This window comes from Harpia harpyja, chromosome W (assembly GCF_026419915.1).
Source record: "Harpia harpyja isolate bHarHar1 chromosome W, bHarHar1 primary haplotype, whole genome shotgun sequence".
Classification (NCBI taxonomy): domain Eukaryota; kingdom Metazoa; phylum Chordata; class Aves; order Accipitriformes; family Accipitridae; genus Harpia; species Harpia harpyja.
The window spans coordinates 19,984,283-20,128,461 of NC_068968.1; the positions used below are offsets into that span (position 1 = coordinate 19,984,283).

Sequence of the window (144,179 nt, forward strand, 5' to 3'; positions counted from 1 at the left end):
TGAGCTGGTAAAACCTTGTGGTAGCCTGTTCCAAGTAAGTTGTTTCCCTTGCCAAGTAAAGGCAAAAATTGATTGGCTTTCTTCAGCAATTGGAATACTAAAGAAAGCTCTGGTAAGGTCAAGCACTGTGAAATAATGCACCCAGACTGAAATCTGGGTTAAAATCAGACTAGGATCAGGCACTACAGGGTGTGGAGCAATTACATGCTCATTCACTGCTCGTAAATCTTGAACAAATCTATATTCAGGATCTCCATCCTTATCTGTCCTATGTTTACTCACTGGCAAAATTGGGGTATTATAGGGACTACGGCATTCTTTCAAAATCCCCTTTTCTAAAAAATGCACAATTTTTTTTCCAATGCTAGGAATGGCTTCATTTATAATTGGATATTGCTGAATTGAAGGAGGAGTCCCTCCTTTTGTTTTTATCACAACTGGTTCAGCAGATTTTAAAAATCCTACTTCATCTCCTGATGTACTCCAAAGTTCTCTGGGAACTCCAACTAATTCGGGTGGTATTTTTGAATCACTATGTTTTTGTTCTTTAAGTTGGATTACTTCAGAACCCATTACAATTAATCAGATCCCTGTAGGCGCCAAAGAGATAAATGTGCCAAATTCCTGCAAGAGGTCTCATCCCAGAAGGGAAACGGGAGAGTCTGGAGAAATTACAAATCTTCCCCAGACTAATTTTCCATTCAAGACTACTGGTAGAGGAGTAGACAAATATTTTATCTCTTCCCCCACCACTCCCCGTATTATCACAGCTTCATTTGACACCTGGGGGATTTAAAGATTTAACAGAGACAATGTCACTCCCGTATCTACTAGGAAAGTAACAAGAATACTGTTTACCTTTGCAGAAATCTGACCGCGCTCATCTACCCTGATTCCAACAGGTTCCATTGCTCCAACAGGTTCCATTGCTCTTTTAGTTTCCAGAGAAGAGGAGTACCATTCTTTACTGCGAATGAGGTCATGGTGGTCTGTCAGGTGGAAGTCCTCCTTGGGTTGCAACAGGTCTCAGTGGGCACTCTCTTTGCATATGTCCTAAATTTCCACAATAAAAACACTCTAAAGAGTTAGCATGTTGAGAAACAGGGGGAACTCTATTTTGCCCCCCTCTTCCCCTAAATCTCCCCCAAGAAAATCCCCGACCTCTCATTCGTGGGTTAAAATTCTGAGTAATTGCTGCAGCTAACGGTCCAATTTCTCTCTCCTTCTCTTTCCGCTCTCGCTTTCTTTTGATTTTTTATTTCTCTTCTTCCTGTTTTTGTCTTTCTTCAGCTCTTCCATCAAAAACAAAGGCAGCAATACTTAGAATTTTAGCTAATGTCTCACCCTGCCAGCCTGGCATATGTTTCCTAAAATATTTACTTATATCTGGAGCAGATTGATCTACAAAAACACTGATAGCTAAAGGCTCCTGGAAATTGTCACGGGTCATGCCCCCATATTTCATCAAAGATGCCTTCAATCGTCCCCAGTAATCACTCGGATGTTCATCAGGTCTCTGCCTACATTCTAAAACCTTTTTCCAATTAGTTACTCTCTCACCAGCTTGGCGAACTGCTTCTATTAAATGTTGAATGGCAGCTCGGTGAGCCCTAGTTCCTTCTGTGGTTGCGAGATTCCATTCTGGATGTTGTTCAGGCCATGGGTTTAACCCCTGACCTCTCTGAGCAATTTCTCTATCCTTTTGAAAAATCTTTTCTCTTTCCTCTGCCTGAAATAATTCTTGCATCAGAGTCCTCATATCATTCCAACTAGGGGTATAATCAGTGACAATTCCCAATAACAATTGAGCACATTTTTCAGCATCATCATGCAGCCGAGGCATCTTCGACTGCCAGGCTACTAAATCACCTTGCTTCCAAGGTTCATGCCTCATTACTGCAGTTACTGGAGAAACTTTAGCGGGTGCACCCGGTCCTGCTCTTGGGTTTGGGATATAGTCCAAACACATTGGGTACATGCCAGCACCTTTTGAGAAAAGCTCAGTTTCCTCAGCCTCAGGGGCCGAGGGAAGTAAACTTTTCCTCATTTTCAACAAGGGAGTTTTCCTCCTTTGTTGTGCCCAATTATACCAAATATACCAATAATCAATATCTTGACTTCCAGAGTCTTCCAAAATCATTCTCAAAAATTTTTGCTTATGGGGTTTAAATGTTCCCTTAGGAGGCCACTCATCCATTGGCCCTCCTCCTCTATTTCTTGTCAGGAATGGCCATTCTTCTTGGCACAATATTATCAATTTCATTTTTTGCAATGTCTGTGCCAAGAGTATCTTTTTCCAATTTTCTAAAACCTCAGCAAGGGGCGTCCCCCTTTCAACGCTGGGTACTGACCCCATCTTTCTTAATATTTTTTGCAAGTTTAAAAACAAGAGTTTTCCAGGATAATTTTGTCTGGAATTACGTGTGCCCAAGCCTCTTAGGTGAACTCACCTGATTATTTTCTGCCAGCAATTGAGTGTTGGTAACAGGTTTGTCCAGAGAAATATCCAGTTGCTCTCTTTCTCTCTTGTGTCCTAGAGTCCCATCTGGGGTACCAATTCTGTTAAAGAATTTTCAAACGTGGGTTTCTCTAAGTTTGCTTTATTAACAACTCAGAGTTGGGCCACCACCGCAGTGAATGGCAACCTTCCAAAAATTTCCCAATCTTATATACCTTTTTACCACCCATTGTCCCAGTCCAAAATCTTTGTAATTTTCCAGTTGATCTCGGTTCCCATGTCGTTATCATTCATCAATTTATCTCATCAATTCTCGTGTCCCGGTTCTTCTGAAGTTAATGTTTGTAGGCAGAAGGTCCTGGGTCACCACAATCACTTATCTTCTTACACATCAAAGATCACCTTTGAATTTCTGAAAATCACTCAGGCTATTCTATTAATTTATCTTGTTCTAAAGTTAATCACTTACTCCCATGTCTTAGGTCTAAGATGTATGATCCTTCTTATGTTGATTCAGCTTGACTGGGTTTTTAGCCAGCCATGGTGGGGGCTACACATAGGACAAATAAGCAGCTTATGCATATTGTTTTATAAGCACCTGCATTCTATTAATCACATCTAAAGCAATCTCTAATCATTAGTTATATGTCTCATACACATAGTCTTAGAAACAATGAGGCTTAAGGCCTAGTTCCCTTTACAATGAATGACAATATCTCAACTGATTGAGATTGCTTGTAAGGTGTATAATAACAGAGAAGAGTTGGGGAAAAAAAAAAAAAGAAAAACAAAAGGAGAAACTAAAAGATCAGAAGCAAAAGGCTGCTATTTTAGCAGCAGCATTTACTCAAGCACAAGCATCCTCCAGGGGAAGGGGTTTCCTGAGAGGACGGGGATGTGGAAGGGAATGGGGAGGAGGGGGAAACATACTTGGTCTCCCCCTTCTGCCCCTGTCCCTGAGGCCGATTTACTAATGAACAGTACAGAGGATTCTGATTGATGGGGACCGGGGGCTGAGCCCCAGCTGAGCCCCTGGTTCCAGGCAAGCTGGGGAATGAAATTGTTAAAATTTTTGGTAGATACAGGGGCAACTTAACCTGTGTTAAATAGCTGTAACGGACCTGTGAGTAAGTTCTCTATGTTGGTGGTTGGTGCCACGGGAAAGTGAGAGGTTAGGCCTTTTGACCAACCTATGATGTGTGAAACTGGAAATAAAACATTGATGCATGAATTTTTAAATATGCCAGAATGTCCATTACCTCTTATGGGACGGGATTTACTAAATAAATTGGGAGCAGAAAAGGCCCCCCCAGGAGAGGTATGAAGAGGTTATACACCTGGAGATTACTGGCAAATTAATTTTTTTGAACTACCTAATTGTAAAGGATATAAATATCTACTGGTGATTGTGGATACTTTTTCAGGATGGCCCAAAGCGTTCCCATGTTGCACCAACAAGGCAAGGAAAGTAGTAAAGGTTTTATTGAAAGAAATCATTCCAAGATTCGGGGTACCGGGAGGGTTCTCCTCAGACTGAGGACTGTGCTTTGTAGCAGAAATAGTCCAAGGGGTATCTAAATTTTTACAAATCAAATGGGACTTGCATATCCCATGGAGGCCGCAGTCTAGTGGGAGAGTAGAAAGAATGAACCAAACAATTAAGAGACAATTGAATAAAATTTGTCAGGAAACTCAGTTGAAATGGCCGGAAGCTCTCCCTTTAGCATTGTTGAGAGTGAGAATTACACCAAGATCTAAGGAAAAGGTTAGCCCTTTTGAGATATTATATGGGAAACTATCAAAGCATGAATCATGAACCAGGTTCTATAGAAATAACAGGGAAACAATATCTTAAAGAGTATGTGATTTCTCTAGGGAAGGTTCTGTCTTCTCTTAACAGGTATCTACAATTAAGGATGCCTTTGGGCCTAGATACCGCAGTTCATGAATTTCAGCCAGGAGATTGGGTTTATTTAAAAACCTGGCACAACGAACCTCCGAAGGAACGTTGGAAAGGACCATTTCAAATTCTCCTCACCACATATACTGCAGTCAAACTTAACAGAGTGGGACCCTGAATCCATTACACTCAGATCAAGAAGGGACTCCCTCCAGATAAGTGGATTGTGGAAAAACAGAAAGACAATTCTCTGCATCTAAAATTTAAAAGGGTTAATTCGTAAATTGTACTCAGGAGCAGGGCACAGTATGGTTTTGTTTACTATTGTGATAATCTGTTCATGATTTTGATAGGAATATGGAATCCAAAATTTTAATCATCATTAACTTAATGACACTAACGAAATGTCCTGGTTTCAGCTGGGATAGAGTTAAATTGTCTTCCCAGTAGCTGGTATAGCGCTATGTTTTTGAGTTCAGTATGAGAAGAATGTTGATAAGAGACTGATGTTTTCAGTTGTTGCTAAGTAGTGTTTAGTCTCAAGTCAAGGATTTTTCAGCTTCTCATGCCCAGCCAGCAAGAAGGCTGGAGGGGCACAAGAAGTTGGGAGGGGACACAGCCAGGGCAGCTGACCCAAACTGGCCAACAGGGTATTCCATACCATGTGACGACACATCTAGTATAGGAACTGGGGGGAGTGGGGGCGGGGGGATCGCCGCTCAGGGACTAACTGGGCGTCGGTCAGCAGGTGGTGAGCAATTGCACTGCGCATCGCTTGCATATTCCAATCCTTTTATTATTACTGTTGTCATTTTATTAGTGTTATCATTATCATTATTAGTTTCTTCTTTTCTGTTCTATTAAACCGTTCTTATCTCAACCCACGAGTTTTACTTCTTTTCCCGATTTTCTCCCCCATCCCACTGGGTGGGGGGGAGTGAGTGAGCGGCTGCGTGGTGTTTAGTTGATGGCTGGGGTTAAACCACGACAGTCCTTTTTGGCGCCCAACGTGGGGCATCAAGGGTTGAGATAACGACAAACCTGACCAGAGCTTGTTAAAACAAATTTGTTATAAGCATTCATTATATCGGTCTAATAGTCGCTGGTCATTATGTTGATTTATGTGTTCTTAGAGTTGTTGCTCTGGTTTTTAAAGTTCTGTTATGTATCACCTCGCTTGCTGTATGTAGTCCCTCTTTTGCTGCTTATCATCCGTGGGAGGTGGATTAAGGTTCTCGCTTTGACGTATTGTGTAACACTGGTTTATGGTATGATAAAGTCGTCGGCTGTGGGATTAATCTGGTACTTGCACTCAGCATTGTCACCTTTATACTGTGGAAGCCATCTGTGGGAAACTATTAATAATTATACCATTTACCTTTCCTCCTTGGAAAACCAGTCTATGGGTGGGGTACCTTTCTTCCCCTCTCCTTTCTCCTTCAGTCCAGTTACAATGGTGTTTGAGAATTTTGAAAAATTTGAATACTCTTGGGATGTTGGGACCAGCATGGTCCTAGCCCTACTGCTAGGAATTAGCATGCTCCTGAATGTGGTTCAGCTCTTGTTTAAGGTTAAACAACTATTTAAGAAAATCACCCAGAGATCTGCCCCAAGGCTGGATAATTATGAGTGGCAGGGTGTGTGGGGTAGTATGGGCAAGTACCTAGAAAAGTGGGCACCTCCAATGTTTTGGAAATTCACCCCTGAACAAGTGCAGAATCCAGAAGAACTAGTAAAATATTTGGAAAAGGTATGCTGTCACCCCGGCAGCTCCAGAGAGATACAAATTACTGCAACGTGCTGGGGCCTGGCCCATGCCTATCGAGCCCTGTTCAACACCACTCAGTACCCTCAAGGGGAAGAGAAGGTCTCTGGAACTAACAACAAAACGATGAGCACTGCGGTCACTCAAACCTCGGCAACGGGCACTGCGGCCCCTCCAGCCCCAGCAATGAGCACTGCAGCTACCCAAACCTTGGCAACAGACACTGCGGTTATCCAAGACCCGGCGAGCGGTACTGCAACTGAACCAGCGGACCAACCTGCACCAGTATCAGTTGCCCCCATACATAAAAAGAAATATACAAAAAAATCAGTTCGCTTAGCGAAGGATGAAGGCGAACCAGGGTCATCACGGGAACAGGAGGAAGAGGCAGAACCAGAGGTAATAACCCAGTCCCTATCCTTGAGTGAGCTGCGGGATATGCGAAAAGATTTTGGCCGCCGTATAGGTGAGCATATTATCACCTGGCTCCTCCGATGCTGGGACAATGGGGCTAATAGCTTGGAATTAGAAGGTAGGGAAGCCAAACAGCTGGGATCGCTTGCCAGGGAAGGTGGCATTGACAAGGCAATTGAAGGAGGGACACAAGCCATCAGCCTCTGGAGGCGACTCCTGTCAAGTGTGAAGGAAAGGTACCCCTTTAAGGAAGATGTTATATGTCAATCAAGCAAGTGGACAACCATGGAAAAAGGTATCCAATACCTGAGGGAATTAGCTGTGCTAGAGACAATTCATCATGATCCGGACAACCCACAATTACCCAAAGATCCAGACGAAGTCCAATGCACACGACCCATGTGGCGGAAGTTTGTACGGAGCGCACCATCGTCCTATGCCAACTCACTGGCAATAATGACCTGGAAAGACGAAGAGGCACCGACAGTGGATGAAGTGGCTCGCCAACTCCGTCAATACGAAGAAAATCTCTCCTCCTCCCTACAAGCCTGCATTTCAGCTGTGGAGAAGCTGTCCGAGGATTTCCAGCAATTCAAAGAGGAGATGTCCTATTGCCCACCTGTAAGGACCAATGTCTCAGCTATTAGGAGTGAGCGCTCCTCTGCCCAAGAGAGAGAATATAGAAGGTACACACCACGAGGTGCCCTGTGGTTTTACTTATGTGATCATGGAGAGGACATGAGGAAATGGGATGGAAAACGTACCTCGGTCCTAAATGCACGGGTACGTGAGCTGCGAGGAAAAACCACCACAAAAGGGGATTCTACCAGGAAAAATGCCGCTCCAGTTTCCAAACAGAGTAGAAGGGCTGATCTTATTTCTGATCCTCTTGAAGGGACTTCTGAGCCAATTTTACGAGAAGTGAATACTGGATACTCTGACCAGAATTAGAGGGGCCCTGCCTCCAGCCAGGTGGAGGAAAGGGATAACCGGGTCTATTGGACTGTGTGGATTCGATGGCCTGGCACGTTAGACCCACAGGAGTATAAGGCTCTAGTAGACACCAGCGCACAGTGTACTTTAATGCCATCAAGTTATGAAGGGGCAGAACCCATTTGTATTTCTGGTGTGACAGGGGGATCCCAAGACTTAACTGTATTGGAAGCTGAAGTAAGCCTAACTGGGAATGAATGGCAGAAACACCCCATTGTGACTGGTCCAGAGGCTCCGTGCATCCTTGGCATAGACTATCTCAGGAGAGGGTATTTCAAGGACCCAAAGGGGTATCAGTGGGCTTTTGGAATAGCTGCCTTGGAGACGGAGGGCACGGAACAGCTGTCTACCCTGCCTGGTCTCTCTCAAGACCCTTCGATTGTGGGGTTGCTGAGGGTTGAAGAACAACAAGTGCCAATTGCTACCACGACGGTGCACCGGCGGCAATATCGCACCAACCGAGACTCTCTGATTCCCATCCACAAGTTGATTCGCCAACTGGAGAGCCAAGGAGTGATCAGCAAAACTCGCTCACCCTTTAATAGTCCCATATGGCCCGTGCGAAAGTCTAATGGGGAGTGGAGACTAACAGTTGACTATCGCGGCCTGAATGAAGTTACGCCACCGCTGAGTGCTGCCGTTCCAGATATGCTAGAACTTCAATACGAACTAGAGTCAAAGGCAGCCAAGTGGTATGCTACAATTGACATTGCTAATGCGTTTTTCTCAATCCCTCTGGCAGTAGAGTGTCGTCCACAATTTGCCTTTACTTGGAGGGGTGTCCAATACACTTGGAATCGATTGCCCCAGGGGTGGAAACACAGCCCCACCATTTGCCATGGACTAATCCAGACTGCACTGGAAAAAGGTGAAGCTCCAGAACACCTGCAATACATTGATGACATCATCGTATGGGGCAACACGGCAGAAGAAGTCTTTGAGAAAGGGAAGAAAATAATCCAAATCCTTCTGAAAGCCGGTTTTGCCATAAAAGAAAGTAAGGTCAAGGGACCTGCACAGGAGATCCAGTTTTTAGGAATAAAATGGCAAGATGGACATCGTGAGATCCCAATGGACGTGATTAACAAAATAGCAGCTATGTCTCCACCAACTAATAAAAAGGAAACACAGGCCTTCTTAGGTGTCGTGGGGTTTTGGAGAATGCATATTCCAAATTACAGTCTGATTGTAAGCCCTCTCTATTAAGTGACCCGAAGGAAGAATGATTTTAAAAGGGGCCCTGAGCAACAACAAGCCTTTGAACAAATTAAACGGGAGATTGTTCACGCAGTAGCCCTTGGACCAGTCCGGACAGGACAAGATGTTAAAAATGTGCTCTATACTGCAGCTGGGGAGAATGGCCCTACCTGGAGCCTCTGGCAGAAAGCACCTGGGGAGACCCGAGGCCGACCCCTGGGGTTTTGGAGTCGGGCATACAGAGGATTCGAGGCTCGCTATAGTCCAACTGAGAAAGAGATATTGGCAGCATATGAAGGAGTTCAAGCTGCCTCAGAAGTGGTTGGTACTGAAACACAGCTCCTCTTAGCACCCCGACTGCCAGTGCTGGGCTGGATGTTCAAAGGGAAAGTCTCCTCTACACATCACGCGACTGATGCCACGTGGAGTAAGTGGATTGCACTGATCACACAACAGGCTCGCATAGGAAACCCCAGTCGCCCAGGAATTTTGGAAGTGATCACGGACTGGCCAGAAGGCAAAGATTTTGGAATGTCGCCAGAGGAGGAGGTGACATGGGCTGAAGAGGCCCCGCTGTATAATAAACTGCCAGAAAATGAGAGGCAATATGCCCTGTTCACTGACGGATCCTGTTGCATTGTGGGAAAGCATCGGAGGTGGAAAGCTGCCGTATGGAGTCCTACACGACAAGTTGCAGAATCTGCTGAAGGAGAAGGTGAATCGAGTCAGTTTGCAGAAGTGAAAGCCATCCAGCTAGCATTAGATATTGCTGAAAGAGAAAAGTGGCCAGTGCTCTATCTCTATACTGACTCATGGATGGTGGCAAATGCCCTGTGGGGGTGGCTACAGCAATGGAAGAAGAGCAACTGGCAGCGCAGAGGTAAACCCATTTCGGCTGCCGCACTGTGGCAAGATATTGCATCCCGGCTAGAGAATCTGGTTGTTAAAGTACATCATGTAGATGCTCACGTACCCAAGAGTCAGGCCACTGAAGAACATCAAAACAACCAACAGGTGGATCAGGCTGCCAAGACTGAAGTGGCTCAGGTGGACCTGGACTGGCAACATAAGGGTGAGCTATTTATGGCTTGGTGGGCCCATGATGCTTCAGGCCATCAGGGAAGAGATGCAACATATAGGTGGGCTCGTGATCGAGGGGTGGACTTGACCATGGACACTATCACGCAAGTTATCCATGAATGTGAAACATGTGCTGCAATTAAGCAAGCCAAGCGGTTAAAGCCCCTGTGGTATGGAGGGCGATGGCTGAAATATAAATATGGGGAAGCCTGGCAGATTGACTATATCACACTCCCACAAACTCCCCAAGGCAAGCGCTATGTGCTCACAATGGTGGAAGCAAACACCGGATGGCTGGAAACATATCCTGTGCCCCATGCCACTGCCCGGAACACTATCCTGGGCCTTGAAAAGCAGGTCTTGTGGCAACACGGAACCCCAGAACGAATTGAGTCAGGCAACGGGACTCATTTCCGAAACAACCTCATAGACACCTGGGCCAAAGAGCATGGCATTGAGTGGGTGTATCATATACCCTATCATGCACAAGCCTCTGGGAAAATCGATCGATACAATGGACTGTTAAAGACTACATTGAGAGCAATGGGGGGGTGGAACTTTCAAACATTGGGATCCACATTTAGCAAAAGCCATCTAGTTAGTCAACACCAGGGGATCTGCCAATCGGGGTGGCCCTGCCTGTTGACGCGGAAGTCACGGACACTGCACACAATCAATATGATCAAGCAGATGCCACTTTATTGCCAAGATAGCTCGGTTTATATGTTCATTCTAGTTACTGTTCACGCATAAGCAAATTAGAGATTGGTTAGCATGAGCTGTCCACGCGCCTAGTTACACCTAATGATTGGTTATATCAACACTGTACACGCGCATAAACATAAGGCATAATTGGTTGTATTAACTAAAACATGTGAAACTTGTCTCAGTCTAATTGGTCAAGATAAGCTGCTGAATTGAGGTTCTTTGTGCCAAGTTCCCTTTATCGTGGAATGCGCACCTGTGTTCTTCTAATTGGTATCTTTCTTTTTTTGTCTTCTTGTTTACTCTGTTCAAGGCCTTCTAAAGGCATCTGGAATGCTCTTGCGACTGTTAGCTAAATATGTGTCCACAAGCAAAGCGTCCTTGAAGCCTGCTGCCTACAAAACATCCTTGGCTCACAAATTGATCAATTCCATCGAGTCTGGATTGTTCACTATGTGCCCATTACTTTCCAAGTATCCCACACCTGCCCAGTCAGAATTTTTACATACTGTAGAAGGGGATAAAGTCCCTGTAGTGCACATAAGAAATATGTTAGGGAAGACAGTCTGGGTTACTCCTGCCTCAGGCAAAGGTAAACCCATTCGTGGGATTGCTTTTGCTCAAGGGCCTGGGTGCACTTGGTGGGTGATGCGAAAAGATGGGGAAGTCTGATGTGTGCCTCAAGGGGATTTGATTTTAGGTGAGAATAGCCAGAATTAAACTGTATGATATTAGTTGCTATATAACCCTGCTACTGTATGTTATCCTTACTATAATTGTTGTATGCTATATCCATAGTACTATAGTAAGAATCACTTAGATCAAGCAAGAATGAACTGTGATAAAACTGAGCAAAGCGCAGTAGTGATGGAACCAGAACTGACTCCAGCATGCAACAATCCAACGGTGCACACCATCCTCCTGCTGCGCCAAATGTCACCTGCTCGTCACACCGCACTGAAGCCCAATTCTGCACCATCCCTCCTGCCCAGAAAGACTGGTATGACAGATGGAGCCCAGAGTCGGAAACTAAATGAACTCAACGAACATTTTATGAACATAGCCCATAAACTAAAGGAATGATATCTCTGTGTGTGTATACATATATATATATAATTGTTCATATGTCTTAAAGGGATGGAAAGGTGATGATGATTGATCAGGATGTAACTAAAGGTATGGGAACTAAGCATGACGTCAATGGTATAGTGTGGGAGAATTGTGGGAGAACTTGTGGGAGAACGAGGGAAACTGCGTAAGGCACAACTGTTATTCTCTGTTTGCTAGAACAAGACACTCATGTTCTTTGTTATAAGTTTGCTGAAGTAAGCACAAAAAGTAGAACAAGGTCGGGCGTACATGACTGATAACAGGAGGGCAACGTGACCGAAGACAGGGTGCAAGACAGCATGCAGGTGGAGGAACTATTCGCGTGATCAGAAGACTTTATCCAATTAGACTATTGTTTAAGCGCGTGAATGGCACATGTTAACCAATCAACAAATGGCTTATGTGTGAGTAGATACTAGAAACATATATAACCGAGTGTTGCGTAGTTAATAAACGGAGAAACCGTTTGATCCACAGTATCTGTGTTAGTCCGTTTTCTCCCCAGGGCGAGTCCCTGGCGATGCGTCGTTTTCCCTAGATTGTCGCAGCGGACAAAGTGCGGCAGTATAGAATAAGGGGTGGATACTGTCCTGGTTTCAGCTGGGATAGAGTTAACTGTCTTCCTAGTAGCTGGTACAGTGCTATGTTTTGAGTTCAGTATGAGAAGAATGTTGATAACACTGATGTCTTCAGTTGTTGCTCAGTAGTGTTTAGACTAAAGTCAAGGATTTTTCAGCTTCTCATGCCCAGCCAGCGAGAAAGCTGGAGGGGCACAAGAAGTTGGCACAGGACACAGCCAGGGCACCTGACCCAAACTGGCCAACAGGGTATTCCATACCATGTGACGTCCCATCTAGTATAGGAACTGGGAAGTGGGGGCGGGGAATCACCGCTCGGGGGACTAGCTGGGTGTCAGTCGGCGGGTGGTGAGCAATCGCACTGCGCATCACTTGTACATTCCAATCCTTTCATTACTACCGTTGTCATTTTATTAGTGTTATCATTATCATTATTAGTTTCTTCTTTTCTGTTCTATTAAACCGTTCTTATCTCAACCCACGGGTTTTGCTTCTTTTCCTGATTTTCTCCTCCATCCCACTGGGTGGGGGGGAGTGAGTGAGCGGCTGCGTGGTGTTTAGTTGATGGCTGGGGTTAAACCACGACAATGTGGTTTGTTCAAACTTTTATGGTTTTAATATCTTGTACCTTCTATGAAAACTGGTTTGCTGCTAGGTGACTGTGCAAGTGAGATTTGATAAATGATCATATATTAACATTATGGTTGAAACAATAGACAAAGGGTAGCCGGGGAGATAATTACAAAAGTGTAGTCAAGTGATTAACTAGTAATTATTCATAAGTTTTGCAGTTCTTTGCTCTTATGACTAGATGTTCCTGTACACTAGATGAGAACAATGTTGAAACTGACCACGTGATTGAAACTGCGTTAAGGTTCAAGATCAAAGAACAAGGACAAGAACAAAGACTTCAAGGACAGCCAACAAGAACTTCAAATGGTTTGGTGGTCGCAAAAGCAGCCCTTCGATTCAAATGGATCCTTCATTGCGCACGATCGGATGTAGGCAGTACTATGATAATCAGTTACAATCATTTTTATGTATATGTATACTATTCTGATGAATATGTAATTAGTTACTCCATATAACCTGTTTGTGCTAAAGCTGTGGCATGCACGCTAGGTGGGACTATCCCCCGTGCATCCAGCGCTGCAGTAAAGAATGCCTGCTTTCTAAAACTCCAAAACGAGTCTTAGAGAGTTTCTTCGACCGGCTTTTCGGTATCACCTGTACTCGAATTTGGGTTCCAATTAGGCTTCTGAATTGGCATAAACCTGTCAGGGCTGTCTCTGGCATTCTGCCCTTCATTCTCCTCCCTTGCTTTTTCTGTAATAATTCTATTTGTTTTTTCTTCTGGTGTGAACAAATTATTTATCAATACTTGAATATCCTGCCAGTCCGGGTTATGGTTTTCAATAATCATCCTAAAAGATCTATACATTTTATCAGGGTTATCTTGATATGATCCGGCAGACTCTTTCCAGTTCATTAAATCTGATGTTGTAAATGATACTTTTACATATACCGGCATACCATCTGGACCCACTGCTTGGCGAAGGGGGGCCTGAATTACAGGATGCTGTTGTGCTTGAGTTCTGCCTGCTATTGGACTAAAAGCTTCACTACCTCTGTTGCTATTCCCCCCCCCCCACTAGTAACACTTTCCTTATCTGGAGTTACTAACATCTGGATATTCACCTCCTCATCTTTCAGTTTTAGGCACCTTTTCCCAATACTACAAACAGAGCAACACCTTGGTGTCTTCTTAATATCCTCCATCATCATCATTACATTTGAATCAGAAGTTAACAAATTACATTTTTTCCATATTTCATGATTTTTCCTTAACGAGAAAAACACATCAACATATGGCACCTCATCCCATTTATCCAATCTTCTACAAAACAACATTAATTACAGAATTGTATTATATTTCAACAATCCCTTTTCTGGCCAATTTTCCCCATCATCCAATTTATATTTTGGCCACCACTAAGTACAGTACTCTGTCAGCTTCTTCTTTGTTAGGGGATCCCCTCCAAACTTGCCCCAATGTTTAAAATACAACCCAATGGGGAACAAGGAGTTTCTGCTGACTCTTGGGTGCCCATATTCCTCCCCAGAAAGAATGTTCTCAACCAAGATTTCATATACTCCAGTCACCACTGTCAAACGTACATGATTAGCTTTTCCTATGCATGCAAATACTGTAATATCATATACTCCAGTCGTCACTGTCAAACGCATACAATATACCAATTACACCAGTTACACCAGTTACACCAATTATACTTCAAACTAGCAATATCTCTTTTAGCAAGCGTTGCACCATTGTGTCACTTACTGTGGAATGATTGCTGGAGGTGACTTATTGATATGACATCCCCCCCCTCAAGGGAAGGTGAACCTCCAGGGTGGAATGCAGTGGACATGTAAAGAATCAGTTCCATAATAATTCCCTAAGCAACATAACCTGCAACTTTAGATGTTAGCAACACCAGGGGAGCTTGGTGTGCTGACTCTGAAAAGTAACACAGAGGGTGGAGCGGAGTGGAGATGCCATGGCCAGGCTCTGTGATTGCAGGGATAGGGAACTGGAACGATAAGAACAAGAACGGTTGGTCCCTGCATTGAATCCACTGAAGCAAGGAGGTAAAATAATGGGGGTTCTGTTGACCTAATGCCCTACTTCTGATTTATATCACACGTGCCCTCTTCTGGGGTACTGGCATGCAACACCATGTCCTTTGGGTGAACTTTGCTCATTATAATCTCATTATAATACCAAAACACACCTCCATCCCAAAAGTTACCCACCTCCAAGGTGTGACCACCCCCCCACGGAGCATGCACTCTGAATTTTTTCAAGCATATACCTTTAAAAGCAAAGCAAGAGAACTTTATACTAATCAAAGTAAAGGTATGTATGACTAGAGTCACTCAAGCTCCACCTAAATAGGAAAAATAGGATAAAAAGACCCAAAAAGAGGAAGACTATTAGGGAAGATACCATCATAGACAAGTCGGGAGGACATCACTGACTTCTGGGATCAGTTGACAGGCTGAACCTCTCTTCCCCCCCATAGGGATGCCTATTGAGTGAGATTCGAACACTCGGCTGTACCAAGTGCTTTCCCGGGAAACTTAGAATTCTTTAGAGCTCTTTTCTTTCATAATTTAATGTGCTTGTAGTCAACTGTATTATCATTTGCATGTGCTTTGCAGACAGTGTATTTATCACCGGCAATCCAAAAGAACCTGTACTGTTGCTTTAATAAACTGCGCTGCTCATTAATCTAGTTGTGATAGTTTGTTAACACAACCAAACTCCCTAAGTCTGGTAATTCTCGTGCATTGAACGCGGCTAAGCTGAGAGTGCAGTGTGCTATAAGTGCATCTGTCATCGTGATGCAACTGGACTTAGAGCGCTGAATTGGACATTACTCAGAAACTAAACCTAGCCGCCCCCAGCCCCTCTGACATCTGAGGATAAGCTGAAATGCAAGGGGGTTTATTTTCTGCCAAATTCCTTTACCCTTTAACACAACACTTACCTGCTCCAGCTGGGGAGAATACTTGTGGAGTCCCCGATCAAAAGGTCGGTGCGTGCTGGAGTCCAAAGAGCAGCGTCTCCCTGTCAGTGGCTGGTAAGTCGATCCGGGCAGGGTGTCATGGCTGTCCCATCTGGGTCGCCAAAAACTGTTGTCCTAAAAGTGGATTCGTTACCCAGTGTGCAATAGACCGATCTCACACACTCAGGAGAGATATTGCTTTTTATTCAGGCCTGGGTGCTCGGTGGACTTTCCACAAATCAAGCACACCAGATTCATCAGGTGTGTCCCTTTTATAGAGTAACATTTGCATCTAATTTATTAAACTATTTCTACCTAATACATATTCAAACTATCTAATGCATATGCATAGGATTACATAACCATGACACATCAGATGCCTTCTCTGCATGCGCGGGGGCATCAGGTGGTCTTTGTGGTCGTTTGGGGAGGTATCCCCTCCTCACTTTGACCGGTAAGTCCCTCTGTATCAGGTCAGTGGTTCATTTTCCTGCCAAGAGGGATGCACCATCAATCAGGAAGAATAGAAAAGATCAGAATTATCTTGGCTAACTAACTTAATTTAAACCAGGATTTTCTGTATCTGACATCAATTGGCTTTCTGGGCTGCGAGCACGCATTGCTGGCTCACGTCCAAATTTTTAATCAACCAGTATCCCCAAGTCCTTCTCTGTAGGGCTGCTCTCTCTCTCTCTCCATATATATAGATATAGAAAGTCTATAGGAATTGGGAGCCATAATTTCTTGATTCTGACTTGCCAGGTATCATACTGATTTCAGTATTAAACTGAAAGTGGAGGCAAGGAGAGTGACAGGCTGGGTGGGAACGTGCAGCTCTTAGGAGTGGTGGCGCAGTGTCAGTTGTCATTATGTATTACCAGTTGAAGCATGGATTGGGGGATTATTTTTAATAAGACTGGCTTTGCTGGGCAAGAAGAGGTTGTGTGTTTAGGCATATTTATTGTGATGCTGCTCAAGGTGACTAGGAAACTGTACAGGAAGGATAATTTTAAACATGTGGTAGCTTCATCATATTAGGAACTGCCCTCAGAGGAGAAACCCAAGGGACAATGTTTAACAAAGTGGCTTGCCTGAGGTACAGGAATCATTATAGGGAAACAAAGAACATGAAGTGTGTTTTGGTTTTTTATTTAAGTTGTATAAGGGCAGTCATGAGGTGAGGATGGATGGATGCTGTTGATAGCGTGGCCTTACTTGGACTGAAGAGCTGCTGGAAGGTTGGGGAGCTAGTATGAAGCATGCTTCTAAGCTGCTCTGCTTGGCACACGGGAGCTTTATGAGCAGATATTAGGTAGATAAAGCTATTACATTAAAACTTCAAGGCAGCTCAGTCACCATCTGGTGCCAAATAGGCGCATGTGTGTGTTTGTAAGTCGGGGACAGGGCCGAGAGGCTCGCACAGGCGGCCCGCAGCTGGGACGAGCTTCTCCCGGCCCAGGCCCGAGCGAGCGGGGAGGCGGCCCCAGGGTAGCGGGGGAGCCCGTCTTGTGCCAGCCCCGCCGAGGTGCCACGAAGGGCGGAGGACGAGGACGACTGCGGCAGCGCTTCTGCCCCCGCCTCCCCCATGAGCCAGTCCTGCCGTGACGCCGCGGCGAGCCGCACAGGCGCAGCAGCTCCTAGCGCTTGTTGTATCCGGCCGGCCGGCCCCCTCCTCCCTCTCCCCTTCCTTCCTTCCTTCCTTCCTTCCTTCCTTCCTTCCTTCCTTCCTTCCTCCCTCCCTCCCTCCCTCCCTCCAGAGTCATCGCGGTCGGTGCTGCCATCGTCGCCGCTGCTGCTGTGCGCGCCCTCCCTGCCCCCTGTGCGCCCGGCCGGCAGCGCCTCCGATCTCCCTGGTTGCCCCATGAAGCGATGGCAGCGGCCAACTTCGTCAAGATCCAGATAGGGATCTACGTGGAGATCGAGCGCAGCGATGGTAAGTGAGGCAGGGGCGGCCGCAGCCCCTGGCCGGGCGCCGCCACCGCCCCGGTGCGCGGCGCGGGGGGGTGGGGAGGGGGCTGCGCGCGGGGCCCATTGTGTGCGCGGGGCCGGGGAGTGGCCGGGCCTGGCACGCGCTGCGGTTGTCAGGGGAGCGCTCGCGCTTTGCGGCGGAGGGCGGTTGCGCGGGGCGCGAGCGGCGGCGGCGGCGGCCGCCGCTGGGCACGGGCAGGCTGCAGTAGGGCGGGGAGGCGGAGGCGGCGGGGTGGGGGGCTGAAATGGGGGGGGAGAAGGGCGAGGTTATTGTGAGGGGGATGAAGCAGGGATGGGATGGGCTCATGGGGGAGGGGAAAACGAGACAAGTGTGGGGTGAGCAACAAGACGTGCGGGGTGGCTGTGGATGGGGTTGATGAGGTGATTTGTGGGGGGAGAGGGGCGTGGGTGGGGAGGAAAGCCTGGGGAGGTTTTGGCGGGGAGGTGGGAGGGCCTTAGGGTTGGGGATGAGGTGATGGAAGGAGGAAAGGCCTTCAATGCAAAGTAATAACTTCTTGTTTGCTCTGGCATATGAGCCGTGTTCTGAAAAAAATGACACAACAGTATGCTCTGACAGAAATGATAATAATAATAAAATTGTAATAATAATAATAATAAAAGAATTGGAATATACAAAACGAGTGATGCACAATGCAATTACTCACCGACCGATGCCCAGTTAGTTCCTGAGCAGCGATCCACCCCCCCGGCCAACTCCCCCCAGTTTATATACTAGTGTCCTGGTTTCGGCTGGGGTAGAGTTAATTTTCTTTCTAGTAGCTGGTATAGTGTTATGTCTTGGATTCAGTATGAGAAGAATGTTGATAACATTGATGTTTTCAGTTGTTGCCAAGTAGTGTTTAGACTAAGTCAAGGATTTTTCAGCTTCTCATGCCCAGCCAGCAAGAAGGCTGGAGGGGCACAAGAAGTTAGGAGGGGACACAGCTGGGCGTGAGAGGCTATTTAGGGAAAGCAGGTCAGCCTTGTCACTGTCTGCAGTCTCATGCCTTTGTCTTGCCCCAGTATCCAGAATTATATTTGGGATATTAGAAGTACAACTCTGCGTAGTCCTATTAAATATCCATTTATAGACCTATTGTCTGTGAATTTATTGAATACCTTTCTGACTGTGGGAAAATAACAGAAGATTGGTGAGGAGGATTGTAAACATGCTCAAGTGACTTGCAGCTGGGGTGTAGAAAAACACATATATCATACTAATCATTGTTTAGTCTTGTGTGTTTGACAAGTAGAACATCAGTGTTTAGATAACATAGGCCTGTGACAGACTTAGAGGCACCCTATCAAACATGCTTGAGATTCCTGCCCTGCTGTGGGAAAGATCAAAGCACAGTGGTAAACTACCCCTGTGTGAATCCCTGATATACAGGTGAAAACAGCAGGTTTGGTGATCCTCTAGCATGGACCGAGCTCCATGGTGCCTGCGTCCCCGCTTGTGTGCCTCTGCCCAGGTGCTGCTTCGGGAATCCCCTGGTTGGCGAGGTAATGAACATAAATTTACTCTTTGCATTTCATCCCTGGTTTTGTGGTTGTTCCTGCATCCTGCCTGTGCTGGCTCACACACTGACCCAACTTACACTGTCTGCCTCCAAAACCTGTTGTGGAAACAAGATCGGGAAGTTTCCTGCTTGCTGCATAGAGAAGTACATTACTACTTTTATCTGCCTGAAACCAATCTGCCTTAAGAGACTGCTCCTGCTGATACATCCTTGTATGAGTTGCCTCCCCTCCCCATCTGACCCTGGCTGAATGCCAGGTGCCCACCAAAGCCATTCTATCACTCCCCCCTCCTCAGCTGGACAGAGGAGAGAAAATATAACAAAGGGCTTGTGGGTCGAGATAAGGACAGGAGAGATCACTCACCAATTACCATCACAGGCAAAACAGACTCAACTTGGGGAAAATTAACTCAATTTATTACCAATCAACCAGAGTAGGGTAATGAGAAATAAAACCAACTCTCAGAACACCTTCCCTCCACCCCTCCCTTCTTCCCGGGCACAACTTCACTCCCGGATTCTTTACCTACCCCCACAGCGGCGCAGGGGGATGGGGAATGGGGTTTACAGTCAGTTCATCACATGTTGTCTCTGCCGCTTCATCCTCCTCAGGGGGAGGACTCATCACACTCTTCCCCTGCTCCAGCGTGGGGTCCCTCCCACGGGAGACAGTCCTCCACGAACTTCCCCAACGTGGGTCCTTCCCATGGGCTGCAGTTCTTCACAAACTGCTCCAGCATGGGTCCTTTCCACGGCGTGCAGTCCTTCAGGCACACACTGCTCCAGCGTGGGTCCCCCACGGGGTCACAAGTCCTGCCAGAAAACCTGCTCCAACGTGGGCTCCTCTCTCCACAGATCCGCAGGTCCTGCCAGGACCCTGCTCCAGGGCGGGCTTCCCACGGGGTCACAACCTCCTTCGGGAACCCACCTGCTCTGGCGTGGGGTCCTCCACGGGCTGCAGGTGGATATCTGCTCCACCGTGGACCTCCATGGGCTGCAGGGGGACAGCCTGCCTCACCATGGTCTTCACCACGGGCTGCAGGGGAATCTCTGCTCTGGTGCCTGGAGCATCTCCTCCCCCTCCTTCTTCACTGACCTTGGTGTCCGCAGGGTTGTTTCTCTTACATGTTCTCACTCCTCTCTCCGGCTGCCATTTCTGTGTCTCCCGCAACTTTTTTCCTTCTTAAATATGTTATCCCAGAGGCGCTACCACTATTGCTGATTGGCTCGGCCTTGGCCGGTGGCGGGTCCATCTTAGAGCCGGCTGGTATTGGCTCTGTCGGACATAGGGGAAGCTTCCAACAGCTTCTGACGGAAGCCACCCCTGTAACCCCCCCCCCCAAAACCTTGCCACACAAACCCAATACACCATCAAAAAAAAAAAAGACTGTTGTGGTACCGCAATGACAAAACCAGCATAACTGAATAAAAGAATTTTAGGTGATGGAGCAAACAGCTATCGCATTAATACCAGTTTTGGAAGTGATTTTAGCTCATCCTGCTTGATTTTGCAGTAAAATGGGGGGAGAAATTACAAATCTAATTGAATCACTCTAGGAACTTAAATACCTCAACTAAAAGTAGTAGCAAACAGTGGAGGACAGATGCTGAAGTGCTTCTAGTCTCTGTGTCCCAAACTAGTGTCCTAGAGGTGGAGTGGGTAAATGCGGTGCTGAATCCTGGAGCTGAGTGCAGGATGACATGACCTGAGCTTGGCCCCACCAGTGTGTCGGTATGGGAGAGGCTTTGCGCAGTATTAGCAGTATCAACCCATTATGAAGGTCAGTCATAACTTTCTCTGAATTTCAGTAAAATGTTTCATAGAGCATTAAAAATTATTCAGATGAAGTTTAATACAAGAATGGTAATGTATTTAAGGCAGGTGATGATAGTGTACCTAATAATTTCTACCTAATAGTGTGCCTTCTGGGATCGGTTTTGGGACTGGCTGGCTGTTTTTTCCATCCATTATAGTTATTAATTCCTGGTCATAACACAGAAAGTAACATTGTTCTCAGGAAACTTCATTACTATGCTAGAGTGGAAGTATCATCTCTGTGGAGATTTATATCATGTGGGAAGATTAGGAAATATGGAATGAAACAACTGGGGTAAATTATGGTACAAAGTAAATGTGTGTGATGGGTTAACCCTGGCTGGATGCCAGGTGCCCACCAGAGCTGTTCTATCACTCCCCCTCCTTCTCAACTGGACAGGGGAGAGAAAATAAAGAGCTTGTGGGTCGAGATAAGGATAGGAGAGATCACTCACCAATTACCGTCACGGGCAAAACAGACTCAGTTTGGGGAAAAATTAACTTGATTTATTACAAATCAACCGGAGTAGGGTAATGAGAAATAAAACCAAATCTCAGAACACCTTCCCTCCACCCCTCCCTTCTTCCCGGGCACAACTTCACTCCCGGATTCTCTACCACCCCCCCAGTGGCACAGGGGGACGGGGATGGGGTTTACGGTCAGTTCATCACACGTTATTTTCTGCCGCTTCATCCTCCTCAGGGGGAGGACTCATCACACTCTTCCCCTGCTCCAGCGTGGGGTCCCACCCACGGGAGACAGTCCTCCACAAACTTCTCCAACGTGGGTCCTTCCCACGGGCTGCAGTTCTTCACGAACTGCTCCAGCATGGGTCCTTTCCACGGTGTGCAGTCCTTCAGGCACAGACTGCTCCAGCGTGAGCCCCCCACGGGGTCACAAGTCCTGCCAGAAAACCTGCTCCGTGGGCTCCTCTCTCCACAGATCCGCAGGTCCTGCCAGGAGCCTGCTCCAGCGCGGGGTTCCCACGGGGTCACAGCCTCCTTCGGGAACCCACCTGCTCCGGCGTGGGGTCCTCCACGGGCTGCAGGTGGATATCTGCTCCACCGTGGACCTCCATGGACTGCAGGGGGACAGCCTGCCTCACCATGGTCTTCCCCACGGGCTGCAGGGGAATCTCTGCTCCGGCGCCTGGAGCATCTCCTCCCCCTCCTTCTTCACTGACCTTGGTGTCCGCAGGGTTGTTTCTCTTACATGTTCTCACTCCTCTCTCCGGCTGCCGAATACCGCCGTCCCAACTTTTTTCCCTTCTTAAAAATATTATCACAGAGGCGTTACCACTATCGCTGATTGGCTCGGCCTTGGCCGGCGGCGGGTCTGTCTTAGAGCCGGCTGGTATGGGCTCTGTCGGACACAGGGGAAGCTTCCAGCAGCTTCTTACAGAAGCCACCCCTGTAACCCCACCCGCTACCAAAACCTTGCCACGCAAAACCAATACAATGTGCTTTTGCTATAAATTGGGAGATCATAAACTGTAAATGACAGGAGAAAATTCTTGATATTCTAATCACAAAATAAGTGTGGACTACCAGGGTGAAGTGACAAGGGGAAAAGTGAGTGCAATTTTAGAATTGCTGTAACTTGGCAGTGAGTGTTCCTGTGGAAAGCATTCTGGAGCCCATGTGGGATATTGCACCTCGTCCTGGTTGCCAGTGTTGGAAAAGGAGATACTCAGACTGAAACAGATACAGATAGGCTCACCATTCTTGTACAGGTGTCTTTATACAAGCCATAAAAGAAAGCAGAGTACTAAATGACTGTGAACACATGTAATCTAGAAAAAAGTTTGTATATGTTGACAGTGAGGTGCTAGTGCAACTTTCTGGGGTGAATAGCAGAGGCAGACCACTTAATAACATAAAGGTGAAATGTGTTCGGTTTATAGGGGACTTATGGTAGTATGTATTAGATATGATTGGACAGGTGCTTCCTTCCAAATATCTTTTTTCTGTAGCTAAGTTATATGTGGAGAACTTCTCTGCTCTTAAAAATGATGGCATGACATAAACCATTGACCAAGTCTGGGACTAAGAGCAGATCCAGCTGCCCCTGGGCTCCTCTCTGAGAAGGAGTCTAGAAAGCAAGGGGGTCTGCTCTGAACCTCGTGACTCAATGGGAGGGCTCTCCTTATTTTCTTCCCTGAACTGACCCCCAGATAAGCAAGGCCTGTAGTATATGTTTGGTGATGCATGGTTAGCACGTTACACAGTTTACTGACATAGTTTCATGCTAATTTTTGTTGTGAGCGTACCAATTTTTGTGGTGAGCATGCCAATTCTTGTTGTGAGTGAATAAAAGTTGGGTTTTGTGAGTTAAAGGATCCCTGGTGTCATTTCACCTTAATCCTGACCTGGGAATCGGCAAACCTGAGTCATCATCCTGAGAAATTGGGATGTGACACACCTACAAAAGCAATATGTAGCTGTAGCTTCTGAATGCTATGGCAGTGAGATGCTCTTAACAAAATTTTGTGAAGCCAGTGGGCTGACTGCCATTGATTTCACTGGCAGTTGAAGCTTCTGAAACCAAATAAAGGGAAGATGTTTTAGGAGGAACTCACCAATGTGAAATAATGTACTTTGAAATGTGCTTAAAAGAGTATTAGCTCCCCACCCCCAAAAGAAACTGGACCTACCTTGAAGGGAAATAAAAACCAAAGTGTTCCTCTAACTGGGGAAACCACAGGAAACTTGTTTTGAATGTAAAGGAAAATTTTAGAGATAGGCTTGGAAGATGAAAGGTCAGCAGAAAAAGAACAGTGAATTGCGATGTGAAAAGACTGGAGATTTAACAATTATTAGAGAAGCAAAAACTGACAGCAGCACTGGGATGCAGCTCTAGGTAACTTCTTTAGAGAAGGTGCATCAGTACAGACAGGTAACAAGTTCAGCTAGACTGAGCATGTTGAATTATAATTTAGTGGTTTGGGGCAGGGGGTGGAGGATGGTGTTGAATGCAAGGATGACCGAAAAGTTGCTTGTGTCCTGTTTGCTGTACAAAGGACATTAAATGTGCTCTTTGTATTTTGAAGCTAAATATTATAAACAGTTCAGTGGCATGTGTGAGCTCCCCCCCCCATTTGTTAGTGGATTATCATTAAGATCTGTGAACTTTGTTTTTCTAAAGCACTATGTTTGGTTTTTGCACAGAAATTAGATACATATCTTGGATGGGGAGTTTTCTGAGTTTGGTAGCTTTCTAGATGGGGGCAAGAGTAGATTAAGTTGGATTTTAATTCAAAACTGAAATATACAGGCAGATATGGGAAACTTGATTTGGTTAATGTTAGTTTCTGTTCTCAAGATTCCTGTCTATTACGTTGTAGAGGTTTATGGAGATCATAAAATGCAGTTGTAACAAGCTTGTCATTTGAAGGACTTGGGTGTTGCTGTGATAATTTAGAGAATAAAACAAAATGAGTTGGTAGCTAAGGATCATTCACAAAAATAAATATTAAAATATATCTTTAATTAAAATTATGGAATTTTTAAAAAATATTTAAGGACTTGCTTTAGAAATATGTCAAGTACCATGTATGTTTAGTGACCCATTTGACAGTGTAATAACACTATAACTAAGGCAAGAGACAAGACAATAAGGAAGGGTGGCATGGCAAAAATGAAACAAAGAAACAAATCTGTATGGTAAAGTAAAACAAAACTAAAGCATAACTGTGGTAGATACAAAGAAAATAAAAGGCTAGTTGTTTATGGATAAATGAAACTTTGAAACAAAATAAAATCAAGCGTGTTTAGTGTTGTGGAGAAAGAAACATCAGTCACTAGTAACTTCCAGTTTTTCCTTGGGGGATTAGCAGCAAGGCTGTCCGTACAGCGCAGGGAGAACCATAACAAGTGCTGATTGCGTGAATAGGGACATCACCATGGGTAACATTGCTGGAGACACTGAGCCTGGAATTCTCTTTTTCCTTGGGATTTTTTCCTGAAAGTTTGCTATAGACATTGTTTGGTGGGTAAAGGATTATATTTTTCCTCCTTGAGCTCTGTGAGAGCAGGAAAGTCCTTCCACCAGAATTGCCAGGATTGGAGCCTGTAGCACAGGAGACAATTTTCTGGACCGTGGTAATTCTGGTAAATGCTGCTTCTTCTCATGTCTCTCCTAAACATAGTGGTTTTTGTTGGGGTTTTTTGTTTGTTTGTTTTTAAACTTGGGGTTTGTATTCTGTTTAAAAGAGAGTGAAGAAAATTCTACTTTTTGCAATTTTTAATTTTTTAATATCAAGTGGCAGAGCGTGAAGGCCAAGCATGTCCAGGTGTCTCTAAATGAGATAACATTCATGTTAGTCCCTCTTGAATGTGATTAGGAAAATCATGGCTATTTCACAAATGCCCATTATAATCCTTTAAGGGATGGGTAGCTTCTGTTGCTGTGGTCATCCTCAGTGAGGCTCTGTAGCAGATGTTAACTTGTACTATATTTTTGTATTCATCTGTGAAACATCTACTGTTGATGCACTTAGGAAAAACTAAGTGCTCAGCTGACCAGACCACTGCCTGAGCTAATATAACACATTTGTGCTCTTAAAGAAGTGGCAAGTTCAGAGGATTTAACATAAGCTGTGAGTTTCCTTTACTGAATGTTGGGTCCATTAACATTGCCATAGCCTGGTCCTGCTAAAAATAATTGCCTGGGTTTGAGCTGACAAGACTCAACTATATGATGAGTTGATCACCATCAACTGTATGGTGGTGATAGGTTAATGCTGCCGGGCAGAGTCCTGCTGCTGTTTTTGGGGGAGGAATGAGAGAGTCGTAGTGGAAATTATGAACCTTTCTTCTCTATAGCCTGATCCAGAGTCTGTGTGTAAATTTTTAATTATTACAGCTCAAAGATGTTTCTAAGACTTCACAAAATTTTTGCATGAGAAGTGCGAGTACAGTGTCTTTTGGGGCCAGTGAACTTTAATTATTTGGAAGGGCAGGGAAGGTTGTGGTCTTTTTCCAGCCTTTTCACTTAGGAGAGCGCAAAGTGGTTTGAGTCACATGTCAGCTAACACTTTAGCCCACACTGTAATTTAAAAACCACCAACCCATATTTAACACTGATAAGTTTCTGAAAAGTATTAGGAAGATCAATAGGCCATGGTTTTAGTACTGTCATTGATCACTGCTACAAAATTGTGGTAGTTTTGAGAAGTTTTGCAGGCAGAAAATGTTCAGTTTGCTTAGAGATAAGGATCTAAGTACAGCTTGGTATTTCTATCAGTTGCCATTGCTGCCCAGGTTGAGGGTTAGTCAACATGTTTTACTTAGCCCTGGTTATTTGCTTTTGATACTGCTTCCTAAACCTTTTTTCTGTACCAATAGCTAGCCTAGGAACTCTTACAATTGAGGGGATTTATCTGCTATTTCTGCAGATATTTATGCTTGCTTGCTTCTGTTTGTCAAATTTTCATAAGATGACTGGGAAGAGAGGGAATGGAGAGTTTCTATTCTTCACTTGTACTGATAGGGGTGAGAATATCATAATGTACGTGTATTTATGTGAACATATTTACATTTCAGATTTTGATACCAACTCCAGAAAATGCACCTGAAATCAGGGACATTGCCTTCAACCACTCTCTGCAGATTGATTTGGCTCTTATGCTTTAGCATTTGCAGCTTGGTCTTGCTTAATATGCTAGACAAGGTTTATGTCAGCCTAATTGGTTGCTGGCATTCCTGAATTTCACAACTGCTGTATTCAGCTGTGTACTAGAAAAATATAATGGAATACTGTTTGTGGAGAGCAAGAGGCAATTATAACGATGTATATGTGCTTTCTGGCAGTTCAATAACATGTAAACTTTTAGTAACACATAAAGAATTTTGAGGAACAAATTGTATGGGTATATTGCCAGTTTAAACATATGTCATGGTTTAAGCCCAGCCCGTAACAAAGCACCACGAAGACGCTCACTCACTCCTCCCCCCTGGCCCCGGTGGGATGAGGAAGAGAAAATATAAAGGCAGGCTCGTGGGTCGAGATAAGGACAGGGAGGGATCACTCACCACTTATGGTCACGGGCAAAAGACAGGCTCAACTTGGGGAAAAACAAAATCAATTTAATTTACTACAAATCAAACCAAAACAAGGATAATGAGAAGTAAAACCAAACTTTAGAACACCTTTCCCCCACCCCTCCCTCCTTCCCAGCTCAACTCCACTCCCAGTTTTCTCTACCTCCTCCCCCCCTAGCAGTGCAGGGGAACAGGGAATGGGGGTTATGGTCAGTTCGCCACACATTGATTGTCTCTGCCGCTGGTTCCTCCTCAGGGGGAAGACTCCTCACTCTTCCCCTGCTCCAGCATGGGGTCCCTCCCATGGGAGACAGTCCTCCATGAACTTCTCCAAGGTGAGTCCTTCCCATGGGCTGCAGTCCTTCACAAACTTCTCTAGCATGGGTCCCTTCCACAGGGTGCAGTCCTTCAGGCACAGGCTGCTCCAGCGTGGGCTTTCCCATGGAGTCATGGCCATCTTCGGGGGCACCCACCTGCTCCAGCGTGGGCTCCTCCACGGGCTGCAGGTGGGCATCTGCTCCACCACTCACCTCCATGGGCTGCAGGGGGACAGCCTGCCGTCTCACCACAAGCTGCAGGGGCATCACCTCCGGTGCACCTCCTCCCCCTCCTCCTTCACTGACCTTGGTATCTGCATAGGTGTTTCTCTCACATTCTCCTCCCCTCCTCTGCTGCAGGTTCCCCTTCTTAAATATGTTCTCCCAGAGGCACTACCACCATCGCTGATTGGGTCGGCTTTGGTCAGGGGCAGGTCCGACTTGGAGCCAGGGAAGCTTCTAGCAGCTTCTCACAGGAGTCACCCCTGCAGCCCCTCCCCCGCTACCAAAAACCCCACCATACAAACCCAAAACAACATAGTATAAATTTTCTATTTAAACTGAGAATATTTGGAAGATCGACATAGCTTTTATTTTTGTTAGTGGTTTTTTTATTCAATCCTGACTTTCTTGGCCAGGGGGCAGATAAAGTCTGGCACAGAGATGGAAGATTTATTGTGATTCTTTTGTTACGGCATGCTGGCTTACTGTGTTTGTGAGTGGATTCAGTATTTTCTATTCATTCATCATCCTGCTTTGATCTCCTTTCACTTGTTATGGCAAAGATTAAACCTTTTTTAATTATTCATTCTCTGTCAAAAGTAATAGAGCACAGGAGCAGGTAATAGGACTTATATGATGGCTCTGTGACTAATACAGTGTCACAGGCTGTGAATAATGCTTTTCTTCAAAATTTATAAAATCTGTTAACATGCAAAAGATTATTATAGTATTGTATAACGTATGTTTCTCTAAATTTACATTTTTCATATATCAGTTTTCTCTTGATTCTGGATTGACAGCTGGGCCAAGCCTCAGAAAAGTAGCAGAAGATTATACCAATGTAAGCTTGAAGAATCTTCCACTTCCCACAGTGCTGAAAAGTTTTTGTGTCCTTGCGTCCCAGCATGCTGTTTGTAGAAGTGGCAGAAGTGGCACTGCTACAGGAAGAAAGTGGCTTCTGTTGCTACTTTGCTAACAGATCAGATGATAGCTAATTGAAACAGTTCTATGACAGAGTGTTCTTGCACCAAATTAAGTCACTAGAGGTTATTAAATGCAGAAAAATTAATTGAGAGGTGTATTGAGGACCTTGCACAAAGAAAACTTACACAAAAATGCTTGTCCAAGGAAATGAGGTATGGGAATGTCATGCTCAGTGAGTCTGCTTCAGCCCAGCTACCAGCAGAATTTGGGCACAGTCCTGAGGGCAGGATGTGTGCCTGCACAATGTTGTTTGGATGAGGGGAAATGGAGGAACGCGTGTGCACAGAGGGGAGGACACAGCTGTGATCCCTGCCTGCGCATCTCCTGCTGGCAGTACCTTGGTGAGGAATCCAGACTGTCCCTGCAGTGCACGCAGCTGGGGTGCCTGGGAGAATGATGATCAGGAAGCACAAATGTAAGGGTTTATTCAGACAAAATACAGGTCGAGGAAATAAAAACTAGCAAATGCAAGAGGAAAGGAACCAAGTGAAGCAAAGGGGGATGTTTGGTTTTGTTCTTTTTTTTTTAAAGTAAAAAAACCCTACTTAATCTTCTTTAGTGGTGGACTGAATCTTATGCTTTAGGCAAGAAGTGCAGAGGTTAGAAATGTGTATGTAATGTACTGTTGCCGATGAGGTAAACACCGCAGATGCGAAAGCAGTGCTGCCCAGGGGTGCCGACAGCTCTGCGAGTCCCCTCATGTGCTATGCTTTGCCTGAGTTTCAGTTAGTCTCTTCCTCTGCATGTTATATTAGAGTATACAGATTTGCTGTTACCTTCCATGACACTTCCCTGTAGCCTCTCTTTTTGCTTAATTTTAACTAGATGTGAATGTTTAGGCAGCCTTTGCAATAAAAGATATATTAACAATATACATCTGTTACTTGTGCTGTTAGGTGAGAGAATTTGGGATACCAGTTAAGGTTTTTCTTCCTTTCTGTCCCTCATCAGGCCCTAAGAAGCTTAGACTGTATAAAAACATTAACTTTGGAAAACTGTCAAATTGTGACTGAAATGGCTGAAACTTCTGTTTGAAACGATGGAGGAGAAAACTGGGGTGGATTTGGGAGGTTGGGAGATTTAGGAAAGGAGAAGATGCAAGGTAGAGACCCAGACAAGAGCAGATGCGTAAGGACCGTGCTGTGTTTTGCCCCTAAGCGGGTGCCCAGCAGCAGCAGCAGCGTCGTATACACAGACTGCTCCAGGACAATTGGCTTGTGCTTTTGGAGCTGCATGTGGCCCTTGGGCTCCTGGGGGGTGGCTCAGGGTGGGTGCTGAAGTGTGGTCTCTGGGGGGTGGCTTGGGGGCAGCAGGCAGGTGAGACGTGCTGGCATTGGAGGAGTGTATTTGTCTGATGGTGCTGCGGGAGGAGGTGTGCACTGTGGCATGTGGATATGAGAATTACCAGGCTGTGCTCATCCTGCAGAGCTGCTGGGGAACTGTGTTGGTGCACAGGCATGTGCCCTGATGAGCTTGGGGGGACTGAGGGTGGCCTGGTAGAGACACCTGTGGAGGCCACTGTGGGTGTGTGTGGGTGACAATTACTCTCTGGTTGCCAGGGGAACAAAGACTAACCAGGGCAGAAGTATTAGTTGGTGCTGCACACACTGACATTCTAGGATTTGATATACTGCGTGGAGGACTATGGAAACTCCCAGATGGAACAGTGTGGAGTTTTGCAGGACAGGAAACTGGATCAGGCATAGTGAGAGTGAGCTTGTTAGAGACATCCATATCCTTACCCCCCTCTAAGATCACCAATGTTCGGCAATACCTGTCGCCAGCAGCAGCGCTTACAGGAATTGACTGGGTGGTAGCAGAATTGGAAGAAAGGGACATCATTAAAAGGACTCATTCGCCTTACAATTCACCAGTGTGGCCAGTACAAAAGCCGACTGGGCAGTGGCATTTTACTGTGGATTATCGACATTTAAATGCTAATACTGCACCTTTAACTGCCACAGTTCCAAACATTGCAGAGATAGTGACATTGATACAGGGAGCTGCTCACCCCTGGATGGATGCCTTAGATAAAGATTATGTTTTTCATGATTCCTCTCCTTGAGCAAGATAAAGCACAGTTTGCTTTTCTGTGGAGGGGGATCCAGTACACTTTTAACAGGCTCCCACAAGGATATAAGCACTCCCCCACTATTGCTCACAATGCCTTGGCTAAAGTTTTAGCAGAAATTCCTGTTCCATCTGACAGCACAGTATATCAGTACGTTGATGACATCCTGATAGGAGGAACGAACCCAGACAGTGTGAAAGGCACCATGGAAAACATTAGGGATACACTGAACAAATTGGGATTGGAAATTCTTATTTCACAAGTCTTATGAGGACCGGCTGAGGGATCTGGGGTTGTTCAGTCGAGAAAAGAGGAGGCTGAGGGGAGATCTTATCGCTCTCTACAACTACCTGAAAGGGGGTTGTAGTGAGGTGGGTGTTGGTCTCTTCTGTCAGGTGGCTGGTGATAGGACAAGAGGAAATGGCCTCAAGTTGAGGCAAGGGAGATTTAGGTTAGATATTAGGAAAAATTTTTTTACTGAGAGGGTTGTCAAACATTGGAATGGGCTGCCCAGGGAAGTGGTTGAGTCACCATCCCTGGAGATATTCAAAAAGCAAGTGGACAGGGTACTCCAGGACATGGCTTAGGGGGCATGGTTAATGGTTGGACTCGATGATCTTGAAGGTCTTTTCCAACCGAAATGATTCTATGATTCTATTCCAGACTCAAAGTGTCAGGGACCAGCACAAGGGGTCAAATTCCTGGGAGTCTGGTGGATTAAAGGAGTGTGACGGTCTGACAAATTATAGTCAACGTCTCAAATATTCGTTAAAGAACTTTGGTGGAGAAAACGGCCTCTGTAAAAATGCTGGAGTTTTGTGAACAGGACAACGTGGCTGGAGGAGAGGGCCCCACGGAGGGTGGGACTGCACTTCTCCAAAGCCACAATTCCTTATCTTAAGTGACCAGGAGAAGGAACACAGCATATGCGCCTAGAGGAGGAGGCCCCACGGAGGATGGGACTGTGCTTCTATCTTAAGCGGTCATGCCAGCAGGAAAAGAGGCAACTCTGCAATGAACCCCCCCCAAAGCTCACTGACCGATTCCAGAGAACCCCGGGAATGGGAACTGTGCATGTCGAGACCATCAACTAACACACTCTAAAAGAAGGGAGAACGAGTTCTCAGTGCGCGCCCTCCGTAACTGGATCTCTACGCTGGCTGGACCAACGCTGGACCCAGGACTGGTGAAACCCTTTCCTTTCTCTTTCTTTCCTTCTCTCTCTCTTTCTCTCTCTCCCTCTTTTCCTTCTCTCTTTTCCACAGTCCCTACACCTCATCCTTTTAAACATAAACCGTTGACCAAGTCTGAGACTAGGAGTGGATCTAGCCGCCCCTGGGCTCCTCTTTGAGAAGGAGTCCAGAAAGCAAGGGGGTCTGCTCTGAACCTCGTGACGCAACGGGAGGGCTCTCCTTCTGTTACAGTTTCATGTTCCTTTTTCCATTTCTTTTTCTACACCTGCCTTCTCTTTTCAAACAGCGGCTTAACGACATGTTGCAAGGTTCATATTGATAAGTTCACGTGTACTTGGGCAAGGTTAGCTAGGTTGAATAAATGTTGATTGTTGTTTGAACTCCCCTGGTGTCGTTTCACCTTAATTCTGACAAAGGAAATCCACGAACCTGAGTCGCTCCAACTTTGGGATGCGACATCTTAATTGGCGTCACGGACAGGATTTCCCTTGTTGGAAGGGAGATTCTAACGGGATACCGGACCTCCACCCAGAGAACAGGTGGGGAGGATCTGGGAAGGATCTCTCAACAATAAGTCGGGAGAGATCCGAGCAGTGGCAGGCATGGTGACCCAAGAAATATCTGTGTCTGACTGTTCCCCTGTTTTAGAGAAGCTAACTGCCTATAAAGCCCACCCTTCCCCACAAGGAGTAGCCTGGGCACAAGACCACTGGCATGACCCAAAAGCCATTGTAGGAAGAATTGAGAAGCTAGCAAAAGAAGGCAGGTTTCGCCTGGGAAAAGGGAAGGCTGTAGTGTGTGCAGCGTTAGGGGCCGCACTCGTAGCAGCCCAGGAAGACAGACAGGAAACAATGAGAGCTGAGCAGGCAGATAAGGAGAAGATTCAGTCCCTGCAGGATTTAGTTAAAGTCCTGCAAGAGCAGTTAACTGCTGAGCGTAATACAACGCAGCGGCTTCATGCTGCCTTGTCTGATGCATTAGATCAGGAAAGAATTTTACGAGCCGAGGCGGATGAACGATCTGACCCGGACTTAGACCTGGAAGGTCTAGAGGTAGTTCAGGTGAAACAGCAAAAATCTTTATACCCAAATCAAGAGTTAGAATGTACCAGAAAAGTTTTTTACCCTGAGGATGAAGGGATAGCAATGAGGCCATTAATTAAAACAGAAACCATAGACAATGGCCAAAATGGCGGAGCACCACACGTGACCATTAAGACGATACCATATTCCGCCACTGAATTATCTAAAATTCAGGAAAAGTATATCCGACTAGCAAAGGAGACCGAAACAGAATATGTGTGGAGGGTGTCATTAACCGGTGGCGACCGGATTTTATTGTCAGAAGATGAAGCCCAAGGATATTGGGGGCCTGGAGTGTTCCTAACTACCGATGATCCTAGGGAACCGTGGTCTCTGACGCAGCGGGCAGCTTACTGGGCAGGGGGGATAGACCAAATGGAAGGAGGAGAACCAACATGGATAGACACCCCTTCTATAAATCAGTTAACCGAGAGCTTACAGAAAACTGCTTGTCTCCAATTAATGCATGATAGGCGATTAGTGCCACAACAGCCCTCTCCGATGTTGTTAAATGCCAATCCTGACAGAATGACTCCTCTAATCCGAGGTTTACCAGATTCTTTGAAGTTATATGCTGTCCAGCTGCAGGATAGATTACGCAATGCGATAGCACCTAGAGGAGGCAGGCGGAATGCAGGAGGGGCCCTGACCTGGGGAGAAGTGGCACGGGAATTGATTAACTATGGCCGGAGAATGGGTCTCACAAGGGAAGAAAGCAGGGCTAAGCCTGCTATCTGCTGAATAGAAGGACCTAGCCAACCTCCCCCATCTAAGACTGTAAACGCCAAAAAGCCGTATGGGGGTCAGCAGAACTTGTTGTGGGCAGAAGGGATAGAAAAGGGAATTCCCCAGGATGTGATGGACGGCTTGCCCACCTTTGTCCTAGAAAAGTTGGTCCTAGGGTGGAAAGACAAGAACAAGGAGCCTCCCCATACCGAGTTAGACGCTCGGGGCGATAAGGGGGCGAATCCACAGTTGCTGGCAACTCCCACTCCCCAAACGCCTACTGCCCCAGAGGAAGGTATTACTGTCCGCAGGATGGGAAACTAGACAGGCCGTCCCCAGTAAGTGAGCCAGGGGAGATGGCCAGTGGGTTTATTTAAGGAGGCTCACTGAAAATAAGACAGGAGACCTGTTGATCACTTTTCCCCTTGGTCCCTTTAAGACCCCAGTAACTTTTTTAGTTGATACGGGTGCTCAGATGTCAGCACTCCGGGCGGATGTTGCTAACCGCAATGGAATAATTGCAGATAAGCAGCAGATATGGGTCACAGACATTTTCGGAAGCTCCCAACCGCAGCCGACAGCTAAAGTTAAATGCTGGCTGCCAGGGGATTCGTCCCCTGTTGAGGTTACTGTGATACTAGGTCCTCTACCCACCAATATTCTAGGACTTGACCTCTTAAAGGGACAGTCGTGGGTAGACTCTAAGGGAAGAGAATGGAAATTTGGGTGTCCTGCAATCTCTGTGAGGCTTTTGCACTCTGCACCAACTCTTCCCCCTTCAAAAATAGTTAATGTCAAACCTTATGCTTTGCCTTTGGGAGCAAGGGAAGGGATCACTTCAGTGATAACTGAGTTACGGGAACAGGGGATAGTTATTCCTACGCACTCACCCTATAATTCCCCGGTATGGCCGGTCCGCAAGGCAAATGGGAAGTGGCGATTGACAATTGACTATCGACGCTTGAATGCTAATACTGGCCCATTAACAGCTGCAGTCCCCAATATAGCAGAATTAATTGCAACCATACAAGAACAGGGTCACCAGATTTTAGCAACCATTGATGTGAAAGACATGTTCTTTATGGTTCCCTTGCAAGAAGCAGATAGGGACCGCTTTGCCTTTACCTGGGAAGGTGTACAATATACATTTACACGGCTTCCCCAAGGCTATTGCCACTCACCAACCATTGCCCACTATGCATTGGCCCAGGAACTAAATCAGATCACTCCTAAAGATGGAGTAAAAGTATATCAATATATTGATGATGTGCTAATTGGAGGCCCAGATGCCACTGTGGTGGGGCAAACCCAGAGAGAAATCATTAGTCACTTAGAGAATTTAGGGCTCCAAATTCCTGCTGAAAAGGTGCAACTCCCATCACCTGAAGTAAAATTTTTAGGTATCTGGTAGAAAGGAGGGACTGTGTGTATACCTCCCGAAACCTTGTCCACCCTCGAACAAGTAAAAATGCCTGAAAATAAGAAAGAATTGCAGCATGCCCTAGGCTTGCTAGTGTTTTGGAGAAAACACATCCCCGACTTTTCTATCATAGCTCGCCCTTTATATGATTTAACCCGTAAAAGAACTGCTTGGGACTGGACACCTGTCCATGAAGAGGCTCTGAAATTATTAATTTTTGAAGCAGGGATTTACCAGGCCCTAGGGCCGATACATCCAACAGACCCACTCCACATAGAATGGGGTTTTGCAATTCATGGGTTATCTATACATATGTGGCAGCGTGGACCTGAAGGTCCTACTCGTCCTATAGGGTTTTTCTCGTGTAGCTTTAAGGATGCTGAAAAACGGTATTCAGTTTGGGAGAAAGGACTCTTTGTGGTTAACGTAGCCTTACAGGAAGCCGAGAGAATTATACGACAGCAACCCATCATCTTACGAGGGCCCTTTAAGATCCTGAAACCAATATTGGCTGGAACTCCTCCCCCTGTAGGAGTAGCTCAAGAGAAACAGTAAGGAAGTGGTATGCCCAGTTAGACCACTACTGTCACACTAGACAGATAGAGGAGGGAACACCCAAAATGCTCCAAATACAGGATCTCCCTTCTGATCACCCAGATACAGAACCCCCTCCATCATACATCAAAGTGGCTCCTCATTTTAAACCCCATTTAACAAATGTGTGGTTCACTGATGCTTCCGCAAAAAGGGAAGGAAAGATGTGGAAGTATCGAGCAGTAGCATTACATATTGATTCAGGGGAGCATGTGATAACTGAGGGAGAGGGTAGTGCCCAAGTAGGGGAGTTAGTTGCTGTGTGGAACTGTCCTGGTTTCAGCTGGGATAGAGTTAACTGTCTTCCTAGTAGCTGGTACAGTGCTATGTTTTGAGTTCAGTATGCGAAGAATGTTGATAACACTGATGTTTTCAGTTGTTGCTCAGTAGTGTTTAGACTCAAGTCAAGGATTTTTCAGCTTCTCATGCCCAGCCAGCGAGAAAGCTGGAGGGGCACAAGAAGTTGGCACAGGACACAGCCAGGGCACCTGACCCAAACTGGCCAACGGGGTATTCCATACCATGTGACGTCCCATCTAGTATAGGAACGGGGAAGTGGGGGCGGGGAATCGCCACTCGGGGGACTAGCTGGGTGTCGGTCGGCGGGTGGTGAGCAATTGCACTGCGCATCACTTGTACATTCCAATCCTTTCATTATTACTGTTGTCATTTTATTAGTGTTATCATTATCATTATTAGTTTCTTCTTTTCTGTTCTATTAAACCGTTCTTATCTCAACCCACGGGTTTTGCTTCTTTTCCCGATTTTCTCCCCCATCCCACTGGGTGGGGGGGAGTGAGTGAGCGGCTGCGTGGTGTTTAGTTGCTGGCTGGGGTTAAACCACAACAGGAGTGTAGTCGTTAAGGAAGCTGAGACAACAGAACCAGTATACATTTATACTGCCTCCTATGCAGTGTTTAAAGGATGTTGTATTGGCTTTGTGTGGCAAGGTTTTGGTAGTGGGGGGGGGTTACAGGGGTGGCTTCTGTAAGAAGCTGCTGGAAGCTTCCCCTGTGTTCAAGAGAGCCAATACCAGCCGGCTCTGAGACGGACCCGCCGCCGGCCAAGGCCGAGCCAATCAACGATAGTGGTAACGCCTCTGTGATAACATTTTTAAGAAGGGAAAAAAGTTGGGACAGACGGAAACGGCAGCCGGAGAGAGGAGTGAGAACATGCGAGAGAAACAACCCTGCAGACACCAAGGTCAGTGAAGAAGGAGGGGGAGGAGATGCTCCAGGCGCCGGAGCAGAGATTCCCCTGCAGCCCGTGGGGAAGACCAGGGTGAGGCAGGCTGTCCCCCTGCAGTCCATGGAGGTCCACGGTGGAGCAGATATCCACTTGCAGCCCGTGGAGGACCCCACGCCGGAGCAGGTGGGTTCCCGAAGGAGGTTGTGACCCCGTGGGAAGCCCGCCCTGGAGCAGGCTCCTGGCAGGACCTGCGGATCTGTGGAGAGAGGAGCCCACGTTGGAGCAGGTTTTCTGGCAGGACTTGTGACCCCGTGGGGGACCCACGCTGGAGCAGTGTGTGCCTGAAGGACTGCACGCGGTGGAAAGGACCCATGCTGGAGCAGTTTGTGAAGAACTGCAGCCCATGGGAAGGACCCACATTGGGGAAGTTCGTGGAGGACTGTCTCCTGTGGGAGGGACCCCATGCTGGAGCAGGGGAAGAGTGTGATGAGTCCTCCCCCTGAGGAGGATGAAGCGGCAGAAAATAACGTGTGATGAACTGACCGTAAACCCCATTCCCTGTGCCGCTGGGGGGGGTTGGTAGAGAATCCGGGAGTGAAGTTGTGCCCGGGAAGAAGGGAGGGGTGGAGGGAAGGTGTTCTGAGATTTGGTTTTATTTCTCATTGCCCTACTCTGGTTGATTGGTAATAAATTGAGTTAATTTTCCCCAGGCAGAGTCTGTTTTGCCTGTGACGGTAATTGGTGAGTGATCTCTCCTGTCCTTATCTCAACCCTCAAGCTCTTTGTTATATTTTCTCTCCCCTGTCCAGCTGAGGAGGGGGGAGTGATAGAATGGCTTTGGTGGGCACCTGGCGTCCAGCCAGGGTCAACCCACCACAGATGCACTGAATGGTTACCGTTTTGGGAACAAAACCAGTGGGAAGTAAACCAAGTGCCAGTGTGGCAACGAGACAAATGGGAAGAAATACTGAATATCGCCAAGCAGAGATCTTTCTTGGTAGGCTGGGTTGCTGCACACCAGACAGGAGATAACCCGGCCCACCTCCTAAATAACCAAGTAGATTCCTTAACACGTCTAGCCAGTCTTGCCATCGATGGTGAAGCAGAGAAATGGGAACACCTTCTGGAGTGGCTGCACATGAAGCGTGGCCATTCAGGGAGTAAAGACCTGTACAAAGAGGCTATTAGTAGAGGATGGGCCGTTACACGAGAATTATGTAACACTGTTATTTCTGCATGCGGTCAATGTCGAGTTCGTTTGGAAAAATATAACCCTTTAAAAGAGCAACCCCTGCATTTAAGGACAAACAAAGGTTTATGGCAAACGTGGCAAATTGACTATATTGGCCCCTTTCGGGTATCAGAGGGAAAACGATATGTGTTAGTAGGAGTAGAGGTAGTATCAGGACTAACACAAGCTGAAGCTGTATCCAGAGCAACAGGAGAAAATACAGTGAAAAGTCTTAAAGTATGGTTTAGCTGCTTGCCCAAGCCTCAATCAATTCAATCTGATAACGGGAGCCATTTCACTGCTGGAGTAGTGCAAGAATGGGCTAAGGGTGAGGAAATCCAGTGGGTTTTTCACACCCCTTACTACCCTCAAGCTAATGGTATTGTGGAGAGAACGAACAGACTTCTAAAACGAGCTCTGAGGCCCCATGACCCAGGGTGGGCCTCGCGAGTACCAGAAGCAGCATACCGAATCAATAGCCGGTGGGGGGCAAATGGCTGCCCCCGACTCCTGGTGTTCTGTCCCACACCTCCTTCTATTGTTCCAGGGACGAAAGGTGGCAAAGACCCTGTACGCTTGCTCCACTATGCTGGACAACCAGTATTAGTGGAACTGCCCACTGTGGGGCAAGTGCCCCTAACCCTAAAGACGCCCCTTAACCTTTATTCCTGGGTGGCCACAGATGCCCATGGGAAGGAGCATCGTATCAATACCCGATGGATTGTCCCATCCTTCTAAGTGGGCCTTCATGTCCTGAATTAAAGTTGTTCCGATGTTAAATGGCTGATGGGAATATGTTTTTTCTCTATCCCACTAGCTGGATTCTAACAAGCATATCAGTTAAGATGCAGAATATAAGCCCAACCCTCTGCTATAGTGCTAAGACCATAGCTGCTTGATTGCTTGCTTATGTTTTTGTTACTTTTGTATTTCTGACTAGTGATGCTGTGTTGACTTCTCAGGATTCCTGAGTTGGGGGGAGGACATGGGGAGCTTGGCAGCAGACCGCGTTGGAGTTCTTGCAGCGGCACCTACGCCACGTAAGAGCAAGAGGTCGCTTTTTTACCTGGTTAGGATGTGGTTCCTTCACCACAAAGTTCAGGCAATGTTCCTTTGATGCCACGCAAGAGCAAGAGGTCGCTATAAACTTATTAGCCTTTTTACGCACAATGAGCACATTCTGCTGATCTACGGATGCTTTAATCAGAGCAATTCCAGTCAAGAGAGCTTCAAGTTTAAGGCTAGTTTGTATGCATCTATAATAAGTAACACATCCTGCACATGGCCTGTATGAGGTTGTTTTACAGAAGCTGCATGAGCGCCTTGGAGGGTGCACCTCAGCCTCTCGGATGGATCCCAACCACTAGCAGCACTGCTTGACATCTCCTCCAAATCCCATCCCTCTAATCATTGTTTATTTTTGTATATATTTTGCAGGTTATCAGAAGCCCACAGCAGGACTTATGTTTTCACTTGATGAGTGGGCCATTACCTGTATTGTTTGTTTGATTTCGTTTGTGATATTTTTATGGTACAACAGGGAAAGATGGTTTGGAACTCCTTCCTCCTTGCCTTTCTTACCTTTGGTGCATCTGGACAAGGAGAAAGGACCTCCAATTTAGCTTGGGAAGTGATACAAGGATTCATACATGTCTGGAATAGAACGGATCAGGGGATCTGTATTCAGATTCCTACTTCTGCCGAGCAGGGGATTAGATTCGGTTTGATACCCATGAGGCTCAATATTGGAAAATATAATATGAGCAATGGCATTATAGGGTTAGTAGATGCTCCTTTTGAGTATCAATATCGAAGTGATTATACCTCTTCTGGCAGATGGTGGCGAGATGAAGCAGCCTTCTATGAGATCCCTCGGGACACGGGGTGGCCTGACTTAATAAACAAAACTTGTAAGCGATGGAGATTGGAGGTCAGCCGTGAAATCGGTATTAGTCATAGCCCACCGTGTCCTCCAGGATTCAAGGAAGCCTATTCCAGACGATTCCCACCTTCTCCATCCTGGTGGAGAATAACAGGCTGCCCTTCCTATCACAATATATCTTGTAATCTAGTGCCCTTTTGGCCTGCTTCCCCGGAAATTACCCCTTTTGAATTACAATATAATGTAAGATGGGTTTCGGCTTGGTGTGTTCACATACCTGACAGGAAGGGACAATATCTTTTAATGAATAATGTCCACACTGCTTGGGGATGGTCAGTGAAACACATGTTAAAAAAACCAACCTCTTCACTTATTAAAGAAAGAATTCGTGGGCATGCCCAACCCCAATGATGCCCATTTGTTAAACTGTACCCACATTATAGATTGTACCACAGGCGCTGGCGATCCCATCGAAATGTGGATCAGTTTGGAAGTTAGAACCTTAATTCAAGATACGTGCACCTGTTGGGGATATCCTAATTTTGGATACCGAAACCGAGATAGCCAATGTAATCAGATCACCAATAATGTTAATATCTGGCTAAAATGTGGAATTCCCATTAACCACTTCCCAAGACATAAGGTGGGGGAAGATAATCAAATACCCCGGGGAGACGCAGCTACTTGTCAAAACGCTTTGTATGCCGCCCCTGAGGGGACCGTCTGGGGGTGCTCAGATGGGAAAATGTACTCGCACCTGAATGTTATCAAACAGGCTGGATTGCGGTGTGGTTTGGGAATTCCTACTATGTGTCCCAGGCGAATCTTTGAATATACCACACCACCTATTCACAGGAAAAAACGAGAACTTGATGACCCAAGTAGCACCCAGAAGTGGATTCAAAGCATTCTAAAACCCGATTATTATACCTGGGGACAGAAGGTATCGTTAGAGCTAGAAGCATTCTTTGCACCATCTGGGTATATTGTTCGGCACCAATGGGTGCTAGAAAACCTAACTTGGCAAGTACATGTATTAAGTAATTGGACTCGATATGCCTTTGGGGAACTAAATCTGCAAGTGCAACAAGTATCAAAAATGGCATTACAGAATCGTTTAGCCTTAGATATGTTATTGTTAAAAGAACAAGGTGTGTGTGGTATGTTAAACTTGACTGAATCCGAATGTTGTATTACCATTCATAATGCCACGACCTCAATTGAAGAAGCCCGGGCAAAGATGAAGGAGATTGCTGACCAGACGGGGGAACTCTTCCACGCAATGCAACCAGCTGACTGGTTTGATGGCTGGAGTCCCAACTCATGGCTACATTCCATTTTTGGGATCCTTGGGACTGACGGGGTGGGGAAAATGGCTTGTAAATATTGGACTTATGATATTAATTGGATTTATATGTTTAATAGCAGGCCTTGCCATAGTAAGATGTATGATTAGCCGCTTGCTATCCTCAGCTGTCTCTCTCTCTTCTCCTACTGTCCGCTATATTAAAATCACCACAGACGAAGATGATATGAACGAGAATCAAAGTCCAGCGACTGTTTGAGCCACGGGGTGGTGTGACGGTCTGACAAACTATAGTCAATGTCTCAAACATCCGTTAAAGAGCTTTGGTGGAGAAAACGGCCTCTGTAAAAATGCTGGAGTTTTGTGAACAGGACAACGTGGCCGGAGGAGAGGGCCCCACGGAGGGTGGGACCGCACTTCTCCAAAGCTGCAATTCCTTATCTTAAGTGACCAGGAGAAGGAGCACAGCATATGTGCCTGGAGGAGGAGGCCCCACGGAGGATGGGACTGTGCTTCTATCTTAAGCGGTCATGCCAGCAGGAAAAGAGAGGCAACTCTGCAATGAACCCCCCCAAAGCTCACCGACCGATTCCAGAGAACCCCGGGAATGGGAACTGTGCATGTCGAGACCATCAACTAACACACTATAAAAGAAGGGAGAACGAGTTCTCAGTGCGCACCCTCCGGAACTGGATCTCTACGCTGGCTGGACCAATGCTGGACCCAGGACTGGTGAAACCCTTTTCTTCTCTCTTCCTTCCTTCCTTCCTTCCTTCCTTCCTTCCTTCCTTTCTCTCTTTCTCTCTTTCTCTCTCTCCCTCTTTTCCTTCTCTCTTTTCCACAGTCCCTACACCTCATCCTTTTAAACATAAACTGTTGACCAAGTCTGAGACTAGGAGTGGATCTAGCTGCCCCTGGGCTCCTCTTTGAGAAGGAGTCCAGAAAGCAAGGGGGTCTGCTCTGAACCTCGTGACTCAACAGGAGGGCTCTCCTTCTGTTACAGTTCCATGTTCCTTTTTCCATTTCTTTTTCTACACCTGCCTTTTCAAACAGCGGCTTAACGACATGTTGCAAGGTTCATATTGATAAGTTCACGTGTACTTGGGCAAGGTTAGCTAGGTTGAATAAATGTTGATTGTTGTTTGAACTCCCCTGGTGTCGTTTCACCTTAATTCTGGCAAAGGAAATCCACGAACCTGAGTCGCTCCAACTTTGGGATGCGACAAGGAGCCACCTCTATTCCCCAGGACACCCTAGAAAAAATAGAACAGGGACAAAACCCATCTAGTGTAAAAGAGGTACAGCAAGTTTTGGGAGCCTTAGATTATTGGCACAAACATATTCCTGGCTTTTCCATTATTGCCCGTCCCTTATACAATTTGCTCAGAAAGGGAAAATCATGGGAATGGACTGAACAACATAGAATTGCATTAGAATTGTTAGTAAAGGAACTGAGGCTATTCCAGCAGCTTGGTCCCATACACCCGACCGACCCTATCCATGTAGAATGGGGATTTAGTGAACACGGTTCTCATTGCAACCTATGGCAAAGGGGGCCAGAAGGACCAGAAAGGCTCCTGAAATTTAGCTCCCACTCTTTCAATGATACGGAGATGAGATATTCGGATCTTGAGAAGGGTTTGCTGTCCCTAGTGAGGGCGGTGAAACAGGCGGAACAACTAAGGAGAGAACAGAGCATGATCATTCGGGGACCTCTCCGCCTCCTAGATGTAGTCTGTAAAGGTACAGTGCCACCGGCTGGCATTGCCCAAAACCCCATGGTTCGTAAGTGGTACGCCTATCTAGAAGGCATTAATGAAATCATGCCAATCACCAAGGGTAATATTAAAATATCTAAATTGCAAAAGGACATAGATGATACCTTGTTATCCCAAGCTACACCAAACAAACCATCTCCAATTCAGGAAGCGCCTCCTCTAAAGGAGGACAGCAATCTCACAGGGGTATGGTTTACTGATGTATCATCTCATAGGGAGAACAGTGAGTGGAAATACAAAGCTGTAGCAGTGGAAGTGGCGACGGGAGAAAGATTGACCGAGACCGGTGAAGAGAGTGCACAGGTGGGGAAACTTAGAGCAGTCCTGTTTGTTAGCCACACAATATGGTGCTAGCTACATCTATACTGACTCATATGCTGTTTTCAAGGGAGCCACTGAATGGATAGGCCACTGGGCAGTCAATGACTGGCAGGTGAACAGGGTCCCAGTTTGGCAAGCCGATAGTTGGAAGCAACTACTGGAAATAGGGGAGCAGAGGATGCTACAGATTGGTTGGGTAAAAGGACATGATCGTTCCAACTCAATCACTGCCAAGTTTAACCAACAGGTAGACAGCCTCACACGGCTGCGACAGATTGATTTCGTAAATGATGACCAAGAATGGGAGCGCTTACTTGAATGGTTACATGTTAAGCATGGCCACACCGGACAAGCCGATTTATATTGGGAAGGCATAGCCCGAGGATGGCCTGTATCAGTTAAGCTGTGTGAACAAGTAGTGACTGCCTATTCGCAATGTTGTTTACGACTTAACAAGGATCATCCGAGTAAGGCGCCTCCCCTGCATATTTGAGACAAGAAAACCTTGTGGCACTCCTGGCAGATCGATTATATCAGTCCATTGTGACCATCGGGGGGAAAAGATATGTCCTGGTGGGAGTAGAAATTATATCTGGTCTTACCATGGCCACTGATTTTACATCGGCTACTGGGGAAAACACAGTAAGAGGTCTTAAAAGATGGTTTAGCACACTTCCCCTCCCTGAGGAAATTCAAAGTGACAATGGCTCACATTTTACAGCTGCAGTAGTACAGGACTGGGCCAAGGAGGAAGGGATTCCATCGGTATTCCATACTCCCTACTATCCTCAGGCTAATGGTGTCGTTGAACGTACTAATGGGTTGGTTAAGTGTCAAAGACCCATGAATCTGGGTGGCATTTACGATTGTACAACGCCATCTACCAACTAAATAATAGATGGAGCGGAGATGGCTGCCCCAAAATGAAAGCCTTTTGTGTATCTGCTAACACCATTGTTCCAAAAGTCCACATCAAGCCAGGAGACTATCCTACGGGATTTTACACTGGACAACCTGTACTAGTAAAGATGCCTCAGATTGGAACAGTACCAATGGTACTAACTACACCCAAAAATCCCTATGCGTGGGAAGCCAAAGATTGCTCAGGAAAGGTACACCGGATTAGCACTCGGTGGATCTCACCTTCTTTCTAACCTTGCCAGCTGAATACAACTGAGTATATTTTCTTCCCTTTTTTGTGTTCACAGGAATCCTGACTGAACTGCATGTGTATGTGGAGACCCAGGGTTTAGGCCATACCAGGGGAGAAAATACAAATTAGCTACCGGGTAATTAATGGGTCTACCTACCATAGACCAATTGAAATTAAGATAATTTATGCTGATTCCTCCAAACCAGATAACAACAGTAATGACTGTTATAAAATAAGGGAACCAAATTTAGATTGCTGGCATAATTTTACCTTCACCAAACCTATAATCACATACTGTATTTGGGGTTATAGGGGCACTGGATTGCTGTTTGAATTTATTATTGACACACAAAATGTATAGAATACATGTACGATGGGGTGGCCATGGATCAATGCTCACACCAATTATAATGAATCCACACCAAGTTTCTCTGTGGTGGTGTTACAAAACAATTTTACCTTTTCCAAGCAAAAATGGGTCATAAAAGATGAAGACAGAGATTAACAAATTCTGTCACTGATGGAGAAAAGCGGAGATACCATCTCAATAGGATGCCAACTTGAAAACAGTACTGAATGTGCAACAACCTCATGAATTACCATAGAATATGCTGGAAGTAACTCCAACACAACTTTGATCACATACATGCCTGTCCTTATAGACATGAATGTTGGTATACTTTTACCCTATTTCGCTCAGTGCTCATAACGTGTTTCTGGGCCAATTTTGAGACCAATTCCAGCATGACATTCCAATTTGAAATTGAAGTTGAACAGCCATTTGTACCAACTAGGCCTCCTACTGAACTAACTCCTTACATCCTCAACACAGGCCCTTATGTAATTAGAAACATGGGTCAACAACAAATTCTCCTCAGCCCTAGTTGGTCTCTATAAAAGGGTAGAGCTAGCACTACACATTAATATCTCAGCAATTAAACCAAACTGTTCCACCTTTTTGGGAAATGCTCACACCAGCTGTTTGGCATGGTTACCTGGACGATCTCCGAAGCAATCTCGACGCATGCCATGAGACGCCACTGGGTTATTTGGAACAGGATTAGGAATAGTCAACAGCATAGATGCTGAGATCCTAATGAACAAAATAACTGCTTCTACAGATGACCTAAACCTGTGTTTCCCACTCAGATGCAATGGAGTAAGGGGTTGCTTGTTCGTGCTATGGCTCATTGATGGAGGGTGTTAGAGGAACAGTTGCATTGGACTCATGTTCTTTAGAAACCCCAATTCTTGGTACTCTTAGGGCAAAGCACAGATGTGAAATCAATGTGACGCACTTTTGTGTCAGTGCATGGCTGCTCTGCTCTTCCAATTGCTCCTCATTACCACGTGTAGGAAATAGGATAAAGTATGACAGATGACATTAAAAAAATGCAGTACACTACATATTTGAGAAGGAAAATCCTTATTCCTACTGAAAGTTTACTGGTTTTATTGTACTTTACGGGGGCTTGCTGTCTTTGGATCTTTCACTGGAGAAGTCATAGCAATGGCACCTTAATTCCAGCTTAACAGTCTGTGTTAGCAATTGTTTTTAAAATGAGGATTTGTATTAAATTGCAGGCAATTTAATTTTAGTTGAATTACCAACTGATTGAATGTCCATAAGAAATGGATATCAGAATACAATTTCAGGGGGCTTCCCTCCTATGTCGGGACAATTAATGCTGAATCAGCCTAGAAGGGAGACAAACAAGCTGTCCTGGTTTCAGCTGGGATAGAGTTAATTGTCTTCCTAGTAGCTGGTACAGTGCTATGTTTTGAGTTCAGTATGAGAAGAATGTTGATAACACTGATGTTTTCAGTTGTTGCTAAGTAGTGTTTAGTCTCAAGTCAAGGATTTTTCAGCTTCTCAAGCCCAGCCAGCGAGAAAGCTGGAGGGGCACAAGAAGTTGGCTCAGGACACAGCCAGGGCAGCTGACCCAAAGTGGCCAACGGGGTATTCCATACCATGTGACGTCACGTCTAGTATATAAACTGGGGGGAGCGGGGGTGGGGGGAATCGCCGCTCGGGGACTAACTGGGTGTCGATCGGCGGGTGGTGAGCAATTGCATTATGCATCATTTGTATATTCCAATCCTTTTATTATTGCTGTTGTCATTTTATTAGTGTTATCATTATCATTATTAGTTTCTTCTTTTCTGTTCTATTAATCCGTTCTTATCTCAACCCACGAGTTTTACTTCTTTTCCCGATTTTCTCCCCCATCCCACTGGGTGGGGGGGGAGTGAGTGAGCGGCTGCGTGGTGCTTAGTTGCTGGCTGGGGTTAAACCACGACACAAGCCTTTGTGGAGTGCACCTCAGGAAACATTCCCACCCATGGGAGACTCTCAGAAAAGAGAGTCTAAGTGGTGTGGCTTTCACATGGTATTTTATTTACTTACCACTCAGTTTTCTATTCATTGAGTTTTTCACTTGTACACCGACTGTCCCGTTAGAGCCTCCACTAATGGATCAAATTTGAGCCAGTTTACAGTATGTGGCCAGGAATCATCTTCTATTTATCACTTTTTTTTTAAACCCTCTTCTTCCTGCCTCTATCTACATTTCTCATTGCAGGGATTAAAATAACTTCTGGAAAATTTTTCCATCTGTTAATTGATCATTTGTGTTTCCTTTCTAGGCCGGATTCACCAAGCTATGCTAACATCCCTAAATGAAGATAGTGAAAGCGTAACTGTTGAATGGATTGAAAATGGAGTTGTTAAAGGCAAAGAGGTAAACCTAATTATTTTAGAACTTTTCTCTTTTAAAAAATGTGTAATCTACATGAATATTACTTTGGAATTTGCACTGGAAACAAAGAGAAAATATAAATCTTAATTTACTTGATGATTCTTTGGTTTCAGGCTGTTTTGAATGGCAGTTATTGGGCAAATGCTGGTTTCTGTTGTATTAAATTTGACTTCCTGAGCTCTGTGTCATAGCTTTTAAATAGTGCTTTTCATCTTTTGATTTTGAACCAGATTACAAAGGCTGACCTTGTTACCCCTTTTTACAAGTAGAAAAATCAAATTTTTGAGAGGGAGAATGACTTGCAGTTCAGACAGGAAACCAGTGGGAGCTGGATTAGAAATCTTTTTGTGTTCGTATTATTGAGGGATTGAACTGCTAGCTTGTTTGTTTATTTATTTATTTTAGGCAATAATTTTTCAGCCTTGCTTTCCTTAAGAAACTGTGTCTGTGTGTGTCCCAGTTATGCTTTGCTATCCACTCTTCCTGTAAATTTTGGACTATGTTAGCCAGTTTTAGCTGAGATTTGGAGAAGCACCTCAGAAATCATTACACTTCACCAGTCTTGTGAAAACACAGGAAAAAGGAAAAAAAAGTTGTGAGGATGTCCTGGTGATCTCATCAGCTGAGCTCATCCCTCTGGACACACAGAATCTGTACAGTAGTGAGGTCTTTGAAAGGTCCAGCCAGAGGAAATGGCAGTCTATAGAGACCAAAGCTATTTAAGATTTTTAGGAAACCAAGTTTCAATAGATCTGAAGCCAGCTACTTTTAAGATCCTGTCCCATCCCCCTAACATTTTACAGCATTTTGAATGAGGAACACTTACAAGGAAAAAAAAATAGCATGATAAATTTAACATGGTTTCAACTGCGCTTTTATTTTTTGGGTGGTTGTAATTTGTATGTTTCTTTTGCACTGTCTGGGAAATTTCAAATAATTGAGATCTCTTTCTTTTTATGTTACAGAATGTCTTTCATATTCTGCAGTAATTGTCAAATTACCACAGTAATACTAGCTATTTCTGTTTTAATTTAATCACTTTACAACATTATGAATATCTATTGGTCATTTTTAATTAATCCCTTTTCTGAAGGGTGTGTTTTCAACTAATATGAAGACCAAAGCTTACACTGTTTTTAGTGAACATAAAATAAGATCATTCAGGTTATAGAATTAACAAATTGTGGGGTAAAAACTCTAAATATATTTATTATTTATTCTTATACATAACAGAAGAAATGGAAAGGGTGAATATTGTTCTAAGGCTCATAAATGTGTTTTATATTGTTTTACACAGGTTGACTTGGAGGGCATATTTTCACTTAACCCAGATCTTGCACCTGATGAAGATATTGAACCTAGTCCAGAGACACCACCACCACCTATTCCAGCAGCCAAAGTAAACAAAATCGTGAAGGTTGGTAATACCTATGCAACATGTTCATATTAAACTTACAGTACTCCTATACATGTTGTTATGCTTAAATTTTTAAATCTAACTTTTGTGTCTGTGGAGCTATTTGATAACTGTGTTCCTTTTTTTTTCCTATGGTGAATAGGGGTTTCTAAAAATTTTCTAAGAACAGGTTTGGCAGGGAGGGAGTTGGGGACTAATATTTATATAACTAAATATATCTCAAGGAAAAATGTAGAAAAGGTTTTGGAGGTTGTTTTGAAACAGTACGTATAGTTCAAGCAGTCTTCACCCTAGGCTCTTCAGGGAAGGATTTGGCAGCAATCGCCTCTCTGTATTGCTGATGTCGTGTTATTTTTATTCACTGGAAAGAAGCAGAGGTGGGGCTGCAGTTTATGTTTTCAATAATAAGGTGATCAAATAACAGAGATTTCTTTCTTTATAGAGTCGACAAACCGTGGCACCTATTAAGAATGACACTTCTGCCAGAGATAACAGAGGTAAATATTATCTCTTTCCATTTCAAGGAAGTAAAAAAATATGGGAATATTTTAATCTCCTGCTCATCTAACATTCCTTAATAGTTCTGCATTTCTAATTTGGTATGTATGCATATGACATGCAAAAGATATGGTATATCATTCCTAGAATTACTCCTGTGTATATTTAGGAATGCATACTGTATGAATAGTATTTATATGCAAGTTTAAGCAATATAGCATTAGGAAAGTTAAGCTGAATGAACTGAAGGTACAAAAATTTGAAGTTAATTAATTATGCTACATTAAATCATGTGTGAACTTTTCCAGGTTAAAGCATCCTCAATTTGCTTCAGCTTAATTGAGTGTTTCAATATACATTAAGTAGTGCATTTAAAATTCTTATGCTTTCAGTTTTTTAGCTTAGTTTTCTAACAGTCTGTGTGTAAACATTCATTCAAAGAGTACTTAAACACTACGGGTTATTTCTTACTCTATGGTTATGTCGTGGTTTCAGCCCAGCCGGTAACAAAGGACCACGCAGCCGCTCGCTCACTCCTCCCGCCCCCCTCCGGTGGGATAGGGAGGAGACGGAGGAGAGAAAAGAAAAAAAACCTGGAACCTCGAGCGTTGAGATAAGGGCAGTTTACTGGGACAACACACAAAAAAAAGGTTACAACAACAACAACGGTACTAATGAAAGAATATACAAAAAGAGTGATGCACAGTGCAACTGCTCACCACCCGGAACCCGACGCTCCGCCACTTCCCCCACCGAAAGTCGAGAGCCCTCCCCCCAGCCCGCTCCCCATTTATATACTGAGCATGATGTCACATGGTATGGAATAGCTCCTTGGCTAGTTCAGGTCAGCTGCCCCGGCTATGCCCCCCCACCTCCCAGGTTCCTGTAAAAATTAACTCTATCCCAGCTGAACCCAGGGCATTATCCACCCCTTATTCTATACCATCTACATCATGCCCAGATCTTACATTTTCCAATCAACTACTACCACTTTCCTTGTCTTTTATATATATATATATATGTATATGGACACCCCCCCCCCCCCCACACACACACAAATAGTATTCCCTTAGTCGATGGGCTATCCCTCCAATGTGTCCATCAATTTTATTTAGTCCATGACTTTGGGGCTCCATCTGTTGTAACAGTTCTTCAGGATAAGAGAGATGGTGTGAGGTGTTAGGTTGTTGTATGCTGCCTCTGGAGCTTGTGGCCGGTACATTTGGTGCAACCCACACCCTTGGCCTGCAGGTCGAAGAGGTTGATCTTGAGGAAATTGCTGGGCACCAGTTCAAGTTCTATCACTGTTGTACTTGGCTCAGTTTCAAAGTCCATCCTTCAGTCATTTGGGTAATTCTTACAGTAATACCCTTGATATGGCATATAGACACTATAGATACAATGACATACATTGGCAGGTTATTTGGCAGTTAAATATCATACAGCCTAATTCACTGGCTATTCTCTCCCAAAATCAAATCTCCCTGAGGTACACATCGAACTTCCCCATCCTTCTGCATCACCCACCAGGTGTACCCAGGTCCCTGAGCAAAAACAACCCCTTGGATGGGTTTGTCTCCGCTTGAGGGGGGACTAACCCAGACTGTCTTTCCTAACAAACTCCTCATGCGCACTACAGGGACTTTATCCCCTTCTACAGTATGTGGAAGTCTTGGTTGGGCGGGGCCAGCCCGATTGGCAGATCCTCTAGTATTAACTAACCAGGTGGCTTTTGTTAAATGTGTATCCCAATGTTTGAAAATTCCACCCCCCATTGCTCTCAATGTAGTTTTCAGCAGTCCATTGTATCGTTCGATTTTTCCGGAGGCCGGTGCATGATAAGGGATGTGATATACCCACTCAATGCCATGCTCTTTAGCCCAGGTGTCTATGAGGTTGTTTCGGAAGTGAGTCCCGTTGTCCAACTCGATTCTTTCTGGGGTGCCGTGTCGCCATAAAACTTTCTCTTCAAGGCCCAGGATAGTGTTCTGGGCAGTGGCGTGGGACACAGGATATGTTTCCAGCCATCCAGTGGTTGCTTCCACCACTGTAAGCACATGGCACTTGCCTTGGCGGGTTCGTGGGAGTGTGATATAGTCAATCTGCCAGGCCTCCCACTGTTTATATTTCAGCCATCACCATCCATGCGACAGGGGTTTTAGCCGCTTGGCTTGCTGAATTGCAGCACATGTTTCACATTCATGGATAACCTGTGCGATAGTGTCCATGGTCAAGTCCACCCCTCGATCACGAGCCCATCTATATGTTGCATCTCTTCCCTGATGGCCTGAGGTATCATGGGCCCACTGAGCCATAAATAGCTCACCCCTACGTTGCCAGTCCAGGTCCACCTGAGACACTTCAATCTTGGCAGCCTGATCTGCCTGCTGGTTGTTTTGATGTTCTTCAGTGGCCCGACTCTTGGGTACATGAGCATCTACGTGACGTACTTTTACCACTAGCTTCTCTATCCGAACAGTAATATCTTGCCACAGTGCGGCCGCCCAGATGGGTTTACCTCTGCGCTGCCAGTTGCTCTGCTTCCATTGCTGTAGCCACCCCCACAGGGCATTTGCCACCATCCATGAGTCAGTATAGAGATAGAGCACTGGCCACTTCTCTCTTTCAGCAATGTCTAACGCTAGCTGGATGGCTTTCACCTCTGCAAACTGACTCGATTCACCTTCTCCTTCAGCAGTTTCTGCGACTTGTCGTGTAGGACTCCATACAGCAGCCTTCCACCTCCAATGTTTTCCCACAATGCGACAGGACCCATCAGTGAACAGGGCATATTGCCTCTCATTTTCTGGCAGTTTATTGTACAGTGGGGCCTCTTCAGCCCGTGTCACCTCCTCCTCTGGCAACATTCCAAAATCTTTGCCTTCTGGCCAGTCCGTGATCACTTCCACAATTCCTGGGCGACTGGGGTTTCCTATGCGAGCTCGTTGTGTGATCAGTGTGGCCCACATACTCCATGTGGCATCAGCTGCATGATGTGTAGAGGAGACTTTCCCTTTGAACATCCAGCCCAGCACTGGCAGTCGGGGTGCTAAGAGGAGCTGTGTTTCAGTACCAACCACTTCTGAGGCGGCTCGAACTCCTTCATATGCTGCCAATATCTCTTTTTCAGTTGGAGTATAGCGAGCCTTGGATCCCCGATATCCTCGACTCCAAAACCCCAGGGGTCGGCCTCGGGTCTCCCCAGGTGCTTTCTGCCAGAGGCTCCAGGTAGGGCCATTCTCCCCAGCTGCAGTATAGAGCACATTTTTAACATCTTGTCCTGCCCGGACTGGTCCAAGAGCTACTGCATGAACAATCTCCCACTTAATTTGTTCAAAGGCTTGTCGTTGCTCAGGCCCCCATTTAAAATCGTTCTTCTTCCGGGTCACTTGATAGAGAGGGCTTACAATTTGACTGTAATTTGGAATATGCATTCTCCAAAAGCCCACACCACCTAAGAAAGCCTGTGTTTCCTTTTTATTAGTCGGTGGGGACATAGCTGCTATTTTGTTGATCACATCCATTGGGATCTGACGACGCCCATCTTGCCATTTTACTCCTAAGAACTGGATCTCCTGTGCAGGTCCCTTGACCTTACTTTCTTTTATGGCAAAACCAGTCTTCAAAAAGATTTGGATTATTTTCTTCCCTTTCTCAAAAACTTCTTCTGCTGTGTTGCCCCATACGATGATGTCATCAATGTATTGCAGGTGTTCTGGAGCTTCGCCTTTTTCCAGTGCAGCCTGGATCAGTCCATGGCAAATGGTGGGGCTGTGTTTCCACCCCTGGGGCAGTCGATTCCAGGTGTACTGGACACCCCTCCAAGTGAAAGCAAACTGTGGCCTGCACTCCGCTGCCAAAGGAATGGAGAAAAATGCATTAGGAATGTCAATTGTGGCATACCACTTAGCTGCCTTTGATTCCAGTTCATATTGAAGCTCTAACATATCTGGCACAGCAGCACTCAGCGGTGGCGTGACTTCATGCAGCCCACGATAATCTACTGTTAGTCTCCACTCCCCATTAGATTTCCGCACGGGCCATATGGGACTATTAAAGGGTGAGTGAGTCTTGCTGATCACTCCTTGGGTCTCCAATTGGCAAATCAGCTTATGGATGGGAATCAGGGAGTCTCGGTTGGTGCGATATTGCCGCCGGTGCACCGTCGTGGTAGCAATTGGCACGTGTTGTTCTTCAACCTTCAGCAACCCCACAACTGAAGGGTCTTGAGAGAGACCAGGCAGGGTAGACAGCTGTTCAATCTCCTCCGTCTCCAATGCAGCTATACCAAAGGCCCAACGGTACCCTTTTGGGTCCTTGAAATACCCCCTCCTGAGATAATCTATACCAAGGATGCACGGGGCCTCTGGGCCAGTTGCAATGGGGTGTTTATGCCACTCATTCACGGTTAGACTCACTTCAGCTTCCAATACGGTTAGCTCTTGGGATCCCCCTGTCACACCAGAGATACAGATGGGTTCTGCCCCTTTATAACTTGATGGCATTAGGGTGCATTGTGCACCAGTGTCTACTAGAGCCTTATATTCCTGTGGGTCTGATGTGCCAGGCCATCGAATCCACACTGTCCAGTAGACTCGGTTGTCCCTCTCCTCCACCTGGCTGGAGGCAGGGCCCCTCTAATCCTGGTTAGAGTGTCCGTTACTCACTTTTCGCACACGTGAATCAGAAGTCCCTTCAAGAGGATCAGAAATGAGATCAGCCCATCTACTGCGTCTGGGGGACTGCTCACGGGAAACTGGAGCAGCAGTTTTCCAAGAAGAATCCTCTTTTCTGGTTGCTTTTTCTTGCAACTCCCGTACCCGTGCATCCAGGACTGAGGTAGGTTTTCCATCCCACTTCCTCATGTCCTCTCCATGGTCACGCAGGTAAAACCACAGGTTAGCCTGTCGTGTGTACTTTCTCTCTCCTCTCTCTTGGGCAGAGGAGTGCTTACTCCCAATAGCTGTGATGCGGGCCTGTACAGGTGGGCAGGAGGACATATCCACTTTGAATTGCTGGAACTCCCGGGACAATTCCTCTACAGCCAAGACACAGGCCCGTAGGGAGGAAGAGAGACTTCCTTCGTATTGCCGGAGTTGGACAGCCAGTTCATCCACCGTTTGTCCATAGCCTTCTTTCCAGGACATTACTGCCAATGAGTTGGCATAGGTTGGTGGTGCACTTTGTAGAAACTTCCACCACATTGGTTGTGTGCATTGGACTTCATCTGGATCTGTGGGTGACTGCGCATTTTCTGGATCATTATAAATCACCTCCAGCCCGGCTAATTCCCTCAGGTACTGGATACCTCTCTCCATGGTGGTCCACTTGCCTTGGTGACATGTAACTTCATCCTTGAAGGGGTATCTTTCCTTTACACCTAACAGAAGTCGCCTCCAGAGGCTGAGGACTTGTGTCTTTCTCCCAATCGCCTTGTCGATGCCCCCTTCCCTAGACAGGGATCCCAACTGCTTGGCTTCCCTACCCTCTAATTCCACACTACTAGCCCCATTATCCCAGCATCGGAGCAGCCAGGTCACAATGTGCTCACCTGGGTGGCGGCTAAAATCTTTTCGCATGTCGCGCAACTCACTCAGGGATAGAGATCGGGTAATTATTTCAGGTTCTGCCTCTTCCTCCTGTTCTCGCGATGACCCTGGTTCATCTTCATCTCTCACTAAGCGAACTGATTTCTTTCTGTGTTTCTTTTTCCATACAGGGGCGACTGATACTGGCGCAGGTTGGTTCTCTGGTTTAGCTGCAGTATCTGTCACCGGGGTTGGGGTAGCCACGCTGCCTGTTGCCGCGGTAGGGGTAGCCATGGTGCCTGTTGTCCTGTTTTCCCCCTTTTCCCCCTGAGGGTGCTGCCTAATATCAAGCAGTGTTTGGTAGATACTGGCCAGGGCCCAGCACAGTGCAGTGACTTGTACATCTTTGGAATAGCCACAGCATTTTTCTTTCAAGTATTCTACCACTTCATGAGGGTTCTGTAGTTGTTCGGGAGTGAACTTCCAAGCCACTGGAGGTGAGAAGTTCTCTAGATACCTGCCCATATCCTCCCACATGCCGTGCCACCCATGAATATCCAGCTTTGGGGCAGATCTCTGGGTGGTACTCTTAAAGAGCCTTTTTGTAGCCCTAAACAAGACCTGAAACATATTCAGGAGGCATAGCACTAACAGCACACTGGCTTGCGCATCCCAAGGATATTCAAAATTCTCAAAAGCTGTTGTAATTAGTCGGAAGGAGAGAAGGGAGGCGAACGGACGGGGGGAAGTATCCCCCCCTAACTTCCCCATGGAGTGAGTGTAATTACCAATAAAATCCAATAGAAGGTGCCCGAAGTATGGAAATGATATCACTGCCTCATACAGATACCAGCTTAACCTCATGACCAGTGATGTAATCATTTCACAAGTCGACATTGCCCAGTACAGCAAAATGATAATCCCAATCACTCTCCCAGAGGTGCAAAACGTAACTACAGGCAATACATAGAGCACATAAGAACTTACAAAACGCCACCATGTAAACAAATGAATCAACATTGTGACTAACATCTATTTATCTAATATAAGAAATGCGTATGACAAATTTGTTTCAACACGCTCTGGCCAGATCTGTTGTTATCTCAACCCTTCGTGCCCCACGTTGGGCGCCAAAAAGGACTGTCGTGGTTTCAGCCCAGCCGGTAACAAAGGACCACGCAGCCGCTCGCTCACTCCTCCCGCCCCCCTCCGGTGGGATAGGGAGGAGACGGAGGAGAGAAAATTAAAAAAAAAAACCTGGAACCTCGAGGGTTGAGATAAGGGCAGTTTACTGGGACAACACAAAAAAAGGTTACAACAACAACAACGGTACTAATGAAAGAATATACAAAAAGAGTGATGCACAGTGCAACTGCTCACCAACCGGAACCCAACGCTCTGCCACTTCCCCCACCGAAAGTCGAGAGCCCTCCCCCCCCCTCCCCATTTATATACTGAGCATGATGTCACATGGTATGGAATAGCTCCTTGGCTAGTTCAGGTTGGCTGCCCCGGCTATGGCCCCCCACCTCCCAGGTTCCTGTAAAAATTAACTCTATCCCAGCTGAACCCAGGACAGGTTAATAGCAAAAAATCTACAAAAATGCTGAAATATCACAGGAGGATAGGTGAAAAGTGTGTATTGGATGAATACAGAAGTAATGCATCTAATAACATGAGAAAGAATAGTTATTGCTTATTGTTTTCATTTTCTCTCCTGCATTAAAGTTAACTTGTACTAATGATGGTGATGATTCTTCTTCCAAACATTAATCTACTGTCATTAATTCAGACTAGATTCCATTCCATCTGTTTAAACTTGAAAAACAAGTGGCCTTGCATATCTTTGCAAGCATTCAGACTCTTCCGGTGGACAATTGGGATCACTTTCTCCCTTTTGCCATTTGCCTCTGGGGGTGTTAAATTGGAAGTCTCATGAGGAGGGGATAATTTTTTACAAACTAATATGATTTAAATTTGAGACATCTTATTGATGGGCTCTCCTCACTTCCATACACATTGTCATTTGTAGTAAATGATCTGTTTGGTATGGAATAACCCTGTAGCTTGTATAGGTCCTGTGCATCTGTCATGGTTTAACCCCAGCCAGCAACTAAACACCACGCAGCCGCTCACTCACTCCCCCCCCCACCCAGTGGGATGGGGGAGAAAATCGGGAAAAGAAGTAAAACTCATGGGTTGAGATAAGAACGGTTTAATAGAACAGAAAAGAAGAAACTAATAATGATAATGATAACATTAATAAAATGACAACAGTAATAATGAAAGGATTGGAATGTACAAATGATGCACAGTGCAATTGCTCACCACCCGCCGATCGACACCCAGTTAGTCCCCGAGCGGCGATTCCCCCCACCCCCGCTCCCCCCAGTTTATATACTAGACGTGACGTCACATGGTATGGAATACCCCGTTGGCCACTTTGGGTCAGCTGCCCTGGCTGTGTCCCCTCCTAACTTCTTGTGCCCCTCCAGCTTTCTCGCTGGCTGGGCTTGAGAAGCTGAAAAATCCTTGACTTGAGACTAAACACTACTTAGCAACAACTGAAAACATCAGTGTTATCAACATTCTTCTCATACTGAACTCAAAACATAGCACTGTACCAGCTACTAGGAAGACAATTAACTCTATCCCAGCTGAAACCAGGACAGCATCTTACTATTCATAGTCGGCCTAAGTATTTGTTCTTTGTTGGCCTTGTAATTAAACTTTTCTCAGCACACTGTCTTGTGTAGTTAATTCATGCTATAAACTAGATCTCCTATCATATTTGGAATGATCTGGGGATTTGTCTTGTCTATCCCATTTGATACCTGTTTCCATAGTTGTCTCCATGTTGCATAGTGTGCTGGCCTTCATTTGGAATGTCATCTCTAGGCTACTAATCAAAGTTGTTACCTTCACTTTTGTACTCTTCTGGCAGACCTCATTAGGAACATGTACAGGAAACTGGCCAGCTGAAGCAGAGCTGCTTGAAGCAACTCTTTGAAAAACAACTTAAAACATTCAGCTCTACCGAAGAGGCTTGCATGCACACCACTCCCACTGCATTCACTGGGAACAGACATCACTCTGCGTCTTCAGAAATTGGCATCCTTATCACATATCGAATCAATAAGTTTAGGTAGACATATTGATTGTATCCGTATCCCTTTCAGTATAGTGTCAAAAATGTTTGTTTCTTCCACTCATAGATTGAGCTGCACTTTGCTGCCTTTCGTTTGTATCTCTACTCATCCACGGATTGTAGGTTCAATGGGGTGGGACCATTTTGTAACATCTAGAGAATGTGAAACAGTGGGTCCTTTTTTCTTACTGGGTTTTTGGGTATAATTACAATATAAATAAAATTTCAACACTTTAAACTTCAAAACTGCATATCTCCAAGTACATACTTCATTCTATGCACATAATAAGTTCTACTAATTCTGTAGTGGAGCATTTAAAAATATGCACATGCAGCATTGGTACTTAATAATTATGTTGTGTTGGTATGTAACACTAGGATAAAAAAAGCTGCATACTGAATGTCTTTATTAATAGACTTTCTACATGTATGGCTCCTCCCTGCCCCCAATAAATTGTTGTGTCTTGAAAGGGGCTTCGTTTTATTTTGTCATAATAAAGTATTTCAGAATCAGATAGAAATGTTACTCTTCCGTATCTAGATGAGCTTTGTGCTTTCCTTTTGCAGTGGTTGGTTCTGCACGCGCACGGCCTACTCAGCTTCCTGAACAGTCTTCCTCCTCACAACAGAATGGTAGTGTTTCAGATATATCTCCAGTTCAAGCTTCAAAAAAGGAATTTGGACCCCTTTTTATGTAAATGGTGTATCAAGGATTCATTCATTCTGGGCATTACATGTACATTCTCTTGGATTATGTTGTTGTCCATAAATGACAAATGGTCTATATGCGCAGTTGCCTGTAGGCTTCCTCAAGAAGCTTTTTCAGAGTGCTGTGGCTAAACAAATGTTCACTTTGTCATAGTTGTTCTAGTATTTGGAATTTGTTTTTCCTTTATCTTTTTTTAACCATGACGGTGGTTTTTTTTAATTTGCCTGGGCTTTCTTTTAATTCAAACCAAAAGATCACATGTATCCAAATATCATCACATGTCCAAATATTTTTTGAGGGTCATTGTCCTTATATTTTCGATTGTGTAATTATTGTCCCATTCCCATGATTTTTTCTAATAATTCATTTATTCTATAAATTTTAGAAATTAAATTGCCATAATTATTCTGTACTAATACTGATTTGCTTGAAAAGATAGTTGATATAAATAAATGCATTCTAATTATTCATAAATTAGTAGAATTGAAATGTTATAGTGTAAATACTAAATTCATGCAACACAAAATATTTTAAAATTATATCATTTTCTTTAAGCATGTAGAAAATCTAATTGTGTAAAAGAGGTTGAAAAATTGCAAGAGAAACGTGAAAAAAGAAGGTTACAGCAGCAGGAACTTAGAGAAAAAAGAGCTCAGGTTAGTATTTTTAGCTCAGATGGAAAACATGTCAGGAAGAGAAGATGTTTGCAAAATTATTGTGCTTTTCAGTCTTCAATAATTTTTATGAACTGTAATAATCTTGAAATTAAATGTTTTCATCATGTATACAATTTTGATAAATATTTTGGTGCATGGTTGCATTGCTCTGATAACTATTTCTTTAAACAGTTTTCCCCCTCTTTTTCTCCCTACAGAAATAATTGCTTACAATTGCTTATCTTTCTGTGTGTTATTTAAAAATCAAGTACTGATGATAGCTATTTCTTAGGGAAAATATATCCATTAAAATAATCAAAACTTTGGCTTTTAAATAGGGCTGTTATTCTACAGGAGGTATTACAACATTATGATAAATTGTTCTTTATGATCTTTGATGTTTCATAGGAGACCTATTTGAGGCTCAAGTTTGAACAGTGATATTTTCTTTTCCTTTATACCTGTCTATGCATTTATAATTTAGCTTTGCATCATGTAAACAGCTTGGCAGCAAGTTGTTAGAAACTTGTGTGAAAGAAATGAAGTTGTTAATCCTTTGAGAAAAATCTCTTAATATTAAATGACTTTCTGTCACAATAGTGTAAAAGCTTTAGCAAAACTAGTAGCGTAATCTTGTTGGCAGGCCTGTGTGTATGTGTTAGTCTCTCTAAAGAGATACTACCAATCTGCTACTGACATGAGAAGTGCCACCACCGAGTAAATAATTCAGGCAATTTACTTCACAGTTTAATGATGTTTCTAAGTTGACCTAAAATCACTTATGTTGAATTCATGTTTTCTAATTTCTGTCCACTTAAACAAATGCAAAACATTACTATGGCTTTATGTGTGAGGAGCAAATAATTTTTGATTTATATATTAAAATTCTCTGATGTGATACTACACCTAAAATTTTCTTTTTATCACTTCTGTGACAACTCCCTTTGCATCTGAGTCTTAAACTTCTGTATGAGAAAGTTCTGTTTTTCTTGGTGACATGTATGTATCTATGCTTCATGTTGCTTTGTGTATTCTGTTGTTGTGAAATGCAGCAATAATTAGCCAAGCACTGGCTTCTGGTGGGCAAGACCTTTAAACAGGGTTTGAAGAATATTAGGCAAATACCTTTTCCATAATAAGCAATACCCCTTTCTGAATGTTAGAAGGAAATGTTTCATCAGGAATACATTTTGTATGGACTTACTGTAAGTAGTTTTTAGTTCACTGTAGTCAGGATGAACAACTTAAAGGTACAGTCAACTTCTGATTACCAGGGCACAGTTTTGTCTGAGGTGTGGATCAGCTGTGTCACAGGTATAGAGACATGAGCTTGCTCCATTTCAGCTTATTAACCCCAATGCAGTGCTTTCTGAAAGTGCCTATGCTATTTCCACAGCCAGATGTGATCCAGAAGGAGTTTTAGCTCATTTGTGGGAAGCCATGCAAAGCTTAATAAGGTCTGAGCACCAGAGCTGGCTATGCATGGCATCAGCAGCATGTCCTGAAATGGGGTAAAAACTGACAGTTGCAGGGAGAAGTGACAGGAAAGACATTTGAGTGCTTCTGCAGAAAACCAGCTCAGCTCACAGTAGGCTCAGTAGCTCAGGCTTTGCGAGGTTTAGAGGGGCTCTGTGCATGGCCTCTTACATGTCCATTCACTCTGATACTGATGGTTCCAGGTTTAGGGACAGGAGGTCTTGTGAGCCTGGATGTAGTCTATTGTGTATCATTGGGATTGCTTCTGCTTTTTGGGGGGTCTAGGAGTGTTAAAGAGTTTCCAATGCATCCAAGTAACTATAGGAGTTAACTCAGGACCAGCAAGTCCTTTAACCAACTCGGATCCAGCAGGGTTGTGTTTAGAGCAGCTGGGGCACCTGCACTGTCCTCTGCAGTGTGTTTTGTACCTGTATAATAGTGTATCCATTTGTCTGTTGGACTGCCTTATCTCAGATTAAGAAGCGTTGACTGTATATGCTATCTGTTGTGCAATTGTTCAGCTGTGTTTCTTTAATGTGAAGATTCTGGCAAAAGGCAGGAGTCATTTCTTTCTTGAGTAAACTTTTAATGAGTCTTCAATTAAAAAGTATTTTCTATTACATGCCAACCAAAAATATGAAATAGAAGGCATATAATTGTTTTGCTTTATGATCAGTAAATTAGCTACATCAGCTAACTTGTAGTCGAGACATTTATGGTGTTTTGGAGAAAAATTAACATTTCAGTTAATGTGTATTTTTTTTACAAGTAAATTTAGAAGATACTGAAATTAGTTCATTTCAAGGAAAAAAATATATTAGAAATTCTGTTGCTTACTTCCCTAGGATGTTGATGCTACAAACCCAAATTATGAAATTATGTGTATGGTAAGAGATTTCAGGGGAAGTTTGGATTATACACCACTGACAGCTGCAGATCCTGTAAGTACCCCACTGATGTGGAAATTTTTTATCCTTCTGAATTTTGCTCTGTGTTTCCAATTTTTTCAATGTATGAATATACTTCTGTCTGTAAACATCAAAAATAAGTAATTTCATATATATATTTGTATTCTTTATAAAATGGGTTTGTTTTTTTCAGTAATTTTTTATGTCATTTACATATCTTTTGACTATAAAATAATACAAACATGTATTAAGTAGTCAGTCAGCCTCTATAATGTAGATTTTCCTGGGATGCTAAGGGATGTGCACACAAAACCATTAAGCTTCTCTGAAAAACCTTGTTGAGTATAAAGATTAATATTTGATCTTTGAAGGTCATGAGGACCTTTGATTTGCAGAGAAGTCAGAGGAGCAGAATCCTTAAATGATGAAGATTATCAGATCTCTGTGGAAATCATAGAATCATAGAATGGTTTGGGTTGGAAGGGACCTTAAAGATCTGTCTAGTTCCAACCCCCTTGCCATGGGCAGGGATACCTTCCACTAGACCAGGTTGCTCAAAGCCCCATCCAACCTGGCCTTGAACACTTCCAGGGATGGGGGGCATCCACAACTTCTCTGGGCAACCTGTTCCAGTGCTTCACCACCCTCACAGTAAAGAATTTCTTCCTTACATCTAATCTAAATCTACCCTCTTTCAGTTTAAAATTGTTACCCCTCATCCTATCACTCCATGCCCTTGTAAAAAGTCCCTCTCCAGCTTTCTTGTAGGCCCCCTTTAAGTACTGGAAGGCTGCTATAAGGTCTCCCTGGAGCCTTGTCTTCTCCAGGCTGAACAGCCCCAACTCTCTCAGCCTGTCCTCATAGGGGAGGTGCTCCAGCCCCCTGATCATCTTCGTGGCCCTCCTCTGGACCCACTCGAGCAGGTCCATGTCTTTCTTATGCTGGGGGCCCCAGAGCTGAACGCAGTACTCCAGGTGGGGTCTCATGAGAGCAGAGTAGAGGGGGAGAATCACCTCCCTTGACCTGCTAGCCACACTTCTTTTGATGCAGCCCAGGATGCAATTGGCTTTCTGGGCTGCGAGCACACATTGCTGTCTCATATTCAGTTTTTCATCCACCAGTACCCTCAAGTCCTTCTCCGCAGGGCTGCTCTCAATCCACTCATTGCCCAGCCTGTATCCATGTTTGGGATTGCCCTGACCCATGCGCAGGACCTTGCACTTGGCCTTGTTGAACTTCAGGAGGTTCACACAGGCCCACCTCTCTAGCCTGTCAAGGTCCCTCTGGATGGCATTCCTTCCCTCTAGAGTATCAACCACACCACTCAGCTTGGTGTCATCTGCAAACTTGCTGAGGGTGCACTCAATCCCACTGTCCATGTCACCAACAAAGATGTTAAATAATACTGGTCCCAATACGGACCCCTGAGGAACACCACTCGTCACTGGTCTCCACTTGGACATCGAGCCATTGACTGCAACTCTTTGAGTGCGACCATCCAGCCAATTCCTTATCCACCGAGTGGTCCATCCATCAAATCCATGCGTCTCCATTTTAGAGACAAGGATGTCGTGCGGGACAGCGTCAAACGCTTTGCACAAGTCCAGGTAGATGACATTCGTTGCTCTTCCCTTATCTACCAATGCTGTAACCTCATCGTAGAAGGCCACCACATTTGTCTGGCATGATTTGCCCTTAGTGAAGCCATGTTGGCTGTCGCCAATCAGCTCTGTTTCCCATGTGCCCTAGCATAGTTTCCAGGAGGATCCGCTCCATGATCTTGCCAGGCACAGGGGTGAGACTGACTGGCCTGTATTTCCCCGGGTTTTCCTTTTTTCCCTTTTTAAAAATGAGGGTTATGTTTCCCCTTTTCCAGTCTGTGGGAACTTCCCCGGACTGCCACAATTTTTCAAATATGGTGGATAGTGGCTTAGCCACTTCATCTGCCAGTTCCCTCAGGACCCTCAGATGCATCTCATCAGGTCCCATGGACTTGTGCACATTCAAGTTCCTTAAATGGTCTCAAACCTTATCTTCTCCTACAGTGGGTGGTACTTCATTCTCCCAGTCCCTGCCTTTGGATTCTGTGAGTTGGGCAGTGTGGCTAGATTACTTGCTGGTGAAGACCGAGGCAAAAAAAGTTGTTGAGTATCTCAGCCTTCTCTATGTCAGTTGTAGCCAGGTCTCCTGTTTTGCTCATTGGGGGAGTACAGTTTCTTTCATCTTCCTTTGTTGTCCTATGTGCCTGAAGAAACCCTTCTTGTTATTTTTCATGTCCCTAGCCAAGTTCAGCTCCAGCTGTGTCTTGGCTTTCCTGATCCCCTCCCTGCACTCCCAGGCCATATACCTATAATCTCCCCAGGATGTGTATCCCTGCCTCCACTGCCTATGCCTTTTGTTTTTGTGTTTTAGTTTGGTTAAGAGGTCTTGACTTAGCCAAGCTGGCCTCCTGCCTTTCCTGCACGACTTCTTGCACGTCGGGATTGTGAGCTCTTGCACCCTAAGAAAAATGTCTTAAATATCTCCCAGCTCTCGTTTGCTCCTTTACTTCTGAGGGCAGTTTCCCAAGGGATCCCACGCACTAGTGCCCTAAACAGCCAAAAGTTTGCCTTTCTGAGGTTTAGAGTCCTGACTACTTTTTACCTGTCCTGTACCCCTCAAGACTGAGAATTCTACCAGGACATGATCAAAGAGATTGTGACAATTTCTGTCAATAGCATATCTACCCTGTTACAGCTGGATTTGCTTGCAAAATGTACCTGGTACTCTGCAGGATCAGATCACTGTCTACAGGGAGTTTTATTAATGTATGGTTCTCCCTTTTGGATTCTTGGTTATTGTGCAGACACAAGGAGCTTTTACACGTTTGGATGACTCTGTCTTGGAAATTTCTCTTTGTTTAAATGATTGGTTAATTAATTCAAGAATACAAGTAAAATATTGTATAAGTGGAATTAGGGTATAGTTCACTGAAAGATTGTTTCCTTTGTAGATTGATGAGCACAGGATATGTGTTTGTGTACGAAAACGACCACTCAATAAAAAAGGTATGGCCATTTAAGATTTTGCAGAATTTTTTCTCTGAAAAGCTGCTTCTGATAGTAATAGTATTTGTATTAAAGAGATCTAGAAATACTGATCAAAGGTGAAACTCTGTTATACTACACAATATGTGTGAGGGACACAGAAAATTCATACTTATCATAACCTGGATAAAGATGGGGAGAAAAGTAGTTTAACTGTCACCATTTTATGGATTGGGAGCTGAGGCACAGAGAGACTGTAATTTTTTCCCAAGGTCATCTAGGATGTCTTTAGTTGATCTGGGAAATAATTCTACTGTAATTTCTTCAGTATTCTTACATTGTGTTAGGATCACCATTCTTTTAAACTATCCTTTAAGGGATCTCCTGATCAGTGAGCTACCCAATGAAAACTTTTCTACACTTTTTTTTTTTTTTATACATATATATTTATACTTTCAAGTGGTCTTGAATCAGACATCAAGGGAATAATTCAGGTGCCTGAATGTTGGTGTCTTCTGAACATGTAAGGTGCCCAAGGGTGTCTAAGACATCCTTGCAGGGCTAGCGGGTTACAGACAAACTGGAGACTTGTATCTCCTGGAGTTGCTGCTCAGGGCTAGGCAGGATACCCTAGGGCATATGAAATGGCGCTTAACAATTATTTTTAGGTATTGGAATCACTCCCTAGTGACTTCTTTTTATGTATGATTAGTATTACAACTTTTTTTCTTACTGCCTGCTGATCAGACTGGAGTCCGTATTCCAAAAAAAAAAAAAAGTTTAGGTTTTCAACTCCAGTTAAATCCCAATCTTTCTATGAAGTTCTTTACTTTCAGCGGAAAATTAAGAACCGCAAATGCTTCTGGATTGCAGCCTGTCTGAATCCAGCAGTAAAGTAAGCTGACTTTCATTTTGAAAGATGTTTCTTTCCTTCTCTTTTTGTTATATTTTGTTTAGCTAAAGGACTCAAAGAACATCACTGACTCTGAAACAACATGGGATACATTTATTATTTTTGTACTGTCAGAACTACGCATTGAGGATTATCTGGAGCATATCCAGAGGAAAATGGGAGAATTGTATGGGAAAGGGAAAACATATGCTGATGTCAGTATATAGTTATTTTTCTTTTGTCTTATTTTTTCCCTCCATGTTGCTGCTTCCCCTACCTATTTTTTTTCTTTATTTTTACTTTTACTGTTTTCTTATTCCCTTTATTTTTTCTTTTATTGATCTGAAAGGAATGCATAATCTCAAAAATTGGTTGATTGAAACTATTTTGCACAACCTATGTAATAAGGGCATTCAATATACAAGTCTGGTAGCAGTTCAATTTCTGTTTTAGCATTGGAGGTTATCTTTAATAAAATATGACTTAGAAATGTGATACATTTGGAGGGAAAGTTACCTTCTACCTGCACTGAAGGTAGACAAAGTGAAATTACAGTAAATGACAGCAAGTTGTCATGAGGCATGAGTTGGAATTCAGAAGTGGGATTTGATTCTGTGCAAGTTGCATCTCTTGGGTATTAGTGGTTTGGAGCTATTAAAAAAATAGTTCTGAGGTGTTGGTAGGCAGATGAGTGTCTAAGTAAAAATGAGGTTGGCACTAAAGTTATTTTGCGTTTTTAAGAATAAGCTATAATAAAAAGGTATTAATGAAATAATCTATGCTGGGGAGGAACCATAGAGATAATCTAGTACCCACATAATACAGTCTTCTGAGAACATGCACTTTAATTTTGAAAGTTCATAAGAAACAATATTTCTCATGCCACGTTTTAAAATTATATAAAATTCTATAAAGTATAAAGGAATCAAAGATATTAGTGTGTAATACCCTGAAGAGAAAAAATATAGTTTTTCCTTTATTATTGCAATTACAACGTCAAAAATATTATCTTTCCCCTTTCATGTTCTGTATTTTGAAATTCTGTAAGATGTTCAAATAATTTTATAGAAATCAAGTGTACAAATCAATTTCTGTCAGTCTCACAAACACAGAATTATCACCAAAGTCTTTAGGTGTTCTCAGCACCAATCGTTCTGTGGATTGACTTTGCAGGAAGTAGATCTTCAGATTGACATTTTAAGCTTTTATTTCAGTGACATATATTTATAATTGAGAAATTATATAATTATGTGGTGGGTTTCAGAGACACTATTTCAAATTTTCATCAGCAAGGAATACAGACTGTCATAACATAGCTGGGAGCAGGTAAATGTCTTACTCCAAACAATCGTTTAAGAAAAAACAGCTTTTGATTGCTTTAACTAAAAAGCTTTTGCTTTAAAGAGTTGACCTTTATATATATCTTTTCACCACTATTCCTTATTTTTTCTCTGTGATTACTGCAGAATAATTGCATTTTATTTTATTGCAGTGCAGTTGAAAAATTGATCATATAGTGACTTGAATGCATATTTCTGTTGGTGTGTAATGTTATGCAATGATAACCATTGTACTGTTTGATCAGTATGTTAACTGATGAAAAGATTTCTGATTGTATAAAGCCACATCAAATTCTTGAACTGCATGCCTTAAGAAATTTTACATAGAAATGCAAGTAAGACATATTAGTGATTCTGACTGTACATGGAAAGGATCTTTATTTTTGTGCATATCATGGATCGCTGGGTTCTCTGTTTTGCTGAGTCATATCTCATACAACAATTAGCAATAAATTGTAGTGCTGTATAGTAATTATAACCTGGGAACTCACTATTGAAATCGCATCTAGATGACTTTTGTTCATTCCCAGTGATAGGAAGCATCATTAGCATTTTCAGCTTTTTCTGCTTACAAGATAATTTTTAGAAAGGATTTTACTTTAGAGAAATTCTATATTGTCCTGGTTTCAGCTGGGATAGAGTTAACTGTCTTCCTAGTAGCTGGTACAGTGCTATGTTTTGAGTTCAGTATGAGAAGAATGTTGATAACACTGATGTTTTCAGTTGTTGCTCAGTAGTGTTTAGACTAATGTCAAGGATTTTTCAGCTTCTCATGCCCAGCCAGCGAGAAAGCTGGAGGGGCACAAGAAGTTGGCACAGGACACAGCCAGGGCACCTGACCCAAACTGGCCAACGGTGTATTCCATACCATGTGACGTCCCATCCAGTATAGGAACGGGGAAGTGGGGGGCAGGGATTCGCCGCTCGGGGACTGGCGGGGTGTCGGTCGGCGGGTGGTGAGCAATTGCACTGCGCATCATTTGTACATTCCAATCCTTTCATTATTGCTGTTGTCATTTTATTAGTGTTATCATTATCATTATTAGTTTCTTCTTTTTCTGTTCTATTAAACCGTTCTTATCTCAACCCACGGGTTTTGCTTCTTTTCCCGATTTTCTCCCCCATCCCACTGGGTGGGGGGGAGTGAGTGAGCGGCTGCGTGGTGTTTAGTTGCTGGCTGGGGTTAAACCACGACATATATTAAAGATGTATACTTTAGATTCCAGGAGGAATACACAAATGAAAATGTCTGTGTAGAATGAAAACAATTTTTTTATTATTGAAAGCTGTGAACATATGATTATAACTTTAAGGATTTAGGGAAAATAAAAAGACAAAATTTTAAAATGAAGCTGTAATGGTAGTGCTATCATTAATGATCTTAGTGTTTCTAATCAACTTCGTACAACCTCTCTTTACTTTCTAGCACTTGGTAGGATAGGATGACTAGACTTCCAAAATGAAATCTCTTACTTAGCAGATTACTGTCTAGGCATCAGAAGCCCAAGTCCATTGCAGTGTTGTTACTTGGAGGAGCTGTGTTATCTGAGATGTTATAAGAGTGTAAACAATGAAAAAAATGTAAAAAATAGCCATGTGTTGCTACTTAAATATATATATTTAATTTATTTTTTATATGTTTAATTTATTTTATAGAAACTTTAATGAAAGACCTTGATGTAATAACAATTCCTAGTAAAGATGTTGTGATGGTACATGAACCAAAACAAAAGGTGGATTTAACAAGGTACCTAGAAAACCAAACTTTTCGTTTTGATTATGCCTTTGATGACACGGCTTCTAATGAAATGGTTTACAGGTATGTGTATATGCTTTTTTTTTTGTGAATCTTCTTTGTCATGTATCATCTCCCATGTCAATAACTGTGGGCTTACCTTGGTCATGGACTTTACCTTTATTCTCTGTGTTATCAGATATGTATATTGCTACTTCCATTCTTTTGCCTGTTTACTTTTGTTTTAGCTCTGTTTATCCTGAATTTTTCATCTGCAATATCATCTCCACTTCTGTTGACCTCAGTCCTGCTCTCAGTCCTCCTCCAAGCCCTAGCCTTTCCAGGCTGTAGCGTGTATTGCCTCCTCAGGAGGCAAAAAAATCAGGAGAGGGTGGGGAAAGGAGAGAGGGGGGGAGGGGGAGGCGGGGGGTATATTTGCTCTATTGCTGAGATACCTGAGCTAGTTTGACCGTTGGAAGCAATCTAGCTGATGTAACATGGAGGTACATAGAGCTAATTTATCTTGCTCAAAATGCTGAATCTTTCTGATTTAAAAAACAGCAGCAACAAAGACACACACACACCCTCAGCCCCAAGTTATTTGGATCTCCATTTTCTCCTTTATTCTTCTGTTTCACTTCCACAGTTGGAACAGAATAATGCACACAGCACTTTTAAAAACTTGTTTAGAAGTAGCTGTTTACCTTGTACAAGTCACAAAATGGATTAGATACAATAGCAGGCAAGGTTAGACACCATGACAGGTCGTAATCTTGGTACGCAGTCTAAATATTGTGAAGATTTTTGCGAGGAATATTGATATTAGAAAGGAATTTGATAAAGATAATTTTCCTTATGCTTAGAAAGTGCTTCCCATAGCCTTAAAGAGTAGTGACAGAGAAATATCTTAATTCTTGTTTTTAATCCAACAACTAGGAAGTGAAAGTTGGCATCATGTCCTGATTGATGTTAGACGCTAACATCCTGTCAGTGGATAAGAGAAAATTCATAGTAAAAGAATTAATAAAAGGCCTTGAAAATGAAAACTTGTGTCTTATGCTTGATATAAGTAAGAGGAGAAGGGTAGCAAAAGTAAAATCTTTTTAGTCTGTTAGTTTAGTCTAATGAAAGACTTCTAAACAGCAAAGCTGTGCCCTTGGAAATTTCTGTCTCTAATGATTGTCTACTGGTAGCATCTTTTCTTTCTTGATACTGAAGAGCTGTGGGAGAGTGATCTAGCTGGTGAGATGTGCCTCTTGCAATAGTTTTCCTCCTGCTTAACAACCAGTTCTTGTAATCTCCCTCCTTCCTGTTATTTGTCTTTGTGAGCATAGTGTTTAAATGTGAGGGCTGGTTTTGACATACAATGTTGTTATGTTTTTGTACTGAGTTTCTTCTGGACAATTTTTATTAGTTACATAATAAATTAATAGTAATATGGGAAAATATTGAAAGATGCTTGTATTCATACTGAAACAGTAAATCTCTAGTCTGTGTAACAGTACAGGCTTTTTCCTTCTCCCTCATATGGCACAATAATGATTATTATGTGAAGGATAATCTGCTTCAAGGCCTCCTGTAATAACACACTTAAGAGGAAGATAAGTATCGTCGTCTGCTCTCTCACCAGAACTATCAGGGTCACAGTGGGAAAAAAACCAAGTATGACAAGTTACTCCAGTTTTCTTCAGTATGCTAAAATTACTTTATTTCTGTACTGAAAAACATTCTTGAGAAATGTACTATTCTTATTATTTTTATTATTATTTTTCTTAAGCTGTATTTTAAGTATTTTTGAATCCATAAGCTGCAACACTGAGTTGCAAGTTTTCTTTAGTATTAAAAAAAAATGCACTAGTGTGAATGGGTATGCCTTTTGAATTTCAAAGGAGAATCAGAGTTTATATTTCTGAAGGATCAAGATTGCAAATAAAGGTTCTACTAGAAGGAAAGTTGGACTGTTTTGGTGTGGTACCGTTTGGAATTGTATAATGCTTTACAAAAACTTTTCTAGATATGTTTGTATTTTGCCTTATTTTAAAATACGTATAATTAAGTCCCTTTTTTATAAATCAGCAAAATAAATAATTTCAAACTCAATCAAACAGAGATAATGGAATGTGCTGCTTAGGTGGATAGGTTTCTTGAAATTTATATTTTAAATATAAAAAACAAACACTGAAATATAGGAATATCCTCTTGAGGACAAAAGAAGTGTATGTTTGGAAGAAGCAAAAAAGAAAGACTAAGGCTGATGAGGAATCATCTGGTACATTTTTGATGAAAATTGATGATTCAGTTAAACTTAGGTTTTTGCATAACCCTTGGTTGCTGAATGGCTTGGTCTTACTCATATTATTTTTGTAAGTGATCTTGTGTTTGTTCCAAAGTGGAATGAAAGGAGGTTGTAACACCTCAGTGTTTCTGTAAACAAACATTCTTGTTTCTGTCACTAAACATACTTTATGTGTAAACACCTGGAAAAAGTTTAGAAAGAGAGACTGTTGCTGAGACACTCTTACCTCCATCACCTAGTGGAGGTAACCCTCCATAAGGTTACCCTTTGCTTTTTGAGTTTTTAATGAAGTAATGGTGATAAGCAGCTGAAGTAGGAGCAATAACTCTACATATTTTAAAGTAAAAATTAATTCTCTAAAATAGAAAAATGATACTTTGGAGAATATTTTTGACACATCAAATAATACTTAAGGGATAACTGGATTTTTCCATTCTGATGAGCTTGGGTATACGTTTTCTTGATCCTTTTCTCAGCGTAACTATGTTCTCAAAATATTAAGATGTGCAATGTTGTTTTGGCCACCTGTCTTCTAAACTTAATCTTGGAAGCTGATTTAGGGAAAAAAAACCCCAAAACAAAACTAAAGTGGAATTTTTTGTATTGGCAAAATCTAAATATTTATCTGCTGCACTGTCCTACTTCCGTATCTTCTAATGCTGTCTTCTTTAGGGAACTCCAAACTCCATGTAGTAAGCTGTGCCATGTTGCATCATTAAACAAGGAGGTTTTTTTTCTCAGGGTTCAAAGGAGGATAATATTGTTGTAAAATTAATGGGAGACACCTTGTAGCATTTGTTTAATTGTTTAGGATATTTTAATGCCTTAGAGCTGGTAGCCTCTTTAGTTCAGGAATTAATGTGGAGATGTCCTTTGGCTTCTCAAAGTACAGAACCAGTTTTGTCACTTCTGGCCTTAAAATTTATAGTGTCCTTGTGGTAGTGTGGCATCTTAAAGTAATTAAGTTTCTTAAGTATTTTTGGTTTTTTGCATTTAAGGTTTACGGCTCAACCGTTAGTGGAGACCATATTTGAAAGGGGAATGGCCACTTGTTTTGCATATGGACAAACAGGTAGTGGAAAAACCCATGTAAGTATTTCTTCTACGTGTCAGCAGTACACTTCTTTTTATGTATGATACACTTCAATAAATTCTAATAAGTAACAAACATGTAAGTTACAGTTCTGTGATCTTTATAGTGTATTTTTGGTCTTTTTTGTTTTGTTTTTTTAATTTAGACTATGGGTGGTGACTTTTTAGGAAGGAACCAAGATTGTTCTAAAGGAATATATACACTTGCAGGTGAGACTTTATTGTTCTGTTGGCTTTTTGCAAATTAGTTGAGATCAATACATTTATGTACAAACATAAGGGTCTACATATTTTGCATTACAGTGGAGCTTTGGTAACATAAAAAATAGTTCCTAGGTGTGTAGTCTTTACACAGTAAAGTGTATATATATATAGATAACTTCAAAAACACAAGAAATATAACTGATGATTAATTGGGTTTACAATTTTGGGGTCTTCACATCTTCCAATGTAATGTGGCAGTTTAAACTGCAGTGTTTTTTACTTGATTGACTGATTCCATCTGTTACACTTGCAAAATATGAGAGATACTGTAAAATAGACTGTTATGCATTAATGAGTCTTCACTAAATGAAAATACATAACTAGATTTCTTTTTGTTTTGGAAATGTATTCACAGCTCGAGATGTCTTTTTAATGCTAAAGAAGCCAAATTATAATAAGTTAGAACTTCAAGTATATGCAACATTTTTTGAGATCTACAGTGGTAAGGTAAGTGATCTTTTTCTGAGGAAGATAGAATTTCTCTTTCACAAACAAGATTGTGAGCTTGTCACATAAAATATTTTTTTCCTTTTTGTACTGAAAGCTTTATTTCAAATAATTCTTTGCACTTCCTTTCCAATCATGTTTATGCATGGAATGCTTTGCATATTGTGATACGAGATTTGAAGCAAAAATGTCTTTTAAAGCTCCTCTTCAACTGTTCTGTTTCCCCCCGCCTAAGGTTTTTGACTTGTTGAACAGGAAGACAAAATTAAGAGTGTTAGAAGATGGTAAACAGCAAGTCCAGGTGGTGGGATTACAGGAACGGGAAGTCAAATGTGTTGAAGATGTTCTTAAGCTTACTGAAATAGGCAACAGCTGCAGGTATCTCCCATAGCTTCCACCAATTTTTCATTGTAAATTAAAGAATCAGAACAAGATTTTTTTTGTGTCTCTTCATAGTGATGGCTTTTTAATATGCAGTGGTATTTTTGATAATGTTGGCTGCAAGTAAGGAATCTGCCTATCTTTTGAATAAAGATAGATTAGAGTTTCTCTCCTAGAGAGAAATACAAACTGATTTTTCTACAGGATGTGAATTGCATGCATTATATTAACCAGTTTACTGACTTAAATTCACATCATTTATAATCTGGAATGCTGCCAGATTCTTCAGTTCTAAAAGACCTTGATATGTAATGACAGAAGTTAAGTATAAAATTTTTATTTTTTGTTAAGGTCCAGCTTTATTGTTTTTAAAATTAGCCTTGTGCATAGACTGCTGCCTGATCAGATAAAAATGCCACATGTAGCATTTTACATGTAAGCTCTCTGATAGTCTGAAATCTTTGGAGATCTGATTATTCTTGCTTTTAAGAGGGAAGTAAAATGTTACTAATCTTCCATTTCTGTTTGAAGAATTGGAAAAATAGGTATAATTATACTATGTACATCAAATTATTAGGGTAAATATAGGACTCTGCCCTGAAAAAACTAACATTCTGAGGGTAGTGTGTTTAACATGTATGGTCTTTCGCCTGTTCATATGTCCTTCCTTTCTTTCCTTTTGTTAAAGGACATCTGGCCAGACATCTGCAAATGCACACTCATCTCGAAGCCATGCAGTGTTTCAGATTATTCTCAGAAGGAAAGGGAAATTGCATGGTAAATTTTCTCTGATTGATTTGGCTGGCAATGAAAGAGGAGCAGATACTTTCAGTGCTGATAGGCAGACACGACTGGAAGGTGCGGAAATTAACAAGAGCCTTTTAGCACTCAAGGTAACTGAAATGTTTCCATTGCCTTTGAGCAGGTGGAGGCCTTCTACATATAATAGCAATGACTATTAAAACGAGTGTTTTTACAGGCTTTGCTTGTCTACGTTGTCTACTGATGTGACAGGTGAAATAACATATTGATTTTTCCTTTAAATGCCTGACGAAACACTTGGTAATTACCAAATAGAAACACTGCAGAAACATTGTGCTATCAACTTTCATGTAGTTTAAAAAAAAAAAAAAAAAAAACAAAAAACCAGTAGTTGAATTTGAACACTTTTCTGATATACACCTAAAATGGGAGGAAAGATTACTTACTTTGGTACTCAAGGTCTGAAATACTAACTGGAAATATTCTTACTGATCTCAGTATATTTTTTTTTAAGAAAAGATAAAAAATAAAGTTACCTTTATGACAGATTTATTTACCACTGTTAATTAATTAACTAAAGAAGAAAACAACACAACAGCACTATATCCAGAAAGAATTAACAAATCGATTAAAATAACCCTTGAAAGTTGGAATCCATTTTTGACTACTCTTTATAGAAAATTATCTGATATAATCACTTTGCAGATTTTCATACATTAATCCAGAACACATCAAAAGAGCTAAGAAATATTATTTAAATATTCAAATGCTTTTTTTGTTTGTTTTATAATGCTCGAAAGATGTTCAGTCTAAATAGGGAAAGTAATTTTTTGGTCTCAGTTGGGGAAACAGTAGTTTTGAATGGCCCAGAATTTATCTCTGTTGTTGGTTAGCTTTGCTTAGGTTTACTCCTCTCTGCACCATCACTGTGGTTTTATATAAAGAATCTAAACCCCAAAATCACTGTGCTTACTTTTTTATCCCAGTATAAACTTGGGAGAAGACTTGTATCAGACTCTAAGCAGATCTCACAAAACACCACAAAATTGTAACGTGTCATTACAAAATCGTATGTCATGTTGAAAAATTGGAAGGAGCAGTTCCAAAACTGGCCTGTTTTGATTTAGTATCAAAATAAATAATGCGGACAGCATTGTGTTGATGTTATCACTTGTTTCCAAATGTAATTGAATAAAGCTGTTTTGTTTTTGTTTTAGTTTACTTGCTGATTTTCTGCTGACTAGTGCCTTCAGTGCAATACCCATACAACATACTTAGTTCATTTTCATACAACTTGTCTGTTTAATTATAGTGAAAGGCTCTGCTGCTGCTGTACTGGTGGTTGTGATCTAAATTATATGGGGAAGGGGAAATAAAAATAAGTGGAGGTCTTGCAGAGGTCTAAACAGCAGTACAAGAAGATATAAATGTTTCTCAGTGATACATTAGTTTTCCATTTTTCATCTATCCCCAAAAACATTACACAGCTTTTTCCATTTGTATCAAGACCCTTGAAGTTATTGTCAAGTTTGAATTAAACTAGTATGTTCTGAGGAGTGGTTTTTGATGCTAATCCAAGATTTGCTATTTGCATGTGGATATCAGTCCTGTCTTAACCTGTTCAGATTTTTGGTACAGGAAATTATTTCTGTACTGTCTCTACATGGAAGTAGTGTTGTCATTTTGTTACCTGGTTTTCTGAGCTGTGATGAAAAGCAAAAGTAGTTAAAAACTCCATTAATTTAGAAGCTGGCAGTGTCCTCCTATAATCCTTTTACTATTAAGAACACAATCCAATTCTAATTTTTCAAGAGTGAGCAAACTAAAAATCATTATAGTAAATTAAAATTTCTTAATTAAACTTGTTGGTTGCCATATCAGTAATCCAACATACACATTTGTTACTGTTTTTAGTTTGTAATGTCACTTGTTGAAAATCTGTTGCTCCTCTTCCTGTCTAATCTGCTTTTCTCCCTTATGTAAGTATAGTAGTAATGTACAAACAAATTAAAAAATTTCAAGGAATACACTGCCTTGCTCACCTATATAAGTATTGAGTCCTTTTTAGCATTTGCATATGAAATTCACATTCAACAAGCTTCAGTCTTTCTGTTTATCATCTGAGCTGTGTCCATTCTACAAAATTCAGCTGGTGAGTTTTTAAATAATCACTTTAGTTAAAGCCAACTTGCCCTTGTGTTTGTTCTGTTCTATATCATGGCAGTTTTATTCTGAGCCCGTTTAGTTCCGTTTTATGCTGTTTCACAGTTGCAATGCTTTCTTGGATTATCATCCCACAGTTTCTAGCCTGGCTTTTGGAAAAAGCTGTTTCTAGGAAATTTCAAAAGGCCACAAGGATATGGCTGCAGCTGGAGGATTAGCTGAACTACTGTTGAACTATTAATGTAACACAAAAGCCATTCCATCTGTTAGTCCTGCTAAAAGCAAAGCTATAATATGAAAAGATTTTGATGTACGGTTGTCTGAGGAAGTTCTGCATGTAAACGTGTTAAAACTGTACCAGGAAAGCCCTGAATCTGAAGAGATGCCTGTACACAAAGTATTAAGGCAAAGCCAGAAACTGGAATTAATGATCAAAATATGACGACAACAGCAAAACAGAAATTGAAATTTAAACTTTCTTTCTGTAAGAAGTAATTTATTAGCTGATAGAACTCTGAGTGGGCAGAAGTGATGTTTAGATTAGCACAATCTTGGTTTGCACTGTTGTACTTAGATGCTGCTGTAACTTCAATAGTAATTTCTTAATATTTACTTCTGTACAGTATTTCCTTCTGGAACTCTCCAACCAATTGCAAATTTTAGTTTAGCCCTGTACCCTTCTTGTGAGTGAAAGGGGAGATGTTATCCCTGTTTTTTCACATGAATATTTTAAAACAGGGAGTGACTGACTGACTGACTGACTTACATTTTCAAGTGTCTTCCAATATTGAGTGCATCAATACAGAGCTATACCTACTAGGTTTGTGACCTGTGGAAGCTTTCAGAAAGTTTGGGCACCAGTGTTTTCTTCTGAGCTGTACAGAAAGTCAGTGGTAGAGCCAGAATCAAAGCTACTGCTTTTAACTGATAGAGTTAACGTGAGTCACCGTCCATGCTTCTTCTGCTGGCAGAGGCTGTAGATCATTCAGGCTTTTGCAGCTCATAATCAGAAATAGTTGTTAATCTGGAGATTTAACATCAACACTGAATTTTTTTGTTGTTGTTGTTGGATATAATATATGTAAACATTTTGGATGAGATTCAGAAAGTTTTTAGGCTCCTAAGTCCTTTTTAAGTTCCTACCTCTCTACTGAACTTAATGAGAGGTAAAAGCCTAACACTTCTTGAATTCAAGCTTTAATAGTAAATTTTAATGATATCTTAGAGGACAGCAACATAATTAAGGCATATATTTTCTGATTTTGAATTGCATTTGTATTATGTATTTTTCTTTAACATGGATTGAATAAATATAAACCTGTTTGTTCTTTCAGGAGTGCATTAGAGCCTTAGGCCAAAATAAACCTCATACACCATTCAGAGCAAGTAAACTTACTCAGGTGCTAAGAGATTCATTCATAAGAGGAAACTCCCGTACCTGTATGGTAAGTTTTAGTTAACTGTATGTTTTAACAATTACAAAAAGAAGCTGGAAATTTAGGATCTTATGTTTAGAACTGGTCACTTGCTACTGGCAATGTGTTAGACTTAAGTTTATACATTAACTGACACTATATTTGGAGTGAGTCAGCAGAGACATTTCAGATAACTTGCTCCCTTCTCACTTTTTATTGGCCTTTCTTATTGCTTGTTCTAGTTTTCTATCTAGACACATAGCTAGAAGCACTTCTATCTTGAGGGTTTTTTACTTTGACTGTTTTTAATAATGTCTTAATTATATGAGAGTATTGTTTATTGAATCAGAATTTTGGAAAAGGTGGTGTAGACTGGAAGTATAGTGGTGAGTTATGATCTTTAAATAACAAAGGCAAATTTAGAATTGATATCAAAGGCATCAGAATATGCTCTAGGCTGTTGAGGGGAGAAGTAGTTGGGATAGATGGGATGAATAGTTATGTACTGTATAAATGTGCATTTGCATCAATCTGAAAAACAGAATTCTTCTGTCAGATGATGGAAAGGACAGATAAAAGCACAAATGTCCAGTTGTTTTATTTGTGCGTCCTTAACATTTCTCCTTATGGAAATGCAAACTCTGCAGTGGACACCAACTGTTAGGCTTGTTTGCTGTAGTGGGTTGACCTTGGCTGGCCACCAGGTGCCCACCAAGCTACTCTATCACTCCCCCTCCTCAGCAGGATGGGGGGGGAATAAGATGGGAAAGATTTCATGGGTCAAGATAAAGGCAGTTTAATAAAGCAAAAGCAAAGGTGTGCATGGAAGCAAAGGAAAAACAAAAGATTTATTCTCTACTTCCCATCAGCAGGCGATGTCCAGCCACTTCCTGGGAAGTAGGGCTTTAGTACACGTAGCAGTTGCTCCGGAAGACAAATGTCATAATAACAAATGCCCCCCCCCCCTTTCTCTCAAGCTTTTATTGCTGAGCAGACATCATATGGTATGGAATATCTGTTTGGTCAGTTTGGGTCAGCTGTCCTGGCTATGTCCCCTCCCAAGATCTTGCCCACCCCCAGCCTAATGGCCTTTGGGGGTGAGGGGGGGAAATGTTGGAGAGACAGCCTTGATGCTGTGCCAGCACTGCTCAGCAGTGGCCAAAACACTGGTGTGTTATCAACACCTTTCTAGCTACCAATACAGAGCACAGCACTATGAGGGCTGCTATGGGGAAAATAAACTCTGTCCCAGCCAGTGCCAATACATTTGCGTTGGTTACTTTTCACAGGCTCCTTGGAATTAGTATAGAGGCCACAGAAGTCTGCAGACCACAACATGAAAACCATGGTGTTAGGGCAGCCTAGTCTTCTCTTCAGATGTTAGGTATGGTTCTAATTTGAAAATGGTGGTGTATTGGGTTTGCATGGTAAGGTTTTGGTGCTGGGGCAGCTACAGGGGTGGCTTCTGTGAGAAGCTGCTAGAAGCTTCCCCTATGTCTGACAGAGCCAATGCCAGCTGGCTCCAAGATGGACCTGCTGCTGGCCAAGGCTGAGCCAATCAGCGACAGTGGTAGCGCCTCTGTGATAACATTTTTAAGAAGGGGGAAAGAAAACCCCTGTGCAACTGCAGCTGGAGAGAGAACATGTGAGAATATGTGAGAGAAACAACTCTGCAGGCACCAGGGTCAGTGAAGAAGGAGGGGGAGGAGATGCTCCAGGTGTCGGAGCAGAGATTCCCCTGCAGCCCGTGGTGAAGACCATGGTGAGGCAGGCTGTCCCCCTGCAGCCCATGGAGGACCACGGTGGAGCAGATATCCACCTGCAGCCTGTGGAGGACCCCATGCCGGAGCAGTTGGATGCCCGAAGGAGGCTGTGACCCTGTGGGAAGCCTGCACTGGAGCAGGCTCCTGGCAGGACCTGCGGATCTGTGGAGAGAGGAGCCCACGTTGGAGCAGGTTTTCTGGCAGGACTTGTGACCCTGTGGGGGACCCATGCTGGAGCAGTCTGCTCCTGAAGGACTGCACGCCGTGGAAAGGACCCATGCTGGAGCAGTTTGTGAAGAACTGCAGCCCATGGGAAGGACCCACATTGGGGAAGTTTGTGGAGGACTGTCTCCCATGGGAGGGACCCCACGCTGGAGCAGGGGAAGAGTGTGATGAGTCCTCCCCCTGAGGAGGAAGAAGCGGCAGAAACAACATGTGATGAACTGACCGTAACCCCCATTCCCCATCCCCCTGTGCTGCTGGGGGGGGTTGGTAGAGAATTCGGGAGTGAAGTTGAGCCTGGGAAGAAGGGAGGGGTGGAGGGAAGGTGTTTTGAGATTTGGCTTTTTCTCATTACCCTACTCTTATTGGATTGGTAATAAATTAAGTTAATTTTCCCGAAGTCGAGACTGTTTTGCCCGTGACGGTAATTGGTAAGTGATCTCTCCCTGTCCTTATCTCGACCCACGAGCATTTTGTTATATTTTTCTCTCCCCTATCCAGCTGAGGGGGGCGGGGGTGATAGAGCAGCTTGGTGGGCACCTGGCGTCCAGCCAGGGTCAACCCACCAGAGGTTGTAAAATATATTTTTGATTAATCTTTTATTCTTCAGTTTTCTAATGAAAACACAGGATTATTTTCTTTCCACTGAGACATAACTTCATAAATTCTATTCAGTATCAGAAAGCTAAACTGTGCATCTCTAGCCAATGTATCCACACTGCTGAAGAAGGTTTAGAAAGTTAGCCTGTTGGGAATTGCTCTCTGCACATAGAAGGATTAACATTTGTGAATGTTTCATGAAGTTCTCACCATCACCCTTACCACTCCTTAAAGTGCTAACAAGCTGTCTTTGTTTTGGTGAAGTGTTTTTATTTAATTATTACTCATCATAGAGTTGTCGTAAGATTTTTTCCTTTTTATATGCATGAGAATGCCATCAAGAATAATCCATGATCTATAGGTGTTTAATTTCTGATAAAGATTGCATTCCTTCCTTTTATATTCAATATAGCTCTAAATTAAGGAAAAAATCCCCTCTGAAAGTGAGTGGAAATATGCTTGAATTATTTTTTATTTTCTCATTCACATAACTACAGTAACTTTATAATTAAGAATAAGAAAACCGTTTCATGATGAGATACTGCTTTCAAACTCATTCTTGCTGTTACTTTTTCATGTAGTTTCTCAGTACTAGGATGATTTGTGACATTCTGGTTTTAGTACTTGTTTACATGTAATTTTTATCAAGAATTTAATCAGCAATGTTTTTTCTTAAAATACTGATGTGGGAAGAAGAGCACTTGGGTGGTTATGACTTACTCTGAATTACAGTTGAAAGGAAGGAAGGAAAGAAAAGAAACCTACAGTGCATCTTTACGATTGTTTGAATTGAGCTCTCACATTTGCAGCGCTTGTTCCTGCAATAACTAGATGGATGCAGAAAAAAGCTGCCTGTCTAGAGAACTGACAGGTTTCTGAACAGCATATATTGAATTGAGGGAGGTGTAGGAGATACCTTAGCCTGGAATTACCTCCAGTCCTCCCCAGTTCCCTGGAAAGAGGAGAGGAGATTTGTACTCACTCCAGTGGCCAAGTGGTGAGAAGAGTGGATAATGATCTGCAGCTTTACCCCTCTTCTGGGGCTTCCTTTGACCCTTTGAATATATTCAGCCTTCCACTGTGGTATTTACATTTGGCTCTTTGGCAGGGTGTGCCTGGTTTGTAAGCATGTTCATGTTTAGGTTTTATATCATACAGTGGCAAAATTTTACTGATGAAATATACAGGGAAAGAAAAGGGCAAGTCATTATGGTTTATAATAGCTAAAGTTGAACACTATTTTATTAAGTTAAAAGAGTACTTATCCTGCATGTACACTGACTGCTTGTTTACAGCAGAGCCATATAATTAACTGTGGTGCTTCAAACTTCTAAAAATTAATGCTGTCGTGGTTTAACCCCAGCCAGCAACTAAGCACCATGCAGCCGCTCACTCACTCCCCCCCACCCAGTGGGATGGGGGAGAAAATCAGGAAAAGAAGTAAAACTTGTGGGTTGAGATAAGAACGGTTTAATAGAACAGAAAAGAAGAAACTAATAATGATAATGATAGCACTAATAAAATGACAACAGTAATAATAAAAGGATTGGAATGTACAAATGATGCGCAGTGCAATTGCTCACCACCTGCCGATCGACACCCAGTTAGTCCCTGAGCGGCGATAACCCCAGCCCCCACTCCCCCCAGTTTATATACTAGACGTGACGTCACATGGTATGGAATACCCCTTTGGCCACTTTGGGTCAGCTGCCCTGGCTGTGTCCCCTCCTAACTTCTTGTGCCCCTCCAGCTTTCTCACTGGCTGGGCTTGAGAAGCTGAAAAATCCTTGACTTGAGACTAAACACTACTTAGCAACAACTGAAAACATCAGTGTTATCAACATTCTTCTCATACTGAACTCAAAACATAGCACTGTACCAGCTACTAGGAAGACAATTAACTCTATCCCAGCTGAAACCAGGACAAATGCAAAAATAGTTTCATAATGCATAGTTTCATTTCACGTTTCTGCAGTTGACTGTAGAGATCACTGCTATGTTCTCTAGAAGAGTGTCTACTTTATGTGAAGTAGATTAAAGCATAGAAGATCTTTTTAGGTACAATACTGTTATATACTGTTGTGGTAGGTTGACCCTGGCTGGACGCCAGGTGCCCACCAAAAGCTGCTCTGTCACTCCCCTCCTCAGCTGGACAAGGAAGAGAAAATATAATGAAAGGCTCATGGGTCAAGACAAGGACAGAAAGATCACTCAGCAATTACTGTCACGGGCAAAACAGACTCAACTTGGGGAAAATTAATTTAGTTTATTACCAATCAAATCAAAGTAGGGCAATGAGAAAATAAAACCAAATCTTAAAACACCTTCCCCCCACCCCTCCCTTCTTCCCGGGCTCAACTTCACTCCTGATTTTCTCTACCTCCTCCCCTCAAGTGGGGCAGGGGGATGGGGAATGGGGGTTGCGGTCAGTTCATCACACGTTGTCTCTGCCGCTTCTTCCTCCTCAGGGGGAGGACTCCTCACTCTTCCCCTGCTCCAGCATGGAGCACAAATGAAAAAATTGGACTACTGAGAGAAGCTAGGACAAATAATGATGCCACTGTTGCCTGATCACAGTTATTATTTTTGCTGAGTGCTGAAAAGAAGGTGAGATCTTCAGGGTATTTTAATTAACTGGAAAAGGAAAGACTTATAGATTCCAGATATTTTTAATAATAAGTTAGCTATCAAGTATTATTTATAGATAATGTCCCATTCAGAAAAAAATATAAAACTTTACTTAGGAAAATAGTTAAGCACATGCTTATCTTTAATATTATTAAGTACAGTTTTGGACTGTGGCCAAAATAGGTCTCTCAAGTATACAGTCTGATTGAATGGAGAACAGCCTACAAAGATATAAAAATAATCTGGTAATTGTTTGCAGGATACATTAGACTTACTTTCTACTGACTTGCATATTTCTCTTTTTGAGGAGTCGTATTTTTTCAATTAGAGTTTTGCATTTACATATTATGTTATGAAGACTGAGATGGGGGAGATTGACTGAAATGTCTATGAATTCTTAATGTGTCAGGTATGGTTGAAAAAATTGCTTTGAAGCTTTAGCTTGACATCTCTTATTGAGATGTCATTGTATTAGGACAGCTGTACATAGTAGACAGTTTTTGTAGAACATCTCAAATGAAAGTGGAGATAAAAAAAAAATAAAATTAATTTCAATTCATCTACCCTTTCATCTGTACAAAGCGATTTATTAATGCATGGCTTGTTTTCTCCAGATTGCTACAATTTCTCCAGGGATGGCATCATGTGAAAACACTCTAAATACATTGAGATACGCAAATAGGTATGGAAAATGTTATTGCTTATAGCTATACTGGCTGTTGATCACTGATGTATGGAATACTGTTGTTCCATGATGTATAATTATTTTAACTACTTGAATAATTTTAGCGTACTTGCATTTCTTAATAAGATTAAAACCAAAATACTGATTACTGATTCAGGCTCACATTTAATTTTAATTTGTCACTTTTTACAACCATTACAAGAGAATCAATAGAAACTGCATTTAAGCCATTATCCAGAGATGGATATGGTGAGGATTGCAAGGAATCTGGGAGATGCCCCTATTAGTTTTGCCCCTGCTCTGGAGGCATCACCTCTTGCATTAGGGGTAGTCAGTTTTCATGATAATTTCCTGGGGCGTTAGCTGAAATACCTTTCTGCAATGTGATTTTTCATCCCCTTGGTGGAATTGCATTCAGTTGCCAACCTGTTTCTTTTATATATATGATATATCTTATTATATCATATATAGATCTATCTCTACTAGTTTATTCTTATGAAAATTCTGCAGTTGCTGTGGCCCAAATTTTATACTTCCCAACTTCAGGCAAATATCTGAGACCCCTAAGTAAAGTTAGTTAATCCAACAGTGACGTTATAATCAGTGTAGAGAAATTAGTGCCTCCAGAGGCTGATGCAGCACCTCCGAGACCTGTACTGCTCTCTGAAATTGTTCCTCTCTTCAGTGAGTGTGAAAGGAGCCTTCCCCAGATGCAGTTCTTAGTTTAATGTCTGTGGAGATGGGGTCCTGCATGTGCCTGCAGTCAGACCTGCGACCCAGAGACCCGCCCCCCGCTTTGCTGCAAAGAACAAAGGCGGCAAACAAGCTTCTGGGCCATCGGAAAGCCTGGTTTTGCCTGCTTGTCTGGGCACCCCCTGGCCAGTTGCTAATTGGGCACAAAGGGCTGCTAGGGAAGCTTACCGCCCGCTCCTCTCGGTATCCAAATGTCTTTGTGTTTGGATCAAGGGAGTTAGTAGCAAATCTGCCTGGCTTGGACCAGTCTATGTGATTTTCTTCCTGGTGAGAAGGGGGCATCTACTCCCCTGCTTACAGTAACATAACTGTGCTGGTTTTGGCTGGAAGGATGTTACACATTCATCAAGACTTGTTGGATCTTTCTATCCCTTATAGAATATGCATTGCTGAAGTAACTCCAGAAAAAGACACTGCAAAACAAATTAAATACCTATTTGTAGTATACTAAATCATTGTGCTGAAACCGTTTCTTCCCCTTGGTGTTAAATTTGTGTGTTGTTATGGAGTAAAAGCCTATCACTGTAAAGTTGCTTCATGTGTTTTGTGTAGTATTTTAATTTTTTCTAGCAATATATCATTTTCATAGTATAATTAGTTTTTAGGTGCTGAACACCAGTGTCTGTGCAGTGTAAAACAGGGGGCAGTATAGAATTTTAAGTATTGTAGTGGTTTGATATGTTAAAAGGAGCAGTTTAATGGAATATTGAATGTAGACCAAATTTTATTAACTGCACGAACTGAAATCTGGAATTACTCTTCTGAAAACATTGCTATTATAGTCTTCTGCAAATTAGCAGCACTGGTTTTGTTCAGTTTTGTTAGTGATCTGTAACTCTATTTGCAGAAGGTTTAAATATGTCAACACTCTTACTTGTGTTTTAATATAAAAATAAATTTATTGTTAAACTATTAAAGAAGAATGCTAAACAAAGAGTTGTCATTTTAACTGTGTTTATGAGAACATTTTCTTTTAATTTGCTGCTGTATTTTGCTGCTGCAGAGTAAAGGAATTTGGAATTAGTCCTTCAGACATTCCCTTCTCACAGGGTAGCGGCAGTCGCTCTGATCTCTCTCCTTCCTATGAGTATGACGACTTTTCTCCTTCAATCACCAGGTCTACTTCATTCTATACATGGACTATTTTTAAGTTTTCTTTTTGGCAATGTAATTTTACAGACCAACCTTTTATTAGTCCCCTTGCCTTGAGTCACACATACTTTGTTTTTATTTTGTTTGGCAGGTGATGGTTCTGCATGATCTGCAATCATCTTCCCACTATTTTGTTCACCCTCCTTAAACATCCACACTCTGTATCCAGGCTTGCTAGTTTCCTTCATACATTTAAAAAAAAAATGGTGACGTCACCTTTGTACATTTAGTGGACCAAATCTGGCAAGTCTGTGTTTAGGGTAATTTGAATATGTCTAATTAAAAAAGAAAACAATTTTAATATGTATATATTTTTGAAACTTTTCATCACTCCAAACATGAATGAAATACAGTTTCCATTGTAGTAAATATGTGCTACTTGAAAAAAAATTTTCCCCTTAAAAAACTGAAGAATTTGTTCTAAATCTTACTATACTTGCAGACTTTGATGTGTCTGTTTCATAAATGTTCTTTTAAATGGTCTTTTTTTGGACAGAATCATTATTGATCTTTTAAACTATTTTCATGCTACTAGAGCCTAACATTTTAATAAGATATTTTTACCTTTGAAATTATTTTAATTAAAGAATCTATTCATTCTCTGGGGTACTTGGTTGCAAATTATTATTTTTTTCAGAATTCTTGGTGGATTTGCTTATAACAGCTAATGGGGTACTGATTGACTAATTTTTTTAAAGCACAATTGTGTGCACAGAAAAAGAAAGATGGTCATGTTTAGGGTGCTGAATGAACTTTTCTTTCAAATATAATTCATTGTTAAGGAGTTAATATTGAGGGTTTGGAGATTTTTTCCCTCTTAACAGTTAATGAGTAGTAAGATTTCAATCAAAAAATGCCTCTTGCTAGAAGATGGACTGTAATCCACCTGCAATTAGTTGAAATTCAATGGTCCATGCTTTTTAGGAGTTGGACTAACATCTTTTTGTCACTGAAAGTACATTAAATTTGTGAAGCTGACATCATCATCCTTATTAAATGTATTACATTGCGCATAAACCCATAGAGCTTTATTTTTGGTTGTGACTCTTTTGCACAGGAAGTTACTAATTTACAAATTAAATATTTTCTGACTGTAGGGTGAAGGGGCTGAAGATTGGTTGTAGTACTGCAGAAGATATCCATCCCACTGTACACCATGCTCCCAATCAGATCGATGACTTAGAGACACAGTGGGGTGTGGGGAGCTCTCCTCAGAGAGATGATCTCAAACTGCTTTGTGAACAAAATGTGAGTGGTGTTGCGTTAAAGGGTAAAGAAGTTTGGCATTCCAGCTTATCCACAGATGTCAGAGGGGCTGGGGGCGACTAGCTTTAATTTCTGAGTGATGTCCAATTCAACACTATAAGTCCAGTCATGTTCAATATGTTGAACTATCACAGTGATGGATGCACTAATAGCGTACTGCACTCTCAGCTTAGCTGCGTTCAATGCACTAGAATTACCAGACTTAGGGAGTTTGGTTGTGTTAACAAGCTATCATGACTAGATTAATGAGCAGTTTATTAAAGCAACAGTACAGGCTCTTTTGGATTGCCGGTGATAAATACACTGTCCGCAAAGCACATGCAAATGATAATACAGTTGACTACAAGCACACTAAATTATGGAAAAACTCTATAGAGATTTCTAAGTTTCCCGGGGAAGCACTCGGTATGACCGAGGGTTTGAATCTTATCCAATAGGTGTCCCTATGCGGGGGAAGAGAGGTTCAGCCCGTTGACTGATCCCAGAAGTCAGCGCTGTCCTCCTGACTTGTCTATGGTGGTATCTTCCCTAACATTCCTCCTCCCTTAAGCCCTTTTATATTTTCTTATTTTTAGGTGGAGCTTGAGTGACTCTAGTCATACATACCTTTACTTTGATTGGTATAAAGTTCTCTCTCTTTGCTTTTAAAGGTATATGCTAGAGAAAATTCAGAGCGCATGCTCAGTGAGGGGCGGTCGCACCTTGAAGGCGGGTAGTTTTTTGGATGGAGGTGTGTTTTGGTATTATAATGAGATTATAATGAGCAAAGTTCACCCAGAGAGCATGATTTAGCGTGTCACTACTCCAGAACTGGGCACTTATGATATAAATCAGAAGTAAAAGACAATAGCATTGACAAAACCCCCATTATTTCACCTCCTTGCTTCAGTGGATTCAATGCAGGCACCTTCCATTCTTGTTCCAGTAGTTCCAGTTCCCCATCCCTGCAGCGATATCACAGAGCCTGGCCGCGGTGTCTCCACTCTGCTCCACCCTCCCTGTTGTTTCTCTTAGTCAGCATACCAAGCTCCCCTGGTGTTGCTAACATCTAAGGTTGCAGGTTATGTTGCTTAGGGAATTATTATGGAACAGATATTGCTTGCATATCCACTGCATTCCACCCTGGAGGTTTACCTTCCCTTAAGGGGGAGGTGGGGTGTCATATCGATAAGTCACCTCCAGCAATTATTCCACACTTGGAAAGAGATGATGATAAATACAGTGGCAGAACAAATCCAGAGTAATGTGTATTTATAGCAATATCATTAAGTAGATACAGCATGCCCCTTCACCTTTTCACTTTATGATATTATGTTCATTCCCATACACAAAAAAAAAAGGTTCCTTGAAGGATGAGAGGAGGATGTTCTACTTTATCTTCCTTGCTGATTAGGGCTTTTAATGTCTAGGCAGGGTCTGCTCTAGGGTCTCACGTTTTTTAGTGTGCATTTTTTCCAGTATAGCTTCATCTCTGGCTAGGTAGTTAAAGTAGCCTGGGAAATGCGTCCATTTTATTTAACACTCTTGTTTTTGACCATTACTTTCCCTGCATGCAATACCTGTTTCAAGCGAGTTTGCCTTTCTCTGCATTTAGAAATCTGGTTACCCATCATTCCTCTTCCCAACATCCTGATTTTCAGGGAGTGAAACCCCAGAGCAATGTTTGAGAGAGAGCCACATCATGTTCCCAGGATGTCTCCCTGGGCTGCATGAGTGGAGAGCTGGGACTGAGAGGCATCTTCTAAAGGGCATTTTTCCCTCACTGCTGATTAGCAGCTCTAGACCTGGTTCCTTAAATGTTCAACAGGGATTAAAACTTGGTTTGTGAAAATGCTGATGAAAAATAGAAAAGAAAAATCCTTACTACCCTAACTGATTTTTCTCAAAACTCTGCCTTCTCAAATACCTCTTCATGGTGTTTGCTGTATTTCTCATTTTAGTAACTGGCTCTTCTTCCAGGTCTCTATTTTATAAGAACATGCTAGTGATTCCTAGAGCTTCCTACTGGACAGTCCTTCCAGCCAGATATCCTTTCATATCATACTTTTTCGTTGTTCATGTGGAATTCAATTAAGCTTTACAATGTGTTTTTAAAAAGATTTTAAAGGCATGGTATAAGGAAGCATACTGTCTTGCTAAAACATTAATTGCAGCCTACCTAGCACTTTCTCCTTTGATTTTTAACTATTTATGTCTAAAGAGGTCCTGTTTGTCCCAGTTTGTGAATCCATGTTGTGCATTCTTCTAATGTATTAATCACTACATACTTTTTAGTTTTTTCACTTTACATTTATTCCACTTTTTTTTCCAAAGGATTAATTTAATTTTGGTTTCCTGAAATGTATTGAATGTAATTGCTGTTCTCTGTTTTGAAAATTGTTGTCTGTCTATTGCGGTATGCACAACAAAAAGCCCTGATGGAAAATGAGTTTTCTGTAGGTGTTAAATCCTACTAGAAATTAGTATTCTTCCCTTGTGACTTCCTCCTCCCACTATTTTAACTTGTTTTGTTTTCATGTGGAATATTCTGTTTTCCAGTATTCACTAGGATTAGTGGCTGGAAATTTTTAATGAATATGAATTAAATTTAACTCTGTGAACATTTTGAATTTATTACCCTCTCCACTCATTTCTTGTTAGAAGTATTAAGTTCTATTTTTGACAGGTTCTGCTTTCTGCATATTTCTTTTCATGTTCTGTGATGGATCACATTCAATATATTTCCTGTAGCCACAGTTCTTTCCAGACTAACAAGCTTAACTATTGTTTTTAGGAAGAGGAAGTTTCTCCACAGTTGTTTACTTTCCATGAAGCTGTGTCACAAATGGTAGAAATGGAAGAGCAAGTAGTAGAAGACCACAGGGCTGTCTTCCAGGTAAAAGATGGAGCTCTACTTTGTTTTATCCTAACCCAGGAATTCAGTTTTTCCCAGTGAAAGTGCATACTCTTGAAGATGTAGGATATCATCTGGTCATTCCGCTGCTGTCAGAGATTTCTAAATCGTTTTATTACACTAAGCCCATTGTAGCAAACAAATAGGAACAGATGTTTAGATCCCATAACCATTAATCTTTGTCCCCATGATGAAAGAGAAGCATATTTTTCTACTATCCCAGAAATTAAGTAAAATTTTCCTTTTCTTCTCAACAAACATTCCTAAATAGACTGTGTTCATTGTAAGAAAAGTTGCTATTTTCTTTTTACTATTTTAACTATTTACTGTATTTTTTGTGTTAGTCCTTTTCCAGCATTAGTGACTGTTTTTTCTAGTTGCAGGGAGCTTACTCAGATTGGTCTTGAAATTTTCAATTTCACTGTCTAATCTATGCCAATATTCATATGCTGAAGCTGGCAATTAATAGTAATGTCTCTATATAGTAATGTCTCTATAAGCACAATTTCTGTTTGGTCATCTCCCTCTAAGATATTGCGATACTCCCTCCAAGTATCTCCTTTAAATATCCTTCTGTGACATCTTCCTCTGAGATACTGAGATCCAGAAGAAACAAATATATTTCTAACTGCCTGTTTGCTTCCTTTTTACAGATACATAAAGGTTTTCACTTGCTATTAGTCAGGGTCTTTGGAAGGAATACTGCCCACACAGTGTAATGCTGGTCAGCGCCGCAGAGCCTTTTACATTCAGAAAATAAATTGTAATAATGAGTTACTAGTTTTCAGAAGGAAATGTGAGTTGCTTCTGTTCATAACCTTAGAGTCTTTAGGCAGGCTGTCCATTTGGCACATCTGCTGCATTAAACCTGTAGGGAATACACACACCTCAGTTTAGGCATCTAACTTAGTGGAACATTGATGTGTGTTCATGTAATACAGTAGGATGCTAAATAACACATTTTACAACAGGTGTAGAGATTTAGTTATTATGAAACATTAGCCCTGAAGTAAAACATGCAGAAGCGTGAAAGTCTTATGCCATAGGCTGTAGCTGTGTCCTAATGCTTGCAACTTCTGGAGAAACAAGCTGCATTAGTTAAAGATGTTACTGCCTCTGTGTGTCCATCTGGCCTTACGCTGGAGATTACTGCTCCTCACAGCAGTCATTAGAAGGAAATGTGTCTGAGCCTCAGCTCCCTTTGTTCGCAGCGTGGCTTGTTAGTTTATGCCGTGGGTGGAGATGGGCTGCACCAATACAAAATCTACAAGCTGTAACACGCAGAAGTCATCTTCTGTCAGCTTTCTCCTGGAATCTGTTGATTCTGGGATACAAAACATCCTATCCTAACAAAAATGTCTAAAATAGATCAACTGAATGAATTGTGCTCTAGAGGTGTTGGTCTTCCTTTGTTTCTTGGATATATGAGTTTACATTAGATGAGATGAATCGTATCCCAATGTGAGCTCCATCTGTCCTGAAAGCCAACAAAACATACATGGGGTTTGGACTATGCTTTCAATATTACTTGGACTACTGAGCACAGAGGGAAAGACTTAATTTTAGTATTTCAGGCCCAGCATGCCTAGAACTGTCATCTGCTTTCTTTTTTTTTTTAAATCAAAGCATTTCCAATGTGATCAGTTCTCCTGATCACAACTTTGCATGGTTCTGTAAGCTTTAAGCTCCTGGTTGCATTCTTCTTTGCTGCAAGACTTTTTTCTTTTTTTCCCCCTCTTTTTTTTTTTGTAATATTCAGAGTGCAAAGATGCCGAAGAGCTGCTTTAACCAACTTTTACAGTACTCTTATCTGTCTGGGGAGTTAGCTCATGCAATACAGAGCTTAAAATAGCTCTTCTTTTATACAGCTTTTCTCAAAACTGGTTTTGAGTATGGACAGAATTATCTTGGCTCCTTGACTATAGTAATGATACTGTGATTATAGTCAGTGGCAACCAGCCCATACTTAAAATTGAAGCCTGGCTTCAAAGTTTGATACCTGCCTAAGGGGATATAACCATGATGTAAAGTTCTGAGTTTCTTAGCTTTACAACCACCTAATGTTCTGAATTTGAAGAGAACTGGGGTAGCTGGGTTTTATCTGTTGCTGGTATGACCACTGGAGTTAAACTATGTAGAAAACATACAATTTTGCTGAATTAGGAATAAGGATTCATTTTAGGATTGAAATCTGTTATAGTGAGGTGACTAGACAGTAAAAGTGTGGTCATGTTGAGAAAAGGAGTAATTCAGCTCTTTGTCTTGAAACTTGTCTTGAAACTGTTAATGTATTTAGTTGGGGTTTTTTTAACTTTTATCTAGAAAACTATTAGATGGCTGGAAGATGAAAAAGCTCTTCTTGAGATGACAGAAGAAGTAGACTATGATGTGGATTCTTATGCTACCCAACTTGAAGCAATTCTAGAGCAAAAAATTGATATTCTGACCGAACTTAGAGGTAGATTGCTTTTAATCACTTTTGTGTGCATTTTCATATGCCATGGAGACTTGCAGTAATAATGAGGAGAAAAAAAAGTGTGGTTATGTTTTGTGGTCTTCTTTCACCTTATGCTGTCCTGTAATGTTCTGTGGAAGGAACATTTATTCTGCTGCCTAAGAACACGTTCACATCTGTGTTCAGTTCATCCTAGTTCAAAGGAAGAGTCTCTGCTTTACCTCCAGGAAGTATAAACTTGATCCTGCAACTTTGTTGTTTTTTTTTTAATTTGTTCCAAAACAATACAGGAAGGAAAAAGAAAATCCAAAAGAACTGTATGAAAAAAGAAGATAATGCAATGAGGAAAAAGTAGTAAGAACTCCCAGTTCCTGCTCTATTGCACTCCGTAGTGTAGCAGGGAGCCTGCTGTTGTTTTTCAGTCTGTGCATAAGAGTAGCATCAAGCGCTGAGTAGCTTGGCTGTTAGCCTACTTTTTTCCTCAGCAGCCTTTCTGTCAGAATTTTGTCAGCCTTTCTTTGTTGAAAAAGAAACTGCAGATAATTTGTAGTTCCCAAAATTGACTCTTCCACTTGTCTTCTAAAATCAGCATGTCAGCTTGGTACCTCATGGAGATCATAGAATCATTTCAGTTGGAAAAGACCTTCAAGATCATCGAGTCCAACCATTAACCATGCCCCCTAAACCATGCCCTGGAGTACCCTGTCCACTCGCTTTTTGAATACCTCCAGGGATGGTGACTCAACCACTTCCCTGGGCAGCCTGTTCCAATGTTTGACAACCCTCTCAGTAAAAAAATTTTTCCTAATATCTAACCTAAATCTCCCTTGCCTCAACTTGAGGCCATTTCCTCTTGTCCTATCTCCAGCCACCTGACAGAAGAGACCAACACCCACCTCACTACAACTCCCTTTCAGGTAGTTGTAGAGAGCGATAAGGTCTCCCCTCAGCCTCCTCTTTTCTCGACTGAACAACCCCAGATCCCTCAGCCGCTCCTCATAAGACTTGTGCTCAAGGCCCCTCACCAACTTGGTTGCTCTCCTCTGGACACACTCTAGCAGCTCAATGTCTTTCTTGTAGTGAGGGGCCCAAAACTGAACACAGGACTCGAGGTGCGGCCTCACCAGTGCCGAGTACAGGGGAACAACAACCTCCCTGTTCCTGCTGGCCACACTGTTCCTGATACAGGCTAGGATGCGATTGGCCTTCTTGGCCACCTGGGCACACTGCTGGCTCACATTCAGCTGGCTGTCAACCAGCACCCCCAGGTCTTTCTCTGCTGGGCAGCTTTCCAGCCACTCTTCCCCAAGCCTGTAGCGCTGCATGGGGTTGTTGTGACCCAAGTGCAGGACCCGGCACTTGGCCTTGTTGAATCTCATACGATTGGCCTCAGCCCATTGATCCAGCCTGTCCAGATCTCTTTGTAGAGCCTCCCTACCCTCAAGCAGATCGACCCTGCCTCCCAACTTGGTGTCGTCTGCAAACTTGCTGAGGGTGCACTCAATCCCCTCATCCAAATCATCAATAAAGATATTAAACAGAACAGGGCCCAACACCGAGCCCTGGGGAACACCACTCATGACCCGCCACCAACTGGATTTCACCCCATTCACCACTACCCTCTGGACTCGGCCATCCAGCCAGTTTTTCACCCAGTGAATAGTGCACTTATCCAGGCCACAAGACGCCAGCTTCTCAAGGAGTATGCCATGAGAGACAGTGTCAAAGGCCTTGCTGAAGTCTAGGAAAATAACATCCACAGCCTTTCCCTCATCCACTAGGCGGGTCACCTGGTCATAGAAGGAGATCAGGTTGGTCAAGCAGGACCTGCCTTTCGTAAACCCATGCTGACTGGGCCTGATCCCCCTCTTATCCTGGAGTTGCCATGTGAGTGCTTTCAAGACAAACCGTTCCATAATCTTCCCCGGTACTGAGGTCAGGCTGACAGGCCTGTAGTTCCCCAGATCCTCCCTCCGACCCTTCTTGTAAATGGGAGTCACATTGGCAAGCCTCCAGTCCTCTGGGACCTCCCCTGTTGACCAGGAACGCTGATAGATGATAGAGAGTGGCTTGGCAAGGACCTCTGCCAGTTCCCTCAGTACTCTTGGATGGATCCCATCAGGTCCCATAGATTTGTGAGTGTCCAGATGGCGTAGCAGGTCCCTAACTAATTCCTCCTGGATTAAGGGGGGTATGTTATGCTCTTCATCCTTACCTTCCAGCTCAGGGGGTGGAGTACCCTGAGGATGACTGGACTCACTACTAAAGACTGAGGCAAAGAAGGCATTAAGTACCTCGGCCTTTTCCTCATCACTGGTTGCTACGTTCCCTTCTGTATCCATTAAAGGAAAGATATTCTCCTTGGGATTCTTTTTACTGTTAACATATTTGTAAAAACATTTTTTGTTGTCCCTTACGATAGTGGCCAGATTTAGTTCTAGCTGAGCTTTTGCCTTTCTAATTTTCTCTCTGTATGATCTAACAAGATCCTTGTACTCCTCCCAAGTTGCCCGCCCTTTCTTCCAGAGATGATAAACTCTCCTTTTTTTCTTAAGTCCTAGCAAAAGCTCCCCATTCAGCCAGGCCGGTCGTTTTCCTCGGCGGTTCGACTTGCGGCACATGGGAATAGCCTGGTCCTGAGCCATTAAGATTTCCTTTTTAAAGAATGTCCATCCCTCCTGGACCCCTTTGCCCTTCAGGACCGTCTCCCAAGGGACTCTCTCAACCAGTGCCTTGAAGAGGCCAAAGTTAGCCCTCCGGAAGTCCATAGTGGTGGTTTTGCTGACCACCTTCTTTGCCTCACCAAGAATTGAAAATTCTATCATCTCATGGTCACTAAGCCCAAGACGGCCTCCAACCATCACACCTCCCACCAATCCTTCCCTGTTCGTAAACAATGGATCTAGCAAGGCTCCTCCCCTGGTTGGCTCACTCACCAGCTGTGTCAAGAAGTTATCTTCCACACACTCCAGGAACCTCCTAGATTGTTTACTCACTGCTGTGTTGTATTTCCAGCAGATGTCTGGAAAGTTAAAGTCCCCCACAAGGACAAGGGCACACGATTCTGAGACTACTGCCAGCCGCTTGTAGAACGATTCATCTGTCTCTTCAACCTGGTTGGATGGTCTATAACAGACTCCCAGCACAATATCTGCCTTATTGGCTTTCCCTCTCATCCTCACCCATAAGCACTCCACCTTGTCATCAGAATCGTGTATCTCTGTACAGTCAAAACATTCCCTAACATAGAGAGCCACCCCACCACCTCTTCTACCTTGCCTATCCCTTCTGAAGAGCTTATAGCCATCCATTGCATGATGAATTTTTCATTTCAGTTTCTGTATTTGGATTCCAGCAGAGATGCTATACTGGTAAAAATTCAAGTGTGGGTTGGTGGTTGGTTTTTTTAATCTGTGTTAGAAAACTCCTTATAAGATAAAATTTTACTTTTTACTCAGTCTGAGTACCTGCTGTAAGTTAAAAGAATACATCAAGAAAATTGGATGTGGCCTGCTTGCCTTGTAAGCATGTATTGGCACCAGTATACTTTAGCAAAGAATTAGATGTACATTCCTTTGCTTCTTATGGATGATGGCTTCCTCTTCAGGAAAAGACAATTTGAGACACCAGCAGTGAAAAAACAGTTTAGGTGACTCCCTGTTCTTCCAGAACTTATTAGATACTGCTTTTGAAACAAAATACTGGAGGTAAAGGATATCTAAGACATCCTTGCATCTTTACAGGCAGCATGATATATGTATAGCTTTACAGGAAGGAAGAACTGTTAAGTCAAATATTCTTTCTCCCAGTAATTCTGCGTTATGCTCATGGCACATAATGGTCACTGAATATTTCAGCTTTTATTCCTGTCACTTTAGGGCTGACTTTTTAATGCTATCATTTTGGTTTCCTTCTGCCCATTCTTGGGCATATTACCGGGGAATGGGGGGATAGAAATAGGATAGGATGCCATACTTCCTTTCTCAGGTTTCCCCCATTCTTGTGCTAGTTACGATGAAATAAATGAATGATGCATTTATCTATTTACTTCCAAAATTTAATCACAAATGCTTTTCACATTCATAGAAAAGTTGTCCCGCACAACATCCTTGTCTCTAAAATAGAGAGACATGGATTTGATGGGTGGACCACTCGGTGGATAAGGAATTGGCTGGATGGTCGCACTCAAAGAGTTGTGGTCAATGGCTCGATGTCTGGGTGGAGACCAGTGACGAGTGGTGTCCCTCAGGGGTCCGTATTGGGACCAGTATTATTTAACATCTTTGTCGGGGACATGGACAGTGGGATCGAGTGCACCCTCAGCAAGTTAGAATAGAATAGCATAGAATCGAATTGAATCGAATCATTAAGTTTGGAAAAGACCCCTAAGATCATCAAGTCCAGCCATCAACCCAACACCACCATGCCCACTAAACCATGTCCTGAAGTGCCACGTCTACGTGTTTTTTGAACACCTCCAGGGATGGTGACTCCACCACTTCCCTGGGCAGCCTGTTCCAATGCCTGACAACCCTTTCAGTAAAGAAATATTTCCTAATATCCAATCTAAACCTCCCCTGGCGAAACTTGAGGCCATTTCCTCTCGTCCTATCGCTAGTTACTTGATAGAAGAGACCAGTACCCACCTCACTACAACCTCCTTTCAGATAGTTGAAGAGAGTGATAAGGTCTCCCCTCAGCCTTTTCCTCATATTTGGTGGCAGTGTCCCCCTCTGCATCCAATAGAGAATGGATATTCTCCTTGGCTCTCTTTTTGTTGTTAACGTATTTGTAAAAACATTTTTTGTTATCTCTTATGACAGTGGCCAGACTGAGTTCTACCTGAGCTTTTGCCTTTCTAATTTTCTCTCTGCATGACTTAACAAGATCCCTGTTCTCTTCCTGAGTTGCCTGCCCTTTCTTCCAAAGATGGTAAACTCTTCTTTTTTTTCTCCGAGTCCCAGCAAAATCTCCCTGTTCAGCCAGGCCAGTTGTCTTCCCTGATGGTTCGTCTTGCGGTGCATGGGAGTAGCCTGCTCCTGAGCCTTTAAGGCTTCCTTCTTGAAGAATGTCCAGCCTTCCTGGACCCTTTTGCCCTTCAGGACTGTCTCCCAAGGGACTCTCTCAACCAGTGTCCTGAACAGGCCAAAGTTTGCCCTCCGGAAGTCCATAGTGGTGGTTTTGCTGACCCCTTCCTTACCTCACCAAGAATTGAGAATTCTATCATTTCATGGTCACTAAGCCCAAGACAACCTCCAGCTACCACATCTCCCACCAGTCCTTCCCTGTTTGTAAACAGTAGGTCTAGTGAGGCTCCTCCCCTGGTAGACTCACCTACCAGCTGTGTCAGGAAGTTATCTTCCACACGCTCCAGGAACCTCCTAGAATGTTTGCTCTCTGCTGTGTTGTATTTCCAGCAGACATCCAGAAAGTTGAAGTCCCCCACGAGAACAAGGGCACACGATTGTGAGACTACTGCCAGCCACTTGTAGAATGTTTCATCTGTCTCTTCAACCTGGTTGGGCAGTCTATAACAGACTCCCAGCACAATATCTGCCTTGTTGGCCTTCCCCCTCATCCTTACCCATAAGCACTTGACCTTATCATCACAATCGTGGAGCTCTGTACAATCGAAACACTCCCTAACATAGAGAGCCACCCCACCACCTCTCCTTCCTTGCCTATCCCTTCTGAAGAGCTTATAGCCATCCATTGCAGCACTCCAGTCATGTGGGTCATCCCACCATGTTTCTGTGATGGCGACTAAATCATAGCTATCCTGCTGCACGATGGCTTCCTGCTCCTCCTGTTTATTGCCCATGCTGCGTGCATTGGCGTAGGTGCACTTGAGCTGGCCTATCGATTCCACCCCTAACATTGGCATGCCACCCCTAGGCTCATCGCTGGTGAGCCTAGTTTTATCCCCTTCCCACTTCAAACCTAGTTTAAAGCCCTCTCTATGAGCTCCGCCAAGCTCCATTTGCAGGTGACACCAAGCTGAGTGGTGTGGTTGATACTCTAGAGGGAAGGAATGCCATCCAGAGGGACCTTGACAGGCTAGAGAGGTGGGCCTGTGTGAACCTCCTGAAGTTCAACAAGGCCAAGTGCAAGGTCCTGCGCATGGGTCAGGGCAATCCCAAACATGGATACAGGCTGGGCAATGAGTGGATTGAGAGCAGCCCTGCGGAGAAGGACTTGAGGGTACTGGTGGATGAAAAACTGAATATGAGACAGCAATGTGTGCTCGCAACCGAGAAAGCCACTCGCATCCTGGGCTGCATCAAAAGAAGTGTGGCTAGCAGGTCAAAAAATTAACTGTGAAAATTAACTCTATCCCATCTGAACCCAGGACATTATCTACCCCTTATTCTGTACCATCTACATCATGCCCAGATCCTACATTTTCCAATTAATCACCACCACTTTCCTTGTCCTATTTTTTTATATATATATATGTATATGGACACCCCCCTACACAAATAGCATTCCCTTAGTCGATGGGCCATCCCATGTGGGATATGATATACCCACTCAATGTCATGTTCTTTGGCCCAGGTGTCTATGAGGTTGTTTTGGAAGTAAGTCCCGTTGTCCGACTCGATTCTTTCTGGGGTGCCGTGTTGCCATAAAACTTGTTCTTCAAGGCCCAGGATACTGTTCTGGGCAGTGGCATGGGACACAGGATATGTTTCCAACCATCCGGTGGTTGCTTCCACCATTGTAAGCACATGGCACTTGCCTTGACGGGTTCGTGGGAGTGTGATATAGTCAATCTGCCAGGCCTCCCCATATTTATATTTCATCCATCGCCCTCCATACCACAGGGGCTTCAGCCGCTTGCCTTGCTTATTTGCAGCACAGGTTTCACATTCATGGATAACATGTGCGACAATGTCCATGGTCAAGTCCACCCCTCGATCACAAGTCCATCTATATGTTGCATCTCTTCCCTGATGGCCAGAGGTATCATGGGCCCACAGAGCCATAAATAGCTCACCCTTATGTTGCCAGTCCAGGTCCACCTGAGCCACTTCAATCTTAGCAGCCTGATCCACCTGCTGGTTGTTTTGATGTTCTTCAGTGGCCCGACTCTTGGGTACATGAGCATCTACATGACGTACTTTTACCACTAGCTTCTCTAGCCGAACAGTAATATCTTGCCACAGTGCGGCAGCCCAAATGGGTTTACCTCTGCGCTGCCAGTTGCTCTGCTTCCATTGCTGTAACCACCCCCACAGGGCATTTGTCACCATCCATGAGTCAGTATAGAGATAGAGCACTGGCCACATTTTCAGCAATGTCTAATGCTAGCTGGATGGCTTTCACCTCTGCAAACTGACTCAATTCACCTTCTCCTTCAGCAGTTTCTGCGACTTGTCGTGTAGGACTCCATACAGCAGCCTTCCACCTCCGATGTTTTCCCACAATGCGACAGGACCCATCAGTGAACAGGGCATATTGCCTCTCATTTTCTGGCAGTTTATTATACAGCGGGACCTCTTCAGCACGTGTCACCTCCTCCTCTGGCAACATTCCAAAATCTTTGCCTTCTGGCCAGTCCATGATCACTTTTCCACAATTCCTGGGCGACTGGGGTTTCCTATGCGAGCCCATTGTGTGATCAGTGCAACCCACTTACTCCACGTGACATCAGCTGCATGATGTGTAGAGGAGACCGTCCCTTTGAACATCCAGCACCGGCAGTCAGGGTTATAAGAGGAGCTGTGCTTCAGTACCAACCACTTCTGAGGCAGCTCCAACTCCTTCATATGCTGCCAATATCTCTTTTTCAGTTGGAGTACAGTAAGCCTCGGATCCTTGATATCCCCGACTCCAAAACCCCAGGGGTCGGCCTCAGGTCTCCCCAGGTGCTTTCTGCCAGAGGCTCCAGGTAGGGCCATTCTCCCCAGCTGCAGTATAGAGCACATTTTTAACATCTTGTCCTGCCCCAACTGGCCCAAGGGCTACTGCATGAACAATCTCCCGTTTAATTTGTTCAAAGGCTTGTCGTTGTTCAGGGCCCCATTTAAAATCGTTCTTCTTCCGGGTAACTTGGTAGAGAGGGCTTACAATCAGACTGTAATTTGGAATATGCATTCTCCAAAAGCCCACACCACCTAAGAAAGCCTGTGTTTCCTTTTTATTGCTTGGTGGGGACATAGCTGCTATTTTGTTGATCACATCCATTGGGATCTGACGACGCCCATCTTGCCATTTTATTCCTAAGAACTGGATCTCCTGTGCAGGTCCCTTGACCTTACTTTCTTTTATGGCAAAACCAGCGTTCAAAAGAATTTGGATTATTTTCTTCCCTTTCTCAAAAACTTCTTCTGCCGTGTTGCCCCATACGATGATGTCAGCAATGTATTGCAGGTGTTCCGGAGCTTCACCTTTTTCCAGTGCAGCCTGGATCAGTTCATGGCAAATGGTGGGGCTGTGTTTCCACCCCTGGGGCAATTGATTCCAGGTGTACTGGACACCCCTCCAAGTGAAAGCAAACTGTGGCCTGCACTCTGCTGCCAAAGGAATGGAGAAAAATGCATTAGCAATGTCAATTGTGGCGTACCACTTAGCTGCCTTTAATTCCAGTTCGTACTGAAGTTCTAACATATCTGGCACAGCAGTACTCAGCGGTGGCATGACTTCATTCAGCCCACGATAATCTACTGTTAGTCTCCACTCCCCATTAGATTTCTGCACGGGCCATATGGGACTATTAAAGGGTGAGTGAGTCTTGCTGATCACTCCTTGGCTCTCCAATTGGCAAATCAGCTTATGGATGGGAATCAGGGAGTCTCGGTTGGTGCGATATTGCCACCGGTGCACCGTCGTGGTAGCAATTGGCACCTGTTGTTCTTCAACCTTCAGCAACCCCACAACCGAAGGGTCTTGAGAGAGACCAGGCAGGGTAGACAGCTGTTCAATCTCCTCCGTCTCCAATGCAGCTATACCAAAGATCCTAACGGTACCCTTTTGGGTCCTTGAAATACCCCCTCGTGAGACAGTCTATGCCAAGGATGCACGGGGCCTCTGGGCCAGTCACAATGGGGTGTTTCTGCCATTCATTCCCAGTTAGACTCACTTCAGCTTCCAATATAGTTAGCTCTTGGGATCCCCCTGTCACACCAGAGATACAGATGGGTTCTGCCCCTTTATAACTTGATGGCATTAGGGTGCATTGTGCACCAGTGTCTACTAGAGCCTTATATTCCTGTGGGTCTGATGTGCCAGGCCATCGAATCCACACTGTCCAGTAGACCCGGTTATCCCTTTCCTCCACCTGGCTGGAGGCAGGGCCCCTCTAATCCTGGTTAGAGTGTCCGTTACTCACTTTTCGCACACGTGAATCAGAAGTCCCTTCAAGAGGATCAGAAATGAGATCAGCCCTTCTACTCTGCCTGGGGGACTGCTCACGGGAAACTGGAGCGGCATTTTTCCAAGAAGAATCCTCTTTTCTGATTGCTTTTTCTTGCAACTCCCGTACCCGTGCATCCAGGACTGAGGTAGGTTTTCCATCCCACTTCCTCATGTCCTCTCCATGGTCACGCAGGTAAAACCACAGGTTAGCCCGTCGTGTGTACTTTCTCTCTCCTCTCTCTTGGGCAGAGGAGTGCTTACTCCCAATAGCTGCGATGCAGGCCTGTACAGGTGGGGAGGAGGACATATCCACTTTGAATTGCTGGAACTCCCGGGACAATTCCTCTACAGCCGAGACACAGGCCCGTAGGGAGGAAGAGAGACTTCCTTCGTATTGCTGGAGTTGGACAGCCAGTTCATCCACCGTTTGTCCATAGCCTTCTTTCCAGGACATTACTGCCAATGAGTTGGCATAGGTCGGTGGTGCACTTCATAGAAACTTCCGCCACATTGGTTGTGTGCATTGGACTTCATCTGGATCTGTGGGTGACTGTGCATTTTCTGGATCATTATAAATCACCTCCAGCATGGCTAATTCCCTCAGGTACTGGATACCTCTCTCCATGGTGGTCCACTTGCCTTGGTGACATGTAACTTCATCCTTGAAGGGGTATCTTTCCTTTACACCTGACAGAAGTCGCCTCCAGAGGCTGAGGACTTGTGTTTTTCTCCCAATCGCCTTGTCGATGCCCCCTTCCCTAGACAGGGATCCCAACTGCTTGGCTTCCTTACCCTCTAATTCCAAACTACTTGGCCCCATTATCCCAGCATTGGAGCAGCCAGGTAACAATGTGCTTGCCTGGGTGGCGGCCAAAATCTTTTCGTGTGTCGCGCAACTCAGGGATAGAGATCGGGTGATTATTTCAGGTTCTGCCTCTTCCTCCTGTTCTTGTGATGACCCTGGTTCACTTTCATCTCTCACTAAGCCAACTGATTTCTTTGTATGTTTCTTTTTCCGTACAGGGGCGACTGATACTGGCACAGGTTGGTTCTCTGGTTTAGCTGCAGTACCTGTCGCCGGGGTCGGGGTAGCCACGGTGCCTGTCGCTCTGTTTTCCCTCTCTTCCCCCTGAGGGTGCTGCCTAATATCAAGCAGTGTTTAGTAGATACTGGCCAGGGCCCAGCACAGTGCAGTGACTTGTACGTCTTTGGAATAGCCACAGCATTTTCCTTTCAAATATTCTACCACTTCATGAGGGTTCTGTAGTTGTTCGGGAGTGAACTTCCAAGCCACTGGAGGTGAGAAGTTCTCTAGATACCTGCCCATATCCTCCCACATGCCGTGCCACCCATGAATATCCAGCTTTGGGGCAGATCTCTGGGTGGTACTCTTAAAGAGCCTTTTTGCAGCCCTAAACAAGACCTGAAATATATTCAGGGGCATAGCACTAACAGCACACTGGCTTGCGCATCCCAAGGATATTCAAAATTCTCAAAAGCTGTTGTAATTAGTCGGAAGGAGAGAAGGGAGGCGAACGGACGGGGGGAAGTATCCCCCCCTAACTTCCCCATGGAGTGAGTGTAATTACCAATAAAATCCGATAGAAGGTGCCCGAAGTATGGAAATGATATCACTGCCTCATACAGATACCAGCTTAACCTCGTGACCAGTGATGTAATCATTTCACAAGTCGACATTGCCCAGTACAGCAAAAATGATAATCCCAATCACTCTCCCAGAGGTGAGAAACGTAACTACAGGCAATACATAGAGCATATAAGAACTTACAAAACGCCACCATGTAAACAAATGAATCAACATTGTGACTAACATCCATTTATCTAATATAAGAAATGCATATGACAAATTTGTTTCAACATGCTCTGGCTAGATCTGTCGTTATCTCAACCCTTCTTGCCCCACGTTGGGCGCCAAAAAGGACTGTCGTGGTTTCAGCCCAGCCGGTAACAAAGGACCACGCAGCCGCTCGCTCACTCCTCCCGCCCCCCTCCGGGGGGATGGGGAGGAGAATCAGAAAGGAGAAAAGGAAAAAAAACCGGAACCTCGTGGGCTGAGATAAGGACAATTTACTGGGACAACACAAGCAGAGAAGTTACAGCAACAACAACAGTACTAATAAAAGAATATACAAAAGGAGTGATGCACAGTGCAACTGCTCGCCACCCGGAACCCGACGCTCCGCCACTTCCCCCACCAAAAGCTGAGAAAGCCCCCCCCAGCCCGCTCCCCATTTATATACTGAGCATGATGTCACATGGTATGAAATAGCTCCTTGGCTAGTTCAGGTCAGCTGCCCCGGCTGTGCCCCCTCCCAGGTTCCTGTAAAAATTAACTCTATCCCAGCTGAACCCAGGACAAGAGCGCATGCTCGGTGAGGGGTGGTCACACCTTGGAGGCGGGTCGTTTTTTGGGATGGAGGTGTGTTTTGGTATTATAATGAGATTATAATGAGCAAAGTTCACCCAGAGAGCATGATTTAGCGTGTCACTACTCCAGAACTGGGCACTTATGATATAAATCAGAAGTAAAAGACAATAGCATTGACAGAACCCCCATTATTTCACCTCCTTGCTTCAGTGGATTCAATGCAGGCACCTTCCATTCTTGTTCCAGTAGTTCCAGTTCCCTATCCCTGCGATGATATCACAGAGCCTGGCCGCGGTGTCTCCACTCCGCTCCACCCTCCCTGTTGTTTCTCTTAGTCAGCATACCAAGCTCCCCTGGTGTTGCTAACATCTAAGGTTGCAGGTTATGTTGCTTAGGGAATTATTATGGAACAGATATTGCTTGCATATCCACCGCATTCCACCCTGGAGTTTTACCTTCCCTTAAGAGGGGGACATATCAATAAGTCACCTCCGGCAATCGTTCCACAGGCATGTACAGGACAAACATGTGATCAGGCCCAGTCAGCATGGGTTTATGAAAGGCAGGTCCTGCTTGACAAACCTGATCTCCTTCTATGACAAGTTGACTCGCTTAGTGGATGAGGGAAAGGCTGTGGATGTTGTCTACCTAGACTTTAGTAAAGCCTTTGACACCGTTTCCCACAGCATTCTCCCTGAGAAACGGGCTGCTCATGGCTTGGACGGGTGTTCTCTTTGCTGGGTAAAAAACTGGCTGGATGGCCAGGCCCGAAGAGTTGTGGTGAATGGAGTTAAATCCAGTTGGCGGCCATTCAGAAGTGGTGTTCCCCAGGGCTCAGTTTTGGGGCCAGTTCTGTTTAATATCTTTATCAATGAGCTGGACAAGGGGATCGAGTGCACCCTCAGCAAGTTTGCGGATGACACCAAATTGGGAGGGAGGGTTGATCTGCTTGAGGGTAGGAAGGCTCTACAGAGGGATCTGGACAGGCTGGATCGATGGGCCAAGGCCAACTGTATGAGTTTCAACAAGGCCAAGTGCCGGGTCTTGCACTTGGGTCACAACAACCTCATGCAGCACTACAGGCTTGGGGAAGAGTGGCTGGAAAGCTGCCTGGCAGAAAAAGACCTGTGTGTGTTGGTCGACAGCCGGCTGAACATGAGCCAGCAGTGTGCCCAGGTGGCCAAGGCGGCCAACAGCATCCTGGCCTGTATCAGAAATAGTGTGGCCAGCAGGACTAGGGAAGCGATCATCCCCCTGTACTCGGCACTGGTGAGGCCGCACCTCGAGTCCTGTGTTCAGTTTTGGGGCCCTCACTACAAGAAAGACATTGAGGTGCTGGAACGTGTCCAGAGACGGGCGACAAAGCTGGTGAGGGGCCTGGAGCACGTGTCTTATGAGGAGTGGCTGAGGGAACTGGGGTTGTCTAGTCTGGAGAAAAGGAGGCTGATGGGAGACCTTATTGCTCTCTACAACTACCTGAAAGGAGGTTGTAGTGAGATGGGTACTGGTCTCTTTTCCCAGGTAACAAGCGATAGGACAAGAGGAAATGGCCTCAAGTTGCGCCAGGGGAAGTTTAGATTGGATATTAGGAAAAATTTGTTCACCGAAAGGGTTGTCCAGCATTGGAACAGGCTGCCCAGGGAAGTGGTTGAGTCACCATCCCTGGAGGTATTTAAAAGATGTGTAGACGCGGTGCTTAGGGACATGGTTTAGTGGTGGACTTGGTATTGTTAGGTTTGCCGTTGGACTCAATGATCTTAAGGGTCTTTTCCAACCTAAATGATTCTATGATTCTATTCTGTGAGCTCACACTTTGACAACTTGTCCAGAAGGATAGTGTGAGGGACAGTATCAAAAGCCTTACTGAAATCCAGAAAAACTACATCCACCACCTTCCCTTCATCCAATAGGCAGGTGACCTTATCATAGAAGGATATCAAATTAGTTAAACAGGACTTTCCCTTTGTGAACCCGTGTTGACTGTGCCTGATGATTGTAGTGGCCTTGAAATGCCTTTCAATAGCACCCAGTATAATCTTCTCCATAATTTTTTCCAGGAACTGAGGTTAGACTAACAGGTCTGTAGTTTCCTGGGTCTTCCCTCATGCCCTTCTTAAAAATTGGAATAACGTTGGCTAGCTTCCAGTCAGCAGGGACCTCCCCAGACTCCCAAGACCTTTGGTAGATGATCAAGAGGGGTCCTGCCATAACATCCGCTAGCTCCTTCAGTACTCTGGGATGAATCCCATCAGGCCCCAATGACTTGTGAACATTCAGCTGATACAGCTGGTCCCTTACAATTTCAGTGTCCACAAATGGAAAGTCACTGTTCCCGCACTCGTGGTCCTCTGACTCGGGGGACCAGGCAGCCCAAGGTCTGTCAGTATTATTAAAGACTGAGGCAAAAAAAGCATGGAATGCCTCCGCTTTTTCTTCATCCCTATTAGTCAGATGACCAACAAGTATCGGTCCAATGTTTTCTTTAGACCTCCTCTTGCTATTACCGTACTTTAAAAAGCCCTTCTTGTTGTCTGACACAACACTGGCCAGTTTCTACTCTAATTGACCTTTGGCCTTTTGTGTCTTCTCCTTGCGTATACGAACCACAGCTCTGTAATCTTCCTGCCAAGCCTGACCTCGCTTCCAGAGATCATACAATTTCTTTTTCCTCTTGAGCTGCACAATGCAATTGTGCAGTTTCCAAATCTATCCTGCCTAGAGACAAGGGTAGCATCTAAGAAGGGACTAAGTTGCTAAGCAACTTGTTTGTATGGTGAGTATTAAATTTAAGCTTATCTCAATCCTCTTGTAGTTTGTAGCATCAGCTATTTTTGTGGAGTAATGTTCTTTGTTGTGTATTAGGGCCAGGATGTGGAACATCAGGGCTTAGTTTGAAGATCTGTGTTGACCACAGGCACATCAGTACTCGTTCTGTCTTTTTCATTAAAGATGAAGTGAAATCTTTCCGGACAGCTCTTCAAGAGGAGGAACAGGCCAGTAAACAGATCAACACGAAAAGACCATGTACCCTTTGAAATGGGCCTCTGCTGCTGAAGGAATCTATGAACCCATACTGCTGTAGCACACATTTGTTACAAAACCCAGTGGCTGTAAGAACTCAACTACTTGCAAGTGTAAAAACATTAGAAATGTCTGTTGAAATGTCCTGTTTGTTATTCACCTGAATGACATTTTCAGTTTTGTGTGAAATGCTCCCATGATGTCTACAAAATGCTTCTAGACCAGACAGTACAACCATGCAGGGTTCAGATTTGTGAAGCACTTTTTGTTTAAAATATTTCATTTATTCAAATTGTGAATTCGATGTTTGGAAATATTTGCCATGTTTATAATAATGAAGTAAAACTGTGGCCATTAAAAAGTCACAGTATTTCCTTTTAACTATGTTCAGTTTTGTTACAAAGAACAGCTGTGCAGTTTATAAATTGTGTTTGTGTGCATGCATACCTCACTAGTGGTTTCACATAACTTATCTTTTTTTTTTTTTTTTTTTTGGTGGGTAGTGCATTTCACAGCATGTGCCATATCCATTGAGCAGAAACTGCAAGAGCTGTTAGAGTGGACAAACAGCTGGTCATTCCATCCTCCTTGTAAAAAATCTGGAAACTAGGTTTATTTGAATACCATAAAAAATAGTTATATAATTCTAACATTTTCTCTGTAATAAAAAAAAAACCCCAAAAATATAAATTAGTTGATGTATAATAAAGAGTAATGTTTTAAGTACTGAGGAAGTTGTATCTTGGAATAATGCAGATATATGGTATGTGGTAAGGTGTGATAATGCTATCAGAATAAAGGTACGATCTGACCTCTGCATATGGATAGGCTAACTGTCAAAATTCAGGCATCTGGCTAAAGAAATACATCTTGGCCTTTCACATATTGTTAAAATTTGGCTTTTGATGCATGACAAGCTTACATGTACATTAACTGTTGTTTACAGATAGTTTAAGTAGCTCTGATGCTTTAAAAAAAGTAGCTAATACCTATTTTTCCCTTTGTATAGTGCCAGCAGCTGAAAAGTGAGGTGAAACTGCAACATTTGAGGATTTGCACAATACCTCTACCTAGCAATAATAGAAATCCCACAAGTACCTGAATTCTCACAAATGGTGCCATGTGTATCAGTACTTTTTAGGTGGTGGCACTCAAGTTATTTTTGCAAGTCAGTATCCAAAAAAGATTGACTTTTCATGTAAGAACTTCTTGTCAAATGAAGAATTGTAGACCTCACTAGGAGTTCTGTTTCCAGACCTAGGATGTATAAGGGAAATATTTTCTTTTGGGAGGGGGGAAACCATGATGCGACCTTTGATTAAAACTGAGACTGTGGATGGTGGTAAAGGAGGAGCCCAACAAGTTACCACCCGCATCGTCCCCTATTCCCCCACCGATTTGGCTAAAATTCAGGAAAAATATTCCCGGGGTATCGCGTCCCAAAGTTGGAGCGACTCAGGTTCGTGGATTTCCTTTGTCAGAATTAAGGTGAAACGACACCAGGGGAGTTCAAACATCAACCAACATTTATTCAACCTAGCTAACCTTGCCCAAGTACAAGTGAACTTACCAATATGAACCTTGCAACATGTCGTTAAGCCGCTGTTTGAAAAGAGAAGGCAGGTGTAGAAAAAGAAATGGAAAAAGGAACATGGAACTGTAACAGAAGGAGAGCCCTCCCGTTGCGTCACGAGGTTCAGAGCAGACCCCCTTGCTTTCTGGACTCCTTCTCAAAGAGGAGCCCAGGGGCGGCTAGATCCACTCCTAGTCTCAGACTTGGTCAACAGTTTATGTTTAAAAGGATGAGGTGTAGGGACTGTGGAAAAGAGAGAAGGAAAAGAGGGAGAGAGAGAAAGAGAGAAAGAGAGGAAGGAAGGAAGGAAGGAAGGAAGGAAGGAAGGAAGGAAGGAAGGAAGGAAGGAAGGAAGGAAGGAAGGAAGGAAGGAAGGAAGGAAGGAAGGAAGGAAGGGAGAGAGAAGAAAAGGGTTTCACCAGTCCTGGGTCCAGCATTGGTCCAGCCAGCGTAGAGATCCAGTTCCGGAGGGTGCGCACTGAGAACTCGTTCTCCCTTCTTTTATAGTGTGTTAGTTGATGGTCTCGACATGCACAGTTCCCATTCCCGGGGTTCTCTGGAATCGGTCGGTGAGCTTTGGGGGGGTTCATTGCAGAGTTGCCTCTCTTTTCCTGCTGGCATGACCGCTTAAGATAGAAGCACAGTCCCATCCTCCGTGGGGCCTCCTCCTCCAGGCACATATGCTGTGCTCCTTCTCCTGGTCACTTAAGATAAGGAATTGCAGCTTTGGAGAAGTGCGGTCCCACCCTCCGTGGGGCCCTCTCCTCCGGCCACGTTGTCCTGTTCACAAAACTCCAGCATTTTTACAGAGGCCGTTTTCTCCACCAAAGCTCTTTAACGGATGTTTGAGACATTGACTATAGTTTGTCAGACCGTCACACCACCCCGTGGCTCAAACAGTCGCTGGACTTTGATTCTCGTTCATATCATCTTCGTCTGTGGTGATTTTAATATAGCGGACAGTAGGAGAAGAGAGAGAGACAGCTGAGGATAGCAAGCGGCTAATCATACATCTTACTATGGCAAGGCCTGCTATTAAACATATAAATCCAATTAATATCATAAGTCCAATATTTACAAGCCATTTTCCCCACCCCGTCAGTCCCAAGGATCCCAAAAATGGAATGTAGCCATGAGTTGGGACTCCAGCCATCAAACCAGTCAGCTGGTTGCATTGCGTGGAAGAGTTCCCCCGTCTGGTCAGCAATCTCCTTCATCTTTGCCCGGGCTTCTTCAATTGAGGTCGTGGCATTATGAATGGTAATACAACATTCGGATTCAGTCAAGTTTAACATACCACACACACCTTGTTCTTTTAACAATAACATATCTAAGGCTAAACGATTCTGTAATGCCATTTTTGATACTTGTTGCACTTGCAGATTTAGTTCCCCAAAGGCATATCGAGTCCAATTACTTAATACATGTACTTGCCAAGTTAGGTTTTCTAGCACCCATTGGTGCCGAACAATATACCCAGATGGTGCAAAGAATGCTTCTAGCTCTAACGATACCGTCTGTCCCCAGGTATAATAATCGGGTTTTAGAATGCTTTGAATCCACTTCTGGGTGCTACTTGGGTCATCAAGTTCTCGTTTTTTCCTGTGAATAGGTGGTGTGGTATATTCAAAGATTCGCCTGGGACACATAGTAGGAATTCCCAAACCACACCGCAATCCAGCCTGTTTGATAACATTCAGGTGCGAGTACATTTTCCCATCTGAGCACCCCCAGACGGTCCCCTCAGGGGCGGCATACAAAGCGTTTTGACAAGTAGCTGCGTCTCCCCGGGGTATTTGATTATCTTCCCCCACCTTATGTCTTGGGAAGTGGTTAATGGGAATTCCACATTTTAGCCAGATATTAACATTATTGGTGATCTGATTACATTGGCTATCTCGGTTTCGGTATCCAAAATTAGGATATCCCCAACAGGTGCACGTATCTTGAATTAAGGTTCTAACTTCCAAACTGATCCACATTTCGATGGGATCGCCAGCGCCTGTGGTACAATCTATAATGTGGGTACAGTTTAACAAATGGGCATCATTGGGGTTGGGCATGCCCACGAATTCTTTCTTTAATAAGTGAAGAGGTTGGTTTTTTTAACATGTGTTTCACTGACCATCCCCAAGCAGTGTGGACATTATTCATTAAAAGATATTGTCCCTTCCTGTCAGGTATGTGAACACACCAAGCCGAAACCCATCTTACATTATATTGTAATTCAAAAGGGGTAATTTCCGGGGAAGCAGGCCAAAAGGGCACTAGATTACAAGATATATTGTGATAGGAAGGGCAGCCTGTTATTCTCCACCAGGATGGAGAAGGTGGGAATCGTCTGGAATAGGCTTCCTTGAATCCTGGAGGACACGGTGGGCTATGACTAATACCGATTTCACGGCTGACCTCCAATCTCCATCGCTTACAAGTTTTGTTTATTAAGTCAGGCCACCCCGTGTCCCGAGGGATCTCATAGAAGGCTGCTTCATCTCGCCACCATCTGCCAGAAGAGGTATAATCACTTCGATATTGATACTCAAAAGGAGCATCTACTAACCCTATAATGCCATTGCTCATATTATATTTTCCAATATTGAGCCTCATGGGTATCAAACCGAATCTAATCCCCTGCTCGGCAGAAGTAGGAATCTGAATACAGATCCCCTGATCCGTTCTATTCCAGACATGTATGAATCCTTGTATCACTTCCCAAGCTAAATTGGAGGTCCTTTCTCCTTGTCCAGATGCACCAAAGGTAAGAAAGGCAAGGAGGAAGGAGTTCCAAACCATCTTTCCCTGTTGTACCATAAAAATATCACAAACGAAATCAAACAAACAATACAGGTAATGGCCCACTCATCAAGTGAAAACATAAGTCCTGCTGTGGGCTTCTGATAACCTGCAAAATATATACAAAAATAAACAATGATTAGAGGGATGGGATTTGGAGGAGATGTCAAGCAGTGCTGCTAGTGGTTGGGATCCATCCGAGAGGCTGAGGTGCACCCTCCAAGGCGCTCATGCAGCTTCTGTAAAACAACCTCATACAGGCCATGTGCAGGATGTGTTACTTATTATAGATGCATACAAACTAGCCTTAAACTTGAAGCTCTCTTGACTGGAATTGCTCTGATTAAAGCATCCGTAGATCAGCAGAATGTGCTCATTGTGCGTAAAAAGGCTAATAAGTTTATAGCGACCTCTTGCTCTTGCGTGGCATCAAAGGAACATTGCCTGAACTTTGTGGTGAAGGAACCACATCCTAACCAGGTAAAAAAGCGACCTCTTGCTCTTACGTGGCGTAGGTGCCGCTGCAAGAACTCCAACGCGGTCTGCTGCCAAGCTCCCCATGTCCTCCCCCCAACTCAGGAATCCTGAGAAGTCAACACAGCATCACTAGTCAGAAATACAAAAGTAACAAAAACATAAGCAAGCAATCAAGCAGCTATGGTCTTAGCACTATAGCAGAGGGTTGGGCTTATATTCTGCATCTTAACTGATATGCTTGTTAGAATCCAGCTAGTGGGATAGAGAAAAAACATATTCCCATCAGCCATTTAACATCGGAACAACTTTAATTCAGGACATGAAGGCCCACTTAGAAGGATGGGACAATCCATCGGGTATTGATACGATGCTCCTTCCCATGGGCATCTGTGGCCACCCAGGAATAAAGGTTAAGGGGCGTCTTTAGGGTTAGGGGCACTTGCCCCACAGTGGGCAGTTCCACTAATACTGGTTGTCCAGCATAGTGGAGCAAGCGTACAGGGTCTTTGCCACCTTTCGTCCCTGGAACAATAGAAGGAGGTGTGGGACAGAACACCAGGAGTCGGGGGCAGCCATTTGCCCCCCACCGGCTATTGATTCGGTATGCTGCTTCTGGTACTCGCGAGGCCCACCCTGGGTCATGGGGCCTCAGAGCTCGTTTTAGAAGTCTGTTCGTTCTCTCCACAATACCATTAGCTTGAGGGTAGTAAGGGGTGTGAAAAACCCACTGGATTTCCTCACCCTTAGCCCATTCTTGCACTACTCCAGCAGTGAAATGGCTCCCGTTATCAGATTGAATTGATTGAGGCTTGGGCAAGCAGCTAAACCATACTTTAAGACTTTTCACTGTATTTTCTCCTGTTGCTCTGGATACAGCTTCAGCTTGTGTTAGTCCTGATACTACCTCTACTCCTACTAACACATATCGTTTTCCCTCTGATACCCGAAAGGGGCCAATATAGTCAATTTGCCACGTTTGCCATAAACCTTTGTTTGTCCTTAAATGCAGGGGTTGCTCTTTTAAAGGGTTATATTTTTCCAAACGAACTCGACATTGACCGCATGCAGAAATAACAGTGTTACATAATTCTCGTGTAACGGCCCATCCTCTACTAATAGCCTCTTTGTACAGGTCTTTACTCCCTGAATGGCCACGCTTCATGTGCAGCCACTCCAGAAGGTGTTCCCATTTCTCTGCTTCACCATCGATGGCAAGACTGGCTAGACGTGTTAAGGAATCTACTTGGTTATTTAGGAGGTGGGCCGGGTTATCTCCTGTCTGGTGTGCAGCAACCCAGCCTACCAAGAAAGATCTCTGCTTGGCGATATTCAGTATTTCTTCCCATTTGTCTCGTTGCCACACTGGCACTTGGTTTACTTCCCACTGGTTTTGTTCCCAAAACGGTAACCATTCAGTGCATCTGTGGTGGGTTGACCCTGGCTGGACGCCAGGTGCCCACCAAAGCCATTCTATCACTCCCCCCTCCTCAGCTGGACAGGGGAGAGAAAATATAACAAAGAGCTTGAGGGTTGAGATAAGGACAGGAGAGATCACTCACCAATTACCGTCACAGGCAAAACAGACTCTGCCTGGGGAAAATTAACTCAATTTATTACCAATCAACCAGAGTAGGGCAATGAGAAATAAAACCAAATCTCAGAACACCTTCCCTCCACCCCTCCCTTCTTCCCGGGCACAACTTCACTCCCGGATTCTCTACCAACCCCCCCCAGCGGCACAGGGAATGGGGTTTACGGTCAGTTCATCACACGTTATTTTCTGCCGCTTCATCCTCCTCAGGGGGAGGACTCATCACACTCTTCCCCTGCTCCAGCATGGGGTCCCTCCCACAGGAGACAGTCCTCCACGAACTTCCCCAATGTGGGTCCTTCCCATGGGCTGCAGTTCTTCACAAACTGCTCCAGCATGGGTCCTTTCCACCGCGTGCAGTCCTTCAGGCACACACTGCTCCAGCGTGGGTCCCCCACGGGGTCACAAGTCCTGCCAGAAAACCTGCTCCAACGTGGGCTCCTCTCTCCACAGATCCGCAGGTCCTGCCAGGAGCCTGCTCCAGGGCGGGCTTCCCACGGGGTCACAACCTCCTTCGGGAACCCACCTGCTCCGGCGTGGGGTCCTCCACGGGCTGCAAGTGGATATCTGCTCCACCGTGGACCTCCATGGACTGCAGGGGGACAGCCTGCCTCACCCTGGTCTTCCCCACGGGCTGCAGGGGAATCTCTGCTCCGGCGCCTGGAGCATCTCCTCCCCCTCCTTCTTCACTGACCTTGGTGTCTGCAGGGTTGTTTCTCTCGCATGTTCTCACTCCTCTCTCCGGCTGCCGTTTCCGTCTGTCCCAACTTTTTTCCCTTCTTAAAAATGTTATCACAGAGGCGTTACCACTATCGTTGATTGGCTCGGCCTTGGCCGGCGGCGGGTCCGTCTCAGAGCCGGCTGGTATTGGCTCTCTTGAACACAGGGGAAGCTTCCAGCAGCTTCTTACAGAAGCCACCCCTGTAACCCCCCCCCACTACCAAAACCTTGCCACACAAAGCCAATACAACATCCTTTAAACACTGCATAGGAGGCAGTATAAATGTATACTGGTTCTGTTGTCTCAGCTTCCTTAACGACTACACTCCTGTTGTGGTTTAACCCCAGCCAGCAACTAAACACCACGCAGCCGCTCACTCACTCCCCCCCACCCAGTGGGATGGGGGAGAAAATCGGGAAAAGAAGCAAAACCCGTGGGTTGAGATAAGAACGGTTTAATAGAACAGAAAAGAAGAAACTAATAATGATAATGATAACACTAATAAAATGACAACAGTAATAATGAAAGGATTGGAATGTACAAGTGATGCGCAGTGCAATTGCTCACCACCCGCCGACCGACACCCAGCTAGTCCCCCGAGTGGCGATTCCCCGCCCCCACTTCCCCGTTCCTATACTAGATGGGACGTCACATGGTATGGAATACCCCGTTGGCCAGTTTGGGTCAGGTGCCCTGGCTGTGTCCTGTGCCAACTTCTTGTGCCCCTCCAGCTTTCTCGCTGGCTGGGCATGAGAAGCTGAAAAATCCTTGACTTGAGTCTAAACACTACTGAGCAACAACTGAAAACATCAGTGTTATCAACATTCTTCGCATACTGAACTCAAAACATAGCACTGTACCAGCTACTAGGAAGACAGTTAACTCTATCCCAGCTGAAACCAGGACAGCTCCACACAGCAACTAACTCCCCTACTTGGGCACTACCCTCTCCCTCAGTTATCACATGCTCCCCTGAATCAATATGTAATGCTACTGCTCGATACTTCCACGTCTTTCCTTCCCTTTTTGCGGAAGCATCAGTGAACCACACATTTGTTAAATGGGGTTTAAAATGAGGAGCCACTTTGATGTATGATGGAGGGGGTTCTGTATCTGGGTGATCAGAAGGGAGATCCTGTATTTGGAGCATTTTGGGTGTTCCCTCCTCTATCTGTCTAGTGTGACAGTAGTGGTCTAACTGGGCATACCACTTCCTTACTGTTTCTCTTGAGCTACTCCTACAGGGGGAGGAGTTCCAGCCAATATTGGTTTCAGGATCTTAAAGGGCCCTCGTAAGATGATGGGTTGCTGTCGTATAATTCTCTCGGCTTCCTGTAAGGCTACGTTAACCACAAAGAGTCCTTTCTCCCAAACTGAATACCGTTTTTCAGCATCCTTAAAGCTACACGAGAAAAACCCTATAGGACGAGTAGGACCTTCAGGTCCACGCTGCCACATATGTATAGATAACCCATGAATTGCAAAACCCCATTCTATGTGGAGTGGGTCTGTTGGATGTATCGGCCCTAGGGCCTGGTAAATCCCTGCTTCAAAAATTAATAATTTCAGAGCCTCTTCATGGACAGGTGTCCAGTCCCAAGCAGTTCTTTTACGGGTTAAATCATATAAAGGGCGAGCTATGATAGAAAAGTCGGGGATGTGTTTTCTCCAAAACACTAGCAAGCCTAGGGCATGCTGCAATTCTTTCTTATTTTCAGGCATTTTTACTTGTTCGAGGGTGGACAAGGTTTCGGGAGGTATACACACAGTCCCTCCTTTCTACCAGATACCTAAAAATTTTACTTCAGGTGATGGGAGTTGCACCTTTTCGGCAGGAATTTGGAGCCCTAAATTCTCTAAGTGACTAATGATTTCTCTCTGGGTTTGCCCCACCACAGTGGCATCTGGGCCTCCAATTAGCACATCATCAATATATTGATATACTTTTACTCCATCTTTAGGAGTGATCTGATTTAGTTCCTGGGCCAATGCATAGTGGGCAATGGTTGGTGAGTGGCAATAGCCTTGGGGAAGCCGTGTAAATGTATATTGTACACCTTCCCAGGTAAAGGCAAAGCGGTCCCTATCTGCTTCTTGCAAGGGAACCATAAAGAACATGTCTTTCACATCAATGGTTGCTAAAATCTGGTGACCCTGTTCTTGTATGGTTGCAATTAATTCTGCTATATTGGGGACTGCAGCTGTTAATGGGCCAGTATTGGCATTCAAGCGTCGATAGTCAATTGTCAATCGCCACTTCCCATTTGCCTTGCGGACCGGCCATACCGGGGAATTATAGGGTGAGTGCGTAGGAATAACTATCCCCTGTTCCCGTAACTCAGTTATCACTGAAGTGATCCCTTCCCTTGCTCCCAAAGGCAAAGCATAAGGTTTGACATTAACTATTTTTGAAGGGGGAAGAGTTGGTGCAGAGTGCAAAAGCCTCACAGAGATTGCAGGACACCCAAATTTCCATTCTCTTCCCTTAGAGTCTACCCACGACTGTCCCTTTAAGAGGTCAAGTCCTAGAATATTGGTGGGTAGAGGACCTAGTATCACAGTAACCTCAACAGGGGACGAATCCCCTGGCAGCCAGCATTTAACTTTAGCTGTCGGCTGCGGTTGGGAGCTTCCGAAAATGTCTGTGACCCATATCTGCTGCTTATCTGCAATTATTCCATTGCGGTTAGCAACATCCGCCCGGAGTGCTGACATCTGAGCACCCGTATCAACTAAAAAAGTTACTGGGGTCTTAAAGGGACCAAGGGGAAAAGTGATCAACAGGTCTCCTGTCTTATTTTCAGTGAGCCTCCTTAAATAAACCCACTGGCCATCCCCCGGCTCACTTACTGGGGATGGCCTGTCTAGTTTCCCATCCTGCGGACAGTAATACCTTCCTCTGGGGCAGTAGGCGTTTGGGGAGTGGGAGTTGCCAGCAACTGTGGATTCGCCCCCTTATCGCCCCGAGCATCTCACTCAGTATGGGGAGGCTCCTTGTTCTTGTCTTTCCACCCTAGGACCAACTTTTCTAGGACAAAGGTGGGAAAGCCGTCCATCACATCCCGGGGAATTCCCTTTTCTATCCCTTCTGCCCACAACAAGTTCTGCTGACCCCCATACGGCTTTTTGGCGTTTACAGTCTTAGATGGGGGAGGTTGGCTAGGTCCTTCTATTCAGCAGATAGCAGGCTTAGCCCTGCTTTCTTCCCTTGTGAGACCCATTCTCCGGCCATAGTTAATCAATTCCCGTGCCACTTCTCCCCAGGTCAGGGCCCCTCCTGCATTCCGCCTGCCTCCTCTAGGTGCTATCGCATTGCGTAATCTATCCTGCAGCTGGACAGCATATAACTTCAAAGAATCTGGTAAACCTCGGATTAGAGGAGTCATTCTGTCAGGATTGGCATTTAACAACATCGGAGAGGGCTGTTGTGGCACTAATCGCCTATCATGCATTAATTGGAGACAAGCAGTTTTCTGTAAGCTCTCGGTTAACTGATTTATAGAAGGGGTGTCTATCCATGTTGGTTCTCCTACTTCCATTTGGTCTATCCCCCCTGCCCAGTAAGCTGCCCGCTGCGTCAGAGACCACGGTTCCCTAGGATCATCGGTAGTTAGGAACACTCCAGGCCCCCAATATCCTTGGGCTTCATCTTCTGACAATAAAATCCGGTCGCCACCGGTTAATGACACCCTCCACACATATTCTGTTTCGGTCTCCTTTGCTAGTCGGATATACTTTTCCTGAATTTTAGATAATTCAGTGGCGGAATATGGTATCGTCTTAATGGTCACGTGTGGTGCTCCGCCATTTTGGCCATTGTCTATGGTTTCTGTTTTAATTAATGGCCTCATTGCTATCCCTTCATCCTCAGGGTAAAAAACTTTTCTGGTACATTCTAACTCTTGATTTGGGTATAAAGATTTTTGCTGTTTCACCTGAACTACCTCTAGACCTTCCAGGTCTAAGTCCGGGTCAGATCGTTCATCCGCCTCGGCTCGTAAAATTCTTTCCTGATCTAATGCATCAGACAAGGCAGCATGAAGCCGCTGCGTTGTATTACGCTCAGCAGTTAACTGCTCTTGCAGGACTTTAACTAAATCCTGCAGGGACTGAATCTTCTCCTTATCTGCCTGCTCAGCTCTCATTGTTTCCTGTCTGTCTTCCTGGGCTGCTACGAGTGCGGCCCCTAACGCTGCACACACTACAGCCTTCCCTTTTCCCAGGCGAAACCTGCCTTCTTTTGCTAGCTTCTCAATTCTTCCTACAATGGCTTTTGGGTCATGCCAGTGGTCTTGTGCCCAGGCTACTCCTTGTGGGGAAGGGTGGGCTTTATAGGCAGTTAGCTTCTCTAAAACAGGGGAACAGTCAGACACAGATATTTCTTGGGTCACCATGCCTGCCACTGCTCGGATCTCTCCCGACTTATTGTTGAGAGATCCTTCCCAGATCCTCCCCACCTGTTCTCTGGGTGGAGGTCCGGTATCCCGTTAGAATCTCCCTTCCAACAAGGGAAATCCTGTCCGTGACGCCAATTAAGATGTCGCATCCCAAAGTTGGAGCGACTCAGGTTCGTGGATTTCCTTTGTCAGAATTAAGGTGAAACGACACCAGGGGAGTTCAAACAACAATCAACATTTATTCAACCTAGCTAACCTTGCCCAAGTACAAGTGAACTTACCAATATGAACCTTGCAACATGTCGTTAAGCCGCTGTTTGAAAAGAGAAGGCAGGTGTAGAAAAAGAAATGGAAAAAGGAACATGAAACTGTAACAGAAGGAGAGCCCTCCCGTTGCGTCACGAGGTTCAGAGCAGACCCCCTTGCTTTCTGGACTCCTTCTCAAAGAGGAGCCCAGGGGCGGCTAGATCCACTCCTAGTCTCAGACTTGGTCAACAGTTTATGTTTAAAAGGATGAGGTGTAGGGACTGTGGAAAAGAGAGAAGGAAAAGAGGGAGAGAGAGAAAGAGAGAAAGAGAGAAAGAGAGAAAGAGAGAAAGAGAGAAGAAAAGGGTTTCACCAGTTCTGGGTCCAGCGTTGGTCCAGCCAGCATAGAGATCCAGTTCTGGAGGGCGCGCACTGAGAACTCATTCTCCCTTCTTTTATAGTGTGTTAGTCGATGGTCTCGACATGCGCAGTTCCCATTCCCAGGGTTCTCTGGAATCGGTCGGTGAGCTTTGGGGGGGGGTTCATTGTGGAGTTGCCTCTCTTTTCCTGCTGGCATGACCGCTTAAGATAGAAGCACAGTCCCATCCTCTGTGGGGCCTCCTCCTCCAGGCACATATGCTGTGCTCCTTCTCCTGGTCACTTAAGATAAGGAATTGCAGCTTTGGAGAAGTGCGGTCCCACCCTCCGTGGGGCCCTCTCCTCCGGCCACATTGTCCTGTTCACAAAACTCCAGCATTTTTACAGAGGCCGTTTTCTCCACCAAAGTTCTTTAACGAATGATTGAGACATATTGACTATAATTTGTCAGACCGTCACACGGGGACCCCGAGAAACAGAAACTGAATATGTGTGGAGAGTGTCCCTTAGGGGGGACAACCGTATCCTGCTAAGTGAGGATGAGGCAAGAGGATATTGGGGACCGGGGTTTTTTCTAAATATGAATGATGATAGAGAGCCGTGGTCCCTGACCCAAAGAGTAGCATATTGGGCAGGCGGATTAGATCCTATGGAGAGGGGAGACCCCTTCTTGATTAAAACACCTACAGCGGGTCACATTTTGGAGAGTATACAAAAAGCTGCATGTCTCCAGTTGATGCATGATCGATTCCTGGTTCTGCAACAGCCCTCCCCCATGCAATATGTGGCAGACCCCGAAAGGCTGCATCCTCTTATAAGGGGACTGCCCAATGCCTTGAAATTGTATGTGGTGCAATTACAAGATCGCTTGAGAGCACCCCGACCTGGAAGAAGGGGAGGCCCCCCCAGAGATGACATGGGGAGAAGTGTCGCGAAAGGAGATTTTGTTACACGGCTTTGGTTTAGCTGCAATTTAGGTTTTATTAATATTTTTGAGATAGAACAGAAGACTAGGTTGTATGACTTTAACAGTACTTAATTATGAGCCAATTTAACAGAGGAGTGATTCGATGGAATTTGTTACAATCAAATTTGCGACTTAGTTAAAGATTTGAAAATGGCAAGGATCACCCAAAACTTACAGCAGGGTTGGAGGTTAAATCAAATCTCACACACACGCACAGACAGATAAAACAGTTCTGAACCAAATCACACAGAGACAGGCAAAATAGTTCCAAACCAAACTGCAAATGCACATGCACAGATACGCACGCGCGCGCGCACACACACACACAGAGGTTAACCTACGATTAAAATTTCCCTCTCGTGAGTTTCACGAATTACTCACTTTTATGTGCTGGCATTCATCAACGGATGGTCAGTAAACTTCGTGAAATCTGGCCTTTAAGTCCTCGCAAAATCATTGACGGACGATCTTTCAATCCTCGCGAAATCTACCCTGAGAGGCGTCCCAGCTCAGGGGGAGATACTGGGTCACACAGCCCACTGCTGTCCCAGAGAGCTCCAAGGGTCTCTCCTTGGATCGCTATTTATAGGGTCTCAAGATGATTGGCTTTGGTCATTGTTTTACATTCTGGCCAGAATTTGTGCTGAGTCATCCTGATGTACCATTCAGGGAGCAGATGGCCCAGGTGTGGCCAAAGAGTGCCTGACCCCCTTGTAATCAAGATAACAGCACAATGGGAGGTTTTCCCAAAGCATGCATGACTTACTTATCCTGAGATCTCAGAGTGGCCCGGGGGGGGGGGGGGGTGCTGCACCACCACAAGAAGTAGCACAGGAGTTGATTAATTAAGGGAGACGGATGGAGTTCACCAGTCAGGGAGAGACAAAATCCAAAGCAGACCTTAGGAAGGTAGAAGGGAATGGAGAAACAAAAGCCAGGTCCGCACACAGTTCTCGATCCCCTCCTCCAGGCAGACCAACACGGCCTCCCGACAATAAAAGATATGCACTGTGGACAGAGGGTATCACAAAGGGAATCCCCAGGGAGGTGATGGACAGGTTGCCCACTCCCAACCTGGAAGGTCTGGTGAAAGGCTGGGACAAAATAAAAGGGGCCCTATCTCCCTCAAAGTTTAAAGGCCTTTCTCCCCCATCCCGGGAACCCAGAAACATAACCCTGTCTGGTCCTCGGGGGGCTGAATTGATTGATTTGGATGTCCCCGAGTCGGGAAACCCCCTCCGCCGTTTCCCAACAAGTGAGCCGGGGGACGGCCAGTGGGTGCATTTGAGAAGGCTCACAGAAAGTGATAAAGGGGACCTTTAACTACCTTTTCCCTCTGCCCCTTTAGGACCCCAGTCACATTTTTGGTAGATATGGGTGCTCAGATGTCAGCTCTCCGGATGGATGTTGCTAATCGCAATGGCATAGTTGCTGACAAGAAACAAATATGGGTAACCGATGTATTTGGAAGCTCTCAGCCCCAGGCAACTGCTCGAGTTAAGTGCTGGTTGCCAGATGAGACTGTGACAGAAACTATAATGATATTGGGACCACTACCAACAAACATTTTGGGTCTCGACTTATTGAAAGGGAGAGCGTGGATAGACTCCAAGGCGAGGGAATGGAAGTTCGGACTCCCTGCGGCTTCGATGAGGCTTTTGCAGTCAGCGCCTGAACTACCCACCTTCAAAAATAGTCAATGTGAAACCCCATGCCTTGCCCTTAGGGGTGAGAGAGGGGATTGCCCCTGTAATAACTGAGCTACAGGAACAGGGAATAATTATCCCAACCCACTCACCTTATAATTCCCCAGTGTGGCCAGTCCGCAAACCAAACGGAAAATGGCGGTTGACAATTGACTGTTGGCACTTGAATGCTAATACAGGCCCCTTAACAACTGCAGTGCATAACATGGCCGAGATGATCGCAACAATACAAGAACAAGCCCACCAGATCCTAGCCACCATCGATGTAAAAGATATGTTCTTTATGGTCAAAACAGATACCGTACTCAGCCTCGGACTTGTCTAAGTTCCAGGAAAAGTTTAGCCACTTAGCGAAGGAGACTGAGACTGACTATGTGTGGAGGGCATCGCTGACAGGGGGCGACTGAATCATGCTATCAGAGGACGAAGCCCAAGGATATTGGGGGTGTATTGGGTCTGGCTGAGATGGAGTTAATACTCCCCATAGCAGCCCTCATAGCGCTGTGCTCTGCATCAGTAGCTAGAAAGGTGTTGATAACACACCAGTGTTTTGGCCACTGCTGAGCAGTGCTGGCACAGCATCAAGGCTGTCTCTCCAACATTTTTGCCCCCCCCTCAACGGCAGGCTGGGGCAGGGCAAGATCTTGGGAGGGGACATAACCAGGACAGCTGACCTAAACTAACCAAACAGATATTCCATACCATATGACGTCAGCTCAGCTATAAAAGCTAAGTAAAGGGAGATGGAAGGGGGGCATTTTTGTCTTCTGGAGCAACCACTACGCGTACTGAAGCCCTGCTTCCCAGGAAGTGGCTAGACATTGCCTGCTGATGGGAAGTAGAGAAAAACATCATTTGTTTTTCTTTGCTTTCGCGCGTGACCTTTGCTTTCACTTTATTATACTGTCCTTATCTTGACCCACGAGCCTTTTGTTCTATTTTCTCCCCCCTGTCCAGCTGAGGAGGGGGAGTGATAGAGCGGCTTTGGTGGGCACCTGGCACTCAGCCAGGGTCAACCTACCACAGTCCTTTTTGGTGCCCAAAGTGGGGCACGACAACGGCAGTTTTGCATTAAGCGTGCTATAGCTAGTTATTAAGTGGCAAGCTCCTGTGCAGGTCACGGAGCTTGTTGGCTGCTTGCTTATCTCTACCTTGCTGAGTTTGGGAACATGCTAATACAAATAACGTCTATGTGCTTTGTCCTGGCACTGATGGCTTTGCTGTGTTGTGGGAGCTATCTTGTGGAGGAGATGAGGGAACACATCTCCCTCTCCCTACCGGGCATTGATGTGAATGGTTTTATTATGCAGGCTCCCGAGGTCCTTGTTCACCCTTATGTGAGCTGTTCAATACTAATAATTAATACTGGTGGTATATTATGGGTGTTGTGGAATCTGGTCTCGTCCTGGTATAAGAGAAGACAAGTTTCGGGTGAGGCAATACTGAAATGTGCCCTCAAGCGACCGGTCCCTGGGTGGCAGGGTATATGGAAGGATTTGGGCAGATTCCTAGGACGGTTATCACCTCCCATAATCTGGGACTTTACACCCGAACAGGCAAGCAACCCTGGCAAACTGACGCGCCACCTGATGGAGGGGTGCCTTGCCTATCCCAATGAAAACCAGCAGCTTCTCGCACTGTACTGGGGCCTGGCCTATGCCTACCGAGCCATAGTTCAACACTCTCAGAGGACCACGGTTGAGGCAGGGACCCAGACTGCATCTGAGGACACCATGCTCGAGATAGGGACCCAAACAACAACAACAACTACAGGAATTGCCCCAATAGTGAAAAAGAAACAGTGGACAAGGAGATCAACAGGTCCATACCATCGATTAGTGAGGGAAGAAGAAGAAGAGGAAAGGTTTAATCTAGAAGCTGGTCCTTCGATAAAGAAATTGGAGGAAGGAGTGAGGGAACTTAAACAGGAAGCGGAAACTACCCGGTCCCTGACGTCCTCAGAACTTCGGGACATGCGGAAAGACTACAGCCGCCAGCCAGGTGAGCGGATTGCTGCCTGGCTGCTCCGATGCTGGGATAACGGGGCCGACAGTCAGCAACTGGAAGGCAAGGAAGCCCAACAGCTGGGATCCCTCTCTAGAAACCGGGGAATTGAAAGAGGAATTGGAAAAGAGGCAGCAATTTGCAGTCTCTGGAGCCGGCTCCTCTCAAGTGTGAGGGCAAGATACCCATTCAAGGAAGATCTTGTGAATTCCTCAGGAAAGTGGACTACCGCAGATGAAGGCATCCAGTACCTGAGAGAGTTAGCAGTGGTGGAAGTCAGCCACAGTGATCTAGATGATGAGGAGGTCTCCAAAGATCCAGAGGATGTCCTGTGCACACGGGCCATGTGGAGAAAGGTGATTCAAGGTGCCCCAGCGTCGTATTCTAACAGCTTGGCAGCAATGTATTGCCCAGATATGGAAACACCAACTGTGGAGAAAGTGTCATCTTGGCTCCAAAACTTTGAGGAAAATCTCTGTGTCTCCTCATCCCTACAGGACAGTGCCTTGGCTGTTAGGGACGCTCCAAGAAATCAGTCCTCTCCTGCCCCGGTCAGAGGGAAAGGGAGCCCAAGGCGTATGCCGCGTGGTACACTCTGGTTCTTCCTGCGTGACCAAGGGGAGGACATGAGGAAGTGGGACGGTGAACCCACCTTTAAGCTGGAAGCCCGCGTACGTGAACTGAGAGGGAAGACGGCTGTTAAGAAGGGGTCACCCAAGAAGAAGGCTGTCAGTGTCGTTGCTGTAGAGGCCCAAGAAAGCAATCAGCGATCCTCCAGGCATAGAAGAACTGAAACCACCTCCCTTGATTCTGGTGAGGGGACTTCTGGTCTGGCACCGCAAGGGTCAGACAGTGAATACTCTGATGAGGAACAGCAATAGAGGGTCCCTGCCTTCGGCCAGGAGGAGGAAAGGGATGACCGGATATACTGGACTGTGTGGATTCGATGGCCTGGCACATCAGACCCACAGAAGTATAAGGCTTTGGTAGACACTGGTGCACAGTGTACGCTGGTGCCATCAGGGTACAGGGGCACAGAACCCATCTGGATCTCTGGAGTGACAGGGGGATGCCAAGAATTGACTATATTGGAGGCTGAAGTGAGCTTGACAGGGGACAAGTGGGAAAAGCACCCCATTGTGACCGGCCCAGAGGCCCCTTGTATCCTTGGCATAGACTACCTCAAGAGAGGGTACTTCAAGGACCCAAAGGGGTACCGATGGGCTTTTGGTGTAGCCACTGTAAACGCAGAGAAGATCAAACAGCTATCTATCTACCCTGCCTGGCCTCTCGGAAGATCCCTTCATTGTGGGATTGCTGCAAGTTGAAGAACAGCAGGTGCCAATCGCTACCAGGACGGTGCACCGCCGGCAATATTGCACAAACCGAGACTCCCTGGCTCCCATCCATGAGCTGATTCATCAGCTAGAGAGCCAAGGAGTCATCAGCAAGACTCATTCACCTTTTAATAGTCCTATATGGCCAGTGCAAAAGTCTGATGGAGGGTGGAGGTTAACAGTAGATTATTGCGGCCTGAATGAAATGACACCGCCACTGAGTGCTGCTGTACCAGACATGTTAGAGCTCCAATATGAACTGGCATCAAAGGCAGCCACGTGGTATGCTACAATTGATATTGCCAATGCGTTTTTCTCCATTCCTTTGGCAGCAGAGTGCAGGCCACAGTTTGCTTTCACGTGGAGAGGTGTCCAATACACCTGGAATCGACTGCCCCAGGGGTGGAAGCACAGCCCTACCATTTGTCACGGACTAATCCAAACTGCACTGGAACAAGGCGATGCCCCTGAACATTTACAATACATAGATGACATCATCGTGTGGGGCAACGAGGCAGAAGAAGTGTTTGAGAAGGGAAAAAGAATAATTCGGATTCTTCTGAAAGCTGGTTTCGCCATAAAGAAAAGCAAGGTCAAGGGACCTGCACAGGAGATTCAGTTCTTGGGAATAAAATGGCAGGATGGACGCCGTCATGTCCCTATGGATGTGGTTAACAAGATAGCAACTATGTCTCCACCAGCTAACAAGAAAGAAACACAAGCTTTCCTAGGCCTCGTGGGGTTCTGGAGAATGCGTATTCCAGGTTATAGTCAGCTTGTGAGCCCTCTCTATCGAGTAACGTGGAAAAAGAACTATTTTGAACGGGGCCCTGAGCAACAACAAGCCTTTGAGCATATCAGACAGGAAATAGCTCGTGCAGTAGCTCTTGGGCCTGTCCGGACAGGACCAGATGTACAAAATGTACTCTACACTGCAGCTGGGGAGCATGGTCTCGCCTGGAGCCTCTGGCAGAAAACACCAGGAGAAACCCGAGGTCGACCATTAGGGTTTTGGAGCCGGGGGTACCGAGGATCAGAAGCCCACTACACCCTGACTGAAAAAGAGATACTAGCAGCATATGAGGGGGTTCGAGCCGCTTCAGAAGTTGTTGGTACAGAAGCATATCTCCTCTTGGCACCACGATTGCCTGTGCTACGCTGGATGTTCAAAGGAAACATCCCCTCTACACATCATGCAACCAGCGCTTACATGGAGTAAGTGGATAGCATTGATCACGCAACGGGCTCGACTGGGGAAATCTAACCGCCCAGGAATTCTGGAAGAGATCATGGACTGGCCAGAAGGCAGAGATTTTGGAGCATCGCCTGAGGAGGTGGCTCGTGCCCAAGAGGCACCACCATATAATGAGTTATCAGAAGACGAAAGGCGTTATGCTTTGTTTACTGATGGATCCTGTCGTGTGGTAGGGAACCATCGGAAGTGGAAAGCTGCTGTGTGGAGTCCCACACGACAAGTCGTTGAGGCCACTGAAGGAGAAGGCGAGTCACGTCAGTTTGCAGAAGTGAAAGCCATCCAACTAGCCCTAGACATTGCTGAACGAGAGAAGTGGCCGGTACTCTACCTCTATACTGACTCCTGGATGGTGGCTAATGCCCTATGGGGGTGGCTACAGCAGTGGAAGAAGACCAATTGGCAACGCAGGGGTAAACCCATCTGGGCAGCTGCATTGTGGCAGGACATTGCTGCCCGTGTAGAACACATGGCTCTAAAGGTACGTCATGTAGATGCTCCCATGCCCAAAAGCCGTGCCACTGAAGAACATCGAAATAATGAACAGGTAGACAAGGCTGCCAAAATAGAAGTAGCTCAGGTGGACCTGGACTGGGAGCGTAAGGGAGAGCTATTTGTAGCTCAATGGGCCCACAAAACATCGGGACATCTAGGGAAAGATGCAACATATAGATGGGCTCGTGATCGAGGGGTGGACCTGACCATGGAGGCCATCACACAGGTCACTCATGAATGTGAAACATGTGCTGCAATCAAACGAGCCACCAGAGTAAAGTCTCCCTGGAACAGAGGGCGGTGGCTGGGCTTTCGATATGGCGAGGCCTGGCAAATTGACTACATTGGACCACTGCCACGAACACGCCAAGGCAAGCGCTACATACTCACGATGGTGGAAGCAACTACTGGTTGGCTAGAAACATACCCTGTAAACCATGCCACTGCCCGAAACACCATCTTAGGCCTCGAAAGGCAAATTTTATGGCGACACGGTACCCCAGAAAGAATTGAATCAGACAATGGGACTCATTTCCGAAATAACCTCATAAGCTCCTGGGCAAAGAAACACGGCATCGAGTGGGTGTACCACATCCCCTATCACCCGCAAGCATCTGGAAAAATTGAGAGATATAATGGACTGTTGAAGACTATGTTGAGAGCGCTAGGCAGTGGGACATGGAAGCATTGGGATACAAATTTAGCAGAAGCCACTTGGCTGGTTAACACCAGAGGATCTGCTAACCGCCCTGGTCCTGCCCAAACAAAACCCCTACATACTGTGGGAGGAGATAAGGTCCCCGTAGTGCACATGGGGAAGTGGCTGGGGAAGGCAGTGTGGATTTCTCCTCCCATGGGAAAAGACAAACCCATTCGTGGGATTGTCTTTGCTCAGGGACCTGGGTGTACTTGGTGGGTAATGCGGAAGGATGGGGAGACCCAGTGTGTGCCTCAAGGACATTTAACCTTGGGGGAAAAATAATCTGTGATGTGAGTTGTATGTTGTAGGAAGTAACGTAGCAGGAATGACCTGAACCGCAGAGGAGTGAACTTCGCAAGGAACCAGACAAGTGCATCGGTGACCCAAACCAAGCCGGCGTTGGTGCCCAACGATCGAACATACTGCTTCTCCTGTCCTGACGGATGGGGCCCAAGTCATAACCTGTGTGTGAACATCTGGAGGAGTGGAAGAAGCCCATGGAATAATCTATCTCTTAAAGGACAGGGGATAGTAATTAAGAAGAATGTATAAATCTGTATGTTGGGTATAAAAGTGGTTTAAGTATGTAGTTTCAGTTGTAAGTGTTGGTAAGAAGGGATTTCAGTAATGAGAATTAAATACAATGGCATGGTTAGAAGATATCTGTATTAAATTATGTGGGACCTGAGCATGACACAAATGGTATGGAATAAGGGGTGGAGATTGTATTGGGTCTGGCTGAGATGGAGTTAATACTCCCCATAGCAGCCCTCATAGCACTGTGCTCTGCATCAGTAGCTAGAAAGGTGTTGATAACACACCAGTGTTTTGGCCACTGCTGAGCAGTGCTGGCACAGCATCAAGGCTGTCTCTCCAACATTTTTGCCCCCCCCTCAATGGCAGGCTGGGGCAGGGCAAGATCTTGGGAGGGGACATAGCCAGGACAGCTGACCTAAACTAACCAAACAGATATTCCATACCATATGACATCAGCTCAGATATAAAAGCTAAGTAAAGGGAGACGGAAGGGGGGCATTTTTGTCTTCTGGAGCAACCACTACACGTACTGAAGCCCTGCTTCCCAGGAAGTGGCCAGACATCGCCTGCTGATGGGAAGTAGAGAATAACATCATTTGTTTTCGCGCGCGACCTTTGCTTTCACTTTATTAAACTGTCCTTATCTTGACCCACGAGCCTTTTGTTCTATTTTCTCCCCCCTGTCCAGCTGAGAAGGGGGAGTGATAGAGCGGCTTTGGTGGGCACCTGGCATCCAGCCAGGGTCAACCCACCACAGGGGGCCGGGGTGTTTCTCAGGGTAGACAACCCTAGAGAACCCTGGTCACTGACCCAAAGGGCGGCTTATTGTGTGGGAGCTTTAGACCCTCTAGAAAGAGGAGATCCGATCAGTATTGATACCCCCAATATTGATCACTTAACTGAAAGCATCCAAAAAAACGCCTGCCTCCAACTCATGCATCATAGACGATTAATCCCGAGGCAGCCATCCCCGATGCTATTGGTAGCCAATCCCAACCAAATGACCCCGCTTATAAGGGGCTTGCCAGACTCCCTAAAATTATATGCAATTCAGTTGCAAGACCCATTAAGGGACGCCCTGACTCCGCAAGCAGGAAATCCTGCCAGGCTGAGAACAGGCAGAGCCCTAACCGTGGGGGAGGTCGCCCAGGAATTAATTAATTATGGAAGGAGAATGGGAGTAATTGGAGGAACCGGTAAACAACGGGCAGAGGTATGGAGAATAGAACCAAGAGAACAACCACACACCCACCCACCCCCCGAGAAATCAGGGAGTCAGGAGGAATTTATTATGGGCCAAAGGAACTGAGAGGGGAATTCCCCGAGATTTAATGGATGGGATGCCCACCATGGCACTGGAGAAGCTTGTCCATGCGTGGAAGGGCAAATGGGAAATACCCCCAAAAGAAGGACCACCTACTCGAGATATTACTGGGACAGAACCTAAAGCGAGCTTGCAGACAAACACTCCCTCAGCCCCAGAGGGAGATCTAATCGACTTGAAGTCGGGAAATGAGACGTGCCGTCCCCAGTAAGTGAGCCGGGGGACGGCCGGAGGCTCACAGAAAACAGCCGAGGGGATTTAATGGTTACTTTCCCCCTTGGTCCCCTTAAAATGCCCATCACCTTCTTAGTAGATACCGGGGCTCAAATGTCAGCATTTCGACAAGATGTTGCCGACCGCACCGGCATAGTTGCTGACAAGAAACAAATATGGGTAACCGATGTATTTGGAAACTCTTAGCCCCAGGCAACTGCTCGAGTTAAGTGCTGGTTGCCAGGAGATGAGACTGTGACAGAAACTATAATGATACTGGGACCGCTACCAACTAACATTTTGGGATTAGATTTGCTGAAAGGACGAGCCTGGGTAGACTCGAGAGGAAGAGAGTGGGTGTTTGGTCTCCCCACCGTGTCTGTGCGGCTATTACAGCCTGCACCTGAACTACCCCCTTCTAAGACTGTTAATGTCAAACCTTACTTGTTTCCCCTAGGGACGAGAGAAGGGATCACTTCGGTGATAGCTGAATTACGGGAGCAAGGGATAGTTGTCCCCACACACTCGCCTTATAATTCTCCGGTGTGGCCAGTCTGTAAACCCACCGGAAAGTGGCAATTGACCATTGACTATCGGCGCCTGAACGCCAACACGGGCCCCTTGACAGCTGCGGTGCCTAACATAGCTGAGCTAATTGTGACCATACAAGAACAAGCCCATCAAATTTTAGCAGCTATCGATGTAAAAGATATGTTCTTTATGGTCCCTTTGCAGGAAGCAGACAGAGATCGCTTTGCTTTTACATGGGAAAGGATACAATTCACTTTTACACGTCTACCCCAGGGATATTGGCACTCGCCGACAATTGCTCATTATGCATTGGCTCAAGAGCTCGCCAAAATCACTCCCGCAGAAGGGGTTAAGATATACCAGTATACTGATGATGTATTGATTGGCAGCCCTGATACCAAAGCAGTGGGACAGACCCAAACAGAGATAATTACTCACCTAGAAAAATTTGGACTCCAAATTCCACACGAAAAGATACAACTCCCTTCTTCAGAAGTAAAGTTCCTGGGTATCTGGTGGAGGGGAGGAACAGTGTGCATTCCCCCCGAAACCTTAACTACCCTCGAACAGGTTAAAATGCCTGGAAATAAGAGGGAACTACAACATGCCCTAGGTTTGCTAGTATTCTGGAGACAACATATTCCCGATTTCTCTATCATAGCCTGCCCCCTCTATGACTTAACACACAAAAGAGCTGCTTGGGACTGGACTCCCATTCACGAGGAAGCCCTGAAGCTGTTAATCTTTGAGGCTGGGGTATATCAGGCCTTAGGGCCAATACACCCAACAGATCCACGCCACATTGAGTGGGGTTTTGCAATTCATGGACTTTCCATACGTATGTGGCAATGCGGACCAGAGGGTCCAACCCGACCTATCGGGTTTTACACGCACAGTTTCAAAGATGCAGAAAAGCAGTATTCAGTTGGGGGAAAAGGCCTCTTTGTAGTTAGCCTAGCTTTGCGGGAAGCTGAAAGAATCATACGACAGCAATCAATCATCTTGAGAGGACCCTTTAAGGTCTTGAAACTGGTATTGGCTGGAACCCTCCCCTCCTATGGGAGTCACGCAGCGAGAAACAGTGAGGTAGTGGTATGCGCAGTTAGATCATTATTGTCACACTCGCCAGATAGAGGAGGGAGCACCCCAAGTACTCCAATACAAGATCCACCCTCTGACCACCCAGACACAGAGCCCCTCCCCTCATGCATAAAGCCTGCTCTTCCATTCGAGCCCCACCTTAAAAATGTATGGTTCACTGACACATTCTCTAGGAGTGAAGGAAAGGTGTGGAGATATCGAGCAGTAGCCCTACACATTGATTCAGGGGACAGGATTGTGACAGAAGGGGAAGGAAGTGCTCAAGTAGGGGAGTTGATCGCTGTGTGGAGTTGTCGTGGTTTCAGCCCAGCCGGTAACAAAGGACCACGCAGCCGCTCGCTCACTCCTCCCGCCCCCCTCCGGTGGGATAGGGAGGAGACGGAGGAGAGAAAAGAAAAAAAAAACCTGGAACCTCGAGGGTTGAGATAAGGGCAGTTTACTGGGACAACACAAAAAAAAAGGTTACAACAACAACGGTACTAACGAAAGAATATACAAAAAGAGTGATGCACAGTGCAACTGCTCACCACCCGGAACCCGACGCTCTACCACTTCCCCCACCGAAAGTCGAGAGGCCTCCCCCCAGCCCGCTCCCCATTTATATACTGAGCATGATGTCACGTGGTATGGAATAGCTCCTTGGCTAGTTCAGGTCAGCTGCCCCAGCTATGCCCCCCCACCTCCCAGGTTCCTGTAAAAATTAACTCTATCCCAGCTGAACCCAGGGCATTATCCACCCCTTATTCTATACCATCTACATCATGCCCAGATCTTACATTTTCCAATCAACCACTACCACTTTCCTTGTCTTTTATATATATGTATATGGACACCCCCCCCCCCCACACACACACACAAAAATAGTATTCCCTTAGTCGATGGGCTATCCCTCTAATGTGTCCATCAGTTTTATTTAGTCCATGACTTTGGGGCTCCATCTGTTGTAACAGTTCTTCAGGATAAGAGAGATGGTGTGAGGTGTTGGGTTGTTGCATGCTGCCTCTGGAGCTTGCGGCTGGTACATTTGGTGCAACCCACGCCCTTGGTCTGCAGGTCGAAGAGGTTGATCTTGAGGAAATTGCTGGGCGCCAGTTCAAGTTCTATCACTGTTGTACTTGGCTCAGTTTCAAAAGTCCATCCTTCAGTCATTTGGGTAATTCTTACAGTAATACCCTTGATATGGCATATAGACACTATAGATACAATGACATACATTGGCAGGTTATTTAGCAGTTAAATATCATACAGCCTAATTCACTGGCTATTCTCTCCCAAAACCAAATCTCCTTGAGGTACACATCGAACTTCCCCATCCTTCTGCATCACCCACCAGGTGTACCCAGGTCCTTGAGCAAAAACAATCCCTTGGATGGGCTTGTCTCTGCTTGAGGCAGGACTAACCCAGACTGTCTTCCCTAACATACTCCTCATGCGTACTACAGGGACTTTATCTCCTTCTACAGTATGTGGAAGTCTTGGTTGGGCAGGGCCAGCCCGATTGGCAGATCCTCTAGTATTAACTAACCAGGTGGCTTTTGTTAAATGTGTATCCCAATGTTTGAAGGTTCCACCCCCCATTGCCCTCAATGTAGTTTTCAGCAGTCCATTGTATCGTTCGATTTTTCCGGAGGCCGGTGCATGATAAGGGATGTGATATACCCACTCAATGCCATGCTCTTTGGCCCAGGTGTCTATGAGGTTGTTTCGGAAGTGACTCCTGTTGTCCGACTCGATTCTTTCTGGGGTGCCATGTCGCCATAAAACTTTCTCTTCAAGGCCCAGGATAGTGTTCTGGGCAGTGGCGTGGGACACAGGATATGTTTCCAGCCATCCAGTGGTTGCTTCCACCATTGTAAGCACATGGCACTTGCCTTGGCGGGTTCGTGGGAGTGTGATATAGTCAATCTGCCAGGCCTCCCACTGTTTATATTTCAGCCATCGCCCTCCATATGACAGGGGTTTTAGCCACTTGGCTTGCTGAATTGCAGCACATGTTTCACATTCATGGATAACATGTGCGATAGTGTCCATGGTCAAGTCCACCCCTCGATCACGAGCCCATCTATATGTTGCATCTCTTCCCTGATGGCCCGAGGTATCATGGGCCCACTGAGCCATAAATAGCTCACCCCTACGTTGCCACTCCAGGTCCACCTGAGACACTTCAATCTTGGCGGCCTGATCTGCCTGCTGGTTGTTTTGCTGTTCTTCAGTGGCCCGACTCTTGGGTACATGAGCATCTACGTCACGTACTTTTACCACTAGCTTCTCTAGCCGAACACCAATATCTTGCCACAGTGCGGCCGCCCAGATGGGTTTACCTCTGCGCTGCCAGTTGCTCTGCTTCCATTGCTGTAGCCACCCCCACAGGGCATTTGCCACCATCCATGAGTCAGTATAGAGATAGAGCACTGGCCACTTCTCTCTTTCAGCAATGTCTAACGCTAGCTGGACAGCTTTCGCCTCTGCAAACTGACTCGATTCACCTTCTCCTTCAGCAGTTTCTGCGACTTGTCGTGTAGGACTCCATACAGCAGCCTTCCACCTCCGATGTTTTCCCACAATGCAACAGGACCCATCAGTGAACAGGGCATATTGCCTCTCATGTTCTGGCAGTTTATTATACAGCGGGACCTCTTCAGCCCATGTCACCTCCTCCTCTGGCGACATTCCAAAATCTTTGCCTTCTGGCCAGTCCGTGATCACTTCCAAAATTCCTGGGTGACTGGGGTTTCCTATGCGAGCCCGTTGTGTGATCAGTGCAATCCACTTACTCCACGTGGCATCAGTCGCGTGATGTGTAGAGGAGACTTTCCCTTTGAACATCCAGCCCAGCACTGGCAGTCGGGGTGCTAAGAGGAGCTGTGTTTCAGTACCAACCACTTCTGAGGCAGCTCGAACTCCTTCATATGCTGCCAATATCTCTTTTTCAGTTGGAGTATAGCGAGCCTCGGATCCTCGATATCCTCGACTCCAAAACCCCAGGGGTCGGCCTCGGGTCTCCCCAGGTGCTTTCTGCCAGAGGCTCCAGGTAGGGCCATTCTCCCCAGCTGCAGTGTAGAGCACATTTTTAACATCTTGTCCTGCCCCAACTGGCCCAAGGGCTACTGCGTGAACAATCTCCCGTTTAATTTGTTCAAAGGCTTGTCGTTGCTCAGGGCCCCATTTAAAATCGTTCTTCTTCCGGGTAACTTGGTAGAGAGGGCTTACAATTTGACTGTAATTTGGAATATGCATTCTCCAAAAGCCCACACCACCTAAGAAAGCCTGTGTTTCCTTTTTATTAGTCGGTGGGGACATAGCTGCTATTTTGTTGATCACATCCATAGGGATCTGACGACGCTCGTCTTGCCATTTTACTCCTAAGAACTGGATCTCCTGTGCAGGTCCCTTGACCTTACTTTCTTTTATGGCAAAACCAGTCTTCAAAAAGATTTGGATTATTTTCTTCCCTTTCTCAAAAACTTCTTCTGCCGTGTTGCCCCATACGATGATGTCAGCAATGTACTGCAGGTGCTCTGGAGCTTCGCCTTTTTCCAGTGCAGCCTGGATCAGTCCATGGCAAATAGTGGGGCTGTGTTTCCACCCCTGGGGCAGTCGATTCCAGGTGTACTGGACGCCCCTCCAAGTGAAAGCAAACTGTGGCCTGCACTCCGCTGCCAAAGGAATGGAGAAAAATGTATTAGCAATGTCAATTGTGGCATACCACTTAGCTGCCTTTGATTCCAGTTCATATTGAAGCTCTAACATATCTGGCACAGCAGCGCTCAGCAGTGGCGTGACTTCATTCAGCCCACGATAATCTACTGTTAGTCTCCACTCCCCATTAGATTTCCGCACGGGCCATATGGGACTATTAAAGGGTGAGTGAGTCTTGCTGATCACTCCTTGGCTCTCCAATTGGCAAATCAGCTTATGGATGGGAATCAGGGAGTCTCGGTTGGTGCGATATTGCCGCCGGTGCACCGTCGTGGTAGCAATTGGCACCTGTTGTTCTTCAACCTTCAGCAACCCCACAACTGAAGGGTCTTGAGAGAGACCAGGCAGGGTAGACAGCTGTTCAATCTCCTCCGTCTCCAATGCAGCTATACCAAAGATCCCAACGGTACCCTTTTGGGTCCTTGAAATACCCCCTCCTGAGATAATCTGTACCAAGGATGCACGGGGCCTCTGGGCCAGTTGCAATGGGGTGTTTATGCCACTCATTCACGGTTAGACTCACTTCAGCTTCCAATACGGTTAGCTCTTGGGATCCCCCTGTCACACCAGAGATACAGATGGGTTCTGCCCCTTTATAACTTGATGGCATTAGGGTGCATTGTGCACCAGTGTCTACTAGAGCCTTATATTCCTGTGGGTCTGATGTGCCAGGCCATCGAATCCACACTGTCCAGTAGACTCGGTTGTCCCTTTCCTCCACCTGGCTGGAGGCAGGGCCCCTCTAATCCTGGTTAGAATATCCGTTACACACTTTTCGCACACGTGAATCAGAAGTCCCTTCAAGAGGATCAGAAATGAGATCAGCCCATCTACTGCGTCTGGGGGACTGCTCACGGGAAACTGGAGCAGCAGTTTTCCAAGAAGAATCCTCTTTTCTGGTTGCTTTTTCTTGCAACTCCCGTACCCGTGCATCCAGGACTGAGGTAGGTTTTCCATCCCACTTCCTCATGTCCTCTCCATGGTCACGCAGGTAAAACCACAGGTTAGCCCGTCGTGTGTACTTTCTCTCTCCTCTCTCTTGGGCAGAGGAGTGCTTACTCCCAATAGCTGCGATGCGGGCCTGTACAGGTGGGGAGGAGGACATATCCACTTTGAATTGCTGGAACTCCCGGGACAATTCCTCTACAGCCGAGACACAGGCCCGTAGGGAGGAAGAGAGACTTCCTTCGTATTGCCGGAGTTGGACAGCCAATTCATCCACCGTTTGTCCATAGCCTTCTTTCCAGGACATTACTGCCAATGAGTTGGCATAGGTTGGTGGTGCACTTTGTAGAAACTTCCACCACATTGGTTGTGTGCATTGGACTTCATCTAGATCTGTGGGTGACTGCCCATTTTCCGGATCATTATAAATCACCTCCAGCCCGGCTAATTCCCTCAGGTACTGGATACCTCTCTCCATGGTGGTCCACTCGCCTTGGTGACATGTAACTTCATCCTTGAAGGGGTATCTTTCCTTTACACCTAACAGAAGTCGCCTCCAGAGGCTGAGGACTTGTGTCTTTCTCCCAATCGCCTTGTCGATGCCCCCTTCCCTAGACAGGGATCCCAACTGCTTGGCTTCCTTACCCTCTAATTCCACACTACTAGCCCCATTATCCCAGCATCGGAGCAGCCAGGTAACAATGTGCTCACCTGGGTGGCGGCTAAAATCTTTTCGCATGTCGCGCAACTCACTCAGGGATAGAGATCGGGTAATTATTTCAGGTTCTGCCTCTTCCTCCTGTTCTCGCGATGACCCTGGTTCATCTTCATCTCTCACTAAGCGAACTGATTTCTTTCTGTGTTTCTTTTTCTGTACAGGGGCGACTGATACTGGCGCAGGTTGGTTCTCTGGTTTAGCTGCAGTATCTGTCACCGGGGTTGGGGTAGCCACGCTGCCTGTTGTCGGGGTTGGGGTAGCCACGGTGCCTGTTGTCGGGGTTGGGGTAGCCACAGTGCCTGTTGCCCTGTTTTCCATCTTTTCCCCCTTTTCCCCCTGAGGGTGCTGCCTAATATCAAGCAGTGTTTGGTAGATACTGGCCAGGGCCCAGCACAGTGCAGTGACTTGTACATCTTTGGAATAGCCACAGCATTTTTCTTTCAAATATTCTACCACTTCATGAGGGTTCTGTAGTTGTTCGGGAGTGAACTTCCAAGCCACTGGAGGTGAGAAGTTCTCTAGATACCTGCCCATATCCTCCCACATGCCGTGCCACCCATGAATATCCAGCTTTGGGGCAGATCTCTGGGTGGTACTCTTAAAGAGCCTTTTTGTAGCCCTAAACAAGACCTGAAACATATTCAGGAGGCATAGCACTAACAGCACACTGGCTTGCGCATCCCAAGGATATTCAAAATTCTCAAAAGCTGTTGTAATTAGTCGGAAGGAGAGAAGGGAGGCGAACGGACGGGGGGAAGTATCCCCCCCTAACTTCCCCATGGAGTGAGTGTAATTACCAATAAAATCCGATAGAAGGTGCCCGAAGTATGGAAATGATATCACTGCCTCATACAGATACCAGCTTAACCTCATGACCAGTGATGTAATCATTTCACAAGTCGACATTGCCCAGTACAGCAAAATGATAATCCCAATCACTCTCCCAGAGGTGAGAAACGTAACTACAGGCAATACATAGAGCATATAAGAACTTACAAAACGCCACCATGTAAACAAATGAATCAACATTGTGACTAACATCTATTTATCTAATATAAGAAATGCATATGACAAATTTGTTTCAACACGCTCTGGCCAGATCTGTCGTTATCTCAACCCTTTGTGCCCCACGTTGGGCGCCAAAAAGGACTGTCGTGGTTTCAGCCCAGCCGGTAACAAAGGACCACGCAGCCGCTCGCTCACTCCTCCCGCCCCCCTCCGGTGGGATAGGGAGGAGACGGAGGAGAGAAAAGAAAAAAAAACCTGGAACCTCGAGGGTTGAGATAAGGGCAGTTTACTGGGACAACACAAAAAAAAAGGTTACAACAACAACAACGGTACTAACGAAAGAATATACAAAAAGAGTGATGCACAGTGCAACTGCTCGCCACCCGGAACCCGACGCTCTGCCACCGAAAGTCGAGAGGCCTCCCCCCCAGCCCGCTCCCCATTTATATACTGAGCATGATGTCACATGGTATGGAATAGCTCCTTGGCTAGTTCAGGTCAGCTGCCCCGGCTATGCCCCCCCCACCTCCCAGGTTCCTGTAAAAATTAAACTCTATCCCAGCTGAACCCAGGACAGGAGTGTATTTACCAAGGAAGCCGAGATCAAAGAGTCAGTGTTTATTTATACAGATTCATATGCTGTCTTCAAGGGATGTACCGAATGGCTCCCATTTTGGGAACAAAATCAATGGGAGGTCAATCGGATACCAGTGTGGCAATGAGAAAAATGGGAGGAAATCTTAAGCATCGCTAAACGGAAAACCTTCCTAGTAGGATGGGTGGCTGCGCACCAGGCAGGAAATCATCCAGCTCACCTTTTAAATAATCAGGTGGATCCAATGACCCGCTTAGCAAAATTAGCTGTAGAAGGCAAAGCAGAGACAATAAGGAGAGCCCTCCCGTTGAGTCACGAGGTTCAGAGCAGACCCCCTTGCTTTCTAGACTCCTTCTCAGAGAGGAGCCTAGGGGCAGCTGGATCCACTCTTAGTCCCAGACTTGGTCAACGGTTTATGTCTAAAGGGATGAGGTGTAGGGATTATGGAAAAGGAAAAGGGAAAGAGAGAGAGAAGAGAAAGATTTCACCGGTCCTGGGTCCAGCGTTGGTTCAGTCAGCTGAGGGGTCCAGTCAGCCAAGGGGTCCAGTTCTGGTGGGCTTGTGCACCCGGGGCTTCAGTTTGTGTCCTTTTATCATCCTTGCCCCTCCTTGGGCGGGCATTAGGCTAATTAGGTGTCATGAGCAGTTTGTGAGCCTTTGGGCTTGGAGGTCGTTTGGGGAGTAACTTCCCTTTCCCTGCATGGTGAGTTGCCCTGCTCAGCATATCAGAACAGGGAGCTGTGCACCCTCCAACACACCCTCCCCCTCCTGTTGCTGATGGGTGCTGATCAGCTGCTTTTCACCTGTGGTTCCTTGCTAGGCAGAGTTCCTCCTTAAGCAGAGTTAGTCGTTAAGCAGAACTTGCCCCACCACAGTGTTTGAGACATTAACTCTCTGTCTCTCACACTGTCGACGAAAAAATTCAATTCGGCCTCATTAATCTAAAGAGCAACAATCTTGTGAAAAAGTTGGTAATATTTTATGTAAACTAAATTGCTCCTGGAACGACTCTTCTGGGAGACCTTTCATGGCTCTAAAAACTCCCTCTCAGGATTCAAAGATTTATCTTCTTCCCTGAGGAGGAAACCTTGAATCTTGTGATGTTGTTAAAAGAACATGGGGTATATGGGATGTTAAATCTCACCGACGGAGAATGCTACTTCACCATACACAATGCAACTACCTCACCATACACAACGCTACTACCTCAATAGAGGAGGCTCAAGCAAAAATGAGGGAGATAGCAGACCAAACAGCAGAACTTTTTCAGTCATTGCAGCCGAAGACTGTTTTGGCGGCTGGAGCCCCGGATCTTGGTTCGTGTCTCTCCTGAATTCACTGGGACTTATAGGTTGGGGAAAATGGTTGTTAAATATTGTTATGATGTTAGTGTGTGGATTCCTGTTCCTGATAATAGGCCTAGCGGTGGGCAAATGTATGATTTCTCACGTGCTGTCTTCTCTCTCTCCCTCTTCTGTCCGCTATGCATGAATCACAATGCCCGAAGAAGATCTTGAAGCATCACAGTAACCCTATAGCATTGTTTAAAGTTTTATACCGTTTTATACTGTTTGAAGTTTTGTACCATTCAAAGTTTTGTACATGTTCTCTCTCTCTTTTTTTCACTCTCTCCTTTCTTTATGTCTAAATCACCAGCCTGGGAGAAGACTATGGAGAATCGACGAAGATTGTATAGACAATGTTTGAGCCACGGGGCGGTGTGAGAGACTGAAAGAGTTAATGTCTCAAACATTGTGGTGGGGCAAGTTCTGCATAACTGTATTGGGTTTGTGTGGCAAGGTTTTGGTAGCGGGGGGGGTTACAGGGATGGCTTCTGTGAGAAGCTGCTGGAAGCTTCCCCTATGTCCGACAGAGCCAATGCCAGCCAGCTCTAAGATGGACCTGCCGCCGGCCAAGGCCGAGCCAATCAGCGAAGGTGGTAGCGCCTCTGGGATAACATATTTAAGAAGGGAAAAAAAAAGTTGCGGCGGGCACAGAAACGGCAGCCGGAGAGAGGAGTGAGAACATGTAAGAGAAACAACCCTGCAGACACCAAGGTCAGTGAAGAAGGAGGGGGAGGAGATGCTCCAGGCGCCGGAGCAGATATCCACTTGCAGCCCGTGGAGGACCCCACGCCAGAGCAGGTGGGTTCCCGAAGGAGGCTGTGACCCCGTGGGAAGCCCGCGCTGGAGCAGGCTCCTGGCAGGACCTGCGGATCTGTGGAGAGAGGAGCCCACGGAGCAGGTTTTCTGGCAGGACTTGTGACCCCGTGGGGGACCCACGCTGGAGCAGTCTGTGCCTGAAGGACTGCACGCGGTGGAAAGGACCCATGCTGGAGCAGTTTGTGAAGAGCTGCAGCCCGTGGGAAGGACCCACATTGGAGAATTTCGTGGAGGACTGTCTCCCGTGGGTGGGACCCCACGCTGGAGCAGGGGAAGAGTGTGATGAGTCCTCCCCCAGAGGAGGATGAAGCGGCAGAAAATAACGTGTGATGAACTGACCGTAAACCCCATCCCCGTCCCCCTGTGCCGCTGGGGGGTTGGTAGAGAATCCGGGAGTGAAGTTGTGCCCGGGAAGAAGGGAGGGGTGGAGGGAAGGTGTTCTGAGATTTGGTTTTATTTCTCATTACCCTACTCCGGTTGATTTGTAATAAATTGAGTTAATTTTTCCCCAAGCTGAGTCTGTTTTGCCCTTGACGGTAATTGGTGAGTGATCTCTCCTATCCTTATCTCGACCCACAAGCTCTTTGTTATATTTTCTCTCCCCTGTTGTCACGGTCCACTCGGTGGACTCGTGATGGTTCGTTTGCTACGATCTCGAAAGTGCAAAATTAAGGTGACCAACACCAAAGGGGATAGCAATAATCACACAGTAAAACTTTATTGTATTGCCTGTGAAGAGGCACGCGATAGTTAGGGATGGGTGAAAGAAAGGAGAAAAGTAAAGTTAAGTTTAGAGAGAGGAGAAAGAGAAGTTATAGCTACCACCGCTGATCTCAAGACGTCCTAACGGTCCCGGGTCCAGCTAATGCTGCGTCGTCAATCGTCGTGGTCCTTGGTGGGGAAGCTCCAAACTTCCGTTGTTCAGAAGTCATCTTTTACGCTTAGTAACACACCTTGCTCCACCTCTGCCTCAGGAGTCTCCGCCCTTCTCGAGCGAGGCTATCACGCAGGCGCAGGGTCAGTGTCCGAGGCGTGGTAAGTCTTGGAGGCGGGTAGCCTTCGACCAGGAGGTGTGTTTTGGTATTATAATGAAGCAAAGTTCATTTAAAGTTCATGATTTCTTCATCGATGTTATGGCAACAGTTGCAATCCATCCTTTTTGACAGTCTAATGGCTCTAGCCAGGTACCTTCCAGGAGCCTTGTACCGCGCGTTCCGTTCTTGGGATCGGCCACTGCGCTCCAAACAGGCCATTGTCAGGAAATGTACTGTTCATGTTCCTGATGACAGTGTTGAGACAATGCTGATTTTCTGACCGACTCCTACACCACCCCGTGGCTCAACATGGTCGTCAGGATGTCAGGACCGCTTTGTGGTAGCATGATAAAGAAGAGGAAGAAGAAAAGGAAAAGGAAAAGAGAGAGAGAGAAGGCGAGAGGATAGAAAGGCAGGACCGTAGAGAGAGAGAGAAGGAGAGAGGATAGAAAGGCAAAGAAGAGGAAAAAGAAAAGGAAAAGAGAGAGAGAGAGAGAGAGAAGGAGAGAGGATAGGGAGGCAACTACAATGTATCAATTACAATCAAAGCTGTTTATATAAAAGAAGAATCAATGAGGTTTCAAAACATCAATTGATTTGGGGATATCCACATTGGATGGGACATCAAGCATATTGTATGTGTTCAATACAGACATCAAACGTGTTAACCGATTCATCATTCTCCAGGTTATGACATACAATACTGCCGACAAAGCCAAACTGATCAAAACCAATATCAAGAGAACCACGATGGGGTGACACAACTTGTTCAGGATGCCTGTAGCAGTAGGCGACCATCCGAAAAGTGTGTCCCACCATCTATGTTCTGCATCCTTTTGCACTCTTTCTAAAACTCGGTGTATTTCTTTCACATTGTGATGAACAGTTATTAAGGTTTTCTGTCCATTTTCCCTAATTTTTTCCAAAATCTCAACCAAATCCTTGTGTTGTAATAACTGTTTTACCAAAGCGAGATTCATTCTGATGGGTATAGGTAGTAATTCATGAATCAACATGTAGTTAGATTGCAAAAGTTGGTGAGACGTGACCGGGGCCGAATAGGAAAAGTCACATCCAACAATCTTAGTAAAATTGCAAACACAAAAATTTGAATGATTTTTAGTCTCTACAACTACCTCGTCTACAGATAAAAAGTCACAAACAGTCCTCAAACATACACAGCCTTTGCCGATATATATGAGTACTGTTTCAGGGTTTTCATTAGGATGAATCTCAAAATGGCAAATATTTTGTTCAGTATCTAAACAAATATCTTGTGCCTCAATTGCATTACCTTCACAAACAAATCCTTGTTGTTCCCGTACAATGCAAGATTCCAAATTAACAGTTTGCCATTTTTCATTCTCCTTTCGGGCCCATACTCTATGCTCAAAAGGATAGAGTATAGTTCCGTTGTGGTTCAACCCTAATGCAATAATGGGATAAATTGGGTATATGGTAGCATTATATATAGTAAGCACAAAAGTTGTAGCTATGTTTGTAACGGGATCATAAGTAAAGTTTACCAGGTTCCACCAGGATTGGAGTTCCTTCTCAAAATCAGTGGCACTGTCCCAAATTATTTTCCGAATTTCAGTAGGGAGAATGCCTTCTTCACCTTCTCTTATAATTGAGGCGGCTACCGACTGCATCCATATTTGAGCCTGGATACAACTGAGAGCCAAAGAGAGGTTATTTTGGACCACCCCAAGTGCATCAATAATCAATTCGTGGTCCCTTATATTTACCTTTTCCCATTTTGGTAATATATTTGACAACAGCCACTGGTTGGTCCCCAAAGCCAATAACGAAGATCGCAAAGGCTGTTGTAATTTAGCCAAATCACTAATTGAAGTAGCCAACTTGTTCATTATTACTTCTGAATCGATGCTATTTAGAACTCCCAATCCTGTTCCCAAAACACCGGTTAGGTCTCTCCGTGTTCTTCTCATGGGAAGAGTTCGTTTTTGCAGCCAGGTTGTCCATCCCTCGTAAGAAGTCTTTAGGAAAGGTGAGCAAGCTGGCTGAATGTCTGAAACATTGTTCTGCATCGACAATTCAACTCGTTTGAGAGACCATGTCGGGTTAAGCAACATTTGTTGTAGGCCCGTATTTCTGATCACATATGGTCCAATTTCAAAGATTTTTGGGTTAAGTACAACAATTGGTTGGGTAGTAGGTATTACAACGTCTATTTTAAATCCTCCCCAGTATTTAGTATTATTTTTACCACACATGACTTTATAAGAGTATTGTACAGCAGTCAAATTTAACCAACAGTCTAGATTTTGATTTTTACACAACAAAATAGGGCCATATGGTCCAATTCCATAACTATTTGTGGATTCAATGTGAGATTCAGTGATCAGTCTACATCTTATTGTGATGTTATTTCCTTGTATCACCGTAAAAGAGGGTATAACTTTGTCAGTTAGTGGGAAGAGGTATCTATGCCATCGTGCGTGACTACTGCAACAAGCATCACTAGAGGCCTAGTTACAGCATTCATTTTGAATTTAAATGTTAGGCCTGATAGCCCTCCTGTCGGTGGATTAGATCGCCAATCGCACACCACATAGACTGGTTTGGTCAAAATGAAATTATACCAACAATCTCCTTGTTCCTTAATACAGGATTTGGTGATTTCAACATTGTTAGTACTTGGGTCTAGGGAGTAGTTACCGACATTCTTTTGACGGCAACACATAATGAGAGAATCCTGTTTGTTACATCCCCATTCTGTAGTAGGACAGAGTTTCGTAGTGATGTTGGAACTAGGGTCCAATAGATTTCCAGAGATGGTAATTGAAGAGGCTTTCTCATAAAGAGATCCTTCCACTTTTCTGCATCCCACTTGGATTTTTTCTCCAACCGTTCCAGTCAGGACACGGACCCAGTCTTTTCTGTCCCATTCCCCCCAATCAAGTGGGTGGTATGCTTCAGAATCATGCATTACTACAGTGGCTAAGCTTGGGAAACGGTCTTTGGGATAC

At 44.6% G+C, this 144,179-nt stretch overlaps 3 protein-coding genes across 7 annotated transcripts; 2 read left to right on the top strand and 1 right to left on the bottom strand.

Annotated features, from left to right (window-relative positions):
* Window positions 1–17,139: 17,139 nt before the first annotated feature.
* On the top strand, window positions 17,140–107,011 carry LOC128136167 (kinesin-like protein KIF2A). 5 transcript variants are annotated; one of them, XM_052775341.1, is made up of 22 exons: window positions 17,670–17,705; window positions 27,375–27,453; window positions 47,233–47,327; window positions 48,643–48,762; window positions 49,205–49,259; window positions 58,504–58,569; window positions 59,201–59,301; window positions 61,623–61,718; window positions 64,678–64,732; window positions 68,600–68,762; window positions 71,973–72,063; window positions 72,213–72,276; window positions 72,686–72,777; window positions 73,013–73,155; window positions 73,847–74,051; window positions 77,418–77,528; window positions 83,326–83,393; window positions 85,153–85,236; window positions 86,399–86,549; window positions 89,341–89,442; window positions 91,783–91,918; window positions 106,611–107,011. In XM_052775341.1, exons 1-22 carry the CDS (start codon window positions 17,703–17,705, stop codon window positions 106,694–106,696), a joined length of 2,166 nt encoding a protein of 721 aa, XP_052631301.1. In that variant the 5' UTR covers window positions 17,670–17,702; the 3' UTR covers window positions 106,697–107,011. The 5 variants fall into 5 exon arrangements, with proteins under 5 accessions (XP_052631302.1, XP_052631304.1, XP_052631301.1 ...); XM_052775342.1 differs by lacking the exon at window positions 27,375–27,453 and having other exon boundaries at window positions 17,140–17,705; XM_052775343.1 differs by lacking the exon at window positions 85,153–85,236 and having other exon boundaries at window positions 17,672–17,705.
* On the top strand, window positions 37,813–42,095 carry LOC128136175 (uncharacterized). Its single transcript, XM_052775353.1, has 2 exons — window positions 37,813–39,199; window positions 39,283–42,095. Exon 2 carries the CDS (start codon window positions 40,423–40,425, stop codon window positions 41,482–41,484), a length of 1,062 nt encoding a protein of 353 aa, XP_052631313.1. The 5' UTR covers window positions 37,813–39,199; window positions 39,283–40,422; the 3' UTR covers window positions 41,485–42,095.
* A 1,642-nt stretch (window positions 107,012–108,653) lies between the features above and the next one.
* On the bottom strand, window positions 108,654–112,941 carry LOC128136176 (uncharacterized). The gene is made up of 2 exons (XM_052775356.1): window positions 111,542–112,941; window positions 108,654–111,458 (listed from the first exon to the last, which is right to left on the bottom strand). Exon 2 carries the CDS (start codon window positions 110,316–110,318, stop codon window positions 109,257–109,259), a length of 1,062 nt encoding a protein of 353 aa, XP_052631316.1. The 5' UTR covers window positions 110,319–111,458; window positions 111,542–112,941; the 3' UTR covers window positions 108,654–109,256.
* Window positions 112,942–144,179: the final 31,238 nt, after the last annotated feature.

Bases quoted from the DNA above. Each gene is read 5' to 3' on its own strand.
- LOC128136167 (XM_052775341.1), top strand. The intron at 74,052-77,417 runs GTAACTGAAATG...TTGTTCTTTCAG, and splicing joins AGAGCCTTTTAGCACTCAAG to GAGTGCATTAGAGCCTTAGG. The intron at 77,529-83,325 runs GTAAGTTTTAGT...TGTTTTCTCCAG, and splicing joins GAAACTCCCGTACCTGTATG to ATTGCTACAATTTCTCCAGG.
- LOC128136175 (XM_052775353.1), top strand. From the start codon at position 40,423: ATGCCCAACCCCAATGATGCCCATTTGTTAAACTGTACCCACATTATA.
- LOC128136176 (XM_052775356.1), bottom strand. From the start codon at position 110,318: ATGCCCAACCCCAATGATGCCCATTTGTTAAACTGTACCCACATTATA.